This window comes from Oncorhynchus mykiss, chromosome 2 (genome assembly GCF_057628025.1).
Source record: "Oncorhynchus mykiss isolate SJ-2025 chromosome 2, ASM5762802v1, whole genome shotgun sequence".
Classification (NCBI taxonomy): domain Eukaryota; kingdom Metazoa; phylum Chordata; class Actinopteri; order Salmoniformes; family Salmonidae; genus Oncorhynchus; species Oncorhynchus mykiss.
The window spans coordinates 90,525,831-90,670,009 of record NC_143023.1 but is presented as its reverse complement, the minus strand read 5'-3'; the positions used below and the strand labels follow the sequence as shown (position 1 = coordinate 90,670,009).

General features: G+C 43.5%; 6 protein-coding genes across 8 annotated transcripts; 3 read left to right on the top strand and 3 right to left on the bottom strand.

The window, feature by feature from the left end:
• Positions 1-26,422: 26,422 nt before the first annotated feature.
• poc1b (POC1 centriolar protein B) lies at positions 26,423-85,068 on the bottom strand. Its single transcript, XM_021576649.3, has 12 exons — positions 84,610-85,068; positions 84,058-84,142; positions 82,721-82,892; positions 82,167-82,346; positions 80,539-80,646; positions 80,170-80,285; positions 79,867-80,000; positions 77,282-77,350; positions 76,647-76,799; positions 76,378-76,458; positions 27,572-27,814; positions 26,423-27,342 (listed from the first exon to the last, which is right to left on the bottom strand). Exons 1-12 carry the CDS (start codon positions 84,622-84,624, stop codon positions 27,169-27,171), a joined length of 1,530 nt encoding a protein of 509 aa, XP_021432324.2. The 5' UTR covers positions 84,625-85,068; the 3' UTR covers positions 26,423-27,168.
• Positions 68,125-75,805, top strand: LOC149985300 (uncharacterized). Its single transcript, XM_090185829.1, has one exon. It carries the CDS (start codon positions 72,068-72,070, stop codon positions 75,803-75,805), a length of 3,738 nt encoding a protein of 1,245 aa, XP_090041955.1. The 5' UTR covers positions 68,125-72,067.
• Positions 85,069-85,082: 14 nt separating the features above from the next.
• cep41 (centrosomal protein 41) lies at positions 85,083-92,888 on the top strand. The gene is made up of 11 exons (XM_021580291.3): positions 85,083-85,230; positions 85,852-85,915; positions 86,080-86,127; positions 88,003-88,064; positions 88,197-88,266; positions 89,229-89,355; positions 89,923-90,092; positions 90,443-90,510; positions 90,684-90,798; positions 90,884-91,099; positions 91,785-92,888. Exons 1-11 carry the CDS (start codon positions 85,198-85,200, stop codon positions 91,910-91,912), a joined length of 1,101 nt encoding a protein of 366 aa, XP_021435966.2. The 5' UTR covers positions 85,083-85,197; the 3' UTR covers positions 91,913-92,888.
• A 20-nt stretch (positions 92,889-92,908) lies between these two features.
• LOC110499537 (carboxypeptidase A1) lies at positions 92,909-96,940 on the bottom strand. Of its 2 annotated transcripts, none has more exons than XM_090212320.1 (11): positions 96,808-96,940; positions 96,336-96,417; positions 95,814-95,948; positions 95,517-95,621; positions 95,255-95,356; positions 95,055-95,156; positions 94,529-94,639; positions 94,360-94,450; positions 93,734-93,933; positions 93,415-93,499; positions 92,909-93,299 (listed from the first exon to the last, which is right to left on the bottom strand). In XM_090212320.1, the coding sequence occupies exons 2-11, from the start codon at positions 96,357-96,359 to the stop codon at positions 93,112-93,114; spliced, it is 1,143 nt and encodes a 380-aa protein (XP_090068446.1). In that variant the 5' UTR covers positions 96,360-96,417; positions 96,808-96,940; the 3' UTR covers positions 92,909-93,111. The 2 variants fall into 2 exon arrangements, with proteins under 2 accessions (XP_090068446.1, XP_021432350.1); XM_021576675.3 differs by having other exon boundaries at positions 96,696-96,895.
• A 929-nt stretch (positions 96,941-97,869) lies between these two features.
• Positions 97,870-114,355, bottom strand: cpa5 (carboxypeptidase A5). Of its 2 annotated transcripts, none has more exons than XM_021576659.3 (11): positions 113,238-114,355; positions 112,443-112,524; positions 101,367-101,501; positions 100,952-101,053; positions 100,045-100,146; positions 99,719-99,820; positions 99,516-99,626; positions 99,040-99,130; positions 98,629-98,831; positions 98,375-98,459; positions 97,870-98,151 (listed from the first exon to the last, which is right to left on the bottom strand). In XM_021576659.3, exons 1-11 carry the CDS (start codon positions 113,303-113,305, stop codon positions 97,964-97,966), a joined length of 1,269 nt encoding a protein of 422 aa, XP_021432334.1. In that variant the 5' UTR covers positions 113,306-114,355; the 3' UTR covers positions 97,870-97,963. The 2 variants fall into 2 exon arrangements, with proteins under 2 accessions (XP_021432334.1, XP_021432343.1); XM_021576668.3 differs by having other exon boundaries at positions 98,629-98,828; positions 113,238-114,127.
• Positions 114,356-115,836: 1,481 nt separating this feature from the next.
• Positions 115,837-134,744, top strand: tes (testis derived transcript (3 LIM domains)). Its single transcript, XM_036958827.2, has 7 exons — positions 115,837-116,128; positions 125,043-125,128; positions 126,286-126,910; positions 127,508-128,374; positions 131,607-131,822; positions 132,082-132,240; positions 133,510-134,744. Exons 1-7 carry the CDS (start codon positions 116,102-116,104, stop codon positions 133,699-133,701), a joined length of 2,172 nt encoding a protein of 723 aa, XP_036814722.2. The 5' UTR covers positions 115,837-116,101; the 3' UTR covers positions 133,702-134,744.
• Positions 134,745-144,179: the final 9,435 nt, after the last annotated feature.

Sequence of the window (144,179 nt, the reverse complement as noted above, 5' to 3'; positions counted from 1 at the left end):
CCGGAGGGCCAAGTAAAAGTCCAAAAGGCTTCTTACCAGCTTCTACCCCCAAGCAATAAGGTTGCTAAACAGCTAATCAAATGGCTACCCAAACTATTTTATGCTGCTGCTATTCGCTGTTTATTATCTATGCATAGTCACTTTACCCCTATCTACATGTACATATTATCTCAATTACCTCGACGAACCTGTGCCCACGCACATCGACTCTGTACCGATACCACTTGTATATAGCCTTCTTGTTCTTTTTTTATTGTTGCTCTTTTCTTTTTTACTTTAGTTTATTTAGTAAATCATTTTCATATTTTTCTTAAAACTACATTGTTGGTTAAGGGCTTGTAGGCATTTCACAGTAAGGTCTACCTACACCCTGTTGTGACAAATACAAATTTGATTGGATTTTGATTTGAGAATATGCACTTACTTCAGTGACAACTCATACATTTCAGATAACAGTATCTATGACCCAAGCAAGGTGAATAGGGCACCCTTTTCCATGTGCCCAAATGAGCAGCAGGTTAAATTCCAGTTGGAGCCTGAGATGCTGGTGATGGGACTGAGATCAAGGCTCTGATTGATAGTGGAGACGGGCCCTGTTGCGGGCTCTCTCCACAGCTATTCAAATGGAAATACAGGGGCCTTCATATTGACAACAGGAACAACATGGGGTCTGGAGAACCACAGGGCAGCACACACACCAGACACACTTCCTGTAATGGGATGGAATGAGGATCTGTCCCCCTGACAATCTCACACACACGCACACACCACTCTGCTTTCCTGCGGCTCTAAGGCAGAGGTGGGGTGACCAATGCGGTTTCGTGAGAGGCCACACACACACACACCCTAGTCTAGGCACTCCGGAGACAATGGCGTCTCTACTCTTATCAGTTGGCCCCATCACCCTGTCTCTGCACTGCGTCGGGGCCGTCTGTTGTTGCGCCGGTGTGTGTGTGTGTGTGTATGTGTGTAAAACAGGAGCATAGCTCTCACAAAGACCCAGTAGGTCAAGGGTCATGCACGATGGGGGTGGGCCAGTACGTGTGTGTGTATGCGTTGGTTGTGTGTGTATGTGCGGAGAAAGAGAGCAAGATTTCCTCTTTGCTGGGTGTCCACATCCTCTTCCTTTGATCCACTTCTGTCAGTCTCACTGTCCTCCCCGGAATCTAACCTTCATCTCCTTAATCCAGCGTTGAGAAACATCCTCTGTGTGTTCAACACATTTCGGCATAACTTTACATTGCATAGGCATTATTTCAGGGTAACTGGAGGGGAATCATGTAAATATGGGTTAATAACGGAGTATGTAACTTTCAATGTAACAAGTATGTACAGTTGAAGACGGAAGTTTACATACACTCAGGTTGGAGTCATTAAAACTTGTTGTTCAACCACTCCACAAATGTCTTGTTAACAAACTATAGTTTTGGCAAGTCGGTTAGGACATCTACTTTGTGCATGAGAAGTAATTTTTCCAACAATTGTTTACAGACAGATTATTTCACTTATCACAATTCCAGATTTAAACACATGTAATGTACTGTGTAGTGTGGTTCCCATTTCTCTTTTGGGGCCATTTTGTTACACAAAAATCCCAGAATGGAATGGTAGAATGGAAAATATATATGTGAAAACTAGCAGCCTAAGCAGGTGGCCATGCCAATGTTATGGTCATAATGCTGGAACTATTGACAATACGATAAACAAAGAACCACTGCAAAAATATGTGTCAAGGTGTGTATGTGTGCATATTTTAATCAAATCAAAATGTGCCGAATACAACAGTTGTAGACCTTACAGTGAAATGCTTGTATACCTTATAGTGAAATGCTTACTTACAAGCCCTTAACCAACAATGCAGTTAAGAAAAATACGTGTTAAGAAAGTATTTACAAAAATAAACTTAAAAAATAAATAAAATACAAAAATAAACCAAAATAGAAAAATTACAAATATTTAAACAGCAACAATAAAATAATAGTAGCGAGGCTATATACAAGGGGTACCGGTAGAGAGACAATGTGCGGGGTCACACGTTAGTCAAGGTAATTGGGGTAATATGTACATTACCGTTCAAAAGTTTGGAGTGACTTAGAAATGTCCTTGTTTTTGAAAGGAAAACACATTTTTTTTGTCCATTAAAAAATCATAAAATTGATCAGAAATAAGCTGGAAACGGCAGGTTTCTTTTATGGAATATCTACAGGCGTACAGAGGCCCATTATCAGTAACCATCACTCCTGTGTTCCAATGGCACGTTGTGTTAGCTAATTCAAGTTTATAATTTAAAAAGGCTAATTGATCATTAGAAAACCCTTTTGCAATTATATTAGCACAGCTGAAAATGGTTGTTCTGATTAAAGAAGCAATAAAACTGTCCTTCTTTAGACTAGTTGAGTATCTGGAGCATCAGCATTTGTGGGTTCGATTACAGGCTCAAAATGGCCAGAAACAAAGCACTTTCTTCTAAAACTCGTCAGTCTCTTCTTGTTCTGAGAAATGATGGCTATTCTTTGTGAGAAATTGCCAAGAAACTGAAGATCCCGTACAACGCTGTGTACTACTCCTTATACAGAAAAGCGCAAACTGGCTTTAACCAGAATATAAAGAGGAGTGGGAGGCCCCGGGGCATAACTGAGCAAGAGGACAAGTACATCAGAGTGTCTAGTTTGAGAAACAGACGCCTAACAAGTCCCCAACTGGCAGCATCAGTACCCGCAAAACAACAGTCTCAACATCAACAGTGATGAGGCAACTCTGGGATGCTTGCCTTATAGGCAGAGTTGCAAAGAAAAAGCTATATCTCAGACTGGCCAACATAAATAAAATATTAAAATGGGCAAAATAACACAGACACTGGATGGAGGGGGGGGGGGGGGGGGGGTGCTCCGGTACCACTTGGCGCTCCGGTACCACTTGCCGAACCGTAGCAGAGAGAGCAGTCTATTACCAAGGTGGCTAGAGTATTTGGCAATTTATAGGGCTTCCTCTGACACTGCCTGGTATAGAGGTCCTGGATGGCAGGAAGGCTCCAGTGGTGTACTGGGATGTACGCACTACCCTCTGTAGTGCCTTGCAGTCGGAGGTCTAACAGTTGCCATACCAGGTGGTGATGCAACCAGTCAGGATGCTCTAGATGGTGCAGCTGTAGAACTTTTTGACGATCTGAGGAACCATGCCAAAACTTTTGTCTCCTGAGGGGGAATAGGTATTGTCTTGCCCTCTTCACAACAGACTTGGTGTGTTTGGACCATGAAAGTTTGTTGGTGATTTGGACACCAAGGAACTTGAAGCTCTCAACCTGCTCCACTACAGCCCCGTCGATGAGAATGGGGGTGTGCTCAGCCAGCCTTTTACTGTAGTCCACAATCATCTCCTTAGTCTTGATCACATGAGGGAGAGGTTGTTATGCTGGCACCACACTAGGTCTCTGACCTCCTCTCTATAGGCTGTCTCATCGTTGTCGGTGATCAGGCCTACTACTGTTGTGTCATTGGCAAACTTAAAGATGGTGTTGGAGTCGTTCTTGGCCATACAGTCATGGGTGAACAGGGAGTAAAGGAGGGCACTTAGCACGCACCCTGAGGGGTCCTCGTGTTGAGGATTGGTGTGGCAGATGTGTTGTTACCTACCCTTACCACCTGGAGTTGGAAGTGAAGTGCAGGATCCAGTTGCAGAGGGAGGTGTTTAGTCTCAGGGTCCTTAGCTTAGTGATGAGCTTTGAGGGCACTATGGTGATTAATACAGCAATACAGCAGTTAAAATATATGTTTTGGACCATTAGGGCACTGCAGAGGGAAACATTGCTACTCAGCGCTCTCTCGTTCTCGCTGGCTTAATAAAAACAGGAAGTGGTGTTGTGTTGAAAGGCCTCCCCTGAGAGAAGCTGTAAACAAACAGGCCTGCTGGAACCCTCTACAGCACAGCACCATGCAAAGAAAACAGGAAGTGAGATCTGCCACAGTGGGAAGCGCACCATAGGACTGACGTCTAGGAGTAGTGTGTGTGTCAGCATGTATGACGGTGGAATTTAGGAACAAGTAGTTCCCAAAGCCCCATCAACCTTCTTCTTTGGGCCCATTACAGGAAGTTAAAGGATAAGTAGAATAAAAGCAGAGGTGGAAAAAGTATTACATTGTCATATGAGTAAAAGTAAAGATACCTTAATATAAAATGACTCAAGTAAAAGTAACCCAGTAAAATACTACTTGAGTAAAAGTCTAAAAGTATCAGATTTTAAATGTACTTAAGTACAGTGGTGGAAAAAGTACTCATTTTCATACTTGAGTAAAAGTACAAAGTAGAAGTAAATCCTACACATGGCCCAACACCCTTAACCGTTAGGCTACCTGCCTCCCTGCCATTAGCACTACATGAGTCAGCCAGTTGCTATCAATACCTACCTAACAGCTACATTAAAGTAAACCAACGTTTAGGAAATACATAATGCCATCTAACCAGTTATCAAATAATGTTACCTGTATATGCAGTTATCTTAGCCAGCAAGCTAAAGTTAGTTATTTTAGCCTGCTAGCTAGCCTAGCCAGCTAACTAACTAGAGACTTATGGCATCAGCATGCTTCAATTCGGATGCTGGCTAGCCAAAGTTGTTTGGTGCAGTATTTTTCAATTAAAAAATGTGCATTATAATGAGTCATCTCTTGTTCAATGACAACAAAGACTTTATTAAAGAATCCCTACTGTTGACCGACGAAGGGGCGTATACTTCGGCTGCGAACTTCGCCTCCAGAAAAAATGTTTTTTGACCAAACAGCCAAAATAACCCTCATGGAAGTCAAAAACGAACAAAAACAAACAAAATGTAGTCAAAATATAACACAAACTCTACCGAGCTGTTTCAGCAGGGAAGCAAGTGGACGTCTTTACCGATTGACAGCTGAGTTAGCTGCCAAAGAAGAGCCAAGGACAGAGGTGCTTCGGAGAGAGAGGCTGTTTCACCGTCCAAGGGAGAGTCAGCTAATCCAATAGCGATATAGTGAGGTAAATTCAAAGTAGATAGATTCCAGAGGCAATAATCTAGAAACATTGGGCACAGGAGACAAGAAGAAGAGTCAACAATAAGACAGCCATCGGAGGAAGGCTCCAGCAGATGGAAAAGATCACAACAGCACAGTCAGTCAGCTACTGTAGCGTACTAGTTTCAAGCAAAGGTTGAAAAACTGGTAGCCTAGAAAAGTAGAAAAGTTCACTAAACAAAGTGGGGGACGAAAAACAAACAAAGAACAGATGAGGTACTCAACAACTAGATGAGGCAGGAATGATTTTCCACTTTAATTTTGAGCTAGCCTGCAGCTGCAGGAGAAGTCAGTGTTGCCTGGAGCAGCCGAGCAAGATCATGCAGCCCCCATGTGGGGAATCTGATTGGTTGTTTCAATCACACCTCCTCGTGATTGGTGGTTGTTGTTCACTGCCAACACTCGATCTGCATGGATAGTGGCTAATGTTATTCAGCTCGAGCTAGCTAAAGCAGAGTAGATTCTTCAAATGGCGTTGAGAAATAGTGCATTGTGGGTAGTTTAGAAGATATTTGTAAATACGTTAATAAATATGTAAAAAAAACAAAAACATAAACATGTTTGTAATTATAGGTAACCAGATTGTTACTAAGTATTTTACCACACAGTGTTGTGACTTTTTTTCACACCAGAATATCTGGGGATCTCATTTTTATCCCAAGAATTTCTCGCAACCCCACCTCACGACAAACATAATGTCACAACCTTAAAATGGGAAAATTTAGATTTTTACATCAATAAATAACCTTAAATTCATAGGATTTTTGGTCTCTTATCAAAATGAAAAGAAACCAATAAATACATTTACTCAATAAAATGTTTTTTCAAATGATCTTTCTCAAAAACATTTGTATATTGTGACACACCTGTACTCTTAATTGTATGATTTTTTGGGGGGCGAGCCCACTGCAGTTCCCCTGTGACCCCACTAAAGTCGCGACCCCGACTTTAAAAACCACTGCTTTAAAGGATGTGTAGATACTGGAGTTGTTAACCCACGTTATGGCATGATGTGTCCTTTCCGCTCTCACACAATACATAGGGAAGCAAATGTGAATTAGACTCATCCAATGTAAACAAACACACCTCACTATTCTCACTGTGTTGTTCACTATTTCCACCCCAACCAGTAGTGTTGTGCAACATTCTCATTGTTAGTAATATGGAAAGCACTGTCCAGTGTTCTGAACTATTATCACCCAATAGGGTGTGTCTAGTCTAAGTGTTTCACACACACACAAAGGTGCATTGTAACACCCAATCAGGTAGCATTAAACACACGTCACCACAAGAACCCCAACACATTTACCTCACAATCCAACCCAACCTCTAAGGAAATAGCTCCTTATAAAATGGGCCTCCACTTTTTAAAAACATAACAATTGGGCTTCCTCAACATAACAACATATCCTGATGATGATGAAGTCTCTGCATAGGTCGCACTCTGGCGCCGTGCTAGAACATCCATGACGGCCGCTCTGTCTATCGAAGCAGTTAGCGCATGCCAGGAAACTAATCAAGACGTACATTTTGTACAAGCTCCGACATGACCTCCTCCACTCCTCCGCAGCTGTTTTCATCCCCCACGCCCTGCCTCCCATGCATCCCTCTCTCCGCTCCTCCCCAAATTGGAGAAGTATGGGAGGAATTTAGTAAACACTGAGCGAGACGGGGGCGTGGGCGGCCCTAGAGCATCGTGGTAATGACCCCCGGAACGGAGCTCGTAATTAGATGAGAGCAGGATGAGGGCCATTAGGTGGTTGTTAGATTGTTGTTAGATCGTTGTGGTTGTTAGGTAGCTGTTGTGTGACTTTGCTATACAGGGAAACCTGTAATTACACTGTAGTGTTATTATGAGCGGCCAGCCAAAACGACAGGTCTAAACACCATGCTGCCGAGGCCTTCCCCTCGCCTTGCCATATCCTCCTCTACGGCAAGCCTGAACATGTCGGAAAGAAGGAGAGAGAGTGCGTCTGTGTTGGGACATGGGGGTTTATTTCGGCAGCATATTTCACATCAAAATCTGCTTGACACAACACGCTTTTGAGGAACAAGACAAAACACTTCACTATGACCACTTCTGCTTGCTTTAGGACAAGTTTTACGAGAACACCCACTCACTTAACTTGTAAAAAACACATATTGCTCAATAGGACTAAAATGCTAACTTCACAAACAGCTAAAAACACCTCCTAGCCGCCTTCCTTTCACATAACATCACATCCCACACAGACAATGCTGTGGTCTAGTTTCTTTATGACTGGCCTCACAAGTTGCCTCACAGGCTGATATACTGTATGTAGCTCTTTACTTTGTGGTATAGAAATTAGCAGGTAATAAATGAATCTCAAAAACAAACATCATTAATGAATTATTATGATTTCTTTACTATTTGACCATTCCATTTCTTAAATAGATACCAGAGAGAACAGTACTGTTAATAGGACTGGGTGAACATCAGGACACTCATATTCAAGTCCATTTGAACACTGGATGTCTTTCCATTGAAGTTCCCAGGAGGTTGAACATAGACCTACATGAAGGTCTCAGACCATTTCAGCGAGGAGCGGTGGTTGGGTGCACAGTGGACCCCCTAAACCCAATCCTCCACACACAGCAGACCAGAGACTCCCAGACCACCCAGGCAGAGATATGGGCCATCCCAGACCCCAGCACAGACCACCACCCACAGCCTCCATTGTTCTCCTTTCTGATTCCTTGGAACAGGTCCAGGATCAGCAGTTCTAACCTCATTACATCCTCCTAAAACGATTCCTATGAGAATGACCTTTGAACCCACCAGAGTCTATGGGAGGAAAATGAACAGACTGTAGTCTAAAATATGGGGGAATTGTGGTAACATAAAATGAAAGAGTCACTACAGATGCTAACTCAATTTTCTAAGTTTTCGGTCAGTAGTGAGGCAACAATCGTATAGTGTCTTTTACATGTTTATTTCGGACTTCCTTGTGTGACTTTGCTAGGTGTTATTGGTCAAATGTTTTTCCACTATAGCAGGCTACAGTTGACAGCTCCAAAGAAGCTGTGCGCGTGTTATATGTGGTTTTTATGTTGTTCATGATACCTTCGTATGACTTCCCTTTGTTATCATGTGACTCAGTGTTTGTCATACATACTGAACAAAAATATGAACGCAACATGTAAAGTGTTGGTCACATTTCTCATGAGCTGAAATAAAAGATCACAGAAAGGATCCATATGCAAAAAAAGCTTATTTCTCTAAAATGTTGTCAAATTTGCTTATATCCCTGTTAGTAAGCATTTATCCTTTGCCAAGATAATCCATTCACCTGACCATGTGGCATATCAAGAAACTGATTAAAACTTCTTATGGCTGAGATCCCGTTAACGGGATCAACTTGACAACAGCCAGTGAAAGTGCAGGGCGCCAAATTCAAACAACAGAAATCTCATAATTAAAATTCCTCAAACATACAATTATTATAGACCATTTTAAAGATAAACTTGTTGTTAATCCCACCACAATGTCCGATTTCAAAAAGGCTTTACGATGAATGCATACCATGCGATTATGATAGGTCAGCAACTAGTCACAGAAAAACACAGCCATTTTTCCAGCCAAAGAGAGGAGTCACAAAAAGCAGAAATAGAGTTAAAATTAATCACTAACCTTTGATGATCTTCATCAGATCACACTCATAGGACTTCATGTTACACAATACATGTATGTTTTGTTCGATAAAGTTCATATTTATATCCAAAAATCTCAGTTTACATTGGGCCGTTATGTTCAGTAATATTTTGCTTCCAAAAAGTCTGGTGATTTTGCAGAGAGCCACATCAATTTACAGAAATACTCATCATAAATGGTGATGAAAATACAAGTTTAATTCATAGAATTAAAGATATCCTTCTCCTTAATGCAACCACTGTCAGATTTCAAAAAAGCTTTACAGAAAAAGCACACCATGCAATAATCTGAGTACAGCGCTCAGACACAAAAACAAGCCATACAGATACCCGCCATGTTGTGGAGTCAGTAATAGTCAGAAATAGCATTATAAATAGTCGCTTACCTTTGATGATCTTCATCAGAATGCACTTCCAGGAATCGCAGATCAACAATAAATGTTTGTTTTGTCCGATAAAGTCCATCATTTATGTCCAAACAACTCCTTTTTGTTCGCGCGTTTAGGTCACAATTCCAAATTCCCGATGCGCAGGCCAGACGAAAAGTCAAAAAGTTCAATTACAGTTCGTAGAAACATGTCAAACGATGTACAGAATCAATCTTTAGGATGTTTTTAACATAAATCTTCAATAATATTCCAACCGGACAATTACTCTGTCTTTAGAAAGGAAAAGGAGAGCAGCTAACTCTCACAGGCACGCGCAAAACTGAGCTCAAGGCATTCTGCCAGACACCTTAGTCAAACAGCTCTTATTCTCTCCCCCTTCACAGTAGAAGCCTGAAACAAGGTTCTAAAGACTGTTGACATCTAGTGGAAGCCCCAGGAAGTGCAATATGACCCCAGAGACACTGTATATTAGATAGACAAAGACTTGAAAACCTACAAACCTCAGATTTCCCCCTTCCTGGTTGGATTCTTTCTCAGGTTTTTGTCTGCCGTATGAGTTCTGTTATACTCACAGACACCATTCAAACAGTTTTAGAAACTTCAGATTGTTTCCTATCCAAATATACTAATATGCATATCTTAGCTTCTGGGCCTGAGTAGCAGGCAGTTTACTCTGGGCAACTTATTCATTTAAGCTACTCAATACTGCCCCCAGCCATAAGAAGTTAAACAACATGATCATTACACAGGTACACCTTAAGCTGGGGACAATAAAGCCACTCTAAAATGTGCAGTTTTGTCACAACAAATGGCACAAGTTTTGAGGGAGTGTGCAACTGGCATGTTGACTGCAGGATTATCCAACAGAGCTGCTACCATAAGCCGCCTCCAATGGCATTTTAGAGAATTTGGCAGTACATCCAACTAGCCTCACAACCGTAGATCATGTGTAACCACGCCAGCCCAGGACCTCCACATCCGGCTTCACCTGCGGGATCGTTTGAGGAAGGGGAGGGGGGTACTGAGGATTGTATTTTTAAAACAACCATATGCGTATACAGTATATGGTGAAGAGATTAAGGGGACAGCTTTTTGACCGTTTACCTCTCAGCTTTGTGACAACACAACTCTTACCACTTAAATCAGGCTTCACATTCACCAATTATGGACCAACTGTCATGGACTCTCTGTCAAGTGCGTTCAAGATGGTGCGCACACACACACAAAGATAGAACATACACGCACGCACACATTGGACCAGGTTGTTACTGCAAAATATCAAATAAAGGTTAAAATAACAACCCCCCCACCCCACCCCACACACACACACACATCAACCTGCCAACCCCAACACAAACCCATTACACCACACACCCTTATATCCATTCCCACTGGACTGTAAAGCCAAACATCACTAATCCTCTATGCTGCTTGGTGTTCTCCTGTACCACCGGGGTGACTGACGTCAGGGCTTTGGAGGAGTGAGACAGGCTGCCCTCTCTCCCTACCTCCCTCCTTTCATCCCTCCCATATGCGACGGTCGTGGATAGGGCCAGCTGCCAGCGGGTCTGGTGCACAGCAGTAGCAGCATCTTAAAGGATCTCCCCGGCCCTAAAGGCTGTAAAGCCACTTAGGCGCTTTGGAGTGAGCAGAAGGTCTTAGATTAAACGTCACAGTCCTCCCGCGACTACATCTAAGTCACTGGGCCACTAACTACAGCTAAACTCTCACCTCACAGCCTGGTAGGAACGAGTGTATTACTGTACCTATGTGACCTAGTCTTGTACAGAGAGGTTAGGAAATGGAGACCAGGGACGGCGGCATTTTGAAAGTTTGCAATTATGCAGCCTATTGCTCTGTCTGTCTATATCGTCATTTGTATGGCTGTGTACCATGCGTCTCTAATACACAAACACACACATATGTACGCGCATACACACACACACACCAAGATAAATAAGGTGTATCCTAGAGTGGATGCAGTCATGTGTGGGTGTAGCCTCCACTGTGCTTTGTTGTTCTTGGATAAAATGTTTCACCAAAGATATTTGTGCGGTTATTGTGTGTATTTGTTTGTACATATGTGTTTTGTTTGTGTTCTATGTAGAAACAGAGCATTTATTTGCTTAATAATCCAAGCCAGTTATATAAAACAGAAAACACTATGGGTGGGTAATGAAACGTTGTGTTTATGTGAAAATCTGGTTCCTGACTTCCTGGCGCCTGATTATGACATAGTCACAACAGAATGCTGCGTTCCCATGTCACCAGTCAGGAAGAGAGGCTGAGAGGGCACGAGGTCACTGAGTGTTTGGGTGAATACTCTCTGCATGACGGGCTGCCAGGACCTCAGGCGACAGCAACTCAATGACTCCATGACTAACAGTTCAAAAGATAAAACAAAACAAGGAAACAGCAACTACAGTAGGGTCTACGCAGTTGATTGAAATTGACATGTTACATCAACAGTCCATTGAAATAATTTCTATTAATGCAGTTTGGGGGCAGAGATTAGCAAAAACCTAAGACTACGAGTAGCATGAAAAATAATCATAATCAGAAAGGCAATGAGGGAAAGGGATACTATTGTATTTATCATGAGTAGACTAAACCGCTCATCAATCATTTCATTCAAAGTGGGTGATATCCTCACTCTAGTCAGAGTATTGATGAGGGAAATAGTTTCAAAATAAACCCCCATAGTGGTCGGGTTCCCCATTCACGCTCAATCGTTGATTGATCTCTAGTCCAATGAAAGCTCTTTGATGTGGGGAACAAAGAGCTCTGATTGGGTTACACAGTCTTGGATTGATGATGCGTGGAAATCCAACACCAATCCAAGTCAAACCGAGGGACAGTCAAAAGGAACTAGAGGTAGGTAAGGGGATTCCCCCATCCCACATGATGATCATTCAGTCTCTAGACCTACTAGAGACAACGATAATTGCACTATCAATTCAGTAAGCAAGTGACACATCTATACATGACTATCAGATATCATCCTCCCTTTCTTTCATCTGTCATCTTTCCCTTTCTCCCCCCCCCCCCCTCTGGTTTGGGATAGACTACCTGACAGATGGACCTAGGATATCCGGGTGTGGGGATTTAGAGGATGGGGGGAGGGAGGGAGTGAAGACGCTTAGCTAAAACAACATTGCTAGATGACAGGTACAAAATCCTCCTTACGGGCAGAGAATCTGTCTGATTACAGAGATTGACGGATAACAGAGAGGTGGACAGGGGAGGAGAGGCGGGAGGGGTGGTGGGGAAGGATGGGCGGCAGGGAAGAGAGGGTAGGCGAGTAGAGGAGATGGGAGGGGGGCAGTTTTAGGTTTGGCAGAGAGCACCTGGTGAGGATTATAAAGGGGTGTAGGGGGGATGGAGAGCGAGGATAAGGGAGGGGGGTAAACCCAGAGCTCTTGTGTTCTCTAGTGCTTTGTTGGCACTTCTGTGGATTAGACTTGAGACACAGTGTGTGTGTGTGGAGGAACTGGGGCTTCCCACACACACACACGCACACACACACACGCACGCACGCACACACACAACCTTAAGTCTGCCCTTTCCCACCCAAAAAGCACAGTTACCTAAGCTTGCCATTTTACAGACGCCTATTACAAAGTGTTTCTCTTTGGTAAAAAAACAACACTATCTTGACACTTTAGACAGAAAATAAATGTCCCTTTAAAAGCATTACTTCAGTCAACCACTCAGGTGGTGATCTATTGGCCAGTAGGTAAGTGGTATAAAAGCTACAGGAGATGAGTGGCAACCAAAGCTATTAGAGAGGCCAGGAATGGACAAGTTTCTCTGTGCTTCATCAAACAGTCAAGTCTGAGTGAGACTAACACACACACCACACACACACAATAATAACAGAAAAGCGAGAGAAGGCGCCTTTGACCCGAACAGACTGAGGATGAGAATGGAGAGAGCAGTAAACAAACAGTTGAGTGAAAGGAAGAGGTGTGTATGCCAATCCCATCAGAGATAAAAGAAAAGGAACGAACAGTGGTGACTGGTGACAGGAGAGGACCACAGAGTGGTGAATTATGGGAGCTGACCTGGAGAGGAAAAATGGCGGGGGGTGGTGATGGTTGTGATGAAATAAACTAGTGAATAAAATGAGTGTCTCAGACATAGTAGACACTCCAATTAAGAGATATCAAAAGTGTGGTGATTTCTAATGATGAGTTATTCTTAGTGTTTATCAATCGTTTGTGCTTATAACAATTTGCTGTGGCCTACAGTATGCATGATTCCTAACCATGATTCCTATCTGTGGTATTCCATCTGGTCTCATGCTGACCCTACCTGGCCCTGGCCAGACCCAGAGCAGTAGGGGCCAGTAGAGGACAGGAGGACAGAGCAGTAAGGGCCAGTAGGGGACAGAGCAGTAGGGGCCAGTAGAGGACAGGAGGACAGAGCAGTAAAGGCCAGTAGAGGACAGAGCAGTAGGGGCCAGTAGAGGACAGGAGGACAGAGCAGTAATAGACAGTAGGGGACAGAGCATTAGGGGCCAGTAGGGGACAGAACAGTAAGGGACAGTAGGGGACAGAGCATTAGGGGCTAGTAGGGGACAGGAAGACAGAACAGTAAGGGACAGTAGGGGATAGAGCATTAGGGGCTAGTAGGGGACAGGACGACAGAACAGTAAGGGACAGTAGGGGACAGAGCATTAGGGGCCAGTAGGGGACAGAACAGTAAGGGACAGTAGGGGACAGAACATTTAGGGCTAGTAGAGGACAGGAGGACAGAGCAGTAAGGGACAGTAGGGGACAGAGCATTAGGGGCCAGTAGAGGACAGGAGGACAGAACAGTAAGGGACAGTAGGGGACAGAGCATTAGGGGCCAGTAGGGGACAGAACAATAAGGGACAGTAGGGGATGGAGCATTAGGGGCCAGTAGGGGACAGAGCATTAGGGGTCAGTAGGGGACAGAGCATTAGGGGCCAGTAGGGGACAGAGCATTAGGGGCCAGTAGGGGACAGAGCATTAGGGGCCAGTAGGGGACAGGAAGACAGAACAGTAAGGGCCAGTAGGCTACAAGTGACTTTAACCAATAGAAACACCCCAAGCTAAAAAGACCATACAATCTGCTAAAGATGGACAAACATTAATTACATGGCCTAGAAATGTGATTTGGGGACACGTGGAGAGTTGTCGGGGGCTGAGTGAGATGGTTTGGGTTAGGGAGGGGATGAGGGTTGAGGGAGGGAGAACGGGATATGCCAGCCACCACCCAGCTGGCACTTCCCGGAAGTCTGAGTCCCCAGCTGTCACCCACATGCTCCAAGGGTTCAGCAGGCGCCAACACACACACAGACGCACATAAACAAACACACACACATCACTGTCAGTGTCAAAAACAAGGCTTGTTCAAGCTCTACGCAGCCATTCAGTTTGGCAGTTGGTTGTTTATCCCTTTCTCTTTCACTCCACAGAGGGTAAAAAAAAAAAACAGAGAGAGAGAGAGAGAAAGAGAAAGAGAAAGAGAAAGGGGAACAGGACAGAGTGAGCCGGTGGGGTGCGTGGATAAAATCACTGAGGAAGCCAAGCCAGAAAAAAAAGTACACGCTTTTAGTTTTTGTTGTCCTAGGCTACCTGGCTAAAATGCTTGCTCGCTAACCTAACTTCCTTTCATGGGCAACGATGAACCAGCTAGTTAACATTAGCCTACTACATCTAGCTACATATTGAACTTCCATCCTCTCAGGTCAGGGGTACAAAGTATGAATGTGTGGTTGAAACAGAATCACTGCTATAATAATTGGCCAGTACGGAGAATTAAGTAAAATCACAAGTCCAATTCCCCATCTCCAGCCATGGCTAATTTAGGAAAGCGACATTTTTTGTTAACTAGCTAGCCACCGGAGTACAACAACAAAATGCAAAAATTCAAGTTCTGTCAATGACAGATATTTTGATGGTATTTTGATGTTATTGATGTGAAGCCAAATCCAAACTGGCTTCTCTTGACACTTGGTGCACCAGAACCATTCACAGTTGAGCTAAAAAAGTTTAGTTCAATGCTGATTGGTTATAATTTGATATATATTTTTTTATCAAGCAAGGCCAAAATGCTTGCTGGCTTTCCTTGTACACGTGTGGCTTGGGGTCGTTATGGGTAACAATCCTTCGTAGAAGTGCTTATATTATTACGTATAATTTTAATAAATTAAGATATGCAAGATTTATATACAGTACCAGTCAAAAGTTTGGACACACCTACTCATTCAAGGGATTTTGTTTATTTAAAAAAAAACTATTTTCTACATTGTAGAAATAAGACATCAACACTATGAAATAACACATATGGAATCATGTAGTAACCAAAAAAGTGTGCAACAAATCAAAATATATTTTAGATTTTAGATTCTTCAAAGTAGCCACCCTTTGCTTTGATGACAGCTTTGCACACTCTTGGCATTCTATTAACCAGCTTCACCTGGAAGCTTTACCTGGAATGCTTTTCCAACAGTCTTGAAGGAGTTCCCACATATGCTGAGCACTTGTTGGCTTTTCCTTCACTCTGTGGTCCAACTCATCCCAAACCATCTCAATAGGGTTGATTGTGGGTGATTGTGGAGGCCAGGTCATCTGATAAAGCACTCCATCACTCTATTTCTTGGTCAAATAGCCCATACACAGACTGGAGGTGTGTTGGGTCATTGTCCTGTTGAAAAACAAATGATAGTCCCACTAAGCGCAGAGCAGATGGGATGCAAAATGCTGTGGTAGCCATGCTGGTTAAGTGTGCTTTGAATTCTAAATAAATCACTGAGAGTGTCACCAGCAAAGCACCCCCACCACATCACAACCCCTCCTCCATGCTTCATGGGGGGGAACTACACATGCAGAGATCAGAGATCATTCGTTCAACTAATCTGCGTCTCGCAAAGACATGGCGGTTGGAACCAGAAATCTCAAATTTGGACTCATCAGACCAAAATGAATGATTTACACCGGTCTAATGCCCATTGCTCGTGTTTCTTAGCCCAAGCAAGTCTCTTCTTATTATTGGTGTCCTTTAGTAGTAGTTTCTTTGCAGCAATTTGACCACGAAGGCCTCGTTCATGCAGTCTCCTCTGAACAGTTGATGTTGAGATGTGTCTGCTACTTGAACTCTGTGAATCATTTATTTGGGCTACAATGTCTGAGGCTGGTACCTCTAATGTCAATTAGCCTATCAGAAGTTTGTAAAGCTTTTCTGGAATTTTCCAAGCTGTTTAATTAAAGGCACAGTCAACTTAGTGAATGCAAACTTCTGACCCACTGGAATTGTGATGCAGTGAATTATAAGTGAAATAATTTGTCTGTAAACAATTGTTGGGAAAATTACTTGTGTCATGCACCAAGTAGATGTCCTAACCGACTTGCCAAAACTATAGTTTGTTAACAAGAAATTTGTGGAGTGGTTGAAAAATTAATTTTAATGACTCCAACCTAAGTGTATGCATACTTCCGACTTCAAATGTGTGTGTGTGTGTGTGTGTGTGTGTGTGTGTGTATGTGTGTATATGTGTGTAAGTGTGTATATATATATATATATATATATATATATATGTATGGGGGATACCATCATCCCGGCTCTGCAGATTTAGCTGCGAGGAGACAGTCATCAGGTAATTTGTTCTGTTTTTGTTCACAGGTTCAGGAATGGCTGAAGATTTGCATATTTACTTGGCGCTAACTCTGCAAATAGCACTGCTAGGTGATTTGAAAAGTCATGGACAATCGATCAATAATATAATAATACTCTTAGCAAAGGTGTTTATCTTTGATTTACAATCTGTAGAAATGATGAGAATAGAAAGGTTCAGAACTTATGTGAAACATCACAGCACAGTATAAAAACAGGCTGCTAGAAATCAAAACTGAATGGTCTTCTAGCTAAAGGCTGGGACTAAAAACAAACAAAAGATAGTTTCAAATATACTTTCCATTAAATGTATATAGTATGTATAATCTGGAAGTGGAAGCCTAAGTATTGTTGTCCATTCGTTTACTACAATAAGGGGAGGGTTGGTATGGTTAGGGGAAAATAATAAAGAAGGAAAATATATACAAATATATATCATTAAAATAATATATATATTTACAAAAAAATATATGGGGGATTAGAAATGATGTAGACAACTACGTTGGAAGAAGCCACAATCTGCCATTTTAAAGCCTGGCTTCCATTGGCATCCATGAATACAGGCCACTGAGAGTGACAGAAAGACAGAGAGAACAGATCCTAAACAGCTAGTGTAGTGTACTGGGGTGGAGTGGAGAGACAGGCAGGATATGTGGTTCACCAGAGTTGACCTCTGACCCATATGGAGCACGGCCACGACCCTGGACCAATCAAATGCCAGGAAGGTGGGAAGTCCACTGCTTCCTTATCACGGGGTTGGGGACAGAGTGTTCCACTAAACGGAAACCGCAAAAAAAAACACAGATAGCCATGCTACCCATGAGGTGTTATGAGAAAAGGGATTGTCGTGGAGGTGGGGCGTTTCTGGGAACTGTGGAAAAGTGCAGATGTTAACAGTTATGATAGTCACTAGGACAAAAAAAGGTTGTTGGGTTGAATAATAATATTATGCTACATTATTGCAAAACAATACACATGTACACACACTGTGCTATCACAACTCAAAAATATTTAACATAATTTGGACCAAATTCAATATTATCCTTCTTATGGACTCCTCAAAAATGTCCTGTCCTCTATAAACATATCCCACGAAACCGGTGGCTTCCGTTGGTTTCAGTGTGTACCTTGGCACTGTGACAATGTTTAAAATGCCTGACATTGATGTGCCAAAAGCACATCTTCTTCCCACTTCTTCTACCATAACTGTAATTGCAGCAGTTTACTGATGTAGGATCTTAATTTGATCTATATTGTAACAGCAAAAGTATCCTGCAGAAACATAATTTGAAAATTTTGTCCATAATGTTACTTGATTGCGGTTAGGTTATTATCTGGCCAGAAGTAGGCTATATGAAAGGTGGAATACTGTTAATATAACCATGTATTCGTATGGGTTTTAATTTAGTCCATAATGTTACTTGATTGTGGTTGGGCTATTAGCTGGCCAAACGTAGGCTACATGAAAAGTGCAATACTGTTAGACCGTGTATAAGTGTGGGATTTCAAATAATTTATGTAAATCGTGAAGCTCATTTCCTGTGGTGAAGGAAAATTCTCAACAACAAAAGAGTGATAAAATTATGATCCCACATCTGTAAGTAATGTTGTTCTGAACATACTGTATATTGGCTTACTCTATTTTCCTACTGACTCAAACAACCCACATGGTTCAGTGGGCCTAAATAGATCTTTGCTCTGTCTCGTACTGTTCAAGGTAATTACACAATTTAAAAACTAAGGATATGACCTTACTTTTCCCTGTAAGGCTGGAAGGAAACACTTTACAATTCCCTATATAGTGCACTAGTTTGACCTGAGCCCTATGAGCTCTGGTTAAAGTATGTCACTCATCACTACTTCACAGGAGCACCATTTGAACATGAACTTTTAAAAAATGTTATTATATCAAAATGTGTTTTTGGTAGAAATGTCTTCTGGAACATGTGAACTTTCACGTGCCTTAATAACAAATGTGTATGGCATCTGTAAATACTAATACAACTGTTAAATTAGGAGCCTAGTTGGTTTCGCCACGGAAAAAGTCAGCAACCTTCCCACTAGCCATGATTGGCTAAGATAATGAGTGGGCTGGACATGCCGAGAGATGAGTTCGGAATGGTCTGCCATGTAGCACGCTCCTGTCTAACATGAGCTGGTCAGTATGTGTAGGTAATCCTTTATAATGCTGCTTTCCTGAAATATGCATAAAAATATGCATAAGTGTTGCTCTACTTTTTCTGGAGGACCGAGTTTTGAAATCAGTGGAATTAGAGTATGATAGCTAAGGAGAGAAAACACAGAAGGCTGTTGTATAAAACACCTGTCTCCAGATTACATCTTCAAACTAAGGGCAACCATGGCATCCATGACAGAGAGGGAGAAGCGTCCATCCATGTATGACGGGTAAGATAGTCTAACTAGTTTCATTTTTAGATATTACGTTTCTAATTTTGTCAGAAAGTCGTTTTCATTTCAAGTTAAAGTGTACCGTTCGCTAGCAAGCTTATGTTAGCTGGCTGGCAAGCTAGCTAACATTACATGTATAATCTGTGCAGTAATATTACTTGTATCTCAGAGCCATTTGCATTGTCAGTTATAGCCTAACGTTAGATAGCAAACATTGAACCTGGATGGTTAGCTACCTGCAGATTCATGCAGGGTAGTAACATTATGAGTTGGGATTATGGTTCATTGTTTAGCTAGCTAGCTACATGTCTTAACAAAAGTGTCCACTATGCAAGTCACTATTTCAATATAATGTTAATGTCACTGCGACAACTGTTGATAGACGTAGCTGGTAAATTCTCTCTGGCTATCTACTCTGATTTCAGAACACTCTCGTCTGAGTGTGCCAGATCGCAGAATAACTGACACATTTATGAATGCTCAACACCCGTTGAATATGGCAGTGACAGTAAAAAAAAAAAATATATATCTATATAAAAATTAAAAGCGTAACTAAATTGTTGCCAGAAGCACAGTTGCAGTCACCAACGCTCTGGATGACATAAAAACAGCCCAACCTGCTCTGCTAGGGCGAGTAAAATGGTCAGTGAGACATTCTCTGATTTGTGTCTGGAAGTAACTAGCAAGCTAGCCAACGTTAGCTAGTTGGCTTTGGTGCTTGACTGCTGTTAGGTCAACGTGAACAATGCTCTCCCAGACGGGTACCAAAACATTCTAGGGCAATTTTCTCAAAAGTGAGGTTACAGGTTTATACATTTTCAAAGCTGAATAACTTTCCCATTGTTTCTCAACTGTAGTGTATGATATACATTTTTTCTACATTTATTCAATGTAAAAAAACACAATTTCAAAGTTTGCTACATGAGACCGAATCGAGCCGGTCGGTCACATTTGACCCTGCTTCTCACAGTATGAAAATAATCCAGCAGCAACTTTAAAATGTATTATAATTAATGTGTGTTGATATATTTTTCATCAGGGCAAATCAAGTCAGACATTTTAAAGTTGAAATTAAACTTTAGAAGCTTTTAAAAAAATGGAATACATTACAATTTGTATTTCTTACTGTGCAGGAAAATTATCTGCAACAACTGAGTGAGCAAATGAAGATAGCAGATCGGTATGTAAGAAACGACAGGCATTCAAGTAGTATTTACCACAATTCGGGTTTCTAAGAAAACACTGACTAAATGTAGGTAATATGTGATAAACACTGCATAGCTAAAAATGCTTATATGCCTATTTCAGGGCAATTACAGTAGCTATTCTGGAATCTACCAATGTGTCAATGGTCTACATGTATGTAATGTAAAGTTTAGTCACACAGAACTTGAGAAGCTTGAATATAGACCCTTGGATTGGTTTATGCAACCTGATAAAGAGGAACTAGGCTAGATTGTAAAAGGAGCTAGCTATGGCTTCATGTTCATCTCTCTTTCGTCTCTCTATATCCCCTCAAATAGAAAAAAAGGAACAAGAAAAACAACTCAGGGATCAAATGACAAACAGATCACGCAAGAGCGGAGGTCCCTTTGAACCTCTCTACGGAAGTAAGCTTTTCCCCCCACTCTCTCTCTCTTATCCCCCCTTCCCTCCCACCTTGCACCGGAGATGGGCTTTCAACACACAAAGCCCTGGAAAAACAGACCATGAGGGCCTGAGCCCTGGCCTTGTCTGTAGAGCAGAGGTGTCACGACACTGTGGATCCTGTCTACACCAGGCAGTCACTGTCTCCCTGAGCCTATCCCAGGTCTCTGTACTAAAAGGGTTGTATCAATAAGAATAGCCTGCAAACTTTGATCATTAAAAATGGCCACACACTCATTCACAGAAAGCTCAAATTGAATCTAAGTTACTGAGAATTCAGTTAAACTATTTCAAGCAACACTTTCGTATGTAGTTGTGAATATCTGCGAGTTACGTTGGGCTGCGGTCAACACACAACAACCTTCCTTCCTCCCCTCCCTGAACAACTGAGATAGTGGATTATGAAGTATTATTTTGCTTACTTATCTAAACTGAGAGAAAAAAGGTTTAGAACCTAAAAGGGTTCTTCTGCTGTCCCAACAGGGGAAACCTTTTTGGTTCCAGGTAGAATCCTTTTGGTTCCATGTAGAACCCTTTCCCCAGAGGGTTCTACATGTTTTTAAAAATGTTATTTAACCTTTATTTAACTATTCTACAAGTAACCCAAAAGAGTTCCACCTGGAAACCAAAAACGGTTCTAGCTGGAACCAATACCAGCCGAATAACTATTTTGTGACCTTTTTTTTCTAAGAGTGTAGTAGCTTCACATCTTCTGCAGTAGAAGATGAAGAGCTGTCCATATTTGGGATTCACCCTCTGACCACTATACTGTATGTGTCTGTGCAGAAGGCAGAGCAAAAACAAATAAACAGAATGTAAAACCAACTGGAACAAACAGTAAGCTAACAGTATGCAGGTGTGTCGCGGTTAACCTATCCAATCTGTCTATTTGAACAGGTGTCACTGTGTGTGTGTGTGTGTGTGTAGTACGAGTACCTGGGGATATGAACGGATCCTACTGAGTATAGGGCAGAGGCCTTTCCTTGTAATCTGATCAGTGTGGCGCCCCTCCTCTCCTCTTCTATACCTCGTTCCACTCCCTCCTTTGTCCCAGTCCGTGTTTATCTGTTCATCCCCTGAAGGAGGTTACAGGGAATTTCCTAAAAGATAATCCCTCTGCTTTTAGCACCCGCCAACCAGGAGTTAAAGGAGGAAGTGGTAATGATAACCATTCTCCTCTCCTGTCTCTGTGTGTCTGAGAGGGAATGTCTTTACCATGTGTGCCCCCAAGTGATCATTTCTGCCTGACTTGCGCCACACACACACACACACATTTTTCTATCCTTGTTTTCCATTCAAAACATTATTTTCCCTAACTCTAAACCTTAAAATGGCCTTTGACGTCGTGGGGACATGTACTTGCATGCCGCTGTTACTTTTTTGCTTACACACACACACAGCCTTGTAACATGCATTCTAATAGTCAACAAGAACATCTGTGTCAAAGAGAACCCCCACCAACAACAACAGGAAGCCCTGCCTACAGGAAGTCATTAAAGGGAAGTTATGGGTTTACACTGCTAATAACACACACACACACACACACACACACACACACACACACACACACACACACACACACACACACACACACACAGGTGGGAGTGTGTTTTTTGCTACAGTATAATGTTGAGGGGAAGTAAGGATTGGTAGAAATTCTCCATGAAGTTCTCCAACTGAAATGAAGCCAATCGATGCACATGCTGAGGTGGAAGTGGGACAAAGAACCTGAGTGTGAGTGACTGTGTGTTAGTGAGTGACAGAGTGTGAGAGTGTGGGAGAGTGAGAAAGAGACAGAGTGAGAGAGTGCATATAGTATCTTCCTGACTAAACTTTGCATGAAACCCCAAATCCTCCCCAAAACACATCTCCAGCCCTCTCTCTTTAAGGGCTGCACCACTTTATGTAAAAGGGAGGGGGAACCAGAGAAACGAGGAAGGATGTGGTACAGAGACCAAACAGGAGCCAGCGCAGAGCACCCCTTTGTGTGGCTTTTTACAGCCTCCACCCGCCGGCGAGGGACCGCCTCAGTGTGAACCACATCTCGGTCACACTGGAAACGTCAACAAGACCACGCCAACTTCACAGAGGAACTGACTAAAAACATACATGTACAGTGCATTCAGAAAGTATTCAGACCTTTTTACTTTTTCCACATTTTGTTACATTACAACCTTATTCTATAATGGATTAAATAAAACATTTCCTCATCAACCTACACACAATACCCCATAATGACTAAAGCTGTTAACCTTTGCTATTTATATATATATATATATATACACACTGCTCAAAAAAATAAAGGGAACACTAAAATAACACATCCTAGATCTGAATGAATGAAATATTCTTATTAAAGACATTACATCAAAGTTGGATCAGCCTGTAGTGTGGTTTTCCACTTTTAATTTTGAGTGTCACTCCAAATCCAGACCTCCATGAGTTGATCAATTTGTTTTCCATTGATAATTTGTGTGTGATTTTGTTGTCAGCACATTCAACTATGTAAAGAAAAAAATATTTAAAACAAGTCACAATGAGGCTCAGTAGTGTGTGTGGCCTCCACGTGCCTGTATGACCTCCCTACAACACCTGGGCATACTCCTGATGAGGTGGCGGATGTTCTCCTGAGGGATCTCCTCCCAGACCTGGACTAAAGCATCCGCCAACTCCTGGACAGTCTGTGGTGCAACATGGCATTGGTGGATGGAGCGAGACATGATGTCCCATATGTGCTAATTTGGATTCAGGTCTGGGGAACGGGCGGGCCAGTCCATAGCATCAATGCCTTCCTCTTGCAGAAACTGCTGACACACTCCAGCCACATGAGGTCTAGCATTGTCTTGCATTAGGAGGAACCCAGGGCCAACCGCACCAGCATATGGTCTTAGAAGGGGTCTGAGGATCTCATCTCGGTACCTAATGGCAGTCAGGCTACCTCTGGCGAGCACATGGAGGGCTGTGCGCCCCCCCCAAAGAAATGCCACCCCACACCATGACTGACTCACAGCCAAACCGGTCATGCTGGAGGATGTTACAGGCAGCAGAATGTTCTCCACGGCGTCTCCAGACTCTGTCACGTGCTCAGTGTGAACCTGCTTTAATCTGTGAAGAGCACAGGGCGCCAGTGGCGAATTTGCCAATCTTGGTGTTCTCTGGCAAATGCCAAACGTCCTGCACGGTGTTGGGCCGTAAGCACAACCCCCACCTGTGGACGTCAGGCCCTCATACCACCCTCATGGAGTCTGTTTCTGACCGTTTGAGCAGACACATGCACATTTGTGGCCTGCTGGAGGTCATTTTGCTGGCAGTGCTCCTCCTGCTCCTCCTTGCACAAAGGCGGAGTTAGTGGTCCTGCTGCTGGGTTGTTGCCCTCCTACAGCCTCCTCCACGTCTCCTCATGTACTGGCCTGTCTCCTGGTAGCGCCTCCATGCTAAGGACACTACGCTGACAGACACAGCAAACCTTCTTGCCAAAGCTCGCATTGATGTTCCATCCTGGATGAGCTGCACTACCTGAGCCACTTGTGTGGGTTGTAGACTCCGTCTCATGCTAGAGTGAAAGCACCGCCAGCATTCAAAAGTGACCAAAACATCAGCCAGGAACCATAGGAACTGAGAAGTGGTCTGTGGTCCCCACCTGCAGAACCACTTCTTTATTGGGGATGTCTTGCTAATTGCCTAAAATTTCCACCTGTTGTCTACTCCATTTACACAACAGCATGTGAAATTTATTGTCAATCAGTGTTGCTTCCTAAGTGGACAGTTTGATTTCACAGAAGTGTGATTGACTTGGAATTACATTGTGTTGTTTGTGTTCCCTTTATTTTTTGAGCAGTAATATATATTATTTTTATATATATATATATATATATATATATATATATATATACATATACATACATACATACATACATACATACACACACACACAGAAATATCTGAAAGACCCTTTGCTATGAGAATCGAAATTGAGCTCAGGTGCATCCTGTTTCCATTGATCATCCTTGAGATGTTTCTACAAGTTGGAGTCCACATGTGGTAAATTCAATTGATTGGACATGATTTGGAAAGGCACACACCTGTCTATATAAGGTCCCACAGTTGACAGTGCATGTCAGAGCAAAAACCAAGCCATGAGGTCGAAGGAATTGTCCGTAGAGCTCCGAGACAGGATTGCGTCGAGGCACAGATCTGGCGAAGGGTACCAAAAAAATGATCTGCAGCATCGAAGGCCCCGAGACATCATTCTTAAATGGAAGAAATTTGGAACTACCAAGACTCTTCCTAGAGCTGGCTGCCCGGCAAAACTGAGAAATCGGGGGAGAAGGGCATTGGTCAGGGAGGTGACCAAGAATCCGATGGTCACTCTGACAGAGCTCTAGTTCCTTGTGGAGATGGGAGAACCTTCCAGGAGAACAATAATCTGTGCAGCACTCTACCAATCAGGCCTTTATGGTAGAGAGGCCAGATGAAAGCCACGCCTCAGTAAAAAGGCACGACTGCCAGCTTGGAGTTTAGACCATGAGAAACAAGATTTTCTGGTCTGATGAAACCAAGATTGAACTCTTTTGCCTGAATGCCAAGCGTCATGTCTGGAGGAAAAAGCACCGCCCATCACCTGGCCAATAATATCCCTACCGTGAAGCATGGTGGTGACAGCATAATGTTTTTCAGCGGCAGGGACTGGGAGACTAGTCAGGATCGAGGGAAAGATGAACAGAGCAAAGTACAGAGAGATCCTTGATGAAAACCTGCTCCAGAGCGCTCGGGACCACAGACTTGGGCGAAGATTCACCTTCTAACAGGACAATGACCCTAAGCACACAGCCAAGATAATGCAGATGCATTTGGGACTAGTCTCTGAATGTCCTTGAGTGGCCCAGCCAAAGCTCAGACTTGAACCCAATACAACATCTCTGGAGACACCTGAAAATAGCTGTGCAGCGACGCTCCCCATCCAACCTGATAGAGCTTGAGAGGATCTGCAGAGAAGAATTGAAGAAACTCCCCAAATACAGGCGTGCCAATCTTGAAGCATCATACTCAAGAAGACTCGAGGCTGTAATCGCTGCCAAAGGTGCTTCAACAAAGTACTGAGTAAACAGTCTGAATGCTTATGTAAATGTTATTTCAGTTTTAATTTTTAATACATTTGCAAAAATGTCTAAACCTGTTTTTGCTTTGTCATTATGAGGTAGTGTGTGTAAATTAATGAGTGAAAAAAACAATCTGTTTTAAAATATGTCTGTAATGTAACAAAATGTGGAAAAAGTGAAGGGGTCTGAATACTTTCCGAATGCACTGTAGATAGATATGGAGATGAACACACATTTATTGTATATGTATTTATAAAGAGGGGCCAGTCCAGTGCTATCCACATCTTTGACTGTCACTGGAAAAGTTAACAAGACCACTGGCTTCACAGAGGAACTGACACAGACTGTATACTTGTAGATTCTGCTGCTACTGCTTGCCATTTGAGGTCTAGGCAAGGTTACTGTAAAGCACTTTGTGTGGAAAAGCCCATGATCTGGGTCGATGGACCATGAAACAGAGTGAGTTTTGGATACTTGTGTGCTTTTATAGAGCAACTGCTGATGTAAAAATGACACATGGAGACATGCCTGTGCAATATGTTCAATTTATTTAGTTCATAGTATGAAAGGGAACGCATGAGAAAATATGCCGTACACTATACAACAGTGGGGGTATATGGTCATACACACACACACAGGCGCTTCATCAGCACATGACATAATGCATAGATTCTACTAATAAATGCTAGTACAAGAACCCATAGCCACACACACACACACACACACACACGAGAGGGAGAGAGGTGTAAGGAATGCATGTTTATGGTGGCCTGTCCAGGAGAAGGAGACCAGAGGAATTGGACAGTGAAGGGAGCCCCTGCCTGGCCCAGCACGCTCTGCTCCCTTCACTGTCCACAGACAGACAGACCGGCTGTTTTCATAGCTGCAGCTGTGCTGTCTTGTCCTCCGCTCCCCTTCATCAACCTTTCATTACGGAGGGGCCTCACAAAGATCTTCCAAACTCACGCGCACACACACCGATGAACATATGCACACACTGGTATACGTACAAAAACTCACCCCAGTCCCTAGCCAAAAAGCTTTGGTTTAAGTGTCCCAGACACACTGTGCTGTAGGATTGAATAATCTTTAAAAGAGTGGCGAGATAGAGGGAGGATTTGATTAAGACGATGACCCCTGAGAAAGACCACCAAGGTGGAGGTTAAGGATCCCCACATTCCCTGTCCCTCCCCGAACACACACACACACACCAAACACACACAGGACCAAGTCATAGGGAGGAGTGTGTGTCTGTGGAGAGGGAGGTGGGTGACCTTAGGCTGAGGCGACAGGGGATCCGCTCTCACCTTCCCTCTCTTCCTCCACCCTCTCTCTCCTTCGGTCCATCTCCTCCCCTCGCACCTGCAGCAGGATCTGACTCTGGTTGAATAAACACTCCTTCAGTTTGTCCTCCGTCAGGGTGAGACGTTCTTCCAACACAGAGACAGTCTATGGGGTAGGAGAGGATCACACACCAGTTTTAAACTAAAAGTCTTTCACGACTATGTCAACACATTTCAACATCTAACTCTGTATCATCTGCTGTTCTTTCATAAACATTACAATTGAGTTGCCAGATTGGGCTGGAAGGGGAAGTATTTTACGGTTGCCAGATTGGGTTGAAATGAAGTGGTTTAGCCAGGGCTGCCAGATTTGGATTAAGAGTTAAGGGACTGACCTGAGTGAGGACGTCAAGCTGCTGGACGATGCGTTCCAGGGTGCTGCTGAAGTTCATGGGGAGGTCTGAGCGCATCTCCAGAGGGTACCTCATCCCCTGTTCCTCCTCCCTCCTGCCTCCCATCTGCCCGGACTGGGACCCAGATATCGAACCCTGTCCACTACTGTGGCAGTCTTCATTGGGGTTGAGGCTGGTACTGGCAATCCGTCGTGCTGGCAAATTGTTTGCATGGCCGTTGATAGCCTTGAAAGAAAGAGGGGAGGGTGAATGCAACAGCTGACCAGGCTTGATTGATTTTGAAGTTAACATTAACTTTAAGGACCTCACAACTGAATTTGAGGGAAAGCATTGCAATTTATGACGCAATGGTTTTCTTGGTGCGGGGACTTCTGACCTGAACAGGACCTCACAACAGATCTGTGGTTCCGTAGACGTCATGTGAGAGGGCTATTAACCAGGTAGAGACTGGTTTTATGAGACAACTTAATCTAGCCGGCTTCATCAACAACCCATTGACAATACGTAGACCAGAGATCATCAACTAGATTCGGCCGCAAGTAGATTTTTTCATGAGCGGAGGGTCAGGGGGCCAGAACATTTTTTTTAAATGTTTTTTTTTAACCTTTATTTAACTAGGCAAGTCAGTTAAGAACAAATTCTTATTTTCAATGACAGCCTAGGAACAGTGGGTTAACTGCCTGTTCAGGGGCAAAACGACAGATTTGTACCTTGTCAGCTCGGGAGTTTGAACTTGCAACCTTTCGGTTACTAGTCCAACGCTCTAACCACTAGGCTACCCTGCCGCACCATAATTACTAATCATTTGTAGACAGCAAATCTAATGCAAGAAGCCCAAACAGACATAATATTTGAATAAAATAGAACCATTTCAAACCTTGTTTACATTTGTATACGATCATTTACCTTGACTGTACAAAACATTAGGAACACCTGCTCTTTACATGACAGAAAGCTATGATCCCTTATTAAAAGGTCACTTGTTAAATCCACTTCAATCAGTGTAGATGAAAGGGGTGAATGAGCAATACAAAATATTGAAGTGCCTTTGAATCGGGTATGGTTGTAGGTGCCGGGCGCCCAGTTTGAGTCTGTCAAGAAGTGCCACACTGCTGGGTTTTTCACACTCAACAGTTTCCTGTGTGTATCAAGAAGGGTCCACCACCCAAAGGACATCCAGCCAACTTGACAAAACTGTGGGAAGCACAGGTACAAGTCAATATTAGGAACATGTTCCTAATATTTTGTAGACTCAGGGTCTCTCTCTCTATTATGCGGGGGTATACATTGGAACAGATTTCCAAAATAAAAATAACTGATTTTCTGGTGTTTTTACAGTCTTATATCCAACAATAAAACAATAAACAATTACAATGTAACCTTTTGCTCAGAAAACTTGGGGGGCCAAATAAAATCCCCCATGGGCTGCCAGTTGGGAAGCCCCGACCGCTGCCGGATGAGAAGCCCCGACCGCTGCCGGATGGGAAGCCCCGACCGCTGCCGGATGGGAAGCCCCGACCGCTGCCGGATGGGAAGCCCCGACCGCTGCCGGATGGGAAGCCCCGACTGCTGCCGGATGGGAAGCCCCGACTGCTGCCAGTTGGGAAGCCCCGACCGCTGTCAGTTGGGAAGCACCGACCGCTGCCAGTTGGGAAGCCACGACCGCTGCCAGTTGGGAAGCCCCGACCGCTGCCGGATGGGAAGCCCTGACTGCTGTCAGTTGGGAAGCCCTGACTGCTGCCAGTTGGGAAGCCCTGACTGTTGCCAGTTGGGAAGCCCTGACTGCTGCCAGTTGGGAAGCCCTGACATAGAGGAAGTGGTTACAACTGTAATGCTAATGACAAAACATGGCAAATGTGTTAGTTCATGAATCCTATAAGCTGTAAAGCCTAGCCAGTCTCTCCCCCTCACTCTCCCCTCCCACTCTACATCCCTCCCTCTGGCCAATAATGTTTTTACAGTAGAGGAACGGAGACTATGAGAAGAGAGAGACTCTGCTCAAGAAGGCCAAGGTAACATCTCTAAAAGACAATCCCCCTCACGTAGCACTCACGTCCGTAGCCATGAAATGCTTTAAAAGGCTGGTCATGGCTCACATAACACCATCATCTCAGAAACCTGGACTCACTCCAAATCACCGCAACAGATCCACAGACACACTCCACACTGCTCTCTCCCACCTGGACAAGAGGAACACCTACGTGAGAATGCTGTTCATTGACTACAGCTCAGCGTTCAATACAATAGTGTCCTCCAAGCTCATCACTAAGCTAAGGACCCTGAGACTGAACACCTCCCTCTGCAACTGGATCCTGGACTTCCTAATGGGCCGCCCTCAGGTGGTAAAGGTTAGCAACAACATATCCGCCACGCTGACCTTCAACACAGGGGCCTCTCGGGGGTGCGTGCTTAGTCCCCTCCAGTACTCCCTGTTCACCCACGACTGCGTGGCTACGCACGACTCCAACACCATTATTAAGGTTGATGACGACACGACGGTGGTAGGCCTGATCACCGACGACGATGAGACAGCCTATAGGGTTAGAGGTCAGTGACCTGGCAGTGTGGTGCCAGGACAATAACCTCTCCCTCAACAAGACGACAGAGTTGATTGTGGACTACAGGAAAGGGAGGGCTGAGCACACCCTCAATTATCTCCTACACATCAACTCAGTACTGGTACCTGTGTATATAGATACTCATTGAGTATGTATTCCTTGTGTTATTATTTTTCTATAATTTTATCTGCATTGTAGGTAAGGGCCTGTTATTAAGCATTTTGTTGTTAGTCTACAGCATGTGACAAATGACATTTTACTTGTTAACTTGAGCGGTTATGACCCGAGAGACTTGGGGAGTAGGACTCATTGTATTGGCTTGCTCCTAATAAAACAGGCACACAGTTAAAAAACAGGGTCAACGAGTTGGAGAACTTTCCTACATATTCTGAGACCAAATCCATACCTCCTGAAGCAAGATGAACAATAGAAACTAGCTGCAGCCCGTCCTTAGAGACAGTAAATCATTGAATTTTATACATTTTATTCAAAAGGAATTTCATTATTCAAAGCAGGCTCACGTGTTCCTGCTTTGGAAACACAACCCAAGACCACGCAGACAGACAAGGATCAACACGATCTACAATGTTGCTCCAACACACAGACTTCAGATCACTGCTAGCACACAGACAAAGATACAGACAAGATGTGTCCCTGTGCTCCAACGGCCCCATACAATACACATACACATGGACACAGACAAAAACAACGTGCTAGCGAGCTTCCTGGGCAGGGTAAGGGAGGTACAGGGGCGAGGAGATAGAGATAAAGAGAAGGAATGAGACAAGAGGAGAGGAAGGAGGTGGTGAGTGGGGGCTTAATGCATGGAGGAATCGATTCCTGCCTTGTTTCCTGTGCACTTACATCAAAGAGTCTTGGGGGGGAGAAGAGGGTGGAAGGGAGAGGAAGAAGGGCTTGGTCCTGACTGGAGGTGAACAAAGCTGTCAGTGTATGAAGAGGGACTCCAACTGGACTCCTTTCCATCTCGCTTTTCCCTCCCTTTTCCCCCTCTCTCGGTTTCTCTCTCTCTGACCCCCCCTGGGCCGCATCTGGGCAACATCTGTTGTGTTCATTAATGCTCAGCAGACCCAGACCTGACTCCATCCATCTCTCTTTTCGCTTCCTCTTGCGTCTTTCCCTTCTCTTGCAGGAAGTTGGAGAGCAATCAGACATTAAGAGTCAGCATACCATGTGTCAATCACTAAACACACACACTGTGCTCGTTTGCCATGTCATGTGGAATGGCGAGACACGGCTCATTGCCACAGCAAGCAAGGCCATCGGTGGCATTCTGCCAGCTCGGCTGTCTGTTCGGTTGGTCGGTGGGAGAAGAGTGGGCGAACAGAAACATTAATCAAACTACAGAACCATTCCCAGATTGATAACAGAGCTGGAGCACAGTCTGTCTGATACCATTGTAACACTTGGTCTGATACCATAGTGTTAGTATGTAATATTATGAAAACTTAAATCCTGAGGTTGGCAACTGAAGGCCGTTATCTGTTACTATTACAGAAGGGCTGGCATAATATTCTGTAACATACCCGCGGGTAAAGGGTAAGAGTACTGTTTTAATATCAGCTCCCTAAGCAAGTGTCGTTGACAGAGTCTATTCTCAGAAATGGATAACGTATAGCAATATTAGATACATATGATAATTGTTTACAACAATTTTTTTAAACACTTGTGATGTTTCCATTAGCAGCATCTTCAGCCCATATAAGGTCATGCCACTCTGTCTACAGTGAACACTCTGTCCCTGATTTTGAAGTGGACTCAGGTGGACAGCCAGCGCCAGCAGTGTACCCAATTAATGCCAATGACCAATTCATTTAGCTCCCTGTCCTCGCCAGCCACTAGCCAGCCTCTCCATCTCACCCAGACGATTAGAAATGAGTACGTCTAAAATGACAGACTATTCCCTATGCACTGCACTACTGTTGATGAATACCCTATGGGCCCTGGTCTAAAGAAATGCACTATAAAGGGAATAGGGTGCCATTTGGTACTCATTCTATATTTATGAGCTACTCCAGCAGAGTGGTCTGAGAGAGAAGAAACAATCAGAATAATTGTTATAGGCTGTGTCTGTTGTTGCTGTGGGATATATAGCACAGCAAATATATAATTATAGTGTTGTTGTTAGGGGGGGTAAGTTGATTTCTTACTTTCTCTTGTGGATTTAGACAGCTAACATGCCATGTTACCAAACTAGTTTGATTGAGTTGTTGACTAAAGTGTTAGATAGATTAAAGGAAAATAGATAAACACACATACACAACTGGTCAAAAGTTTGGACACACCTACTCATTCCAGGGTTTTCCTAATTTTTACTATTTTCTACATTGTAAAATAATATTGAAGACATCAAAACTATGAAATAACATATGGAATCAAGTAGTAATCAAAAAGTGTTAATGTCAAAATATATTTAAATGTGAGATTATTCAAAGTAGCCACCCGTTGACAGTTTTGCACACTCTTAGCATTCTCTCAACCAGCTTCACCTGGAATGCTTTCCCAACAGTCTTGATTATGTTTCCACATATGCTGAGCACTTGTTGGCTGTTTTTCCTTCACTCTGTGGTCCAACTCATCCCAAACCACCTAAATTGGGTTGAGGTCGGGTGATTGTGAAGGCCAGGTCATCTGATGCAGCACTCCATCCCTCTCCTTCTTGGTCAAATAGCCCTACACAGCCTGGAGGTCAGTTGGGTTGTTGTCCTGTTGAAAAACAAATGATAGTGGGACTAAGCGCAAACCAGATGGGATGGCGTATTGCTGCAGAATGCTGTAGTAGCCATGCTGGTTAAGTGTGCCTTGAACTCTAAATCACAGACAGTGTCTCCAGCAAGGCACAACCACACCTCCTGCATGCGTCACAGTGGGAACCACATATGCGGAGATCATCTGTTCACCTACTCTGCGTCTCACAAAGATACGGAGGTCGGAAACAAAAATCTCAAATTTGGACTCAGACCAAAGGACAGATTTCCACTGGTCTAATGTCCATTGCTCGTGTTTCTTGGGCCAAGTAAGTCTCTTCTTCTTATTGGTGTCCTTTAGTAGTGGTTTCTTTGCAAAAATTTGACCATGAAGGCCTGATTCACACAGTCTCCTCTGAACAGTTGATGTTGAGATGTGTCCGTTACTTGAACTCTGAAGCATTTATTTGGGCTGACATTTATGAGGCTGGTAACTCTAATGAACTTATCCTCTGCAGCAGTCTTCCTTTCCTGTGGCAGTCCTCATGCGAGCTAGTTTAATCAAAGCGCGTGATGGTTTTCGCGACTGCACTAGAAGAAACTTTCAAAAGTTCAACTTTTTCTGGATTGACTGACCTTCATGTCTTAAAGTAAACGGACTGTCATTTCTCCTTGCTTACTTAAGCTGTTTTTTCCATAATATGGACTTGGTCTTTTACCAAACAGGGCTATCTTCTGTATACCACCCCTACCTTGTCACAACACAACTGATTGGTTCAAACGCATCGAGGAAAGAAATTCCACAAATTAACTTTTAACAAGGAACACCTGTTAATTGAAATGCATTCCAGGTGACTACATCATGAAGCTGGTTGAGAGAATGCCAAGAGTGTGCAAAGCTGTCAAGGCAAAGGGTGGCTTCTTTTAAGAATCTCAAATATATTTAGATTTGTTTAACACTTTTTTGGTTACTACATGACTCCATGTATTATTTCATAGTTGATGTCTTCACTATTACGGTACAAGGTAGAAAAATAGTAAAAATAAAGAACTTGAATGAATAAACACATAGGCAAGTAGAGCAGAGGGCCGCTACGCTCTGTCCGCCTGCTGATGGGGAAGGGAACATTTCCTCGTCACAGGATGCCATGGTAACACCATTAGTCAGCCTCAGAGAACAAGGAAATGGGTTGTTAATTGGATTCGTTCTGACATTCTTGATTTCTTGTTTCTAGTTTTTGATGATTTATTATTTGTGCATTTGTTTGACAATTTACTGCACTGTTAAGAGCTAGTAAAAAGCATTTCAATGAACCCACTATAACATCTCCTAAACTGTGTACGCGAACACCACACTTATTTGGATTTGAAATCCTTATGGAAATCAAAGGAGGCATTATCTCCCTTGACCCCGCCCAGGTTCTGTCTCACACACTGCAGTCATTTTGACCATCTTCCTTTATGAGTCTTGGAGATCGAAGCGTTTGTGGGCGTTCGTAGCAATGAGTACCTGGGTTCAAATACTATTTTGGGTCTTTCAAATACTTGAGCGTTTGTTTTAGCCTAGTAGTTCTCAAACTTTGGGGGGGGGGGGGGGGCAGAGGACAGTGCCAAGTCCAGCTATAACAGGGTGTAATTTCAAAACCGGGTAGTGCATCATTAGTTCCTCTTGTCATGTTAGTAATTTATATTTATAACGTGTCAGAAATGTCTAAATCAACTAGCCCATGTCAGCTAACTTTTAAACTTTTTTTTGTCACTCAAATATCACATGAAAACACATTAGACAGGGCAAAATGTATAGACTTCCAAGAAATGTGCTTTAAAACTGCAACATTTTCTTTGCACCCCATGACGAAATATGTAGAACTGCTGGAAATAAGTTTAAACCTGCAAAATTCTCTCCACCAACAAGAGGGGTGTAAACAGTGTGTCATGAACAGTGCTTGTGCCCATCGAAATCGACGTGGCACGCGGGATGTTCCCCAATGCTGGAAAGGGGGCCACGTGTAAAAAAGAATATGTTTCAAAACCACTGTTTTAGCTCACCTGTAGTGATAGGTGGGCAGGGTTAGCACTTTCAGGATTTCTCTATTGGTTGCAATGCAACAGGCAAGCTCAATCAACTCCAGCTAAAGTATTTCAAATAACTATTGAACCAAGGTCTGCTGGAGGGGAGCTGGCTGGCCAGGTTAAAAGTGTCTACTCTCTGGCCTCAGTCAGTCTGTGTGTGTGTGAGATACGCGGGTCAGCGGTTTGTTCACCCGCAGTTGCTACAGCCCGACTGTGATAAAGTGAAAATCTGGAGGTCAGCACCCGACCCTAACCTGCGAACATAGAAAATACGGATGGCAGAACAATTTTGACAGGCCTTTTTTAGGTAAGCCTGTTTCTGCTTATAATGTAATCTTGTCTATAATTAGATACATGCAGCTTCTCTTCGGTCAGTGCTTGTTGCTCTAGAAGACCAAGTAAACATTTACACATTAGAATAATGTAATAAAATCGACAGAATTATCGGTAAGTTTGTTTTCTCTTTTATCTCTGCTTCTCTTGCCCAACAAAGACGTTTAGGGACCGGGGAGAAAATGCTAAAAAAAACTAATAAAATTGGAAAAAATTTCCATGTAAAATGTCCAAGTGACATCAGTTTGACCGGTTTTAAAGGAAATTAAAAGCTATTGAAACGACCCAACGTGATTTCTTCGGCTTAGATGCATATTTTGTGTGGTTGAACTACTATCAGCGTGTATGATGCTGATAAAGATACCACCTTTACAGAAGGTCCCTAAACGCACACTCAGATTAAAGAAATAAATCATATTTTTCCACTCCTGTTCCGGAGTCAAAATTTACATTAGGTTTATATTTTTACTGCAAGAAATGCTTAATTCTTCAGGAGTTATTATAATGTGAGAGGCTATAGACCTACAGTCGGTGTCCAGATTTCAGATGGGTTAAGTGGAATAGTAGCCTATCTGAACAGTACAGTTCACTTTATGTGTCATTTTGAAGTCTCCATCTTGTGACTGTAGAATTTGTATAGCGCCTCACAAATCATCACACATAACACTGCTATCATCATCTTTTACCACTTCACCAAACAGACTAATGTTCTGGCCCTTCTATTCATTTTGAACTCTATTTCATAGCTTTTCTCTTATTGAATTAAACTCCTACATTTTCCTTTCTGCCTCAGTGGATCGACGTAAAGTTCCCAAAAGCATTTGTCAATTGTTGTGTATTTGACATGCTACAGTTAGGCCCTAAAGCTTCGGCTACGTACTAACGGCAGATAAAAGATAATGAAAGACAAAACCTCAATGTAGCAGTATACAAGTTGCACAATAATTCTACATTCATGGATTTGTAATGCATAGTTGTTTCTTTATTTAACCCACCACCAACCAATGGCCATTCAGAGACCGATCCCTCTTCTTCTCACGCATACACACTAACTTGACCATGTTTTCAGCTACCATCAGGATACACACTAACTTGACCATGTTTTCAGCTACCATCAGGATACACACTAACTTGACCATGTTTTCAGCTACCATCAGGATAAGATGGCCAGGGGAATAGAACCAAGTACAGCTAGGCTGCTTAGCTTGCTTTGTTCATATTAGTGCCCAACATATCCTTCATTAACTAACCTTGCTATATAATATCTGTAATACAGTACAAAATCTATATCTAACTTTAGCTAACACAACAACAACACCCTAAGTTTCTCTTGTCCTGCAGTTAGTGGATTGTTATTTAGACTGCATAACAAGTACGTGGTCACCCCAGGGTGAATGAATAGCCTTATGGTCTGCGTTCCCAAATGGTACCATATTCCCTATTTAGTGTACTACTTTTGACCAGAACCCATAGGGCTTTGGTCAAAAGTAGTTCACTATGTAGGGAATAAGGTGCCATTTTGGGATACAGTCATAGCTCTGGCTGGCTGGCTGCTGGGGTGATATCAAAATATGGTGTCCTGTTAAAGTAGGCCATTTCCTGTGTTGGGACAAGCCACAGCTGTCCCCTGTCACCTAGTCAGGTGAGGCTCAGAGGGCTCTAAAGCTCTATTTCCTGTTGGGCTCTACATATTAACAGTCTGGGCAGCAGAGCGGATGGAGGGATCCTTTTACAGTACAGCTAGGCTACCCATTGCCCTCATCCTCTTTCATGCAAACAAAAGCGCACAAATACAACCGTGAGCATGTACACAGACAAATTGTATACATTTAAATCTCCCTTATCTCAATCTCCCTCACAAACATCTCCAGCAGATGTGATCTAACTTGATATTGTGTCGGTGTTTCAGCTTGTTTTGAAAGAAGAGGAAACCGGAGGTGGGTCTTGTGGCTGTGAAGAAGAGGCCACTTCCTCTTTATCCCTCTCTCCCCCTCAGCCCATCCCGCCCTCTTTCAGTCTGTATCTCTTTTCTCTACCTCCCACTTGCCTCAGACATCTGAAATGAGTCCTCCCACACATGGGCTCAAATATCCTGTTCCACAGATGCCATAAAAAATAAAGCACTGCATTTTATAAGCAACTCTGTGCAACTAAGTGGTTATGTCATGTTGTGATTGTAACCAGGTCGAGGGAGGTAGCACGGGGCACAGAGGGAGAATGGGAACAGTAAACAACCGGCCCCAGTAATAAAAACAGCACTGACTGAGCCGTCAAGGTTCAATGACAGTTGGACTGGTATCGCCATCTCACGGACACAACTCTCTCTTTAAATTGTAACCATCCTCTTTTATCTAGAACAAGTATCCTTAGTATTTATCTCCATATTGCTGCCCTGTAGGCTACCTAAAACTCTGACAAGAGAAAATGCTGTGAAGGGACCTCTGATGCCAAGGCAACATGGCAAACAGTAGAGAAAGATAGAGTATTCCTGAAAAGGAGCAGCAACGTGAATAGGAAAGGAAGGAGAGAAGGGAAGAGAGCGAGAATCTTGGCAGAAGAGATGCAGACAGACAAACAAGGGAGAACAGATGAGGCGAAGAGGTGTTCTGACCCAGTTCTGGAGGAAGGAGGGATGAGATGTCACCCATTCCTACTGAGAGAAGACTGATGACTCATCACCAACAGAGAACAGACACTACAACACAGGAAACACAGCGGAGGCGTATGCTTCTCTGAATGTGTCTCAGTGCTCTACTGGTACCACTGTAACCATGTTCCATGTGTTACTGTGCTAGCAAAGCTATGAAGCAGTCCAGTAATATGAAGAGAGGCGGGCACGATCATGTGCTACTGAAGCAACGAACCGTCCTGCAGAGAGAGAAATGCATTAACACAACCAAATATCAACCTTGATGTAACATTTATGTAGCAACACTGCATGGACATGAGATTTGCTATGACATTGTGATCTATGCTAAATTGTTCAGCTGTTGTCATTTATATTGTGTAACAGCATAACATGCATCTGTCCTGAGACAAAGCGATACAGGCTGTTATGTTGTTACCCATTTGCAGCGTTGTTATGGTGATAGAACCGTTGTTAGTGCTACCAGGGAACGAGGTGGACGATTATTACGCTGCTCTTCTCAACATCAGAACCAACTCCTCCATTCAGTTCTCTCTAAGATGTATGCACACTTGCGGACGAGTCCTGATGTGGATTTGAGTGCTGCTAAATAACCATGGCAACCCACCCAGATCTCTTCACAGCTCTTCAATCCAGAGCTAGTCATTTGTGTCGAATTGTAATTGTTAAGGTTTATACAGAACATGAGCAAAAGTATGTGGACATTAACTGCTCTTTTAACATCTCATTCCAAAATCATGGGCATTAATATGGAGTTTGTCCCCCCTCTGCTGCCATGCTCCACTTTTCTGGGAAGGCATTCCACTGGATGTTGGAACATTGCTAGAGGTACTTGCTTCCATTCAGTCACAAGAGCATTAGTGAGGTGGGGCACTGATGTTGGGCGATTAGGCCTGGCTCGCAGTCGGCGTTCCAATTCATCCCAAAGGTGTTTGATGGGGTTGAGGTCAGGGCTTTGTGCAGGCCAGTCAAGTTCTTCCACACCAATCTCGACAAACCATTTCTGTACGGACCTCGCTTTGTGCACGGGGGCATCGTCATGCTGAAACAGGAAAGGCCCTTCCTCAAACTGTTGCCACACAGTTGGAAGCACAGAATCATCTAGAATGTAATTGTATGCTGTAGCATTAAGAATTCCCTTCACTGGAACTAAGGGGCCTAGCCAGAACCATGAAAAACAACCCCTGACCATTATTCCTCCTCCACCAAACTTTAAACTTGGCACTATGCCTGCGGCAGGTAGCGTTCTCCTGGCATCCGTCAAATCCGTATTTGTCCGTCGGACTGCCAGATGGTGAAGCGTGATTCTTCATTCTAGAGAACACTTTACACCACTCCAGCCGACGCTTAACATTGCGCATGGTGATCTTAGGCTTGTGTGAGACTGCTCGGCCATGGAAACCCATTTCATGAAGCTCCCGACGAACAGTTATTGTGCAGTTTGGAACTCGGTAGTGAGTAATGCAACTGAGGACATACGATTTTTAGGCGCTAAGCTCTTCAGCACTTGGGGGACCCCGTTCTGTGAGCTTGTGTGGCCTACCACTTCGCAGCTGAGCCGTTGTTGCTCCTAAACGTTTCCACTTCACAATAACAGCACAGACAGCTCAGCAGGGCAGAAATTTGACGGACTGACTTGTTGGAAAGGTGGCATCCTATGACTGTGCCACATTGAACGTCACTGAGCTCTTCAGCACGGGCCATTCTACTGCCAATGTTGGTATATGGTGATTGCATGGCTGTGTGCTCAATTTCATATGTCAGCAACGGGTGCAGCTGAAATAGCCGAATCCACTAATTTGAAGGGGTGTCCACATACTTTTGTATATATAGTGTATCCAGTTGTCAACCGTCGGCCAGGCATGCGTCGGCCAGGAATGCGTCGGCCAGGCATGGTTCAAGAAGAATGGATTGATGCAACTGGGATTAACAGTACTGTATGCTACTCAATAGCTACATGGGTTCAATTGTAAAGTTGTGTCTGAGGCTGCCATTGTTAACATGTATGATGTTGTTAGCCATACAGAGGTGCAGGTTAAAAAAGGACAGGATATGGAGTGCATACCTACAAATAGCTGCTTTCAAAACATTCACCAGGTAGCCTATTGCTTCACTTCAAATTGTAGAGGTCGTTATTGTTGCTGTTTGTGTGCCGTTGACAGAGGTCAGAGTGTTAAAAGTTAACGAGACAGCGCCATTGACGGCTCATTCATTCAATAACCTTGTTTAGTTGGAGCGGTTGTTATTGTGTTGATATGCCTGCCACTGGCGGCAGAATTCAAATAGATGCTTCAGTGTGGCTGTGTACGAAACACCACCCTGTTTCATATATAGTGCACTACTTTGGATGGGCCCTGGTCAAATGTAGCGCACTATATAGTGAATAGCGTGCCATTTGAGACATACCCTAGGTGTTTGGTTGTGACTGTGTGTGTAGCAGGGATCTAGGACACCAACCCTGCATCCTGGTCTTTCTAACATAACAGTAGGCCAATGACGAGTCATCGTAAAGGGAAGTGGAGGTTAAACGTCCTGCAGGGCGCCATCCCTGCTCGCCAGTCTCACGCAAACACACCAGGAATATCAGAGGCTGAGTTGTCTCACACACCGGTCTCATTCTGTGAGTGTATACATCTATCTATCACCTATATGGGTTGAAACAGGGCAACAATGTAGTGACTGAAACCATAGAGAAGGAGAGAGAGAGAGGTGTGAGTCATACTCGTTGTCAGTGACTGCTGTGCTGTTTTAATCATACCGTGGAGTGTATTTTAAATCCAACAACATTGACATAACAGCCCCTTTGCTGAGCCTCAGCCTGCTCCAAGCCTGTGATGTGTTGTATGTCAGGTTGGCTACTCTGACAGCAAAAAAATCAAGAGAGTTTTAGTGCAGATAGTATTGTATTCATTATAAATCAAAATGTTGTCATAATGCCTCAATGCTAACGTACCTCAATGCTAACGTACCAAAACTTGGATGTATAAACATCAAAGAAACATTGTTGTAATAAGTGGACACTAATCCATATTAGAAGCCAACCATGATGCTTTACCTAGAATTCAAAGCACATAGGAACAAACTGTCTCAAGCTTTTGGTAGAGACCCATCTGGAGATGCTTTTCAATAACAATACCAGGTCTGCCACAGCAGAAGAGAGAACGAGAGATGAGGGGGAGTGGTAACGTGGTTTTACATAAAAAGGCAAACACAAACACACAGTAGATACAGTGTGTGTGGGTTGCAGACAGTGCTGGGTTCAGGTCAGCCTTGTAGACTAATAGTAGCTGGCGGGCTGTGGCAGATACAAATTGTGGTGTGTGTGTGTGTGTGTGACACAGATGAGCGAGGCGGGCGGCAGGCAGAGGGCAGGCAGCGAGCAGTGCCGTAATGCATCAGAGCAGGAAGCTATTAACATGGCATTACCAGGCGGATGAGGATGAGGGGCAGGAAATGACATTCTGCTGCCAAACCTCTCCCCAGCCTCCTCCTCTCCTGATGTCACAGCACTCCTTCTCCGCGGGTAATTGATTATTACGGCCTTCCATAGGCTCAATGTCTGTATGTGTGTCTGTGGCGCACACACACACACACACACACACACACACAGCTAGATGACTAAACCCACATTTGAGCATTCCCCCTGCTGTGAATGACGCAAAATATTTAGAAGTACTGTAGTCAGAGATATTAAAGTCACTACAAGGCCAGCCAATGAGCTAGCTGCTGTTAGCTTGCATAATGCTGCATCCAATAAAGGAGCTTAAGTCAATTGATAATGTTATTCCGGCAACACTTCCTATGACCTTCTACATAAGCATGTATAGCTAGCTACTCATAAGCATGCCATAAACCCAGAACTCAGGCATCTAGCTGCTAGATTCTATCGTTATATAATAGGCACTAAATTCACACAGCCTGAATGTGAACTGTCTGAGTTTGCCAACTGGCTCCCTGTCAGATTTAGTTTTTTGACAAATGTGAGTGTTTGTTGTGAAATGTTGTTGGTGTCTGAGTGTTTTAGTAGTGATGACTTGACATGTAACACAGGGTTTTGACTAGATAGTATACAGCTTATGTCAGAATTGACTTTTGAATGCAGATTAGGAGAATAAACAAAGCAGGTAAGGATAATTATATTAAAAGGAAAAGGGGTTAGCTAAAATGTAAAACATTTCAATTTTTTACAACAATTTGACATAAGCTGCATCTTATCTACCCATGACCGTAACACAGCTCCTACAGACATACAGTAGTAAATGTTCCCTGACCTGTTCCTTGACTAGTGGTCAATCACTAATAACACTACAGGCACTTCACTGTCCCAGCTATCTTCCAAACTGAAAAGAGGGCCAGGAGGTGAGACAATAGACAGTCATGTATTATTATAAACAAGCATGATGCCAACAGTCACACAGAGAATGCACCAGGTGAGAAGTGGTATCATGGTAGTTTATTTTGATGCCCTAGTAAATGAGGTACAAGCCTAAGTAACATAACCCAATTGTACCAATTTAGACAACATCAAATAATACATTTCCTACAACGTGCAATTCAAACTTCATTACAACTCTATCGTTTCTCTGACATTTAGCCTATGTGATGGTTCAACCCTCTCAATATGAAAGAGGGGGTAGATAGAGGAGAGAATTAAAAAAACATTTTTTACCTTTATTTAACTAGGCAAGTCAGTTAAGAACAAATTCTTATTTTCAATGACAGCCTAGGAACAGTGGCTGTTCAGGGGCAGAACGACAGATTTGTACCTTGTCAGCTCGGGAGTTTGAACTTGCAACCTTCCGATTACTAGTCCAACGCTCTAACCACTAGGCTACCCTGCCGCCCCAATAGACAGAGCAGATAGAGAAAAGATAGAGAGTAGAAAGAAGGGAGATAGAGGGGAGAGAGAGAATAAATAGAGGAGGGAGAGAGAGAATAGATAGAGACAAACCAAAACAAACAAAGGCAAAGTCTTCTCATGCTTTGTTGATTTCAAAAATGCCTTCGACTCAATTTGGCACGAGGGTCTGCTATACACATTGATGGAAAGTGGTGTTGGGGGTAAAACATGACATTATAAAATCCATGTACACAAACAACAAGTGTGCGGATATATATATATATATATATATAAACGAATTGGCGCGGGCACTAGAAGTCTGCAGCACCCGGCCTCACCCTACTAGAATCTGAAGTCAAATGTCTACTGTTTGCTGATGATCTGGTGCTTCTGTCACCAACCAAGGAGGGCCTACAGCAGCACCTAGATCTTATGCACAGATTCTGTCAGACCTGGGCCCTGACAGTAAATCTCAGTAAGACAAAAATAATGGTGTTCCAAAAAAGGTCCAGTCGCCAGGACCACAAATACAAATTCCATCTAGACACTGTTGCCCTAGAGCTCACAAAAAACTATACATACCTTGACCTAAACATCAGCGCCACAGGTAACTTCCACAAAGCTGTGAACGATCTGAGAGACAAGGCAAGAAGGGCATTCTATGCCATCAAAAGGAACATAAAATTCAACATACCAATTAAGATCTGGCTAAAAATACTTGAATCAGTCATAGAAACCGTTGCCCTTTATGGTTGTGAGGTCTGGGGCCCGCTCACCAACCAAGACTTCACGAAATGGGACAAATACCAAATTGAGACTCCGTGTACAACGTAGAACACCAAATAATGCATGCAGAGCAGAATTAGGCTGATACCCAGTAATTATCAAAATCCAGAAAAAAGCTGTTAAATTCTACAACCACCTAAAAGGAAGTGATTCCCAAACCTTTCATAACAAAGCCATCACCTACAGAGAGATGAACCTGGAGAAGAGTCCCCTAACCAAGCCTGTCCTGGGGCTCTGTTCACAAGGACAGCAACACAATTAGACCCAACCAAATCATGAGAAAACAAAAAGTTAATTACTAGACACATTGGAAAGAATTAACAAAAAAAACAGACCAAACTAGAAGGCTATTTGGCCCTAAACAGAGAGTACACAGTGGCAGAATAACTGACCACTGTGACTGACCCAAAATTAAGGAAAGCTTTGACTATGTACAGACTCAGTGAGCATAGCCTTGCTATTGAGAAAGGCCGCCGTAGGCAGACATGGCTCTCAAGAGAAGACAGGCTATGTGCTCACTGCCCACAAAATGAGGTGGAAACTGAGCTGCACTTCCTAACCTCCTGCCCAATGTATGACCATATTAGAGACACATATTTTCCTCAGATTACACAGATCCACAAAGAATTCAAAAACAAACCCAATTTTGATAAACTCCCATATGTACTGGGTGAAATTCCACAGTGTGCCATCACAGCAGCAAGATTTGTGACCCGTTGCCACAAGAAAAGGGCAACCAGTGAAGAACAAACACCATTGTAAATACAACCTCTATTTATGCTTATTTATTTTTCCTTGTGTACTTTAACCATTTGTACATTGTTACAACACTGTATATACACATAATGACATTTGCAATGTCTTTATTATTTTGAAACTTCTGTATGTGTAATGTTTACTGTACATTTTTTATTGTTTTTCACTTTTGTATATTATCTACCTCACTTGCTTTGGCAATGTTAACACGTTTCCCTTGCCAATAAAGCCCCTTGAATATAATTGAATAGATGAGAAAATAGATGAAAGTAGATAGATGAGAGAAGAGAGTGTAGAGAGAATAGATCAGAGAGTAGATGAGAGAAGATAGAGAAGAGAATAGATGAGGAGAGAATAGATAGAAGGTAGATAGAGGGCAGAGAGAATAGATGACAGAAGAGAGCGTAGAGAGAGAACAGAGAGGAGAGAGAGCGTAGATAAAGCTGTCATTATGAGCGGTTAAGGGCTGATGGCGTAAGAGAACATTGTTCTAACCAGAGCCATATTCCACTCTGCAAACACCTAGAGAACAAACACCCTGGATCCTACACACAATCTAACAGATGCTGATAAACACACAGATTCTCAACGTACCCGCAAACACACACACACACATTTATTTTAGATGACACATTCAGGTAGGCCTAACCTACATTTTGCAGCACACTAAGTCCCCATATGTGATCCATTCGTCTTTGTTTAACTAGCCCCACCTCTGTTTGCTCCTCCGCTCCTCCCACCCGTTCCCCTCGGGCTGCACAATGTCCTGCCTGCTTCCGCCCTTCCCTCCACACACGCCTTGTTCCTTTCTATACTTGGCACGATACTTATTACACCACTCCATTTAGATGCTTTAGGTAATGGGCGTAGATTCATTCTTCCCTTTATTTTTGTTCATTTCTGTAACTTTCTATTCCCCTTCTCCAGCTCTTCCACATATTGTGCTGTAGTCAGCACTTTTCCTTCCTCCTTCTGCACCCTCTCTCTCTCTCTCTCTCACACACACTCTCTCTCTCTCTGCTACTTTGTTTCTCTACCTCTACCTTGCGTGCAATAGGACATTCATATTGTTTGTTTGTCTGTTAGTAACCAATATGAACTCTTCACTGCCTGTCTGGCAGGTCCAGATAGTCAGAGGAACTGGAAACAAACAGAAGGCCAACTCTGACTAAATGTCACTGAGGGGAAGTTACAGACTTAGCTCGTGTTGGCTTGGCTTATGTGCAATACATTTTACGGCCTACTCTTTTCTCATAGAAACTAGGACACAACCAAACTGCTCTGTTTCCATCACGACGTGATAACTGTGGATTAAAAGCATTTAAACAAAATTGGCATGAATCTGATCTAATATGAAATTGCATGAAGCAAAGAGTAGCATGAATGCTGATGGCTTTCAAGGCTGAAGTGTGGAGGAGGTTATGGCCATGCAACCTCGTCAGGGTTAGGAAGTGAATGAGTGTCATTGTGGCATTGCATTAGATTAGCCCTTTTTAAAAGTCCCTTACAAAAGATTTACCTGCATTATTCACAATTTCTGCATATTCTCACCCAATTGCCCCACACTATATACATGCAGTAGCTTCTACTGAAATCACAATCTGCTTAAACAACCTATAAACTGTAAGACTCAAAGCAGGCTTTGCAACAGTGGGTTAATTTAACACCTTTTAGTGCACACAATCAGTCATGTAAGCTAGATACAGTAATAGAAACATATCTGAACTCCTTTAAATAGGACTGAATACTGTCATCAGAATGGCCGATGCAGAGCTGACAACTAGAGTTCAACCACAAGATCTTAACTTTGAGCTGTGAGTGAGCCAGTCTTATGGTCATGGGTCATGTGTCGGTTTGAAGTTGCACGGACGCAAAAGGTACGCAATACAGTAGGTCTCATGGTCTGTAATGTACTGTAGGAGCAGGCAGCGAAGCAGACGTGGGGGGAGTCAGAGAATACTTTTTAATGGACAACCTTGACAGCCCGACACAGAATGTGAGCATGTTCCAAAATGTACAATTGACTGACTTCACTGACAGAAGAGCCATGCATGTACGTCCGCGTGTCTGCGTGAAATCAAAGTTTGTCACGTACACAGATTAGCAGATGTTAAAGCAGGTGCAGCACAAGGCTTTTGTCTCCAGCTCCAGCAGTGCAGTACATGTTTAACAGTACGATACTAAACACCCAAATAATCCCAATAATAAAAAATAAAATCAGGTGAAGGTCAGAGTCTGGAATAGAGATATAATAGTGTGTATACCTATTCCAGTTGGACTGGAGGAAGCTCCAGTGAAGTGATTGACAGGTGAAAGAACACGTTGTGCCCCCGCACGCCCTTCAGAGAGTCTGCTGGGGGGAGGGGGGGTGCAGACAGCAGTCCTTGGTCTATCATACAGGAGACACACTGGTGGCACAGTGTTGGGGACAGAGATCCTATAATTCATGTGTTCTGTGTGTAATTCTATGGTTGGGGTGTTGTACGTGCACTGTGTCTACTGTATGTACTGCATACATGTAGGATAAATAGGGAAGGGCTCTGTGTGAGTGGAACAGGGGAAGAATAGTGTGTGTGTGGAGGGGTGGGGGGGTGTTGTTGCAGTCAGCTGCAACGTGACATCCTCTCCCTGCACTGCTCAGCCATCCTGGTCTTGAAAACCATACCCGAGACAGCTGTTAAACTGGAGCATTTGAAAACTGTGCGAGGCAATGCTGTTGTCTGGAGAAAGTACAGCCACCCAGTGGCACTGGGGAAACTGAGGATCCATGGGATGTTATGTGACCGTCCTTTCTATGTGAGCAGAGAACAGTAGCACACTAGAGCTGCAGACTGAAGAGCCGAACACTAACAGACAGGAACAGCAAAACATGACAAACTACAGACCGCTAACAGACAGGAACAGCAAAACATGACAAACTACAGACCACTAACAGACAGGAACAGCAAAACATGACAAACTGCAGACCACTAACAGACAGGAACAGCAAAACATGACAAACTACAGACCACTAACAGACAGGAACAGCAAAACATGACAAACTACAGACCACTAACAGACAGGAACAGCAAAACATGACAAACTGCAGACCACTAACAGACAGGAACAGCAAAACATGACAAACTACAGACCACTAACAGACAGGAACAGCAAAACATCCATTATTCTTTCTCTCTGATCCTATGCTGGCACTAGTAGTATCAGTTCAGAGGTCTTCATCCTCTTCCTCTCCACTTCCTCTCCCTGGCCTAGGGTCAGTAGTGGTACATTATTCATAATGCAGATTATAGTGTTTCTAGTTTCGTCTTTTTTTTAGCTTGGCGTTCACCGGGTACATACTGTATGACTAAATTCCACGTCTACACATCTTGTCCACATTCTGCTCGTTGTGGCAGCACCATTTCAAACAGTCAAATTCCTGTACATGGAAATGCATGTGGCGAATACAGGTGATTCTGATGCAGATGTCAGTCTACAGGGGGCCTGGCTGAGGCTCTAAATGGGGCTGACATCCACTCCCCCATTACACAACAGGACACCCCCCTCTCGCAACAGGTAGGGCACATTACCCTGGTTCCGCAGTGTGTGTACATTGACTATTCTAAATTCCAGTAAGTAATGGGTTGCAATGTAGAATTATTCTGTTTAATTCTCAATCTGTTTTAATCCTAGCCCCGTCTGCGTATGACTAAATTGACACACTATGCACTTTAACAGGTGTTGCAGTAAACAAAGGAAACTACAGTTCTTTCGCATTGTGACCAAAGCTGATTAATCCAAATGCCCAAAATCCCTGATCGCCCCAGTTCTCCATGACCAACATTCCCATCGCGTTCCCCCAAGCTGATGGCAGCAAATTGCGGGGGACAATCTACTGTGTCTCCCCTCTCTCAAGACCTTCTCTGGAGAAGAGGCATCAACAACTACAGAGGAGAAGCTAAGGATTGCATTTGTACAACACTTTTCTCTAAGTTTCAATGTGCTTCACATTTGTAAGGTGGGAACTCTCCAATGTGTAGCACCCATCTGGGTGAGGTAGTACGGTGGGCAGTTTGTGTCAGAACACTCCCCACAGCAGAAAGTTTTCACACGGTGAAAGGAAGAACCAGTTGGTACTGGAACCCTGGTTCTTTCTGCCAAACAACAAGTGAGAAAGGAAGTAGGATGAAGACCGCCACCCACACCAACACCGGAACGGCGGGTATCAAATATGGCTGCTTTTTGAAAGGGTGTATGGACCCCCCTAATTTTAGCTTCCCAACTCCTAGAGGGTGGGATCGGCTTCCCAAGAGCCTCGTAAATAACTGGGAAAGTCAGCGGCCTGCCGGAAAGAAACAGCAAGAGAGGGGACCGCGCTGGAATGGCGAGGCATCCTGAGAATTTGAGGAAAACTGACTCAGCGCACATATATTTAACAGGAGCATCACACGCTCCTGTTTCATACATGTGCACGCACACACACAAATGTGAAGGGACGTGCAGCAGCCCCTGCACCCAGTCACCCACATAGGTGTCAGGTAAGGTCAAGAAAGAGGAGACATGAGGTTAAGGAAAGAAGAGGATGAGGGGGAAAAAAAGAGACCGATGAGAGGAGAGGGGGTTGAGTGATGAGAGAGAGAAAGGGATGTTCAAGGAGACCAAGCTAAAAAGGTGAATGTCAGTAGAGAGAGAAAGAGATGTTCAAGGAGACCGAGCTAAAAAGGTGTGTCAGAGAGAGAGAGGAGATGGGGAACAATAAAGAGAAGAGAACTGGGAGGCGAAAAGAACCTGGGAAATGAAAGAAAGCAGCAGAGGAGGGAGAATAATTATCCAGAGTTGGAGGAGAGGCCCAGTCAAGACTCAGAGGCTAGTAAAACAGGACAAACTGAGCCTTCAGTGTCCTGACTCCTGTCCACCCACCCAATCAGCCACCTCCACAAGGTCAGGGGTCAACCTGAAACAGAACTCGCTAGGTGGAACACACACAGGTCTGATTGTATTGTACAGTGATGAGCGAAAGGGAGACTTGTTTGAGCCTAATGAACCCTGTAGGATTGTCTTCCATAATATTGGCCTGTGTATAATATAGGCCTGTGTATAATATAGGCCTGTGTATAATATTGGCCTGTGTATAATATTGGCCTGTGTCAGGAATCTTGTTCTTTCCAATGTTTTCGCTGCCGTCGGAAAAATCTGAAAAACACCCCGTCGCACGTCATTCAGCCTTTAAACCATATGTTCGGTCAGCTATGTGAAGGTAATTTGATTTAAGCTTTAATCTGATTGACATCAATCACATCAGTCTCTTTGTCTGGACCTTCCTAACTGATTGCCCTCACATGCACCATTCCCTAAATAACTACTGCAAAAGCATCACAAAGGCCGCAGAGTGGGGAACTCTGACAACGGTCACGCAATCAATCCAGAAGTATACCACTAATTCCCTACAGAGTGAAGTTTCTAAAAATAAGAGGGGTAGAAATAGAACACACACTATATCGGTGAACATATCGGAATATGACGATATTAGCTAAAAAAATGCCATTGTCTAGGTTAACGCGGATATGAAAAAGAGATGTCAAAGCTGACGTGCATACCTATATGTCAAACAACACAGTTCTATTATAGAATGTTGTATGTTCTGAATTTGCACGTGCAAGCCAAGCGCCACCACTACTATCACTAGCACTGTCAAAGTTGTAAAAAAAAACTCAAGCAAAAACCGGCCTCGAACGATGCATTATTTGTTCGACCGTAACTCATGGGGTAACTAGCTAGCTTTAGCTTGGTACCTAGCTAGCACCAATACAACCAGCCTGAAAACAATGACCAGTAGAAACTGCAGTCATTTTCATTATTCTTAGCAATGATTTAGGAATCCTTGTAAGTATTAGCTAGGTAGTCACTCGTTGTTCACCTATTGAAACTCAACTTCAGTTCATGAAAATAAATAGCTAGCCAGCTACTTAACCCTGTTGCCCAAAGCTAACATTCTAAGCAGCCAGCTAGCTTCATCTGGCTAGTGAGGCTCGACCTGACCGGGTTAAGCGTTGTGAAGCTAGCCACATTAAGGATTAGGCACAATAGTGGAATTTGCGGTTTGCCTTCAAAATAAAAGTACATCTTTGAAAGTGATGCAGAAGGTTACAATTGGTGGAATCATGCCATATTTAGACTAGATAATGTTAAGAGTCCCGCAATATGAGCTACGATGCTAGTGTTCTCTGGGTGTCACTGAGTAGACTGACACCCCATGTCATTGATCCACAATCCATAGGTAAGGCTGCACGGTGAAATAAGTATGCCTCCAATGCAATTCTAAAGTATAACACATTCAGTGCGATTTCAATAGATTTGTCAAATTAACAAATTGTTTTTTGATGATTTTATATAACATTCCAACCTCGTTTAGAATGATCTATTGAACTGTGGCATAATTCTACAATTTGTATTCATATGCATCACTGTCAACGACACACTTTTATTTTGAAGGCTAACCGCAAAGTCCACTATTGTGGCTATTCCTTATTGTGGCTAGCTTTACGTAGATGGGTCCGACCACCATTAGTCAAATAAGAACTGTCTTATAAATTAGGTTAATTTTAGATGATGATCCCCACCAACATAGTTAGCTAGCTAACTAAAGCTACTGAAACAGGTTGTCGTTTTGCTATGTTTTTGGGGAAGAACATTGTTTGCATCCATAAGCTTGCTAGCTTTTTTTATGACCTGCACTGTAGGTGTGCGAGACAACTAACAGCATCATAGCATATATATATCGATGAATCGTTGCGACATATGAAATACGAGTGATAGTGTAATCAATGTGTAATAACTACGTACAAAAATAAACACATTAAATTATGTGACGTGCAGTCATATTCAGGTCCTGATTGGTCAACAAGCTTTTATGACACGTCAAATAGTGTTGTTTGACATGTATCTTTTTGACATAAATTAATACATTTTCAATGATGGCCTACCCCGGCCAACGCTGGGCCAATTGTGCTCCGCCCTATGGGACTCTCAATCATGGCTGGATGTGATACAGCCTGGATTCAAACAACTGAGATGCAGTGCCTTAGACCGCTGCGTCAATGTGTCTGTGTTAACTATTTAACTAAAATGCCGCGTCCATGTGTCTGTGTTAACTATTTAACTAGAATGCTTAGAAGGATGCTAAAATGTTAATATTGGTTTCATTTCTTTGGCAAGGAAAATATTAGATATTGGTATCTGCCAAAAGTGTCATATCAGTGCATCACTACTTTTTGGTCAAATTCACAGAAACTATATAGTCATACTGTGTAGTGTGACCGTGGAGGGTAAATGCAGACAGAGAGAGAGAGAGATCGGTGAAAGAGGGAAGAAAAGAGAAACTGAGGAAAGTGGATAGGGACTGACAGTAGGGTACGTGGCCATATGGAGGTTGAAATGTGTGTGTGTGTGTGTGTGTGTGTGTGTGTGTGTGTGTGTGTGTGAGTGAGAGAGAGAGAGAGAGAGAGAGAGAGAGAGACGAGGACAGAGGGAGGTTAATCGTCCCAGGTAATTTGGACAGCGAGCCAAGTGCGGCTTTACATCACACAGAACATACAGTTAACCATGCTAAAGTATATAACAGGAAGGAGGTAGGAGGTAGGAGGGAGTGAGAGGGAACAATGGACGAAGAGAGACTGGAGAGAGGGATAGGTTAGCGATGGATAGAGAGACTGGAGAGAGGGATAGGTTAGCGATGGATAGAGAGAGACTGGAGAGAGGGATAGGTTAGCGATGGATAGAGAGAGACTGGAGAGAGGGATAGGTTAGCGATGGATAGAGAGAGAGACTGGAGAGAGGGATAGGTTAGCGATGGATAGAGAGAGACTGGAGAGAGGGATAGGTTAGCGATGGATAGAGAGAGAGACTGGAGAGAGGGATAGGTTAGCGATGGATAGAGAGAGAGACTGGAGAGAGGGATAGGTTAGCGATGGATAGAGAGAGAGACTGGAGAGAGGGATAGGTTAGCGATGGATGGAGAGAGAGATCAAGGGAGAAATTGATTTAGAGGGGGGATCCGGAGGGATGTTATCATTATGCTTAATTCTAGGGCAAATATATGTATATCTTTCTGCATGTCTAAGCATACCTGACTGGTGGTTATTTTTCTAAAGAAACTAAATATGCTTCTCTGCCTATCTGCTAATATCTGGGTAAAAGATTGAAAGGAATGTGAGTCTTATTTCAGCAACTTGATTGGAAGCCTGAAATGGCTTCTTGGTAGCTAATTATGAAGTTGGCTTCAGCTAGCCCAGATTGGGAACCTGAAGCCAACTTCATAAAATTGCTAGGTGGCTAATAGTAAAAAATAAAGTCATTTGAAATAGGACAGATCTGAGGGGTCACATGCCCCTGTGCCCTTCTGGGCCTGACACCTGAACTGTGCTGTAGATAAATCTCAAAACAAACTGCAACAATGTTTGGTGTCAAGTAAAAGCTTGGTTCTTCGGAGGGAGGGTATGTGATGGGACATGTGAAAGACCGCAAGGCACACATTATATACGAGATGGGATGGTGGATTGCACAAAGGGTGAACAAACATATCAGTACCTGAAAAGATTTCAATCCCAAACCCTGCGAGGAACCATGCTGAAAGCTTTCACACAAAACAGAGGAAACAGAGTCACCATCTAGACTAGTCCTCATTCATTCAATGTGCCTCTGCCAGGTACACAAGTAGAAAACAAGCAATTCACACATTCAAAGAGTATAAACATTTTGGTAAAAGCATTGACTGAATACTTGGAAAAGCATCAATACACAATAAGTTGCCAAAGGGTCGCTATGCTGGATTTGACTTGAGCTGCCTTACAAATGCCTCATAATCCCCTTTAGCTCTTGAGCTAATACCAAACGGAGTGTAAAGCACCTGTGGGAACCCACTACTCGCTGTGTAAGCCAAGAGCTAATTTCCCCAATGTAAAACAATGGGAGCACTAAGCTAGGCTAGCCCAGCTAATAACCCTCAGACCATGCTCCAGTCCAAGCTATTCTAACCTTTCCTGGGTTCCCACACATTTTGGGCTCACTCCCCGCAACAAACACTTAAGAGGCCTAAGCATCTTTAATTCAGGGGTAAGTTTAATGCTGATACTTAAGCAGAACAACACACAAATGAAAACACAAAACAAAAAGGGCATTCCATTAGTATGAAAAATATCTTTTCGCTGGGCAAAATAAACTTTTTGGGCAAAAACTTTTTTTTTCTAGCCAAAACGTCAGAGATCATAGAAACGGGTCATTAGTCCAGATTGAACTACCACAGAACAACAACCAAACCACTTTTCCTCAGGATCTCACACCAAAACATAAATCCTCCATAATATCTTACTAGAACTGGTTCGATTATGGATGATCTGATTCTGACCTGGATCTGTGAGTGGTTTGGCAGGTCTCTGAGAGGGACGTCACAGGGGGTAGCATGTTAGAGTTAGTCACCAGGATATCAGGATCAAACAAGTGAGGCCTGGGAGGAATGAGGAGCCTGTGAAGGGCTCTTTCACTCCACTCTCATACACTGGCTGGCCCCTAGCTTCCTCTCCGTTAGTTTCCCCATGCAGCATCAGACCACTCGTCTCAAGGGCTCACCACACCTCAGACCACTCGTCTCAAGGGCTCACCACACCTCAGACCACTCGTCTCAAGGGCTCACCACACCTCAGACCACTCGTCTCAAGGGCTCACCACACCTCAGACCACTCGTCTCAAGGGCTCACCACACCTCAGACCTCTCTGGTCAGAGAGAGGAAGAACACCATTTTATAATGCATTTGAAGGGGAAGTTCTCTCTCCATTATTTTATTCTATTAAAACAGTGAGACGTTTCGGTCAGACCTTCATTAGACAGACATTGACGTTGCAAGCCTTTGGACAGAAGGGGTTAGAGGTCATATCCTAACCTCTCAGATTTCAGACAACAGGATTAGAGATTCAAGGTCATTCCCTACGACTAAATGGGCTGAAGTTGAGCCTGTGAGGTTAGGAATGGTATTCTATGAATGAAGTAATAGTTCAAGGGAATGGGGTTAGGGTTAAAGTTCATATCCTAAAGAGGGTGATAATAACATCCACCCAGCCGGTAGGGTTTGAGTTCAGGTTCATATAGACAGTGAATGGGGTGTACAGTATAAGGCATGGAGTTCAGTTTAGAGCAGTGGTATTCACACGTTTTCAGCAGGGAACCCATTTTGTTCACCAGAATTTCCGGGGACCCCCTCCCAATTCTAATGATCCAACCTTAAAAATCAGTAAATGTATATTGTCACATCAACAAAACCTTCAACTCATTACATTTACTCAATAAAAAGTGATTTTTTTCAATACTCTCTCAATAACATCTCAATAAAATAATCAGTACTCTTAATTTTTACTTCCCAAAAATTCCCCCTGGGGCCGTGACCCCAACTTTGAATACCACTGGCTTAGAGGATCCTCTGTCACTCACTGCTTAGTTTGGACAGGTACTAGTCTGAGCATCATACACCAACCTGACAGAGTAGAGTCAAGGCAGCAGTCAGACCTTAGGGAGTGGGAAGACCGAGACACTACAGGACAAAGCAGGGAGGGAAGGAGAAGGTCAAGAGACCATGAGTAAAGAAGCGAGAGAAAGTGAGGACAACAAGATTGAGAAAAGCAAAAAAAGGAACAAGAGAAAACAGAGGAGACAGCACATCAAACAATGAAACCTACCAAACACTTGAGGGGGCCAGGGAGAGAAGGGAAGGGTGATTGGCTCTTGGCTGAGTAAATGGGTGGGTGAATGGGGAACAGAGAGATTAATGACTTCTAAAAACAGGTGGACCGTGGGTTGGCTGCCCCTCTGATGGGGGTTAACCTGGGACCCCCGTCAGTGTCGGGTGTCTGCCATACCTCCGGATGGAGCGGACGAAGCCCGTGACCTCCTAGCCCTCTCCCCTAACAGGAAAGCGGATTTGTTTTCCTATCCCTTTCCCAGTAATCCTCCCCACACACACACACACACACACACACACACGAGGAAAATAGATTTGGATATAGATAAGGATTTGACATTCCGCTCCTTTCCTTTTTATGCATGAAATAGATTGAATTTGGATAATCACCCCAGGCGTGCGTGCGCACGCACACAAATTTCAACGCACAAACGCACTCAAAATAGCATTAAAAAAATGTCCCTCGATCCAAGAGCACATAAACCACCCTTGCAACCCAACTCCCATCGACCTTGGCCTGCAGTCACAAGTCTGCAGGCAAAAAACACTTCTCTACGGATTAATTAGTCTGTTCTCCCCCACGCAGGAATAAACCCACTTCAAGCCAATGGCAGAGTTCTACTTTTGATCTACCCACACAGTTCACCAGGCCACGTCCTCTCCCCTTCTCTCTGCCTCCACACTGGCTAATCACAAGTAGCACAGCAGAGGCAGCCTAACTGACGTTCACAGAGAAGTCAAATAGATACATATCGCACTGATACATGGCTGGTGATGGTGATGAAAAAATATACAGAATCAATAGTTACATATTGGGATATTATTTTAGACGATACATCGTTTCGTTTTGACATGCTTGTTGGCTGTACCTGCACCAAAACTTCAGCATTTTCCCTTCATTGCTTGTTCCCCATCTTTTTAAATAGGGACACAATTTGTTTTCAGCACTTTTATTTCCATGACTGATCAAAACTCATGGTTCTCTGTTGTCCCTCTGCACCAGACATATGGTGAGCAACATGCTTGAACCTCAAATCACACTATTCATTCACAATACATATAGAAACGTGAGCGTCGCAATAAATTGCATATCGGCACATAAGTATTGTGATATTTTGGTATTGTGACGGCCCAAACTGTTGATTGGTGTTTAAATGGTTTAGGGTCAACAGCCATGTACCAGGGAAAAGATAAAGCAGTGCCATGTAAAACCGCACAGCTGGTGAACTGCAGGGTGCTTCCGTTTTGGGGAGGGGTCACAGTGTTGTGGCCTGGTGATATTTATGGATGCCAGCTATAAGGAGGTGCCATGGAACCCCTCACTCAGCTACTGTACATATACATGATTCACAAATAGACTAACGAGGTCTCAGAAATACACAGATGTACTGTACAAACTGTGGTGCTTTACAGGGAATTTTATTATTAAGGTCATGAACTACTACTAGCTCGATGGCCTTCGTATCCTCCTATACACATCATTAGAAAAAGAGATGGAGAAGGAATGAAAAGGAGAAGAGGTTTCAGCCAGTGCTTCAGACAGCAACCAATAACCATGAGGAATAGCTCCACTACTTCAGTGAGCAGATTACATTACAATCAATATCTGTACCGTCATCAAAATCACAACGCCTGTCCTGACTGACACCAGTTCTATTCTCATCTTCTAACCAAGGTAGCGAGAGATAAAAATCAGTCAAAAAAGACAGAGGGAGAGGAAAAACAAAGAGTGCTTCATTGGCCTTTGAGGTCCCCAGCCGACAGAATACCTTTAATAGACCTGTGGGGCTATATTTAGCCCTCCTGTGTCGACTTACTGTCAGCGCATTTCAGCAGAGGCCCCTTCGGACACAGCATGTACCCTTGAGAGAGAAGCAGAGAGAAAGAGAGCGGGAGGGAGGGAGGGAGGCAGAGCCTTGTGTAGCTGAGGTGATAGCTGAGCTATACTCGTACAGTACAGTTAAAACACACCTGTAGAGACCCTTCAATGATCAGAAGGCAAAGGAAGGTTGAGAAGCAAATTCTGATTAGTGAGACATAGCCAAAGCACACGAGAGAGAGAGAGAGACACTTGGCTTTACTTTAACCTTAAAGGAAAAGGAAGTTTGGCTGCAAGCACTTGGCTAAGGAGGGGAAAGAAAAGCCTAGTTTAAAGACAGCCGTTCTGCCGTCCTAGGTGAGACCAAAAAAAATGCGGCCCATCAAAGAATAGTCCCAGTAAACAAAATGACATTACATTTTTTTTTATAAAATACGTATTTTTCCAGATGTTGAAGTTAAATTAAATTTAGATTCTGAATGAAAGGTGAAAAGATGTCTTTGAAATCAGGTTCATTTTCATTTCTGGAAGAAAGTTGAAAATGTAATTTACAGTGGTTGCTCCACTAAAAGTTTTGAAATTATGCTGCAGGATTTAGAGGTAATTTGTTGTTTAGTACGGTACCTTGCGTCACCACTTAATTACTCTAGACCAGCGCAAGGGGGAGTTAGAACACTGATTATGCTTTTGGGTCCTACTGTGTCTCTGACAATGAATGGGCGACATAAACCTAAATAGAAAATAATTGTGTACGACTTCAATATTACTTACTAAAACTGTTGTTACACTAAGGTTTTTAACCATTTTATTTTGGTCTTACTGTAGTACTGTAGGCCACTCCCAACTGGGCATGCTGTACAGTGCCTGAGTGGTGCAACGGTCCAAGATGCTGCATTAGCAGTGCAAGCTATGAAGCTACAGATGCTGGTTCAATACCAGTGCCCGTCCTCGACTGGGAGACCCATGAGATGACTGTAGACTTCTGGTTTCTCTCCCTCTAAAAACAGAAATAAATCATTCTAAATAACAAACTGTCTTTATTTACAAGTTAGTAACAATGTCTCACCCCATGTTCAGAATGGCCTTTTTCCACACTCATTTTAAGTTATTTGAAAACAAAGCGATTATTATTAATTTAGAATGATATAAAAGCTTGTTGGATATTCTCACAGATATATTATTAACCCTGTAATTAGCAGGACAATATACATTTTTCATATTGTTCATGGCTCCTGAGTGGCACACAATGGGATTGCCTTGCAGTTCTCCAGCTTTATCCACTGAAAGCGTGCAACGTTCAAGGCACGAGGGCAGGGGGCACGGGATGGGCCGCAGGACCTAGCCCATGGGGAAGGGAAGAGGAGGAAGCGGGAGGGGGGTGGACCCCCACCCCGCCACACTGGCAAAACTTTAACCCCTGCGCACGGAACCCGCTAGCGGGCTGAAATTCCACAATTTCGCTACATAAATAGTCATATTAAACATTCATGAAAATACATGTGTCTCACATGTATCGAAAGCCTAGAATCTTGCTAATCCAACTGCGTTGTCAGATTCAAAAAAGGATTTACTGCGAAAGAATACGATGCGATTATCTGAGCATAGAGCCCCATATTTTTTTAAATTTTTTAACCAGCACAGGGGTAACAATCACAAACTGCATTAAAATAAATCGTTAACCTTTGACGATCTTCGTCTGTTTGCAATTCCAATGCTCATTGGTACACAATGAATGATCTTTTGTTTGATAAAATCAGTTTTTATAGCCTAACACAAAACATTTTGTGAACCGCTTGTGTAGTGAATTCCATCTCATTCCATTTTCGACGACACATTCCAGGTAAATCACCCCCACAGAACGTGACCTTTCCAGTCATGTTTGGTTTCACTGCAATCAACTGGTTTGTTTGTAACACAATCAAACCTGATGGGCCATTTCGCGGGATGTATTGACTGAAAGAAACCGATTTGAAGACAACAAGTAATGACATCATTGTGCACCAATGATTTGCCCGCTGTTTCGTTGATTGACTGTCTTTTAACCCAATGACCACTGATCGTCTTGAAATCTAGCTGGGTAGATGGCCAACGAGCTGGGCTAAATGGCAATACGCCATGTTTATGTGTTGCAAGACCAACCCATGTAGTAAGCGCCAGCGTAAAGAGAGTCATGCGCTATTGAATTTTCATACCGGAATGAGAAACACATATTACGCATTGCATTGTTTGGTGAACGCGCAGATTCAGCTGTTTATACATCAATCATTATGGCGACTAAGTCAAGTCTAGATATACAGATGTACACACAACTTTAGAATAAATTGACTGGGAAGGTGAGACAGATTGTTGTAGGACGCTTCATTTAGCCATTGTGGAGGAATGTTTTTTGAACGGGAGAGGACATCTTTTTGGACTGGTAAGTTCTTATCATGCTAATGCCCTTGTTTGAAATTAATAATATAAAATATTATTTGTGATTTTTATTTTAGAAGCAATATATAAACATTTAATGTCATGAAATGTGAGATGCTTGTCTGCCGCCCCACCCCAACCCACATGAAATAGCCTATTTGAGGCTGTTGAGGAGAGGGCAGGACAACATCAATGGCCAAAGTGAAATGGAGACAGTAGATACAGCTGGTCTGTTGTAATATAATAAAGACAGTAGATCTAGCTAAAATGTCATAATATAAAAGAGACAGTAGATCTAGCAGGTAATAATAATATATTCAACCTAATATATTCAACCTTCAACATATCTGTTTATACAGGTCTCATATATGAAACTATTCTAACTGAACATTTTCTTTCACAGTGACACTGACTACAAATGAGAGTCTTATCCGGTGTCCTGTGTGAATTTAAGTATGCTCTCTCTAATTCTCTCTTTCTCTCTCTCAGAGGACCTGAGCCCTAGGACCATGCGTCAGGACTACCTGGCATGATGACTCCTTGCTGTCCCCAGTCCACCTGGCCTTGCCGCTGTTCCAGTTTCAACTGTTCTGCCTGCGGCTGTGGAACCCTAAACTGTTCATTTTTACTCTTGAGGTGCTGCCCTGTTGCACCCTCTACAACCACTGTGATCTCCACCCGGCACAGCCAGAAGAGGACTGGCCACCCCTCATAGCCTGGTTCCTCTAGGATTCTTCCTAGATTTTTGCCTTCTAGGGAGTTTTTCCTAGCCACCGTGCTTCTACACCTGCATTGCTTGCTGTTTGGGGTTTTAGGCTGGGGCAATATAAATAGATTTGATTTGATAGAGGACTGAGGATCTTCCAAATATTGAAAGTGTGTAAATAGTTACCCATGTTATTTTGTAAATGTATATATATTTTTTTTCATAAATTTTTTAAATCAACTTAATTTTTTTCTCCTCAATTTTTTTGGGGGGGAAGTGTGTTAGAATACCATTTTGGTATTTTGTAAATAGTTATTTGTTTCAAAATGTATACCTTCACCAATTTGGCCACTTGGGTACATTTGGGCTATTTGTGTGGGACACCTGGGTGACTTCATGATAAATGTCATGTAGCACTCATTTTGGAAGTTATCATTCTGAAACTTTGCACAAGTACTGTTGCCCTCATTTTTCACTGAAATTGTCCCCATCATCCTATCTGAATGTTTGTTTTATCTTGTTCATTTTAAAAGATACAAAAATAAAAATTGTATGTTTTCTTCCATTGTTTTATCTAAACCAGATCTAGTGTGTTATATTCTCCTACATTCAATTCACATGTACACAAACTTCAGAGTGTTTTCTTTCAAATGGTACCAAGAATATGCATATCATTGGTTCTCTGCCTGAGCTACAGGCTGTTAGATTTGGGTATGTCTTCAGGCGGAAATTCCACGAAGTCGGGGGGGGGAAGAGTTGTAAGAGGTTGAGAAGCCCTCCTGTTCTCCACTCATTACCTGTATTAACTGCACCTGTTTGAAGGCATTACCTGTATAAAAGACACCTGTCCACACACGCAATCAAACAGACTCCAACCTCTCCACATTGGCCAAGACCAGAGAGCTGTGTAAGGACATCAGGGAACAATTGTAAATCTCACCACGTGGGGCTTCAATGATCATGAGGAAGGTGAGGGATCAGCCCAGAACTACACGGCAGGACCTGGTCAATGACCTGAAGAGAGCTGGGACCACAGTCTCAAAGACAACCATTAGTAACATACTACGCCGTCATGGATTAAAATCCTGCAGCGCACGCAAGGTCCCCCTGCTCAAGCCAGCGCATGTCCAGGCTCGTCTGAAGTTTGCCAATGACCATCTGGATGATCCAGAGGAGGAATGGGAGACGGTCATGTTTGGAGGAAGAAGAAGGATGAGTACAACCCCAAGAACACCATCCCAACCGTGAAGCATGGAGGTGGAAACACCATTATTTGAGGAAGCTTTTCTGCAAAGGGGACAGGACGACTGCACCGTATTGAGGGGAGGATGGATGGGGCCATGTATCGCGAGATCTTGGCAAACAACCTCCTTCCCTCAGTAAGAGCATTGAAGATGGGACGTGGCTGGGTCTAGAAAATCTTTGGAGGGAGCTGAAAGTCCGTATTGCCCAGCGACAGCCCTGAAACCTGAAGGATCTGGAGAAGGTCTGTATGGAGGAGTGGGCCAAAATCCCTGCTGCAGTGTGTGCAAACGTGGTCAAGAACTACAGGAAACGTATGACCTCTGTAATTGTAAACAAAGGTTTCTGTACCAAATATTAAGTTCTGCTTTTCTGATGTATCAAATACTTATGTCATGCAATAAAATGCAAATGAATTACTTTGTGTTAGATTCCGTCTCTCACAGTTGAAGTGTACTACCTATGATAAAAATTTGACCTCTACATGCTTTGTAAGTAGGAAAACCTGCAAAATCTGCAGTGTATAAAATACTTGTTCTCCCCACTGTATCTCTGTATTTTGAACTTTGTGGATGGGGCCTCCCCAGTGGTGTAGCTGTTTAAGTCAATGCAAAATGCGTTGCTACAGATACCCGTGCTGGCCGCCACCGGGAGACCCATGAGGTGGCTTTTGGTTTTAAATTAGAATCCTCTATATGTAATTATTATACTGTCATAATTTATATACTGTCGGCGACATGAGTCTCACTAGTGTTGTAATGTGCTGTTAAAAGTGGTGTAGGTCTTATTTAAAGAGCATATTGAAGTTAGAAGCAATAGGATTTGAAGCAATTATTTTAGCACAGTTTCGCGCTGCTCTGAGACAATTAAACCCCGGTCTCCCACGTGCCTGCATTCTCTAGTACAGCCATTATTGAAAGCTATCAAATGCTTCTCAAAGATGCCCTCTGGTGGTCAAACTAGCACTAACTAGCATAAAATGGAACCAGTGGTTCACACTTAAATATCGTGCCATAGAACTTCTGTGGCACCATGCAAGCTGCGCCGTAGTACGCTGAAACTTTTAAAGGACAAACCACTATATAGACATCTATGTTTGGGCCAAATCAAGGCTGGTCCGGACCGGAACAAAACTTGAAACAAACGTCTATGATTTAAGATTTGGTCCGGAGATAGACCAAAAACCAACGTCTAGACAGGACCAAAAGGCATCAGCGTCGGTCCGTGCTTACAGAGTTACACGGAACCCAAACCGGCTGCGTGCGTGAGCCATCGTGCATAAATTTGTCTCCCTACACCAAACGCGATCATGACAAACAGGTTAAAATATCAAAACAAACTCTGAACCAATGACATTAATTTGGGGACAGGTCAAAAATAATTAGAAACATGTATGGCAATTTAGCTAGTTAGCTTGCACTTGCTAGCTAATTTGTCCTATTTAGCTAGCTTACTGTTGCTAGCTAATTTGTCCTGGGATATAAACATTGAGTTGTTATTTTACCTGAAATGCACAAGGACCTCTACTCCAACAACTAATCCACACATAAAACAGCCAACCAAATCGTTTCTAGTCATCTCTCCTCCTTCCAGGCTTTTTCATCTTTGAACTTATATGGTGATTGGCATCTAACTTCCATAGTATTACCACGACAACTGGCAACAAAGTTTCTTTCAATCACCCACGTGGGTATAACCAATGAGGAGATGGCACGTGGGTACCTGCTTCTATAAACCAACGAGGAGATGGGAGAGGAAGGACTTTCAGCGCGATCTGCGTCAGAAATAGAAAGGAGTTCTATTTTAGACCTTGGAGTCGCAGAAGCTCGTTGGCGCGCAATAATTGAACAACGTGGATGTCTGAATGTATTTTGTGACGCTCGCGCACGCGACGTGTCCGGTCTGGTCAGCATGTTATTGACTACAGCAGGGATGGGCAACTCCATCCCTAGTCAACACAGCTGATGAAACTAATTGTATTATAAAACTAAAGATCATGATTAGTAGATTATTGGTTTCAGCTGTGTTAGCTGAGGCAGGGGCAAAAGTGTGCCACCAATCCGGCCCCAGTGTACTGGAGTTGCCCATCCCTGGCCTACAGTGTTGCCTGAAATGTAAGCTTAGGTATGCCCATCCATGTGGTAGGCCCAACATTTTTAAAACAAGCCATTGAATTGGCTTTATAAATCCTGATTCTTGTGACTAATCAATTTAAGCTCAATATCAGCAACCCAAATGTATTAAGATGAGTTAACCTGAGCCTATTTGCAATGTGTTTAAACATCGGGAAATGTAGAAGTAGCATTCTCTTCTTCGCTATGATCAGCTTGAAAAAAATATACAGATACAAACTTGAAACTGATCATGACAATTTAGCCCACGGGATGAAACTCCGGGACAGCAGTTGTGAGGGGACTGATTGTCCATGTCATGTATTTATTTTATTTAACCAGGCAAGTCAGTTAATAACCAATTCTTATTTAGTGACGGCCTACACCGGCCAAACCTGGACAGTGCTGGGCCAATTGTGCACTGCCCTATGGGACTCCAAATCACAGCCGGTTGTGATACAGCCTTGATTCGAAAAAGGGTGTCTGTAGTGACGCATCAAACACTGAGATGCTGTGCCTTAGACTGCTGCGCCACTCGGGAGCATTTTACTTCAACCGGTCCTGTTTTTAGGATACACTACATGACCAAGAGTATATGGACACCTGCTCATCAAACATCTCATTCCAAAATCATGGATATTAATATGGAGTTGGTCCCCCCTTTGCTGCTATAACAGCCTCCACTCTTCTGGGAAGGCTTTCCACTAGATGTTGGAACATTGCTGCAGGGACTTGCTTCCATTCAGCCACAAGAGCATTAGTGAGGTCAAGCACTGATGTTGGGCGTTTAGGCCTGGCTCACAGTCTGCATTCTAATTCATCCCAAAGGTGTTCGATGGGGTGGAAGCAACCAAGAACAGACCATTTTTACTCGCTGTAGCACTCAGTGGTCCTGTTCTCTGAGCCGTTGTTGCTCCTAGACTTTTCCACTTCACAATAACAGCACTTACAGATGACCAGGAGAGCTCTAGCAGGGCAGAAATTTGACAAACTAACTTGTTAGTAAGGTGGCAACCAATGACAGTGACACACTGAAAATCACGGAGATCTTCATGAAGGCCATTCTACTAAAAATGTTTGTCTATGAAGGCCGCATGGCTGTGTACTAGATTTTATACACTAGTGTGGCTAAAATTGCCAAATCCACTAATTTGAAGGGGTGTCCACATGCTTTTGTATATATAGTGTGTTTGTTAACATCTCGGTGGATTTTTTATTTGATTGGGCGACCATTTAGGTTAGGCTATTTGACCTGAGAAGTTATGTAAAAAGTATCTCATTATATTGTCATATATTTTATCTCCAGCCTGTAGACTACAGGAAAGGCCACATACTCTTTCTACTATATCATATTCTGCTACATGATTTACCTTAGATCATTTTTCTGACTAAATGTTGGAGTGCCTCAGCGATTCGCATCTCCAAAAGTACCCCAGAGAGGCGTGCTTGGAATCGACAAGATAAATATTTTGCGCCGCTGCCTTTGACAAAGTGGGCACTGCTTATCATAGGGCGCCAACAGCGCTCACCTAAAAAAAAAACCCATACGCCACTGGTTGAGAGAAATTGTCATTGTATTTGGGCAGAATTATTTGAGTTTTTCTGTGTTGTTGGAGATGGGTCTTGGTCAGTTTAGTTCAGAAAATGCCGGCCTTGTCAATCCATGTGCAGCCACCTAATCCTGCCTCATACGCAGACCAGCATTGGGTATTCCAAGGCAGCAGCACAGCCCTCAAGCAACAGCCTGCCTGCTTCCTCTGAGTGAGTGCTCACTGCATAAGGGGGAGATGAGGAAGAGAGAGACTGAGTGAGGGAGGGAAGGAGAGACCGAGAAAACCCTACTAAATTAGTGATCAGGCTTGCCCCGCCTGCATCTTTGATGAATGAGATCATGTTTGGCCACTCACATGATGCCAACGCCACAGCGACTGCAGTGTGGGCTGCTTGGAGAGAGAGGGCCGATAGAGGAATACCAGATGTATACAGCTTCTTGTAACGTTTTCCGTTTTGTCCCCTCCGTCACCAGATGATTGACTAGTTGGGAAATGTTGCGTAAACCCCAGTTACAGGAACACCACCTCCGCAATAAGTACATCACAGAACAGCAAAAAGGACAATGTCGATATGCAGGCCTTTGTATTACTCAGAGGAGAGATGGTTCATTCGATCAATATCTTTACAGGACCTGAAAAGACAGAGCATTCATTGAGAGAAATCATGTTCATGTTGGCACATCAGAAGTCTAAGTGCATAGAACATACACAGAATATTTATTTTAAGCATAGTGTTGTCATGACGTTGGCCTGGGGGGGTAGGTTTATGACAATTATAAATACCTCTTCCCCCTCCCTCTCTCTACTGAAGTTACATTTGCAAAACCCTTGGTTAACAGAGATTCTGAGAACATCAGAAGGTGGGGGGAAACTATATTCTGGTAATCCGACCAATGGAACATATGCGGTGGTACTTAATGAATATGATGTCAGTTCGTTTGTCATCCGAGACATTTTCATCAATGATAAGATGACATAACTCTGATGTGTAGACTTTCCACTGTAGAGTTATCGGATTCACATGGAATTGTTGTTCAATTTAAATGTTTGAATATGAAATTATTCGTGATGGGATGAAATGTGATTTTAGCTTCTAAAATGTGAGATTTGGGTTTTCATAAGACAGGGCTCTGCTCAAATCAGTGGCCGCCCCTGTGAAGGGACATGGGCTATAAAAAACTTTTCAAACACGCCCTCCTCTCCCTTCCTTTATAAGCCCTTGACGACAATATAACCTCCTCTTCCGAGGACGACGGTCCTATGTTAGAATGGTTCAGATAATAACTACAGAACGAAGCCAACATCAGCGTGAGCTTTGGTTGCGAATGGTATGAACTTTGAACTCTTATTCACTACAGAAGTGATACCTCCTAGCCGTTGAGTTAGCAACAGCAGCTGCAAACGAGGGTTACGAAGGAACAGACCGAGTATCCCGTCTATCACCCAACGACGTTACTACAACGTATTCAATTGACAACCAGAGACATTCTTCAAAGGACTCTGTTGGGCAACACGGCCTTCCATCTACCACCAACCTACCAAAGCGCAGCTCAGAGTAAATATTTATTGCATTTTCCTTTTCCAAATGGGCGGTAATTTAGAATGCATAAGATACTGTATTTACGATAGCACAGCTTCTTCCCTTTGTTCCTCAGTCTTCCCGCTCTTTCACTCAAACCCAGCCCCTTTTCTTTTGTGTAACAAGCTGTCATATCTGTTCCGCCCGCTAGGGAGGTTTTCCTTTACGACGTCATTTGTAATCAAGTTATGATTGAATTGTGTAATTAGTTAGGTATTTAGTAAATAAATGATTAAACACAATTTTGTATTGCTGATTCAACTTGTTAGCTAGGGTTCGTGCCGATAACCAAGAATTTACAACTTTCAGATGAGACTGAATTAAGATGAGGATTAATATTGATTGCTATTGATGTAAAATATTACTAGGTCTTTAAGAGTTTATTCGGAAGATAACAGCTCTATAAATATTATTTTGTGGTGCCCGACTCTAGTTAATTACATTTACATGATTAGCGCAATCAGGTAATATTAATTACGGAGAAATTATTTTATAGAATAGCATGTCATATCACTTAATCCGGCATAGCCAAAGACAAGACAGTGTTCACTCCCAGGCGGTTAGGAGGAAGTCTAAGATAGAGCTTGGACAATATGGGCCATTAGAACAAGATAATTGATAGCTAAAACATTGAAAGCAGTAGTGGTAGTTTCAAGGTTAACACAAAAAAGTAAACTGGTGCACACTAATGTTGTCATGATAATTGAGGCAAATATATCATAATACAGATGATTTTTTAGGGCCTATAGTAGTTTGGTACACATCCCTCAGTGTATTTCTCTGTACGTAGAGTTCACTCTCACGCGGTTAGGAGGACATCTCTGCGAGCTGTCCTCTCCTGGTAGAAAGTGAACCTTGCTCCCCTGGGGACTGTGTGTGTGTGTGTGTATGTGTGTGTGTGTGTATCTGAAGCCACTTCCATCATGTCTGGTCACTCGTGCTTTTCTATCCACAGCACTTAAATCTGGTATCCACACCTCTGGGCCAGCCAATATCCTGTATTTCCTGTTCCTACTACACAGGACGGAAGCTTTGGTGCTGGCAGATTCTTGTTTACACGGTAGCATGACAAAATAATTTTTTTTTATTACATTATATTGCCATTTGCTCTGGACTAATTTCACGCCTGCCTACTTCATGTAGTTCAGTTGATGTGATTTCAATTGAATGCAATTTCAGTTGACACTCAAGGTACACTCCCTTTGTCTCAGCCACAAACCCAGAGAGGAGGCGGAGTGAGATGACAGACAGGCAGGCGAGGGACACAGTAGAGCAGTGGAAAAACATGAACGCACCATTTGCCTTTGAGTCATCCCCAACACACACACACACCCCCCAGGGCTTCCGGGTGGCGCAGCAAAAACCCTGGTTCAAATCCAGACTATATAATGCCAAGGAAAGAGGCATTGAGTTTGAAGGTAGGCCTAAAGATACATCCACAGGTACACCTGCAATTGACTCAAATTATGTCAATTAGCCTATCAGAAGCTTCTAAAGCTATGACATCCTTTTCTGTAATGTTCCAAGCTGTTTAATGGCACATGTCATTTAGTGTATTAAACTTCTGACCCAATGGAATTGTGATACAGTGAATTCTAAGTGAAATCATCTGTCTGTAAACAATTGTTGGAGAAATTACTTGTGTCATGCACAAAGTAGATGTCCTAACCAACTTGCCAACACTATAGTTTGTTAACAAGACATTTGTGAAGTGGTTGAAAAACAAGTTTTAATGACTCCAACCTAAGTGTATGTAAACTTCCGACTTCAACTGTACATTAACTTATTTTTTCGCCCTCAATCTGAGCGCTCTGGGGCAGGTTTTCATCAAGGATCTGTACTTTGCGCCGTTCATCTTTCGTTCATCTTTCCCTCGATCCTGACTAGTCTCTGAGTCCCTGCTGCTGAAATACATCCCCACATCCAGATGCTGTCACCACCATGCGTCACCGAAGGGATGGTGCCAGGTTTTCTCCAGACGTGACACCATAGTACCCTCCAAGCTCGTCATCAAGCTCGAGACCCTGGGTCTCGACCCCGTCCTGTGCAACTGGGTACTGGACTTCCTGACGGGCCGCCCCCAGGTGGTGAGGGTCCTCAACACTGGGGCCCCACAAGGGTGCGTTCTGAGCCCTCTCCTGTACTCCCTTGTTCACCCACGACTGCGTGGCCACGCACGCCTCCAACTCAATCATCAAGTTTGCGGACGACACAACAGTGGTAGGCTTGATTACCAACAACGACGAGACGGCCTACAGGGAGGAGGTGAGGGCCCTCGGAGTGTGGTGTCAGGAAAATAACCTCACACTCAACGTCAACAAAACTAAGGAGATGATTGTGGACTTCAAGAAACAGCAGAGGGAACACCCCCCTATCCACATCGATGGAACAGTAGTGGAGAGGGTAGTAAGTTTTAAGTTCCTCGGCATACACATCACAGACGAACTGAATTGGTCCACTCACACATAGAGCATCGTGAAGAAGGCGCAGCAGCGCCTCTTCAACCTCAGGAGGCTGAAGAAATTCGGCTTGTCACCAAAAGCACTCACAAACTTCTACAGATGCACAATCGAGAGCATCCTGGCGGGCTGTATCACCCACCGCCTGGTACGGCAACTGCTCCGCCCACAACCGTAAGGCTCTCCAGAGGGTAATGAGGTCTGCACAACGCATCACCAGGGGCAAACTACCTGCCCTCCAGGACACCTACACCACCCGATGTTACAGGAAGGCCATAAAGATCATCAAGGACAACAACCACCCGAGCCACTGCCTGTTCACCCCGCTATCATCCAGAAGGTGAGGTCAGATCTATTACATGTATCACTAGCCACTTTAACTATGCCACTTTGTTTACATACTCATCTCATATGTATATACTGTACTCGATACCATCTACTGTATCTTGCCTATGCTGCTCTGTATCATCACTCATCCATATATCTTTATGTACATATTCTTTATCCCCTTATACACAGTGTAAGACAGTAGTTTTGGAATTGTTAGTTAGATTACTTGTTGGTTATTACTGCATTGTCGGAACTAGAAGCACAAGCATTTCGCTACACTTGCATTAACATTTGCTAACCATGTGTATGTGACAAATACAATTTGATTTGATTTGATTTGGCATTCAGGCCAAAGAGTCACGTCTTGGTTTCATCAGACCTGAGAATCTGGTTTCTCATGGTCAGAGTCCTTTAGGTGCCTTTTGGCAAACTCCAAGTAGGCTGTCACGTGCCTTTTACCGAGGAGTGGCTTCCATCTTGCCTCTACCATAAAGGCCTGATTTGTGGAGTAATGCAGAGATGTTTGTCCTTCTGGAAGGGTCACCCATCTCCACAGAGGAACTATGGAGCTCTGTCCAAGTGACGGTCGGGTTCTTAGTCACCTCCCTCACCAAGGCCCTTCTCCCCTGATTGCTCAGTTTTCCTAGAGCTGGCTGCCTGGCCAGAGTATTGGTGGGTCCAAACTTCTTCCATTTATCCTCTCTGGGATATTCGGCACGGTAGCGTCCCACCCCGCCAACAGTCAGTGAAAGTGCAGGGCGCCAAATTCAAAACAAAAATGTCATCATTAAAATTCCTCAAGTATTTTACACCATTTTAAAGATAAAATTCTCGTTAATCCAGCCACAGAGTCTGATTTCAAAAAGGCTTTACAGCGAAAGCACCACAAACAATTATGTTAGGTCACCACCAAGTCACACAAGTCACTGCCATTTTTCCAGCCAAAGAGAGGAGTCACAAAAAGCATAAATATAGATAAAATTAATCACTAACCTTTGATGATCTTCATCAGATGACACTCATAGGATTTCATGTTACACAAAACATGTATTGTTCGATAAAGTGCATATTTATATCCAAAAATCTCATTTTACATTATATTCAGTAGTTCCAAAACATGCAGTGATTTTGCAGAGAGCCACATCAATTTACAGAAATACTCTAAATAAACATTGATAAAAGATACAACTATTATGGAACTTTAGATAAACTTCTCCTTAATGAAACCAGTGTCAGATGTTTTTTTTAACTTTAAGGAAAAAGCATACCATGCAATAATCTGAGTACGGCGCTCAGAGACCAAAACAGCCAAAGAGATATCCGCCATGTTGTGGAGTCAGTAAGTCAGAAATAGCATTATAAATATTCACTTACCTTTGATGATCTTCATCAAAATGCACTCCCAGGAATCCCAGTTCCACAATTAATGTTTGATTTGTTTGATAAAGTTCATCATTTATGTCCAAATGCTTCCTTTTGTAAGGGTGTAAACAAATTAAAACGTGAGTGCAGCCAAAAGGTCGGACGAAAAGTCCAAAAAGTTATATTACAGGTTGTAGAAACATGTCAAACGAAGTATAGAATCAATCTTTAGGATGTTTTTATCATAAATCTTCAATAATGTTCCAACCGGAGAATTCCTTTGTCTGTAGAAAAGCAATGGAACGCAAGCTAACTTTCACATGACCGCACGTCACGAGCCCGTGGCAATCTGGCAGACACCTGGCTCAATCCCCTCTCATTCGGCCCCCCTTCACAGTAGAAGCATCAAACAATGTTTTAAAGACTGTTGACATCTAGTGGAAGCCTTGGGAATGCTGGAATGCTGCAGAAATGTTTGGGTACCCTTCCACAGAGCTGTGCCTCAACACAATCCTGTCTCTGAGCTTTACGGACGATTCCTTCGACCACATGGCTTTGTTTTTGCTCTGACATGCACTGTCAACTGTGGGACCTTATATAGACAGGTGTGCCTTTCCAAATCAATTTACCACAGGTGGACTCCAAGTTGTAGAAACATCGCAATAATGACAAATGAAAACAGGATGCACCTGAGGTCAATTTCGAGTCTCAAAACAAAGGGTCTGAATACTAATGTAAATAAAGTAGGTTTTTATTTTTAATACATTAGCTAAAATTTCTAAAAACCTGTATTCCCGTCGTCATAGTACTGTATGTAGATTGATGAGGAAAACATGTAATAAAATTTAGAACAAGGCTGTAACGTAACAAAATGTGGAAAAAGTTACAAATGCACTGTATGTGGTAACATGTTTCATGCCAATAAAGCCATTTGAATTGAGAGAACGAGAATAAGAGGGCAAGAGAGAGAGAATGACAAAATGAGCCAGAGAACAAAGGGGAAGAGAGAACAGGCAATTAAGTAGAAAGCAATGAGAATCTACATGAATTGAGTCATGTCAAAGTGCGTCACAATTTACCCCATAGATTTACGCACGCAAGCATACATGACACTGGCATGTAGCCTCATCGGCATAGGTACACTGTACCCCGCCACACACATACACACACAAGTCTCCAGGACATAAACACATGCATACGCACAGCCTATAACATAAAAGCATACTCACACAGATGGAATCACCCTGAAATAACGACAGTGGGTAAAGACCCCCTCCAAGCAGAATTCAGCCCCTCCCTCCCTCACTATGCTTGTTAAGGAAGCAACATTAGGAAACACTAACCCAGGGCAGGAAGATACTGTGTGGGTTTGGAGGATATCTAGTAGTCCTCCCCAGTGATGGGAGCTGACAGGGAAGGACCAGGGGGTGAACCACCCTTGTCCCTTCATTCAGTACAGGCCTCTGTTAGCTAACAGAGTGTGTGTGTGTTAGTCTGGGAGATGCTTTTCTTTCGCTCCTTCACTTTCTCTCCCTCTCTCTGCTTGCAGGCACGGGCATCCACTCGGCCACGCTCTGGCGACACACACAGGAAGCTAAGCCAACCTCACACACAGAGAGAGCAAGCCCGACAGAGCGAGCGAGAGAGAGCCCGACAGAGCGAGCGAGAGCCCGACAGAGCGAGCGAGAGAGAGCGCCCGACAGAGCGAGCGCCCGACAGAGCGAGCGCCCGACAGAGCGAGCGCCCGACAGAGCGAGAGCCCGACAGAGCGAGAGCCCGACAGAGCGAGAGCCCGACAGAGCGAGACAGAGCGAGAGCCCGACAGAGCGAGACAGAGCGAGAGCCCGACAGAGCGAGACAGAGCGAGAGCCCGACAGAGCCCGACAGAGCGAGACAGAGCGAGACAGAGCGAGAGCGAGACAGAGCGAGACAGAGCGAGAGCCCGACAGAGCGAGACAGAGCGAGACAGAGCGAGAGCCCGACAGAGCGAGACAGAGCGAGACAGAGCGAGAGCCCGACAGAGCGAGACAGAGCGAGAGCCCGACAGAGCGAGACAGAGCGAGACAGAGCGAGAGCCCGACAGAGCGAGACAGAGCGAGACAGAGCGAGAGCCCGACAGAGCGAGACAGAGCGAGAGCCCGACAGAGCGAGAGCCCGACAGAGCGAGACAGAGCGAGACAGAGCGAGAGCCCGACAGAGCGAGACAGAGCGAGAGCCCGACAGAGCGAGACAGAGCGAGAGCCCGACAGAGCGAGACAGAGCGAGAGCCCGACAGAGCGAGACAGAGCGAGAGCCCGACAGAGCGAGACAGAGCGAGAGCCCGACAGAGCGAGACAGAGCGAGAGCCCGACAGAGCGAGACAGAGCGAGAGCCCGACAGAGCGAGAGCCCGACAGAGCGAGAGCCCGACAGAGCGAGAGCCCGACAGAGCGAGAGCCCGACAGAGCGAGAGCCCGACAGAGCGAGAGCCCGACAGAGCGAGAGCCCGACAGAGCGAGAGCCCGACAGAGCGAGAGCCCGACAGAGCGAGAGCCCGACAGAGCGAGAGCCCGACAGAGCGAGAGCCCGACAGAGCGAGAGCCCGACAGAGCGAGAGCCCGACAGAGCGAGAGCCCGACAGAGCGAGAGCCCGACAGAGCGAGAGCCCGACAGAGCGAGAGCCCGACAGAGCGAGAGACCGACAGAGCGAGAGACCGACAGAGCGAGAGAGCGAGCCAGACAGAGCGAGCCAGACAGAGCGAGCCAGACAGAGCGAGCCAGACAGAGCGAGAGCCCGACAGAGCGAGAGCCCGACAGAGCGAGAGCCCGACAGAGCGAGAGCCCGACAGAGCGAGAGCCCGACAGAGCGAGAGCCCGACAGAGCGAGAGCCCGACAGAGCGAGAGCCCGACAGAGCGAGAGCGAGACAGAGCGAGAGCCCGACAGAGCGAGACAGAGCGAGAGAGCGAGAGCCCGACAGACAGCGAGACAGAGCGAGAGAGCGAGAGCCCGACAGAGCGAGACAGAGCGAGAGCCCGACAGAGCGAGCCCGACAGAGCGAGCCCGACAGAGCGAGCCCGACAGAGCGAGCCCGACAGAGCGAGAGCCCGACAGAGCGAGACAGAGCGAGAGCCCGACAGAGCGAGACAGAGCGAGAGCCCGACAGAGCGAGACAGAGCGAGAGCCCGACAGACAGCGAGACAGAGCGAGAGCCCGACAGACAGCGAGACAGAGCGAGAGCCCGACAGACAGCGAGACAGAGCGAGAGCCCGACAGACAGCGAGACAGAGCGAGAGCCCGACAGACAGCGAGACAGAGCGAGAGCCCGACAGAGCGAGACAGAGCGAGAGCCCGACAGAGCGAGAGCCCGACAGAGCGAGAGCCCGACAGAGCGAGAGCCCGACAGAGCGAGAGCCCGACAGAGCGAGAGCCCGACAGAGCGAGACAGAGCGAGAGCCCGACAGAGCGAGACAGAGCGAGAGCCCGACAGAGCGAGACAGAGCGAGAGCCCGACAGAGCGAGACAGAGCGAGAGCCCGACAGAGCGAGACAGAGCGAGAGCCCGACAGAGCGAGAGCCCGACAGAGCGAGAGCCCGACAGAGCGAGAGCCCGACAGAGCGAGACAGAGCGAGAGCCCGACAGAGCGAGACAGAGCGAGAGCCCGACAGAGCGAGACAGAGCGAGAGCCCGACAGAGCGAGACAGAGCGAGAGCCCGACAGAGCGAGACAGAGCGAGAGCCCGACAGAGCGAGACAGAGCGAGAGCCCGACAGAGCGAGACAGAGCGAGAGCCCGACAGAGCGAGACAGAGCGAGAGCCCGACAGAGCGAGACAGAGCGAGAGCCCGACAGAGCGAGACAGAGCGAGAGCCCGACAGAGCGAGACAGAGCGAGAGCCCGACAGAGCGAGACAGAGCGAGAGCCCGACAGAGCGAGACAGAGCGAGAGCCCGACAGAGCGAGACAGAGCGAGAGCCCGACAGAGCGAGACAGAGCGAGAGCCCGACAGAGCGAGACAGAGCGAGAGCCCGACAGAGCGAGACAGAGCGAGAGCCCGACAGAGCGAGACAGAGCGAGAGCCCGACAGAGCGAGACAGAGCGAGAGCCCGACAGAGCGAGAGCGAGAGCGAGACAGAGCGAGAGCGAGACAGAGCGAGAGCGAGACAGAGCGAGAGCGAGACAGAGCGAGAGCGAGACAGAGCGAGAGCGAGACAGAGCGAGAGCGAGACAGAGCGAGACAGAGCGAGAGCGAGACAGAGCGAGACAGAGCGAGAGCGAGAGCGAGACAGAGCGAGAGCGAGACAGAGCGAGAGCGAGAGCGAGACAGAGCGAGAGCGAGACAGAGCGAGAGCGAGACAGAGCGAGAGCGAGACAGAGCGAGAGCGAGACAGAGCGAGAGCGAGACAGAGCGAGAGCGAGACAGAGCGAGAGCGAGACAGAGCGAGAGCGAGACAGAGCGAGAGCGAGACAGAGCGAGAGCGAGACAGAGCGAGAGCGAGACAGAGCGAGAGCGAGACAGAGCGAGAGCGAGACAGAGCCCGACAGAGCGAGCGAGAGAGACAGAGCGAGACAGAGCGAGCAAGCGACAGACAGCGACAGACAGAGCGAGACAGAGCGAGCAAGCGACAGACAGCGGCAGACAGAGCAAGCAAGCGACAGACAGCGACAGACAGCGACAGACAGCGACAGACAGCGACAGACAGCGACAGACAGAGCGAGCCAGAGCCCGACAGACAGAGCGAACCAGAGCCCGACAGACAGAGCGAACCAGAGCCCGACAGACAGAGCGAGCCAGAGCCCGACAGACAGAGCGAGCCAGAGCCCGACAGACAGAGCGAGCCCGACAGACAGAGCGAGCCAGAGCCCGACAGACAGAGCGAGCCAGAGCCCGACAGACAGAGCGAGCCAGAGCCCGACAGACAGAGCGAGCCAGAGCCCGACAGACAGAGCGAGCCAGAGCCCGACAGACAGAGCGAGCCAGAGCCCGACAGACAGAGCGAGCCAGAGCCCGACAGACAGAGCGAGCCAGAGCCCGACAGACAGAGCGAGCGAGCGACAGACCGAGCGAGCGACAGACCGAGCGAGCGACAGACCGAGCGAGCGACAGACCGAGTGACATGGATGAATGGGATCTGCATATTCAGTAGGCATGTTGTTCCCACATCATGTAGTGTGATAACATTAACTCAACACACCATCTACAAAGATGCTGGATGCTACCAACAATGCCATGTTAAACTGTCTGTCAGCAGCACGCCCATTTAGGCCAATCTGGCATGAACGAACACATGAACAAACTCATGAATTAATGAATAAACTACATATTACTCTTCAACAACCACAGAGAAGCCCAAGCTGCCTACAGTACAGTGCTGCTCTGTTTGTCAACCTAAAACAGCTCGCTGGTATTGTGAACTCCTTTGAGTGCATTGTGGGTCAGGGCACTGCAATGGAGAGCACACATAGAGAAGGTGTTGATAATGCTGTTGTCACCAATGACACAATTAAACACTGGTCTGTATCCCCACCTGGTGGACTATACATGTTACACATCATGAAGTCTACCTGGGAACCTCAGACAGAGCGAACACACACACACACACACACACACACACACACACACACACACAATCCAAGGACTTGTTCATTAGGGCACACAGTAAAGGCAAATTAAAACTGTTTCTTATTGGAAAAGACCCTGTTTCACACAGTTTTGGAGCAGTTCCTTTGGTTTCAAGCCTACTGAAGATGAATCAGTTATAGCCATATGAAACGGACATCTGACTGTGCTGATTGGCTGTGAGGGAGATCGTGCTGGTGGGTAGAAGGGTTCTTACCGTAGTGGCTGTGTAGAGGGTCTGGCCCACCTCTATGACAGCCGGGGCAGTGGTCTGGGTGTCTGCCACCATGGGACTGATCTATGGGGAGGGAGGAGAACAATGGTCACAACAGTGTGAAACATTTGGAATACAAACACCACATGTATGCAATGCATTATGGATGCATTTATAGGAATATGAATTTTACATGTCTGAATCAAATGTGAAGTCAGTGAGAAGATGATTGTGTTTATCCATGTGTTGTTATGTCTGTGTTGCCCTCTGACCTCTATAGCCCCAGACTGGGCGGAGTGGAGGTGTGGTCCTCGAGGGTAGATGTCTGTCAGGTGAGGAGGGGGGTCGGGGCTGACCCGCTGGCTGTGTCTGCTCAGGACCTCACGGTAGTCAAAAGAATCAAAGTTGGTCTTCCACATTAAAACCTGGGGGCGGTAGGTAGCCTCGCGGTTAAGAGCGTTGGAAGGTCGTTGAGCCGAAAGGTCGCTGGTTTTCTAATCCCCAAGCAGACTAGGTTAAAAATCTGCCGATGTGCCCTTGAGCAAGGAACTTAACCCTGATTGTTCCTGTAAATGGCTCTGCTAAATGACAAATGTAAATGTTGATAGATGTGAGCCATTAGGGCAGGAAACCAGCTCATCATTGCAAATAAGTAGATTTTTTATTTAACTAAATCAGTTAAGAACAAATTCTTATTCACAATGACAGCCTACCCCGGCCAAACCTTCCCCTAACCCGGACGATGGGAGAATATGATAGTAGATCTCTGTATACTCCGGACAGACTACCTTCATTTTTCCAATAAGAAGACTGATCAGATTTAGATTATGCAGAAAAATATTTTGCTGGTGTTCCCTACTGAGCTATCTGCTTCCCTTCATACCATGAACACAGTTAGTCCACCCACCTGAGCATCACAACCCCCTGAGGCAAAGAAGTCTCCTCCCCTGGAGAAGGCCACAGCCAGGACAGGACCCTAGGAGTCAAAACAACTAGAACACTTCAAATCAGACACTACAACATCAGATAAGACTAGAGACCATGACAGCTCCTTGCTTCAGATGTTCAGATCATAGAATTTTAATTACTAATAATAATATAGCAATTCTATTTCTATAGTTCAGATGGGTATGTCTATAGAAATGTGTGTGATCATACACACATCCTCAGGTTCTGGGCTAATAAAGAATGCCAGTAAAGAACAGGAAGACTTGCACACCGTATACGTTCCCAATTCACTGCTTTACTGACTATATTTCCAAAGCGGATCTTTGTCAGGTCGAGTGCTCACAGCCCCCCTCACATGACCATTACACACACACAACACATGGTGGGTGTGGAAACAATTCACTTTAATTAAATCACTGATGCACATAAAGGATTGGTCATCAAGAATTATCTTTGGCATCATTCCGTGTTCCACAGAAGACGTGGTATACTGGAACAAGTGTATTTGTGGTCTATGCTATATAGGAAAAACTAAATGAGCTCTGAAAACATGGATAGCAAAACAAGGAGTAAAATCAGGACTAGAGGTCGACCAATTATGATTTTTCAACGCCCCCCAAAAAAAGCTGATACGGATTAATCGGACGATTTATTTTTATATATATATATATTTTTTATTTGTAATAATGACAATTACAACAATACTGAATGAACAATGAACAATTATTTTAACTTAATATAATATATCAATAAAATCTATTTAGTCTCAAATAAATAATGAAACATGTTCAATTTGGTTTAAATAATGCAAAAACAAAGTGTTGGAGAAGAAAGTAAAAGTGCAATATGTGCCATGTAAAAAAGCTAATGTTTAAGTTCCTTGCTCAGAACATGAGAACATATGAAAGCTGGTGGTTCCTTTAAACATGAGTCTTCAATATTCCCAGGTAAGAAGTTTCAGGTTGTCGTAATTATAGGACTTTCTCTCTATACCATTTGTATTTCATATACCTTTCACTATTGGATGTTCTAATAGGTACTTTAGTATTGCCAGTGTAACAGTATAGCTTCCGTCCCTCTCCTCGCTCCTACCTGGGCTCGAACCAGGAACACATCGGCTACACCAGCCTAATCGCGGGAGATGATAGGCTTGAAGTCATAAACAGCGCAATGCTTGAAGCACAGCGAAGAGCTGCTGTCTAACCCAGTAAAGTTCTGTTTGAATGAATGCTTACGAGCTGCTGCCTACCACCGCTCAGCCAGACTACTCTATCAAATCATAGACTTAATTATAATAGCACAGAAATACAAGCCTTAGGTGATTAATATGTTCAAATCCGGAAACTATAATTTTGAAAATAAAATATTTATTCTTTCAGTGAAATACAGAACCGTTCCGTATTTTATCTAACGGGTGGCATCCCTAAGTCTAAATATTCTTGTTACATTGCACAACCTTCAATGTTATGTCATAATTATGTAAAATTCTGGCAAATTAGTTCGCAAACAAGCCAGGCAGCCCAAACTGTTGCATATACCCTGACTCTGTTGCACAGAATGCAAGAGAAGAGACACAATTTCCCTAGTTTAATATCGCTTGCGAACATGAATTTCTTTTAACTAAATATGCAGGTTTAAAAATATATACTTCTGTGTATTGATTTTAAGAAAGGCATTGATGTTTATGGTTAGGTATATTCGTGCAAAGATTGTGCTTTTTTTGCAAATGAGCTTTTGTTAAATCACCCTTTTTGCGAAGTAGGCTGTGATTCAATGATAAATTAATAGGCACCGCATCAATTACATGCAACGCAAGACAAGCTAGATAAACTAGTAATATCGTCAACCATGTGTAGTTTACTTGTGATTATGTTAAGATTGATTGTTTGTTATAAGATAAGTTTAATGCTAGCTAGCACCTTACCTTGGCTCCTTACTGCACTCGCATAACAGGTAGTCAGCCTGCCACGCAGTCTCCTCGTGGAGTGCAATCGGCCATGATCGGTGTCCAAAAATGCAGATTACCGATGGTTATGAAAACTTGAAATCGGCCATTCCGATTAATCGGTTGACCTCTAATCAGGACTCTTAATTAGAGAAAGCCTGTGCATAATCATGGAGGCTCATCACAATATCAGCTCTCAGAGCAGTACACTGGTATCGAGCTTCCAGAGTAATCTAGTTTTTTTGGTGGGGGGGGTTTAACTGTTGCCTTGGTTTAAACTTGGACCCATATGACCATATGTACCTGTGTGATTAATTATAGATTGACTATGTGCAAAAGTGAATTGCATTGTTTCCACACCCAACAAGCGTCATGTGCGTAATGGTCATGTGAGGTCAAAAGCGTATATTTGGGGATGTGAGCACGCAGTCTGTTTGACCTGATGAAGATCCGTTTCGGATCGAAACGTAGTGACTAAAGAGGTGAATTGGGAGCATAAACAGTGTACGGGCCTTCTTGTTCTTTTCAGATGGGCGTGTCCACATACTGTAGCATAAAGAACAGCCTTAGCGTGGTCCTAAGTGTGGCCTAAGCATTACCTTGTGTCCGTGGAGGGTGTAGATGAGGCGTCCCTCCAGCAGGTCCAGGATCTTCACTGTGCTGTCACTGGAGCCACTGATCATATAGTTTCCAGACGGGTGGAAGGAAAAGCAATTGATCCCTGCACTGTGGACTGATACCAAAAACAGAGGTTTGTGTGTGCAGACATTGAACCTGGCCTCTCTAATACAGGAAGATTGGTTGCCAGGTGTGTTTCTAGTAAAGTACACTCTAAAATAGAAAAATGTTGGGCAACCAGGCTGTCATTCAGTAGAATTCTTAAGCCTTTAAAAGCTTGTTACCTTGGTAATGCTGGAGCAGTTTGTTTGTCCGTATGTCCCAGATCTTCAGCGTGTTGTCTACTCCTGAGGATGCTATGCAGGTGCCACTGGTGTTGAAGTCTACAAATGTTGCTGATCTAGGAAGGTGGAGGGAATAGGCTACTACTTAAAGGTGTCAACCATGTTAGGTGGTTCCAAATATAAAATGCAATACAACAGCACCACCAAGTGGTCATGTAGAAAACCCTTAAAAGTGGTTAGACTCCCCTCCCCCCGATAGACAGTCATGTTACATCAGCATAAACTGACTTTATTTTATTACAAAAGCCAAATAAAACAATAACAGGTTTAGCACAGCCTTCAAATATATAAAATAAGTATATTTCTTACCCTCCATACTCTGTGAAGCAGTTGATGCACTGTTTGGTGGCGGTGTCCCACAGTCGCACTGTGCGGTCGTCACCACAGGAGGCAATTAGACGGCCGTCAGGAGAAAACCTGAATGACAAAACAGTTATAGCGCAGACAGACCAACACAATCTCCATCAGTTGTGATGGAGGAGAAAAAATGATGTCGAATCAGTTACATTTCGGGATATTATTTGAGGGTATATCATATAGTTTGACAATATTGCAATATTAATTTTGCGCTAGTTGGCTGTACCTGCAACAAAACTCGCAGTATTTGTCCTTCATAGCTTGTTCACCATCTTCTTAAATAAAGAACCAATATGTTTTCAGCACTTTTAGTACCATGACTGAGTATCATGACTAGTTCTCATGGTTCTCTGTTGTCCCACTGCAGGAAACATATGGTGAGCAACATTTTTGGAATATGGAAAATGTCCAATCTGTTTCCCCCTTTAGGGACTGCAGGGTTCAAATCCCAGTGTGGCCGCATCACTTACAAAGTTACATACATAAACTTTCTGGAAGAGATCTTCCCCTTTCAAGCCGATTTGATACACATCTAGACGCATGGGGCTCCGATACCATAAGTTTTCAGTTTGAAACTATTCCTTGTGATTAGAGGAACAAATCGATGCAGATCTGTCCAAGCTCACCTGTGTGTGTGTGTGTGTGTGTGTGTGTGTGTGTGTGTGTGTGTGTGTATATATATATATTATATTTATCTATATGGTGTATGTAGGCACCTAAGCAGAGCCATAAAGGAAACTGGGCAGCAAACCACCCCATTAAAAGTTAGTGGAGGGGGGGGGGGGGCAATGTTTGCTTTTTGTCTCTCACTCAACATCAACAGAACAAAGGAGATGATCATGGACTTCAGGAAACAGCAGAGGGAGCACCCCCCCATCCACATCGACGGGAAAGCAGCGGAGATGATGTAAAGTTAAGTTCCTCAGCTTACACCTCACAGACAATCTGAAATGGTCCACCCACACAGACAGTGTAGTGAAGAAGGCACAGGAGCGCCTCTTCAACCTCAGGAGGATGAAGAAATGTGGCTTGTCATCAAAAACCCTCAAACCTTTACAGATGCACAATTGAGAGCATCCTGTCAGGCTGCATCACCGCCTGGTATGGCAACTGCACCGCCCATAAACGCAGGGCTCTCCAGAGGGTGGTGCGGTCTGCACAACGCATCACCGGGGGCAAACTACCTGCCCTCTAGGACACATATCACACCCAATGTCACAGGAAGGCCAAACAGATCATCAAGGACAACAACCACCCGAGCCACTGCCAGTGCACCCTGATACAATCCAAAAGGCGAGGTCAGCACAGGTGCATCAAAGCTGGGACAAAGAGATTGAAAAACAGCTTCTATCTCAAGGCCATCAGACTGTTAAACAGCCATCACTAAACACAGAGAGCCTGCTAAAAACGCCTCAGTGAACTGAAAATTTATAACGTTTGAGCCGATTTTCTGACCAATGAATGCTACATTTAGGTCAGTATGGGGTCCCGCAGACCGATGCATATCGATGAATCGTTATAGCCCTACTTTATTGTGTAAACCAACCACAAACACATACAGACAGTTGTTGGTTCAGTACCTGGCGCAGCGGACCCAGTTGGTGTGCTGGTTGAGTGAGTAGACAAAACGTTGTCTGTGGACACTCCACACCTTGACAGACTTGTCGTCTGACGCAGTCACTAGCCTCTGGCCGTCGTGAGAAAAGCTGACACTGCGTACTGTAGCCGTGTGGGCTTTGAACACCATCGACTCTCCTTTACTGAAAAACACACAAGAAAGAAAGAGAAGTGCTCAGAGAGGGAAATATGGGTAACAAACATCTAAAAGCAATACACTAAGGTGAATTTAGTAGGTAATGTTCAATGCTGTGCGAGGAGACATTAAAGTTAGGTAGGCACTAGCTACAGAATACAATATCTCAGGTTGTTCAAATGTCAATGAAGTTGGCTAGTCTAGGTACTAGCTAAAGGTTGTTGCGATCTTAATGACAACTGTCAGAGACTGCATGAAAGTGGCATCTAAAGCCAGGTGTGGGTGTGGTCCTCTGTTGCTCAGTTGGTAGAACATGGCTCTTGCAACACCAGGATATTGAGTTCGATCCCCGGGATATCAGGTGCTTCTCTCTCCACTCACATGCTGGGCGTCCACAGCCGTACAGTCTTGTCCTGGGATGCAGAGACGACCAGATCTCCTGCAGGGGAGAACTGGACCCCTGTGATGATATCTTTGTGTCCAAAAAAACGGAACGCCCTGGCCTTAGGGTTCAGATTCCAAATCATCAGGGTCTTATCTGCAGACCCTGAGGCTGAGAGGAACATGGATGGAAACACAATGAACATGAGATGAGAATGAATTATATATATTTCCAGATAGTTAAGACTAGCCTGGTCCCAGCTCTGTTTCTGTTCTTGCCAACTCATCCTATTTCACAAAACAAAGCATCCTTCACTCATGCTGCCAAACATACCCTTGTAAAACTGACCATCCTACCAATCCTCGACTTTGGCAATGTCATTTACAAAATAGCCTCCAATACCCTACTCAACAAATTGGATGCAGTCTATCACAGTGCAATCCATTTTGTCACCAAAGCCCCATATACTACCCACCATTGCGACCTGTACGCTCTCGTTGGCTGGTCCTCGCTTCATACTCGTCGCCAAACCCACTGGCTCCATGTCATCTACAAGACCCTGCTAGGTAAAGTCCCCCCTTATCTCAGCTCGCTGGTCACCATTGCATCTCCCACCTGTAGCACACGCTCCAGCAGGTATATCTCTCTAGTCACCCCCAAAACCAATTATTTCTTTGGCCGCCTCTCCTTCCAGTTCTCTGCTGCCAATGACTGGAACAAACTACAAAAATCTCTGAAACTGGAAACACTTATCTCCCTCACTAGCTTTAAGCACCAACTGTCAGAGCAGCTCACAGATTACTGCACCTGTACATAGCCCACCTATAATTTAGCCCAAACAACTACCTCTTTCCCTACTGTAATTTATTTATTTTGCTCCTTTGCACCCCCATTATTTTTATTTCTACTTTGCACATTCTCCCATTGCAAATCTACCATTCCAGTGTTTTACTTGCTATATTGTATCTACTTTGCCACCATAGCCTTTTTGCCTTTACCTCCCTTATCTCACCTCATTTGCTCACATCGTATATAGACTTGTTTATACTGTATTATTGACTGTATGTTTGTTTTACTCCATGTGTAACTCTGTGTCGTTGTATGTGTCGAACTGCTTTGCTTTATCTTGGCCAGGTCGCAATTGTAAATGAGAACTTGTTCTCAACTTGCCTACCTGGTTAAATAAAGGTGAAATAAAAAAATAAAAAATAAATAAATTGTGAAGCCAAACATGACAATTCAATAAGGAGCTGGTAAGGGAGCAGAAACAGACTGGTTAGTAGGCTAAGTAAAGACATGATGCAATAGGGATTTGTGGTGTGTTGTGGATCTATACCCAGCTGTTTGTGTTTGGAATTGAAGTCTGCACAGGTGACAGCATCTTTGTGGCCCTTGAAGTGTCGCTCGAGGGTGGGGTCCTCCTGCAATGACAGAGTTCACCACAGGGTCAGGTATGGCTGGCATGCCAAAGTTGCCAAGTATGAGAAAACATTGAATGCCATACTATACCACTAAAATTGTGTTAGCTAAATGTACTAGTTAGGTTGAGTTAGGTTGCATGCTTTAGGTTTAAGGAAACTACTTCGAATGCGACTTGACTTTAATTAGTTATGCATTACAGACAATCAGTATTTTTTCGAAATGGTAGCCCAATTAATTAGCTACTGCAAGTAACTTTGAGTAATTTCTAATTAAAGCTCTGGATAAACTCGGCTGATGACATGCCAATACTGCCTATCCAACAACCAAGATAAGATACTAGACAGCTAGTTAAATCCTATTAGCTAACTACCTTTCAGATAACTAGCTAGCATGCTTATCGGAAGGGCAGTCAAGCTTTAGTTAGCTCGCGCCACCGATATAATACCAAAGTAAACAGCACACTTACCATAACTGATGCCATTTAATACATTGATTACGATAATCCTTACATTTGCGGTGCATTTGATTTTTGAAAGATTAGCTGGGAAAGTTGGTGCATCCAACTCATGACTTCCATCTGTCTGCCAGTCAAAGTGAAAAACATAGTGCACGCCCAATTCCTCAGACTTTGCTAGTCGAGCGCCGATACGCTAATCAGCCAACTTTTATCAACATACAAACACGACTTTGGCTCATGCAGTTAACCTTAATCAATTCCACAGAAGCCTTGGTTAAATCAGCTAAATATGAGTGAAGTTGTTGTTAGTTAATTGCTACTAGCAACCACTGAGCTGTAATAAGAACTAGCAACTCTGTATTTAGGAGAGACATGCCGCACATTTGCTAGAGCAACAGCCGCGAGAAAAAAGAAACAACCAGGGAGGAGTTAAGCGTATTCTGCTGCTACGCAACTACATCAAACTGTGGAACGGTAGAAACCGACATCGTTAAAACAGCGTCATTGATTGGTCAATGGTTGCTCTCGGCTCAATCAGCGCCAAGTTTGTTAAACTTGGAACTTTGGGTTTGGTTTTTCTCTATTCCGTTTGAAAATATGTCGACAAAGAGCAGTATCGGCAACACGGAGGTAAATATAGCTAGCTATAGTTTTTTAGCGAGTTGTACATGTAACAGCCCAGGTTGGTGGGTGGCAATGGTGCTGTTAGCTATCAAGGCATTGCCAAGCCAACAGTGTTTCTGTTGAGCAGTAACGTTAACCCCTTCTGCTGTTTGTAACGATATTAGCTAGTTAAATTAGTTGATTGAGGAAAACGTTACGTAACTATTTTAGCCATCATAGCTAGCTAACGTTAGATCTTCGGTCATCAAATTAGCTAACTACTGTAGCTAGCTAACGTTAGCACGTTATGCTTCCAAAACGTGTCTTTTTAATGAGCTCATGTTAGCTAATTTCCTGGGTTGACTTGACAGACACCTTTCATAAACATGGAAGGGTATGACCACGGATAAAACAAGGAATATTTGGTATGACTATGACAGAACAGTTCAGCTGCTGAAAGGGCTGCTTTGTCCAGTGGGAGACATTGCTAACTAGAGTTAGCTAGGCCTTTATGTAGGCTCACTGGAGAAATCCTATCTCAATGGGTAATGTAATGTGCTTAATGTTTTCAACAGCTTGGTAAAAAAGGAAGTAGCTACCATGACAACACAGCAAATCACAAATGTTTGTGTATTCCCCATCTCACAGTACATGAAAAGGAGAATACCTCAGAACCCCAAATATCAACATGTGAGGACAAGGCTTGACACAGGTATTATTCCACAACACAGGTTATTCAAGTGTTCTTGCATTGGCTACCAGTGCCAAAGGACTCAGAGATGCATCATATTTATTGACATTTATCAGTAGATCGTATTGATGTATACATAATCTTTGCTTATCTTCAATGTTGTGAAACCTGTTGTCATTTGAAAGGATGCAGCCTGACGAAGTATGTGGAGAGGCTGGAGGAGATAAAGAAAAGTAAGTTACATTTCATTACAGACTTTTGAGATTGGGTCAGGGCGGTTAAGAAATCTTAACTTCCGAGTGGTGCAGCGGTCTAAGGCACTGCATCGCAGTACTAGATACGTCACCCTGGTTCGATCCTGGGTTGTATCACAACCGGCCATGATCGGGAGTGCCATAGGGCGGCGCATAATTGGCCCAGCGTTGTCCGAGTTAGGGGAGGGTTTGGCCGGGGTAGGCCGCCATTGTAAATAAGAATTTGTTCTTAACTGACTTGCCTAGTTAAATAAAATTAAAATGTACAATTAAAAGGGAGTTGAATGGCGACAAGTGTGGGCGGACTGGAGTTCCAACTACATCGAGCCGCTGTCAGTCGATACTTGTAAACATTTAAAATCTTACCGTGTTCCTATGTTTGTCCTGAGTAAAGTCGGGCCTTTCTTTGTTTCTGGAAATCCATACTTTTTTATCACAAGTTTTGGTGCCATATTAGAGCAACGAATATGTTGAAACAGGCGATGGTTGTATTTCACAAAAGTTTTCCAAGAAAGGCCCGACTTTACACAAAACAAACATAGGTATGTAAGTGTTTAAGATTTTACAAGTATCGACTGACAGCTACTCGATGTAGTCAGAACTCCAGTCCGCCCACACTCTTCGCCATTCAACTCCCCACTGGGCAAAATCTGTTTGTTTCCATGTAATTTCAACAAAAAAATTAAATGTCATGATGTTGAATCAACATGGAAACTGATTTGGATTTGCAAAAAGTAATCAACGTAAGGGTCTTTTTAACAGCCAACTTTTAACCTAAATCCAATGACATGGTGAATGAAATGTTTTGTTAATTTTACGTTTAATTCAAGTTAGTTGACAACTCAATCAAATGTTAATCAAAACAAGACATTGAAATTATTTCTTTGTCCGGTGGGTCTCTTGAGAGGTGAGATTTCTCAACAAGGCGCAGGGGGCCTCATTAGGCTTGTATTGGCTGAAATCTACAACATGACTGTCACAATTGTTTTTTAGCTCCAGTTCAATATTGCCAAACAGGTGTACCTGCATTTTGTCCCTATATAAAAGGAGCAGTGGACAGTGTGGACAGGTGTTTTACTTCATGCACTTTCATGGGTAACCCGGAGAATTTTTATTTTATTTTACCTTTATTTAACCAGGCAAGTCAGTTAAGAACAAATTCTTATTTTCAATGACGGCCTGGGAACAGTGGGTTAACTGCCTGTTCAGGGGCAGAACGACAGATTTGTACCTTGTCAGCTCGGGGGTTTGAACTCGCAACCTTCCGGTTATTAGTCCAACGCTCTAACCACTAGGCTACCCTGCCGCCATGTCCTGCTGATATTTTACAACCTGGTGACTGGGGATATCTGAGAGAATAAGCACTTTGTCTGTTGTGGCCATTTTGTTTCTGGCTTTTCTGATTTCTCAGGGATAAGCAACACTGATTCCTTCATTCGGCAGTGGGTGATTGTGTTGTTCACAATAATTTATCTGTCAGGGCTGATGTAGGAGGTATTAGGCTACATTGTGCGGGTGCCAACAGAGACAGAGGATGGTGTGATAGTCAGGTCACACTTTGGCCAATGCCAATGTTAAAAGAGGGCTGAGCAGCCAGTATTGAGCACAGGTGTCTTACCATCTCCCCCAGAGCTGTAATGTTATGGAGATGGACACAATGGAGTTGAGATTTAGTGATATGTTGGGACAAGGGGAGGATGAGCAAAGGGTTGACATGCATGACCCAGGTGAGATATACTGGTGAGGGGCCTGAGATTGACTTGGTACTTGTAGGATAGTTGTAAGAGAACATCCTCAGGGTTTCTCCATGTCTTTTGCTCTCATTTGAGAGAAACTGAAAATGTATTTGATTAGATTACAGGTACAGAAAGGATGAACTCTTCAAAAGGCTTAAAGTTACAACATTTGCACAGTTGGTGAGTGAAACATTATTACGTCAGTGATGGCCAAGACATGTTTTTTATTCTCAGTTACATCTGCTTTTTTGTTTTCATGGAAGTAGCCTACATGTTATTCAATCACTTTATCTCATAATGTTTTTAAATCAGGTAATTCAGGTAGCATCGGTTTCAGACCTGAATGAAAGTGTGAGTGATGGAGAAACACCAAGGCTGGAAGGTAAGAATATTTTTGGGGGGACAAATAGGGCGCTATTGATGTTTTGTACCATTATCGATTTGATCTGGAGCCCCAGTTTCCATTTTAAATTAACTGAGAATTCTCATTCTCTCTGAGTCAAATCAAAATGTTCTTCGTAAATAATAGGTGTAGACTAACAGTGAAATGCTTAATGATGTGTCCTTTTTCAACAATGCAGAGTTAAATATATAAAATGGAAATAGTGACATGAGGAGTAAATACACAGTGAATAATGAATAACATGGCTATATACAGGGAGTACTACTACCAAGTCAATGTGCAAGGGTACGAGGTAATTGAGGTAGCTATGCGCATATGGGTAGGGTTAAAATGACTAGGCATATGGGTAGGGTTAAAATGACTAGGCATATGGGTAGGGTTAAAATGACTAGGCATATGGGTAGGGTTAAAATGACTAGGCATATGGGTAGGGTTAAAATGACTAGGCATATATGTAGGGTTAAAATGACTAGGCATATGGGTAGGGTTAAAATGACTAGGCATATGGGTAGGGTTAAAATGACTAGGCATATGGGTAGGGTTAAAATGACTAGGCATATGGGTAGGGTTAAAATGACTAGGCATATGGGTAGGGTTAAAATGACTAGGCATATGGGTAGGGTTAAAATGACTAGGCAACAGGATAAATAATAGACCGTAGTAGCAGCGGGTAACCATTTTGATTAGCTCTTTAGCAGTCTGGTTTAGCAGTCTGGTTTAGCAGTCTTATTTGGGGATAGAAGCTGTTCGGGGTCCTTTGGGTTCCAGACTTGGTGCACTGGTACCGCTTGCCATGCGGTAGCAGAGAGAACAGTCTGTGACTGGAGTCTTTGACAATTTTTAGGACCTTCCTGCAGTTGCCTTCAACGTTGATTTGAATGAACATTGAGGCAGTACTGTAACTGTACAGCAACATCACTATGCTTTATTTCCACCTGAAGCCGACATGGAGCGTCTGTCTGAGCAGACCAACGGTTCCCCCCTGCCTACGCCCACACCTGCTCAGTTTTTCGACAACAACAATGACGCAGGGGACGCTGGCTACTCCCCCAGGTCGACACTTCAAAGGTAACTCCCAGCACCCCACTTTGAACAGCATCACACACACACACCAGGATTTTCCCTACCAACGACACACCTGTTCTCAATGACTTCCACTGATGTGTACTCTCACTCAAAGCCCACATACATAACCACAACCCCAGGCACAGCTGTATCCCTCTCAGCATTCAACCCACACATCTATCTGAATATCCCAGCAGAGTTCTCTCCCCCTCGACAACCCTCCTACCCCTTCATTGTGTACGATATTTGATAGCAGCTTTTTCCCTAGGGTCCAAGCTCCATTGCCCTCTCACTAGAACAGAAGGTTGTAACTCTATCGCCTCCCTAAAACCATGGCATTAGATCACCTTCACTGGCAAGCTAAACCTCCACAGCCTGACTAAAGTGACAGAGCTGGGATTGTACAGAATACTGTAACTGATGATTGCAATGTCACAGACATTATAGAATGAAAATTATGTCATTCACAATATACTCTCAATATTTTGAGTTGGAATGTTTGGTGTTTTTTCACATACAGAAAGTGTCCCTGACCAGTGTATACCCTGTCACTTTTGACTCTCACTACAGTGTAATAAGCGGGGTGGGAGAGCTGGATCTGGATAAGAACGGTCAGAAGACAGTGACTCTGACAACCGTGTCCAGCCCTCGGCTTCCAGATGGACCCTACCCAGACTGTCCCTACCTGCTGCTGGACGTCAGGGACAGAGAGCAGTACGACCAGTGCCACATCATCAGCGGTAGGGGGACCATAGAAATCTAATTCCAGGCATAGAATGAATAGATTTCAGACACTAAATATAATTTATGGAATTCTGAGCCTTACCCCACCAGGGGCTTTGTAAATGCATAGTATATCTGAAATGGAAATGATATCCATCATCAGGATTGCTATTTCATGATATCATCTTTTAGAATTGAGATTATATTGGCCAGAACTTTGTAACCAGAGTTCAAATGGTGGCAGTAGTTATGAAACTTATAGGACAGGATATTAACTGTTTGTCCTTGATGCTATTGTTTTAGGAGGCTTTTCACTCCAATGTAATACTGTACGTATTTGTGACATCTCACGTTTTTTTTCCCTCAGCATACAGTTTCCCCATCGCAACCCTCTCAAGAACAATGAATCCCTATACCAAGGAGGTGCTGGATTATGTATCCTTCCACCAAAACAAATAACTGTATTATTATTTCATAACTCGCATTACCAGGCAATCTGAAATGGGCCAAAACACACTAGTAAAATATCCATATACTGTACATGTTTGAATATCCATTTGTTTGCTTCACTGTTGTACTGTGATCCCATTAATCTTGACTTGATGTAGAAAAATGTTTCTGGTAAGATCATCATCGTATATGATGAGGATGAGAGGATAGCTGCCCAGGCAGCCACTGCCATGTGTGAACGGGGCTTCCAGAACCTCTTCATGCTATCTGGAGGTCAGTTGGTGTTGTATTGTGGGCAAGTAATAGCTCAAGTGGAAGCTTTGGAATCAGTGCAATGTCACACTCCACTGCCCCCCAGGCCTGAAGGTGATTGCGCAGAAGTTTCCAGAGGGGATGACAACAGGCACCATCCCGGCATCGTGCCTCCCGTCTCCCAAGGTGACAGCGGGCAGAAGGCGCTATACCCACAGACAGGTTTTCATGCCAGCCGATAGGAAGTGGAGGTTCACCTCAGACGACATGGCCAACATCCAGGCACACTTGGAGGAGATGCTCGTTCCCTCGGACACCAACAGTAAGACACATTTAACAGCTAACAGGCTCACAGAAAAGACCGTTAAGACTCCAACGGGAAGGCTATGCCAACAGCTAACTGACTCCAACAGGAAAGCATCACTCCCTGATCTGTTGCTTTGGGTAGTAACAACAACCTACCAGTAGATGGTGATAACATGTAGAAAAAGCAAACAGCTGGGATGGACTTTTGGTAGCCCCCCTCCCACACACACACACACCTTGTGCAACATTTTAGTGGCCCCCCTCTTGATGGTGAATAGAAATATACAATTTAAACATAATTTCCTGCAATTCTACACGTTTTGCCATGTAATATGGTATATGAATGACCATGACTAACAAAATCAACAGGGGGCCCCTGAGGGCAGGGCACTGCCCTGCGTTTAGATAGTCTAGTCAGCTAACTACCAATCTAAAAATTGGCTAATTTAGTGACTGTCAGTGATTGACATAACAAGAAAAACTGCTGTATGATGCACAAACACATTCCAAAATTGCACCTGGTCTATTCTACTATTCCTAAGCGACCGCTTATGCCTGGAGCCAACTGGGTGTTTGTTCCAGCCCTAAACACCCCATTAGCTCAAAGGGTTGGCCACCCTTGACAATGACGTAGAGAATAATTTCCTGAAAGCATGTTACTTTTTAGAGATGTGACTGTCTTTGTGTGTGCGTTTTTCTAGGCCGGTTCAGCAGCCGCATGTCCACCAGCAGTGCCCAGTCCAAAGCATCCAGCGCTCGGAGTCTACACACTTCCTCTTTAGCCGGCTCTGAAACCGCCAGATCCCAGAGCAGCCGACCGTGGAAATAACCCTTAACCCAAATAAAGTCTTATTTCACTACCACCCCCCATGTGCCCCTCTGTGAAAGGGCCACCAACCAAACCCCCCCCTCCCCCAGGAATACCCAACTGTTGTCCTCAATTGGTGTGTTGATTTTGAATTTGTTGCACAATGAATATAAAAAAATGTCATCAGTGATCGTAAGATGATAATTTATGTATTTGCCTTGCACTCAATTATCATAAACTCGCAGATGTTGCTTTCCTAAAAATGACTTCAGTTCGCGCTCTGGCTGTCTCTGTGTGTGTGATGCCTGTCATTGATAAAAACCAGTCAGCCATTGATCGTGTCCATCTCCATCAACCCTCATTAACTTAAGGTCATTTCACTTGGTAGCAGGGTACTAAAATTATATCCCATATGCTTTGTTGTACATTACAAATAACCAGAGGTGATGATTGTTGTTTGAGGGCATTCTCTATTTTAAGAGGTGAAATGTAATATTTTTTATGTGATATTTTCTAAGGGGAACTTCCTCCTGGAATATTGTGATATAATATGAAGTGAGATGCTCAGAAGCGCTACATGTTTGTGTCTGTTCTCATAAGATTTGGTGATGTCATGCAGCCTATGATGAAACATCATCATGGTGGAGTAGGGCATTATGGGATGGTAGTCATGGTTATCCCGAGGAGAACATCTTGATACGTCCGATAAATGTGAAACAGTATTTGTGCTTTGAGGTTGTGAACTTTGTTGTATTTTCTTTGTCAGCGATTTTTGAGGTGAAGATAAATTGCAGGGTCTTGTGCATTTACTGTAAAACGTGGTCTTTTGAGGAGTACAATACCTTTGAGGCTGACGTCTGGCCTGTTTGTGTATATCAGATGCAAGACAACTGTCGTTTCTACTCCTGACAATGAACTGTCAGTCATTACGCTCCATCCATTAAACTGGTTGGTCTCAGTTTAGTTTTTGTATATTAAATAAAACGCACAATGTATATTCTGATGTCATTCTGGTCATTTTGTTGAGCATTTTACTGACGTGGTTTCTAGTGCACTCTTGTGGACTGGATGGTATCATCAGCTTGAGCTAGATACTGTATATCTACAACAGTACAGACAAACATAACTTTGTTTTACACAGGCATTCACATGACCGTATCAAAGAGAGATATACAATTGGTTAATCTGGAATGTATACTGTAGTTGTCATGGTGACCCCTCTAGTTGGTGTTGTCCTTGGTGTGCTCCATGATGGCCATCAGAGCCAGCCAAGCCTCCTTGGCAGTAGGGATGATCTGATTGGCTGGCAGGATGAAACCATAGCGACCGGTGTCTCTCAGCTCAAAGGTGTAGGAGTACTTGATGCCCTGGTTGTAGGACCAGTCAATACTGATGCCACTGGCTCGGTCTAGTGGAAGATAAGCACATGATTTGTATACGTTGTGGCTGCATTGAGCCTAAGATGTAAGATGCCTTTCATGTATTTTCAGTGACTTAGTGAAAGTGAGTGGCCCGTCACTTACATATGGTGGTCATGACGCTGCCGTATCTGAAGGAGGTTCCGTACAGGCTAGCCAGGCCAGTGATGGCCTTCCTAGCCAGGTCGTGCTGTGGGTGAAATGGAAAATAACATCAAGAGACCTGTACAGCTTTTGACAATTTATTTTCGATGGCAAAACGTTTCCTTTTTGTGTACATTTAAATTGACCTGTCAAAGGCCTTAAGCAAAACCAGTTGTACCCTGTTTGATTATATAAAAGTGCATTATTAGCTCACATACAGATGACTGAGACATGGCTAAGGGCCAAGGGAAGGCAGGAAGCCTGTCTCTGCCAGACTCACCAGTTCTCTCTGGTCGTTGCAAGTGGTTGCAGTGTAGCCGTAGGGGTACATGAGCCTCTGGGAGTAGCTGTGGATGTCGATGAAGGCCTTCAGGTTGCCATGAGACTTGACAAAGTCCATGATGGACTTGACCTCAGACTCTGAGTGAGCCTTGGGCCCGCGGTAAGTCTGATCGCAGGGGTTACCGCTAGAGCCAGCGGCTAGGGAAAAAGAGTGGAATACAACCAACATCAGGCCAGGGACAGTCCAATCACAACATTGACACACTTCCTTTAAACTGTAAGTCACCATAGGGGAGGAGATCATTTTCTCAACAACAAAAAAACAATGTATTTAAGCCTGACAATTAAATAAGGCAGAATCCTGGGGATCCCAAGGAGTGCACATTTAGTTTTTTGGCCCTTACACTACACAGCTGTTTCAGATAATCAAAGCTTGATGACGAGTTGATCATTTGAATCAGTTGTGTTTTGCTAGGTCAAAAAACTAAATGTACACCCCTTGGGCTCCCCAGGACCGGGTTTGGGGAAAGGCTGTCGTAAGGCAACCTGTATCGTGGACAATTTATGCAATTTTAAACAATGTGTCGAGCATCATTCAAGAAGCCGATAGAAGACATAGCTTACTTCCAAAACCAGCATCCCAGTTCCTGTTGAGGTCAGTTCCATCACAAGAAGAGCCAGGGTTTGGCTTCCTGGTCTTACGCCACATACGGTTCTGTGGAACAGAAAAGGTCAACATATTCAATGGTTTGGTAAGTATCCATGCGCATTCACTCTGACACAATGAACTCACAGTTTTGTGGCTGTAGTTGTAGCCATCTGGGTTGGTCACAATCTCCAGGAAGATATCCATGTTGTCCAGAATGGCAGTGAGTGGGGCGTCATGTCCGTAGTCAGTCACAATCTGGTGGTCATTGAAACAGAAATATCTATGCACATTATCATACTGAACAGAGAATACCTGGGCTCAAGGGGGCCAATTCAGCAACCTGTGGGTGTAGGAATGTCCCAGTGGGTATTCAGAACCGGAATTTCCTGTGATGGGTATAAAGAGACTTAACTCCCTTCATGAGCCCTAGGGTTGGATTCCTCTACATGAGTCACAAGCCAAACTCCAGTTTGCTTTTAAGCATAGCAAATATACTGTAATGACCCCCTAGCCTTCATAACACATTTTTTTCCAAGGGCCCTATAGCCTTCATTACACTATAATTGCTATTCTTAGCAGAAAACAGGAGTTTGCTTTGTGACTCATGAGCATGTGGGGGAATCCAACCCAGGGGCTCTGACTGGAAAGAATGAGACTAGAAGTTGATCACCTTCTTGGCGAACCAGGTGCCACTAGCCTGAGTGATCCATTCTCTGGAGTGGATTCCAGTGTTAATCCAGATGCCACGACGGTTGGTGCCACCAGTGCTAAACTATATGAGAGAGAAGGGGAGCATTAACTTTATCAGGTGCAAAGAAAATCCATGATAATGTTCAAACACCAAAAAAGTATTGAAAAACGATGACTTACTTTGAGCACATTCAGAGGGCGGCCCTCATAGCTCTGACCAATCACGATCTTGCTGACCAGTTTGGGGTTCTCAGCCACCAGCATGTCCTGAAAACTGTAGATCTGGAGAGAGAGAGAAATCATCTTTAATTTGAACCAAATAGCTCTGAGGACTGAAGTTTTAAAACAGGGCTGATATTATTGTTATAACAGTGTTATGCCAGACGTTATAATAGCTGATAAGCAAGAACAGGTGGTCTTGGCTGTGTGATTGGGTACTAACCTCATCCCCGTTGTGGTAGTTGGTGTAGTTGTAGTCATCTGTGGTTCTGGGCTCAGTGGCACGTGCAGCACTCAGCCTCTGCTCCTTCTCCTCGTCCAACATAACCTGAGAGACAAGGGGCAAAAGGTTTCATACTGCTGATCACTCTCCTTGGTTCATTCAACGATGATTAGATTTCAGGGGGATAACTTTGGTGGCACCACAGTCTGTCCACTTATTACCTTAAGAATAACAATGACTTTAGAGAGGCAGATGAGCTCTCTTTCCTCCCCAGATGAGAAAGGTGTCCTACTTCACCTGTAGGTCCTTGATCATGACGGAGTACGGGATGTCTTCAGTCTCCAGGAAGGCCTTGACGGTCTGTAGGCTGGTGAAGGGAACTCTGATGTCCACAGGAGTGGAGAGGTCAATGGGCTCCATCCACACATCCAGCTGGGACAGAAGAGAGGGGAGTGGAGTGAAGGAGAGAGGAGAGAGAGGAAGGAGAGAGGATGCAGGAGAGAAGGAAGGAGAGAGGATGGAGGAGAAAGGAGAGAGAAGGGAGGAAAGAGGATGGAGGAGAGAGGAGAGAGAAGGGAGGAGGAGAGAGGAGAGGTAAGGGAGGAGAGAGGAGAGAGGTAGGAGGAAAGGAACATGCAGATGAAAATAGAAAATGGACTGGTTGTACAGTTTGAGGGGTTCTGTTCTGATCATTCTACACTTGATTGTTTTTATTTGATACTTGATATTTGATTACTTGATATTTGATACTTGATTGTATTTATCAGAAGTACGTGATTCACATTATCTCATAGGATGATCACTGTTATCATTCCCAACCTGGAGATGTTCCATCTCAGCCATGTCCTTCAGGAGAGAGTGCTGGAACTCATCCTTCCCAGTGATACGAAGCACCTGGTGCCTTTAAAGATATTACAACAACGATGTTATCATCCCTAATAATTAGAATTAAGAGACGGGGAATCTTATTAAAAAAAGGGTGTTTTAATCCATTTATGACAGTCAACAAATCATATGTCATTACCCTTTGCTCAGCTACCACTGCTGTTCACAACAAGTTGAAATCACTTAATCAGTCAATCAATCAGTCAATCAATCAAATGTATTTGTAAAGCCCTTTTTTACATCAGCAGTTGTCACAAAGTGCTTTCTTTTCAGTACTGTTTGATGATCACTCACCCCTCAAAGGTCTCCTTGCCGATAACGGCCACAGACAGTGCAACCAAGACGAGCAGCACCTTCATCGTACCTAATACAGTAGAGCCACACACCCTGCCCAGCACTTTTTTACCTTGGTTTGTAAGTTGATGTTATCTTCAGGTGTTTTGTCGTTTTCCACAACGACTCTGATGTAACACTGATGGTATGTATTTGTGGAGCAGATTCTCAGAAGTTTGATGAAAATGGACCAGATTGTCTAGTTCTTATCCTCCCATTCCATTTACTTAGTTCGCCTGTGTTTGTATCCCTACACTGTAAAAGCTATGCCCCCAAGGGTCGCCGCAACCTTTTTTGAGAACTGAGTCAGAGAGTCTATTTGAGCATATACTGTATACTCACATGAAGAAGAAAGGAGATGAGGAATAAGTCAACAAAGACTGTGTTTACACAGACAGCCCAATTCAGATATTTTCCCACTCGTAATTGGTCTTTTCACCAATGAGACCAGTTCTTTTGCCAATAATTGGGCAAAATATCAGAATTGGTCTGCTTGTGTCTCCTTTAAAGACAAATCTGTCACCGATTATTTGTAGTTTATCTAACAAGCTAACTAACTAACTACCTAACTAACTAACTAATACAAACCACCGTACATGTACATTCAACCAGGTGAAATGTGTTTCCGATCGGTTAATCACACCCATTAACTTTCTAAACCACATGACCTGGGCAATCCAGCTGAACGTCTTTAAACCTTTGGTAGGCCGCAAGCCTTGGAGACAGAGAGACACCACAACTGTTTATATGGCACACCACTCCCTAGAAATGTCCACATTTCCCACGCCCAAAAGGGTGCTTATTTTCATTGGTAAAACCATAACCAGTTTTCTAGCATGGGCACCCTATGTGAGAGATACACATAAACAACTTATGCAACCCAAAATGATACAACATATGAACTTTACATTTTTCATTGGCGGAATCATTAAGTTGTCCAGTAGCAGTTCATGTCATCATTTGAGTTGGGAATATGAAGAATACAAAAATAGTTATCCTCACTTTACTCTCTATGGACTCGTGTTCTTTTTGTTGTAATACATTATAATGACCATGTTAAGACCTTCAACCATAACAACCTTTCTCTTTGCTTCATTTCAACATCACCTCAAGTAAAATGAAATAGAAGACAAAATCAGGTATAACAGTTGACATTTATTCCTCTGTTTGTGGCCTGTAAACAACCTTAGTGGATTCACAGTGTCCATTAGGTTGTCATGGTCACTCCTCTAGTTGGTGTTGTCCTTGGTGTGCTCCATGATGGCCATCAGAGCCAGCCAAGTCTCCTTGGCAGTAGGGAGGATCTGATTGGCTGGTAGGATGAAACCATAGCGACCAGTGTCTCTCAGCTCGAAGGTATAGGAGTACTTGATGCCCTGGTTGTAGGTCCAGTCAACAGTGATACCACTAGCCTGGTCTGGAAATGACAAGAAAGAAGGGAATAGACCATAGTTTCTGTTTTTAATTCACAGAGTATGTACCAGCATACAAACCATAGGATAAGAATATTGTAAAAACCTTGGTTAGGTTATACAGATGGGGTGTACTCATGTTGGCAGAATGAGCTGGACTACATTGGAATGGAATGGGATGGGAGCCATTAAAGCAGTGAACATTTTTAGCTGGTGTTTGACACTTACAGATGGTGTTGATGGTGCTGCCGTATCTGTAGGAGGTTCCGTACATGGAAGCCAGGTCAGTGATTGCCTTCATGGCCAGGTCGTGCTGTGACAAGATAATACTAGTCATGTAAAAGTACCATGCTCGCGTCACCCTTCCCCCGGTGAGGCCACATATGGTGGAGAATGCTGGCAGGGCACTCCCTAGTGGAACAAATGCCACAAGTTGTTACTAGACATGTCAAAGACAACTAGTTGATGGTTGCTAGACTCACCAGTTCGCTCTGGTCCTTGCAGGGGGTACTGGTGTAACCGTAGGGGTAGAGGAGCATCTGGGAGTAGGAATGGATGGACACGAAGGCCTTCAGGTTGCCGTGAGACTTTACAAAGTCCACAATGGACTTGACCTCAGACTCAGAGTGAGCTTCGGGTCCGCGGTAAGTCTCAGAACAGGGACTGCCACTGGAGCCGGGCTCTACTAAAGACCAGAGAGGAGACAAATGGTAAAGAAAGATTAGTGCCCAACTAAACATTAACAGTAAAATACTATCTCACCAAGGGCAAGGAGATACCATTTTAATTGACAAAAACTTTAGATTTGGTATCTTATTCAATTTGTCACCTCTGAATCTATTGTATTTGAATATAAAGTGTTTGCAACATTCAAGTGACAAGGAAAAGTATACCTCCAAAACCAGCATCCCAGTTCCTGTTGGGGTCAGTTCCAACACAGGAAGAGCCAGGGTTGGGCTTCCTGGTCTTACGCCACATACGGTTCTGTGGAAAATTAACAGTCATCGTGACTCATGGTTTGTTTGGTTTTGTCTAGTGCATAGCTGTGAGCAGCAGGTGATGATGTCAGAACGAAGTCAAATGACAAAGCAGGACACAACACTGAAACACTTTGAAAGCAATATTAGATAGATGATATTTGGTAATAGAGATTCAGATCACGCATACATATGTAATATGTAGTTAGTAATCAAAGAGGATGACAGTGGCTGTTGTGTTCAACTCCCTAGTCTGATATGTGCCCTTTGACCTTGTAAAATAATCACTGAAAAAAGAAGAGGTCAATTGAAATGGAGAGATGACATTGTAATCAACATTTGTGATCAACCTAGAAATGTAAGGGTATTTTCTATTGTGATGAGAGACTCACACTATTGTGAGTGTAGTAGTAGCCATCGGGGTTAGTCACAATCTCCAGGAAGATGTCCATCTTGTCCAGGATGGCAGTGAGAGCGGCGTCACGTCCGTAGTCGGTCACAATCTGGATATGGAAACAGAAGGTTAAAGTGATACATGTGTAGATGAAGAGAGGGGAAAGGTTTAAAGACTGTGGTGGAGAAAACACCGATGAACCTTCTTGGCGAACCAGGTGCCGCTAGCTTGAGTGATCCATTCCCTGGAATGGATTCCTGTGTCAAGCCAGATACCAGGTCTGTTGGTTCCACCAGTACTGAACTAGAAAAGAGAGACGAAGGGGGTGTAAAGAACACCTACTACAATCCTCAAATACTGTAAACTTGATACACATTTAACATACAACCATGTAACATGTACCAAAAAATAGGGCCTCGTCCGGGATTAGGAAAAATCTACCTTCACTGACTTTTCACTTGTCATTTTACTAGTACTCTTTACAAGGCCATAGCAGATAAAACATGCCACTCTCGTCAGGAACTTACCTTGAGCACATTCAGGGTGCGTCCCTGGTAACTCTGGCCAATCACGATCTTGCTGACCAGATTGGGGTTCTCAGCCACAAGCATGTCCTGGAAACTATAGATCTGATGAGATAGATAGAGAAAGAGACAGAGACAGAGAGAGGTTGTTACTGTCAATTTGCGGTTGTTGACATAAGCTTTTCATGAATCCTTATGTTCTGCTTTTGAATGTTTTATGAACTCCTTATGTCAGGACACTTCAAATAAGGTGTTCCCCAAAATACTGTAGGTTTCAACAACAGAAAACAGTGTCTTGCATTGCTTACAGAATTCTTAGGTAGGTCTTACGATGACAGTATTAATGATGTCTCACTCAGTATGAGTTCAGAGTGATCATGTGAAATGGGCCAATTCTCCATGATACTTGTGTGATGGGTTGGTACTTACAGTTGAAGTCGGAAGTTTACAAACTTGGGTTGGAGTCGTTAAAACTAGTTTTTCAACCACTCCACAAAATTCTTGTTAACAAACTATAGTTTTGGCAAGTCGGTTAAGACATCTACTTTGTGCATGACACAAGTCATTTTTCCAACAATTGTTTACAGACAGATTATTTCACTTATAATTCACTGTATCACAATTCCAGTGGGTCAGAAGTTTACATACACTAAATATGTTTTAGGAATTGTAATTATGAGATTTCTGTAGTTTGAATTTGGCGCCCTCTATTTTCACTGGTAGTTGTCATATCAATCCGGGAATCCATATCAATTACCGGGATTGCAGCCATAACAAGTTAAAATAAAGTGGTGATCCTAACTGGCCTAAAACAAGGCATTTTTACTAGGATTAAATGTCAGGAATTGTGAAAAACTGAGTTTAAATGTATTTGGCTAAGGTGTATGTAAACTTCAGACTTCAACTGTACATCAGCAATGTCGTGGTAGTTGGAGTAGTCGTAGTCATCGGTGGTTCTGGGGGCAGCGGCACGTGCACTCAGCATCTGGTCCTGCTCCTCGTCCAACATAACCTGTCATAACGGGGGTCAAAAGGTCACTACAAGGCTTTATAACACTTTACAATGATTTATAACACTATTATGAAACAATATGTAGTTATCCCATATGACTTATCCAAATCTCTTTTGATCATTGTGAGCACAGATAAAATTGAGCTGTTGCACATAATCTTATTTAACCATCTTATTTATTTACTGTAAGTCATGACATGGATATACTATTTCAAGACATAGTAAAGACTGAAGTAATCTCCCTGAGCTCAGTCACTTCCTCCTGGACTCCTACCACCCCATAATTATATTGTGTGTGTCTGTATGATCCTACCTGTAGGTCCTTGATCATGACGGAGTACGGGATGTCTTCAGTCTCCAGGAAGGCCTTGACGGTCTGCAGGCTGGTGAAGGGAACTCTGATGTCCATAGGAGTGGAGAGGTCAATGGGCTCCATCCACACATCCAGCTTGGAGAGAGGAGGGAGGAGAGAGAGCAGGGTAGGAGAGAGAGCAGGAAGGAGGAGGACAGAAGACAAGTTGACATGTTAAGCCAACATAGCAAGCACTTTGAACAGCTATTGAAAAGGAAATGCATGGTCAAGTTAATATTTATTGTTATTTTTACTTTTTTAAATTTTTTATTTTTAACCCATCCGTAGCTTTTTTTGTTTTTAAAGCTTTCTTGTTACATATACACACACATTATATATATTACATTTCACATACTACATAAATGGTACTTTCATATACAGCATTCACCTGACAAAGATATATTTTACATACATACATACAGTGCCTTGCGAAAGTATTCGGCCCCCTTGAACTTTGCGACCTTTTGCCACATTTCAGGCTTCAAACATAAAGATATAAAACTGTATTTTTTTGTGAAGAATCAACAACAAGTGGGACACAATCATGAAGTGGAACGACATTTATTGGATATTTCAAACTTTTTTAACAAATCAAAAACTGAAAAATTGGGCGTGCAAAATTATTCAGCCCCTTTACTTTCAGTGCAGCAAACTCTCTCCAGAAGTTCAGTGAGGATCTCTGAATGATCCAATGTTGACCTAAATGACTAATGATGATAAATACAATCCACCTGTGTGTAATCAAGTCTCCGTATAAATGCAAATGCACTGTGATAGTCTCAGAGGTCCGTTAAAAGCGCAGAGAGCATCACGAAGAACAAAGAACACACCAGGCAGGTCCGAGATACTGTTGTGAAGAAGTTTAAAGCCGGATTTGGATACAAAAAGATTTCCCAAGCTTTAAACATCCCAAGGAGCACTGTGCAAGCGATAATATTGAAATGGAAGGAGTATCAGACCACTGCAAATCTACCAAGACCTGGCCGTCCCTCTAAACTTTCAGCTCATACAAGGAGAAGACTGATCAGAGATGCAGCCAAGAGGCCCATGATCACTCTGGATGAACTGCAGAGATCTACAGCTGAGGTGGGAGACTCTGTCCATAGGACAACAATCAGTCGTATATTGCACAAATCTGGCCTTTATGGAAGAGTGGCAAGAACAAAGCCATTTCTTAAAGATATCCATAAAAAGTGTAATTTAAAGTTTGCCACAAGCCACCTGGGAGACACACCAAACATGTGGAAGAAGGTGCTCTGGTCAGATGAAACCAAAATTGAACTTTTTGGCAACAATGCAAAACGTTATGTTTGGCGTAAAAGCAACACAGCTGAACACACCATCCCCACTGTCAAACATGGTGGTGGCAGCATCATGGTTTGGGCCTGCTTTTCTTCAGCAGGGACAGGGAAGATGGTTAAAATTGATGGGAAGATGGATGGAGCCAAATACAGGACCATTCTGGAAGAAAACCTGATGGAGTCTGCAAAAGACCTGAGACTGGGACAGAGATTTGTCTTCCAACAAGACAATGATCCAAAACATAAAGCAAAATCTACAATTGAATGGTTCAAAAATTTTTTTTTTTTATTTTACCTTTATTTAACCAGGCAAGTCAGTTAAGAACAAATTCTTATTTTCAATGACGGCCTGGGAACAGTGGGTTAACTGCCTGTTCAGGGGCAGAACGACAGATTTGTACCTTGTCAGCTCGGGGGTTTGAACTCGCAACCTTCCGGTTACTAGTCCAACGCTCTAACCACTAGGCTACCCTGCCGCCCCAACATATCCAGGTGTTAGAATGGCCAAGTTAAAGTCCAGACCTGAATCCAATCGAGAATCTGTGGAAAGAACTGAAAACTGCTGTTCACAAATGCTCTCCATCCAACCTCACTGAGCTCGAGCTGTTTTGCAAGGAGGAATGGGAAAAAATGTCAGTCTCTCGATGTGCAAAACTGATAGAGACATACCCCAAGCGACTTACAGCTGTAATCGCAGCAAAAGGTGGCGCTACAAAGTATTAACTTAAGGGGGCTGAATAATTTTGCACGCCCAATTTTTCAGTTTTTGATTTGTTAAAAAAGTTTGAAATATCCAATAAATGTCGTTCCACTTCATGATTGTGTCCCACTTGTTGTTGATTCTTCACAAAAAAATACAGTTTTATATCTTTATGTTTGAAGCCTGAAATGTGGCAAAAAGGTCGCAAAGTTCAAGGGGGCCGAATACTTTCGCAAGGCACTGTATATACACATAAATGTACTGTACATACATAGACACATAACAGTGGCAGTCGATGCAGTTTAAGATGAGGGAGGACGATATTTTTTTTTATGAGCCTGGTCTTTTTTCTATTACAGTCTATTGGATGACTGTCATTCATATTCCATTCACCCAGCTCAATGTAACATCGATAGGTTTAGGCTAGCTACTAAATCATACACAAATTTTCCCTATACCCATAATGACTTTGCTTCAACCTAGCCTATGAATGAAAGTTTATAACGTATGTGCACAGGTTGAGAGAAATTAGAGTAATCAAGGTGACAGACATTGACATATTCAATACCACTGTCACGTATACTCCCTCTCCGGCCGCTTGGTCATCAGGCTGCTGATTATACCTGTCACCATCATCTCGCGCAGCTGCACCTCATGACACTCACTTGGACCTCCTTGATTATCTTCCCTATATCTGTCACTCCCCTTTCTTTATGTGTTATTGACTCTGTGCGTTGTTTGTGTTTCGTGTTTATTTATTAATTAAAACACTCATTCGCACATCGTTACAACCACCTTGCACAATCTTGCCTGCATCTAGCTGATCTAGGGTGTTATCATTAGTCCAACTGTTGCAAACAATAATTTCTGTTGGACGAATTCAGATATGTTTATCCCCGTTTCGTTCCATTTGCTTCCGTTTAAGATTTTTTTTTCAACAGAATCGGCAGAAAGAATACACCCCTGATCACACGCAAGCACAATTCACTTTCATAACAACCACACACAAACAGCATGATCCTTTTGATCGTTGGATAATTCCTTCACGCATCTATGTGCGCATAAATGTACTCCTCTCACCTTTTCCTTTCGTGCACAACACATCAGCTGACTGTGACCAGACGAAAAAACCTTTCCAAGCCTAACCTTCATATCATAACCGTTAACTGCTACACACAGCCTATATCGTTGTCACCATATTAGCTAACGTCAAGTCAACATAGGTACTAGAACTAACGCTTTTGTAAACTGGCTACAATCATACAGTAAAGTGTACAAGCAGTTTAGCAATTACACCGGTGGGCCCCGGTGGCAATAAATTAATAAAAACAAAAGCTTACCTTGACTTGGAAGAGTTCCAGTGTTGGATAGCCATAGCCAGTGAAGTAACATAGCATCCCTCAATGTTTGAGCAAGGTGTTTGAGTAGGCTCAAATAGCTAGCTGCATTCGATAGCTAAGTAAGTGAAAGTGAAAAGAATAAGAAATATAGCTTGCTCTCTCTCTGTTCCTTTCTTGGTTTTTCTTAATTTTTGAAGAAATACATTTGTTTAAAACTGTTCAACTACTGTCTTTCTCTCTCTTTGAATCAACTACTCAACAACTTTTTATGTACTGCAGTGCTAGCTAGCTGTAGCTTATACTTTCAGTACTAGATTCATTCTCCGATCCTTTGATTGGGTGGACAACATGTCAGTTCATGCTGCAAGAACTCTGAGAAGTTGTCATAATTACTGTTTAAGTCTATGGAATGGGGTGAGAACCATAATGTTTTCTATTGAAGTCAATGTATCCAGAGGAGGAAGGAAACTAGGTGTCCTCTGGCTGCACTATGGTGTTACCCTATAGAGTGCTTTTGAGGATACCGTAGACCTTCATTGCAAAACAATGTGTTTGAATCAATTATTTGGTGACATCTGAATATATTTAGTATAGTTTTATCTAAAAAGGATAACTTTCACAATTTTCTAAAAATGAAATTCACTTAGGAGGATGGTCCTCCCCTTCCTCCTCTGAGGAGCCTCCACTGACATACATGCATTAGATTTTACTATGGTATACATTATATGTAGTGTTTTCAATTATACCATCACCGATCATGAGCTCTTTAATCCCACCCCTCAGCTACTGTCAGCCCATCCCACCGGTCACAGATCGTGGACCACCCTTGTTTGGTTTCCATGTGTCATACATTTTTCAAATATGGTGTGATGTTTTACATACATTTTCAACCTGTAAAAAGTACAGGTGACCATTTGATTAATTGTTCAGCAGTCTTATGGCTTGAGGGTAGAAGCTGTTAAGAAGCCTTTTGGACCAAGACTTGGCCCTCCGGTATCGCTTGCCATGCGATAGCAGAGAGAACATTCTATGACTTGGGTGACTGGAGTCTTTGACAATTTTTTGGGCCTTCCTCTGACACCGCCTGGTATACAGGTCCTGGACGGCAGGAAGCTTGACCTTGATGTACTGGGCCATACACACACCCTCTGTAGCGCCTTGCAGTCAGATGCTGAGCAGTTGCCATACCAGGCGGGGATACAACCAGTCAGGATGCTCTCGATGGTGTAGCTATAGAACTTTTTGTGGACCCATGGCAAATCTTTTCAGTCTCCTGAGGAAGACAAAGTGTTGTGCAAGTTCTCCCACTTAAAAATATGAGAGAGGCCTGTCATTTTCATCATAGGTACACTTCAACTATGACAGACAAAATGAGACAGAAAAAATCCAGAAAATCACATTGTAGGATTTTTTTATGAATTTATTTGCAAATTATGGTGGAAAATAAGTATTTGGTCACCTACAAACAAGCAAGATTTCTGGCTCTCACAGACCTGTAACTTCTTCTTTAAGAGGCTCCTCTGTCCTCCACTCGTTACCTGTATTAATGGCACCTGTTTGAACTTATCAGTATAAAAGACACCTGTCCTCAACCTCAAACAGTCACACTCCAAACTCCACTATGGCCAAGACCAAAGAGCTGTCAAAGGACAACAGAAACAAAATTGTAGACCTGCACCAGGCTGGGAAGACTGAATCTGCAATAGGTAAGCAGCTTGGTTTGAAGAAATCAACTGTGGGAGCAATTATTAGGAAATGGAAGACATACAAGACCACTGATAATCTACCTCGATCTGGGGCTCCACGCAAGATCTCACCCCGTGGGGTCAAAATGATCACAAGAACGTTGAGCAAAAATCCCAGAACCACACGGGGGGACCTAGCGAATGACCTGCAGAGAGTTGGGACCAAAGTAACAAAGCCTACCATCAGTAACACACTACGCCGCCAGGGACTCAAATCCTGCAGTGCCAGACGTGTCCCCCTGCTTAAGCCAGTACATGTCCAGGCCCGTCTGAAGTTTGCTAGAGAGCATTTGGATGATCCAGAAGAAGATTGGGAGAATGTCATATGGTCAAATATATATATTTTGGTAAAAACTCAACTCGTCGTGTTTGGAGGACAAAGAATGCTGAGTTGCATCCAAAGAACACCATACCTACTGTGAAGCATGGGGGTGGAAACATCATGCTTTGGGGCTGTTTTTCTCCAAAGGGACCAGGACGACTGATCCATGTAAAGGAAAGAATGAATGGGGCCATGTATCGTGAGATTTTGAGTGAAAACCTCCTTCCATCAGCAAGGGCATTGAAGATGAAACGTGGCTGGGTCTTTCAGCATGACAATGATCCCAAACACACCGCCCGGGCAACGAAGGAGTGGCTTCGTAAGCATTTCAAGGTCCTGGAGTGGCCTAGCCAGTCTCCAGATCTCAACCCCATAGAAAATCTTTGGAGGAAGTTGAAAATCTGTGTTGCCCAGCAACAGCCCCAAAACATCACTGCTCTAGAGGAGATCTGCATGGAGAAATGGTCCAAAATACCAGCAACAGTGTGTGAAAACCTTGTGAAGACTTACAGAAAACGTTTGACCTCTGTCATTGCCAACAAAGGGTATATAGTATTGAGATAAACTTTTGTTATTGACCAAAGACTTATTTTCCACCATAATTTGCAAATAAATTCATTAAAAATCCTACAATGTGATTTTCTGGATTATTTTCTCTCTAATTTGTCTGTCATAGTTGAAGTGTACCTATGATGAAAATTACAGGCCTCTCTCATCTTTTTTAAGTGGGATGACTTGCACAATTGGTGGCTGACTAAATACTTTTTTCCCCCACTGTTCATAGGGGCAATATCAGAATATTGGTATCTTCACAGCTAAGTATGCAGAGCTGAGATTGTTGTATGCCGAAAAATTATTTGATCCCCTGCTGATTTTGTACGTTTGCCCACTAACAAAGAAATTATCAGTCTATAATTTTAATGGTAGGTTTATTTGAACAGTGAGAGACAGAATAACAACAACAAAAAATCCAGAAAAACGCATGGCAAAAAAAAATTTGCAAAACCCTTGTTGGCAATCACAGAGGTCAGCATTTTCTTGTAGTTGGCCACCAGGTATGCACACATCTCAGGAGGGATTTTGTCCCACTCCCCTTTGCAGATCTTCTCCAAGTCATTAAGGTCTCGAGGCTGACGTTGGGCAACTCGAAAACTTCAGCTCCCTCCACAGATTTTCTATGGGATTAAGGTCTGGAGACTGGCTAGGCCAGGACCTTCTTGCCCGCTATAATCACCATTCTATTGATGGCACGGCCCCATTGCTTGGACCTTAAACTTTTTTTTATACTCATCACCATTATTAGGTGTAGGGGTCCTGTCTTCGAGACCCTTTATTTATAGATTTCTTGCCCGCTATAATCATTATCTCTTAATGGCCCTATTGCCTGGACCTTCTTTGCCGCTCAAACCTCTACTGTGCTGGGATTAAGATTACACTACCCTTCACAAAGCTTCTGCGGGATCGGTCGCGTTACCGCACTGGACGCCTCGTGGCGCCCATCTCCGACACTCCGGATTTGGGGATCTGAAACCGGCTCCCTTTCGATCGGCCGGGGGCAACGGAGGCCATCGCCCCCTCCCTTCCGAATGGTGTTCGCCCATCTCTTAGGACCGACTGACCCATGTTCAACTGCTGTTCACATGGAACCCTTCTCCACTTTGGCCTTCAAAGCTCTCGTTTGAATATTTGCTACTACCACCATTAATGTGCTTCTTCTTGAGCCACTCCTTTGTTGCCTTGTCCGTGTGTTTTGGGTCATTGTCATGCTGGAATACCCATCCACGACCCATTTTCAATGCCCTGGCTGAGGGAAGGAGGTTCTCACCCAAGATTTGACGGTACATGGCCCCGTCCATCGTCCCTTTGATGCAGTGAAGTTGTCCTGTCCCCTTAGCAGAAAAACACAAGCATAATGTTTCCACCTCCATGTTTGATGGTGGGGATGGTGTTCTTGGGGTCATAGACAGCATTCCTCCTCCTCCAAACACGGCGAGTTGAGTTGATGCCAAAAAGCTCCATTTTTGTCTCAGCTGACCACAACACTTTCACCCAGTTGTCCTTTGAATCATTCAGATGCTCATTGGCAAACTTCAGACGGGCATGTATTTGTCCTTTCTTGAGCAGGGGGACCTTGCGGGCGCTGCAGGATTTCAGTTTTCACGGCGTAGTGTGTTACCAATTGTTTTCTTGGTGACTATGTTCCCAGCTGCCTTGAGATCATTGACAAGATCCTCCCGTGTAGTTTTGGGCTGATTCCTCACCGTTCTCATGATCATTGCAACTCCACGGGGTGAGCTCTTGCATGGAGCCCCAGGCCGAGGGAGAGTGACAGTTATTTTGTGTTTCTTCCATTTGCGAATAATCGCACCAACTGTTGTCACCTTCTCACCAAGCTGCTTGACGATGGTCCTGTAGCCCATTCCAGCCTTGTGTAGGTCTACAATCTTGTTCCTGACATCCTTGGAGAGCTCTTTGGTCTTGGCCATGGTGGAGAGTTTGGAATCTGATTGATTGATTGATTCTGTGGACAGGTGTCTTTTATACAGGTAACAAACTGAGATTAGGAGCACTCCCTTTAAGAGTGTGCTCCTAATCTCAGCTCGTTACCTGTATAAAAGACACCTGGGAGCCAGAAATCTTTCTGATTGAGAGGGGGTCAAAAACTTATTTCCCTCATTAGAATACAAATCAATTTAAAACATTTTTGACATGCGTTTTTCTGGATCATTTTGTTATTATTCTGTATCTCACTGTTCAAATAAACCTACCATTAAAATTATAGACTGATCATTTCTTTGTCAGTTGGCAAATGTACAAAATCAGCAGGGGATTTTGCAACCTGTATGGCGCAGCTGTCAACATTTTTGTCCTCAAATGTAACTGGTATATTTGTCTATTTATGCCAATCTTTTTCAGACAATTTTTGTCTTTCATATGTGGCAGACAAACCAGTTCCCTACATTCTCCCTCTTCCACTTGCCTCTTCCATTTTTATGGTAATACTGCAATCAGTTGGTTTGAACAAACATTACCATATATTTTTGATAGCTGAATATGTGACATAACTTCATAATATTTTTTATCAATCAGAATATTTGAGTTTAACCATAATATTTGTTGTAATATTTGTTCTGTTTTTTTCTGGGGGATAAATTTACAATTGTAACCAGCTTTGTATGGCTTGTTTAAGAAAGGGTGATAATTTGAACAAAGTTTTATTTTCAATTAATCTGAAATGAGAAGTTGCAAAAAGCCCATTTTTGAACAAAGGATGAGCCTTTCTTAGTAATCTACTGGAGAACCAGTTTGGGTTTAAGTATAATTTATGAATGTGTGAAGCTTTTAGTGAGAGGTCTAATGCTGTAATATTTCATCCTTTCATGTTCATTATATAAAAAGGCATGTTTAATTATGTTTGGCTTAGCATTCCAAATAAAGTGAAATATTCTTTACTCATATGATTTAAAAAAACGAATCGTCTGGAGTAGGCAGCACCATAAGTAAGTAAGTAAACTGTGATAGGACCAAAGAGTTAATCAATGTGATTTATCCATAAATATACAGGTATTTACCTTTCCATGGATGCATCATCTTGTCTATTTTTGCTAACTTTCTATTGAAATTGGTTGTGGTAAGTTTGTTTACATCTTTAGAGATAGGAATACCAAGCATGTCTACTTCACCATCATCCTATTTTATTAGTAAACTACAGGGCACAGTAGTGTAAAAATTGTGTCATTTAAAGATCCAATACTTAATATGGTACACATATCATGATTGGGTTTTAGTCCAGAGAGGCTAGAAAAGTGATCTTCAATGAGAACATACAGGGATCCAGATTGCGGACTTATGAAGAAACTTGAGTTTTTGGCATACATTGACACTTTTGTTTTTTTCTAACCCCTTGATGTTCTTGTTGGATCTGATTTTAATAGCTAGCATTTCAATAGCCATAACAAATAGATATGGAGACAATGGACAGCCTTGTTTTACTCCTCTTGACAGCTCAAATCTTTCTGAGAAGTAGTCATTATTTACTATTTTACAACTGTGGTTGCTATACAGTACATAACTTTAACCTCTACGGTCTGATATACTTCTACTGGTATACCACCAAACCCTGGGATTTTTCCAGAATGAAAATATTTAATTGCTTCAAGATGTTTATCCTCTGTAAGTTGGACTTTTAATATTTTTTTAATTTCACCTTTATTTAACTTCACACGGGTCTTTCTGTACATTTGTTAATTTTACATTATTATTATTAGGGGGACAATCCATACAGTTAGCATCATTCAGTGGAGATGGAGGAGACTGAAAAGAAAACATATGCTTAAAATATTTAGCTTCCTCTTTCAAAATATAATTTGGTGAATCATGGATGACTCCATCATCTGACTCCGTCAGAGTTTCTGTAAATTATTTTTGGTAGCATTTCTATGTTGAAGATGAAAGATTTAGTGCATTTTTCAAAATGTTCCGTCCAGTTAGCTTTATTTTTACAATAAATTACATTTCATCGTTCTTGAATAAGTTCTCATTTTAATCTAGTTCTAATTATTTTTGTTTTTCCTCTAACTTATTTTGTGCCGCTATTGTACAATTGTTATTGCTATCTACCTCCACTGTTACTTCCTCTATTTTCTTTATTAGTCTAATCTTTTTTAATCAAAACTGTTTTTGTTTGAATGTTTGAGTATTGTATTGAACGGCCTCTAAACGTACATTTGAAAGTGTCCCATACAATAAGGGGATCTCCAGTACCTATGTTGTGCAGAAAAAAAATCTAATTATGAATTATTTTGTGTTGGTTAAGAACAAATTGTCATCCAGTAGGTTTTGATTAAATTTCCAATATCCCCACCCCCATCATCATGGAAATTCTGTAAGAGTTATGTGGAGGCCAATTAGATGGTGGTCCGTTCCCATTCGGTCTTTTGTACATTTTGATGCCAGCAAGAATGACACAAGGAAGTAGTCAAGATGGCTAGTTTGATTAAGCCTCCTCCATGTACTGTATATCTCACTAGGGCAGGGTTTTTTAGCCTCCATATATTCACTAGCTCTAATGTATCCATGATCTTCGTGATCTCCTTAATTGCATGAGGGTGATAGTTTGTAATGTCATTTCTTTTACGATCCTTTGAGGTATTTGTAACCGTATTATAATCTCCCACCATAATAATAGATGGATTTGTTACTTGTGAGCTCAATAGATTATTGTATATATTTTCACAGAAGTGTGGATCATCAATTGTTGGACCAGATTAATTAGCCAAATCTGTTTTTGGTCCAATAGCATATTTAAAAGGATCCATCTTCCTTGAGGATCTGTTTGCACAATCGGATCAAAATGATTATCACATGACATTATCTCCCCCTTTGAGTTTCTTTGCCCATGACCATGACAAACATATTATTTATCCCTCCCAGGCCTTGGACTAGTGAATTAATATGAATTCATATTGTGGTCATTGCAATGTTTGTCAAACTTCGTATTGAAATGGAAATGCCAATGCAGTAGGCTATAGTGTATTGAATGAGTTGGTGGGGTTAGATATATGTGGCTTCAGTGGTGGATATGTTGATGATGATGATGATGATGATCAGTGTCATTGTCATGCCACACCTGGAGATGTTCCATCTCAGCCAGGTCCTTCAGCAGAGCGAGCTGGACCTCATCCTTCGCAGTGATTCGAAGGACCTTGTCACTGCAAAGACAGGAGAACCATTCAGATTTGAACTATGCTTGAGTAATCGTCCGAGAGGGAGGTTGGAGTTGAGAAAGGGAGAAGTCGAGTAGCATAGACTGTGGTGAAACGTCTGCTTAGCAACATAATGACTTACAGTTGGAGTCAACCTTGACCATAAGCTTTGTTTCCTCTCAACAGTTAAAATTGAGTAGCCATCTTTAATGATTCATTTGAATTTACTGAAAAGTAATAAAGCCTGACTGTCACACAGATTGAAAAAGCAACTCATGTCTACAGAATCACAGAGGCAAGCAGGACATATGTTTATACTACCCTTCCTATGGTTCAGTTAAGCAAAAGACCCGAGGGGGTGTGGTATATGGCCAATATACCACGGCTAAAGGCTGTTCTTATGCACGACATATCGCGGAGTGCCTGGACACAACCCTTAGCCGTGATATATTGGCTATATACCACAAACCCCCAAGGTGCCTTATTGCTATTATAAACTGGTTACCAACGTAATTAGACCAGTAAAAATAAATGTTGTCATACCCCATGGTATACCGTCTGATACACTACGGCTTTCAGCCAATCAGAATTCAGGGCTCGAACCACCCAGTTTATAACAATCTTTATATAGCAACTACTGGTGATATATCAAACATGACACCAAATAGAATTGGACATATTCCCCAAAATGAGTACCAACCATTGGTGTATCCACTCACCCCTCAAATGTTTCCTTGCCGAAAATGGCCACAAACAGCACAGTCAAGACCAGCAGCCCCTTCATCATTGCCAATAGAGTAGAGACACACACCTTGGCCACCACCTTTTATGCCATGGTCCTGGTCACATGACCTTGCTTAAGGGGACTTGCGTATGATGCCTGCTGCTTTGCTTCCCATGCCAGCCAGGAGATCCTGGGAAATACCAGATGGGTCGTTTCTGTACCTTTGCCATCATTTGCTTTAGTTTGAGTTATCTAGAAAAATACATGTATTTATGAATAAATCTGAAACACAAACAATAACTTTTAAGGCTTAATGAAGCCATTATAAACCCTTTCTAAAGCCTATATAAATACTTCAGAAAGCAATCATAAGAAAATTCCAATAACATGTTATGAAGTGCGGCAAAAGGGCCACATTTGGCAAAGCACCAGATGTAGGCCAATGCATTTGTGTCAGCCTGTATTCAGGAAGTTGTGCTACAGTACTGCCTCGTTAGTGTCAGATTCAGCAACACTATAATTAGCAGAGTTAAATTAAAACAGAAAGCGCAACATAGTGAAATGGAACTGTTTTATGATAGTTAGGCTGCAGCCTGTGTCACAGCCGGCCTTGACCGGGAGACCCATGAGGTGGCGCACAATTGGCCCAGCATCGTCCGGGTTAGGGGAGAATTTGGCTGGCCAGGATTTCATTGTCCCATCGCGCTCTAGCGACTCCTTGTGGTAGGCTGGGCGCATGTAAGCTGTCTTTGGTTGCCAGCTGTGCGGTGTTTCCTCCGACACATTGGTGCGGCTGGCTTCTAGGTTAAGCGAGCAGTGTGTTAAGGAGCCGCGACCTTCGCCTCTCCCGAGTCCATAGGGCAGTTGCAGTGATGGGACAAGACTGTAACAACCAATTGGAAATCACGAAAAAGGGGTAAAGTACCAAAAATAAAATAGATACAGTGGCTGCTTGCTTTCAAAATATCACTTGTCAAATGATTTTTCCTCATGTCAGATTGAATTGAAAGGTTCTATTTGGTGTCTACTGTAGGAACGCTGTAAGAGGTAGGAACATTCATTGTTTGCTGGGAAGGCAGTTGAATTATTAAGACATCATTTGACAAACTGTTCAATTACCTTTAGGCTGTGTTTGGTTGATATAGGCCCTCTCATTTGAGACCGAAACAGTATGCACTACCAGATCTCTCTGCCCTCCCTCTGTGCCCGTTCTAGAAAGGGTAACTGTAGTCTATTTTATGCAATCGAGCTGATAACAAGAATGACACATTAAAGATACTGTACATGTTGGTTTTTCCATATCTAGAAGTAAATCATTAACTTAGACAGGCACACCCACAATACATTTGTCTAAAAGACAGCAATACATTTGTCAAGTAGCACTGCACACAAAATCCTGTTAGAATGCATTTGAACCAAGATGTATCGATTGTCGTTGGGAGAAGGAGAAGAGGACCAAAGAGAAGTGTGGTACGTATTCATAACACATTTTAATAAAGATAAATACTGGAACAAAACCAACAAACAAACAGTTCTGCAAGGTGCACCAAAAACAGAAAATACCTACCCACAAATCCCATGTGGGCAAGAGCTACCTAAGTATGGTTCTCAATCAGAGACAACGACAGACAGCTGTCCCTGATTGAGAACCATACCCGGCCAAAAACAAAGAAATACAAGAACATAGAAAAAAGAACATAGAACGCCTACCTTAGTCACACCCTGGCCTAACCAAAATAGAGAATATAAGACTCTCTATGGCCAGGGCGTGACACATGACCTTATTTTGTCTAACAATATTTTGTTTTGAAGTTATTTTTTCTCTCTCACATGCAAGATTACTCTGCATACCAACTGGCAAAGACAGGGCATACAAAATCATGCCTGCATCGAAAGAAATTACATTTGAATTTATCATGAGTTTGATAAATTACACAAATCATCCCCTTATGATGATTTTATGATTATTTATACAGTTGCCTAGATACCCACCTGTTTTGCAGTTTGTCTGTAACACAGTTACACAAGGCCACAAGCTGTGAAACACCCAAGGCCTTCTTTTAAAAGGACAGCAAAACAGATGCACATGACGTAGGATGTCTCTAAACCACATCATTACTACACACTTCCTGCATCTGCATGATAAGTATGTGCAGGTTTAAGATTGGGAGGGATGGCTATATAGTAAATGCAGCTGCTATCCATGACTGTGTCAAGACTCAACCAATCAACCAGAGGGTCGATGTATAATCTGCGTGACAGACACACTATTAATCTCTGTCATAAATGTGAAATGTGTTGCACACGACAAGTGTTAATACCAAGTTGCTGCTCCTCTGTCTAGTATTTGGTCAAATATCACCCCAAAAACTATCAGCATATACTGTAAGAGGACACATTTAATTGTAAATAGTATATACATTGACTGTAAACACTAACAACAATAGGCTCATGACTGCCTAATATATTTGCTCCACCAGAACCAATACAACCACACCCAACAAAACAGCATTGAAAGGATTAACCTGTAGACTACTGTGGTTTCCGTGTTCATTCATTTAGTTTTATTGTTGAGGAGGCCCCCCTTGCTAAACGATGATTGGCTGTCCTGTACTTTATTGGTTGCTCACTCAATTTCAATTGGTCCAGAATTGAAGAATTTGTATAGCGGAAGCCTTTCATAGTAACAAAGCAATGAACGGGACCGTTCCGGAAGAAGTGGTGGCAGAATAAAACCGATAAACTTTCGGTTGTTTCTAAAGATAAGTGTCAACGTAAAGTGAGTCCAAGTTTTTGTGTATTTACTTTGAAAGTTTACGGCGGGTCTAAACCAGCATAGCCTACAGCGGGGAACTGAAAATGGAGGTAGAAAAGGAAATCAAGAAGGTAAGTCCTCATGCCTGTGTATAGTTCCAGATAAGACATGGCAACGCCCTTAGAGGTGTATCCTACAACCTAGTAAAGTCAGCAAGGAAGATGGCTCGTTCTGTCATTAAAGACAGTAACTTTTGCTACATAGACTACCGTTTGACTGTAAAATACTGGATGTGTTAGCAATATGTAGCCAATTGCTAGAACCTTCGAACTTCTTGCTTCTGTGCAAGGTCAGTTTATCAAATAAAACAAACCCGTAGTTGGTCTAATATGTTTTGACATTGTTCGCATCCTAACCATTGGTGTCTTTCTCTCAATATCATGTTCCAATAATCTGATTCTGAAGGTGAGGACGGACGTCCCGTCTCCCACGCGCGACCACTCATCAATGATACCGGTCTGATGCAGCAGACAGCATCGTTTAGATACAACAAAGCACCTAACTACTACATCGATTGAGTCACTCAATTGTATTTATAGCATTATAACAAAGGACCATTCTCTGTTAATTCAACTGTCAAGAGATTAAGAGAGATTAAGGCATGAGAGTGGAGTGGGGGCTCCATGATTCCAGCCCTTAACTGTCAGCTATCATCAAGGTCCACGCGCCTGTACAAAGGGAAAGCGTCGCAGTAATGGCCTTTAAGATTCAGTAGATTACCAGCGTGAAGCCGCGATAATTACTAGATCACTAATCATAAATGTGAGACCCCGATAATTGTCAAACTGCTAATGACCTTTGATCAAAGAAAACTAATTGTTTTGATTGTCTGCTCGATTATCTTCAAAGAGTATCAATAATATGACTCTGTTAATGCATTCTGAAGGCATCAAGTTCTCAAGATGTATTTGGGCCCTTGCTCATAAGATCATCTGGCATTTGAAATTCACAGATTTTCTGGACTGTGGCTACTTTCCCTTGTCAACCTGAGACACCTCATGGCAATGTGTCATTGGTCATGTTCCCTTGATCAAACTTTGCATGCATCAACCAATGGCTGCATGCTACATCATTGACTGACAGATTGCTATCACATATGTGGTTAGCTTATTTACATGTATACAGTGCCTTGCGAAAGTATTCGGCCCCCTTGAACTTTGGGACCTTTTGCCACATTTCAGGCTTCAAACATAAAGATATAAAACTGTATTTTTTTGTGAAGAATCAACAACAAGTGGGACACAATATTTATTGGATATTTCAAACTTTTTTAACAAATCAAAAACTGAAATTGGGCGTGCAAAATTATTCAGCCCCCTTAAGTTAATACTTTGTAGCGCCACCTTTTGCTGCGATTACAGCTGTAAGTCGCTTGGGGTATGTCTCTATCAGTTTTGCACATCGAGAGACTGACATTTTTTCCCATTCCTCCTTGCAAAACAGTTCGAGCTCAGTGAGGTTGGATGGAGAGCATTTGTGAACAGCAGTTTTCAGTTCTTTCCACAGATTCTCGATTGGATTCAGGTCTGGACTTTAACTTGGCCACTCTAACACCTGGATATATTTATTTTTGAACCATTCCATTGTAGATTTTGCTTTATGTTTTGGATCATTGTCTTGTTGGAAGACAAATCTCCGTCCCAGTCTCAGGTCTTTTGCAGACTCCATTAGGTTTTCTTCCAGAATGGTCCTGTATTTGGCTCCATCCATCTTCCCATCAATTTTAACCATCTTCCCTGTCCCTGCTGAAGAAAAGCAGGCCCAAACCATGATGCTGCCACCACCATGTTTGACAGTGGGGATGTGTTCAGGGTGATGAGCTGTGTTGCTTTTACGCCAAACATAACGTCATGCGTTGTTGCCAAAAAGTTCAATTTTGCTTTCATCTGACCAGAGCACCTTCTTCCACATGTTTGTTGTGTCTCCCAGGTGGCTTGTGGCAAACTTTAAACAACACTTTTTATGGATATCTTTAAGAAATGGCTTTCTTGCCACTCTTCCATAAAGGCCAGATTTGTGCAATATACTGATTGTTGTCCTATGGACAGAGTCTCCCACCTCAGCTGTAGATCTCTGCAGTTCATCCAGAGTGATCATGGGCCTCTTGGCTGCATCTCTGATCAGTCTTCTCCTTGTATGAGCTGAAAGTTTAGAGGGACGGCCAGGTCTTGGTAGATTTGCAGTGGTCTGATACTCCTTCCATTTCAATATTATCGCTTGCACAGTGCTCCTTGGGATGTTTAAAGCTTGGGAAATCTTTTTGTATCCAAATCCGGCTTTAAACTTCTTCACAACAGTATCTCGGACCTGCCTGGTGTGTTCCTTGTTCTTCATGATGCTCTCTGCACTTTTAACGGACCTCTGAGACTATCACAGTGCAGGTGCATTTATACGGAGAGTTGATTACACACAGGTGGATTGTATTTATCATCATTAGTCATTTAGGTCAACATTGGATCATTCAGAGATCCTCACTGAACTTCTGGAGAGAGTTTGCTGCACTGAAAGTAAAGGGGCTGAATAATTTTGCACGCCCAATTTTTCAGTTTTTGATTTGTTAAAAAAGTTTGAAATATCCAATAAATGTCGTTCCACTTCATGATTGTGTCCCAATTGTTGTTGATTCTTCACAAAAAAAATACAGTTTTATATCTTTATGTTTGAAGCCTGAAATGTGGCAAAAGGTCGCAAAGTTCAAGGGGGCCGAATACTTTCGCAAGGCACTGTATGGCACTAGTCCACTCTTACTGATCTTCATTAATCAGTATCCTAAAGGCATCATTATCTCCCTAATGGGCTTCTGGGAAGAGAGGCTTCTAGGGTGTTCCTGAGAAGTTTAAGTAAACATTGACAATTTATACTGAACAAAAAATATAAACACAACATGTAAAGTGTTGGTCCCGTGTTTCATGAGCTGAAATGAAAGATCCCTGAAATGTTCTATACGCACAAACTTATTTCTCTCAAATGTTGTGAAATCATTTCCTTACACCCCAGTTAGTGAGCATTTCTGCTTTGCTGAGATAATCCATCCACCTGACAGGTGTGGCATATCAAGAAGCTGATTAAACAGCATGATCATTACATAGGTGCACTTTGTGCTGGGGACAATAAAAGGCCACTCTGAAATGTGCAACAATTCTACAGATGTCTCAAGTTTTGAGGGAGTGTACAATTGGCAAGCTTACTGCAGGGATATCCATCAGAACTGTTGCCAGAGAATTGAATGTTAATTTCTCTACCGTAATCCGCCTCCAACGTTGTTTTAGAGAATTTTGCAGTATGTCCAACCGGCCTCACAACCACAGACCACGTGTAGCCACGCCAGCCCAGGACCTCCACATTTGGCTTCGTCACCTGCGGGATCATCTGAGACCAGCCACACTGACAGCTGATGAAACTGTGGGTTTGCACAACCTGAAGAATGTCTGCACAAACTGTCAGAAACTGACTCCGGGAAGCTCATCTGTGTGCTTGTTGTCCTCACCAGGATCTTGACCTGACTGCAGTTTGGCGTTGTCACTGACTTCAGTGGGAAAATGTTCACCTTCGATGTCCACTGGCATGATGAAGTGTGCTCTTTACAGATGAATCCCGGTTTCAACTGTCCCGGGCAGATGGCAGCGTGTATGGTGTTGTGTGGGTGAGCATTTTGCTGATGTCAACATTGTGAACAGAGTGTCCTGCGGTGGGGTTATGGTATGGGCAGGCATAAGCTATGGACAACCAACACAATTGCATTTTATCAATGGGAATTTCAATGCACAGAGATACCGTGACGAGATCGTGAGGCCCATTGTCGTGCTGTTCATCAGCCCCCATCACCTCATGTTTCAGCATAATGCACAGCCCCATGTTGTAAGGATCTGGACACAATTCCTGGAAGCTGAAAATGTCTGTTTTTACACAGCCTTCATACTCACCAGACATGTCACCCATTGAGCATGTTTGAGATGCTCTGAATTAGAGGTCGACCGATTATGTTTCAACGCCGATACCGATTTATTGGAGGACCAAAAAAAGCAGTTTTTAAAATTTTAAAATGTATTAATTTTTTAATCTATTTTATTTTTTCAATTAAATTTATTTGTAATAATGACAATTACTACAACTACTGAATTAACACTTATTTTAACTTAATATAATACATCAATAAAAATCAATTTTAACATGTTCAATTTGTTTTAAATAATGCAAAAAGAGTTTTGGAGAAGTAAAAGTGCAAATGTTAACTTTTTAATTTTTTTTTACATGGAACGTTTGAGTTCCTTGCTCAGAACATGAGAACATATGAGACATGTTTCATATGAGAGTTCAATATTCCAAGGTAAGAGGTTTTAGGTTGTAGTTAATATAGTATTTATAGGACTATTTTTCTCTCTCTACCATTTGTTTTTAATATACCTTTGACTATTGGATGTTCTTATAGGCACTTTAGTATTGCCAGTGTAACAGTATAGCTTCCGTCCCTCTCCTCGCTTCTACCTGGGCTCGAACCAGGAACACATCGACAACAGCCACACTCGAAGCATCGTTACCCATCGCTCCACGAAAGCCGCGGCCCTTGCAGAGCAATGGGAACAACTACTCCATATCTCAGAGCGAGTGACGTATGAAACACTATTAGCGCGCACCCCGCTAACTAGCTAGCTATTTCATATCGGTTACACCAGCCATTAGGCTGATAGGCTTGAAGTCATAAACAGAGCTGCTGGCAAAATGCATGAAAGTGCTGTTTGAATGAATGCTTAGGAGCCTGCTGCTGCCTACCATCGCTCAGTCAGACTGCTATATCAAATCATATAATTAAGTCTAACATAACACACAGAAATATGAGCCTTTGGTCATTAATATGGTCGAATCCGTAAACTATAATTTCAAAAACAAAATGTTTATTATATCAGTGAAATATGGAAACGTTCGGTATTTTATCTAACAGGTGGCATCCCTAAGTCTAAATATTCTTGTTACATTGTACAACCTTCAATGTTATGTCATAATTATGTAAAATTCTGGTAAATTAGTTCGCAATGAGCCAGGTGGCCCAAACTGTTGCATATACCCTTACTCTGCGTGCAATGAACGCAAGAGAAGTGACACAATTTCACCTGGTTAATATTGCCTGCTAACCTGGATTTCTTTTAGCTAAATATGCAGGTTTAAAAATATATACTTCTGTGTATTGATTTTAAGAAAGGCATTGGTGTTTATGGTAAGGTACAGTCGTGCAACGATTGTGCTTTTTTTTTGCAAATACGCTTTTGTTAAATCATCCCCCAGCGATGCATCGATTATATGCAACGCAGGACACGCTAGATAAACTAGTAATATCATCAACCATGTGTAGTTAACTAGTGATTTATGATTGATTTAGTTTTTTATAAGATAAGTTTAATGCTGGCTAGCAACTTACCTTTGCTTCTACTGCATTCGCGTAACAGGCAGGCTACTCGTGGAGTGCAATGAGGCAGGTGGTTAGAGCATTGGACTAGTTAACTGTAAGGTTGCAAGATTGAATCCCAGAGCTGACAAGGTAAAAATCTGTCGTTCTGCCCCTGAACAAGGCAGTTAACCCACTGTTCCTAGGCCTTCATTGAAAATAAGAATGTGTTCTTAACTGACTTGCCTAGTTAAATAATAATAATATATTTTTTTAAATGGGCAAAATCGGCGTCCAAAAATACTGATTTCCGATTGTTATGAAACTTGAAATCGGCCCTATTAATCGGCCATTCCAATTTAATCGGTCGACCTCTACTCTGAATCCAGTTCAATATCCAGCAACTTCGCACAGCCATTGAAGAAGAGTGTGACAACAGGCCACAATCAACAGCCTGATCAACTCAATGCGAAGAAGATGTGTTGCGCTGCATGAGGCACATGGTGGTAACACCAGATACTGACTGGTTTCCTGATCCACACCCCTAAAGATGCATATCTGACCAACAGATGCATATCTGTATTCCCAGTCATGTGAAATCCAAAGATTAGGGCCTCATGTATTTCAGTTGACTGAGTTCCTTATATGAACTGTAACTCAGTAAAATCTTTGAAATTGTTCCATGTTATTTTTTAAAAATATTTTTGTTCACTATATATTTTCAGAAGAGAGGAAGCAAGCAAGGCTGTTTGACTTCTGAATACAGAAAATATGAGATGGACACTGCAGAGCCTTACAGTTGAAGTCGGTAGTTTACACACACCGTAGCTAAATACATTTTAACTCCGTTTTTCACAATTCCTGACATTTAATCCTAGTAAAAATTCCCTGTCTTAGGTCAATTAGCATCACCACTTTATTTTAAGAATGTGAAATATCAGAATAATAGTATAGAGATTGATTTCTGCTTTTATTTCTTTTCTCACATTCCCAGTGGGTCAGAAGTTTACAAACACTCAATTAGTATTTGGTAGCATTACCTTAAACAATTTAAATTTAGGTAGATTTCTACAAGCTTCCCACAATAAGTTGGGTGACTTTTGGCCCATTCCTCCTGACAGAGTGGGTGTAACTGAGTCAGGTTTGTAGGCCTCCTTGCTCCACATGCTTTTTTAGTTCTGCCCACAAATATTCTATGGGATTGAGGTCATAACTTTGTGATGGCCACTCCAATACCTTGGCTTTGTTGTCCTTAAACCAGTTTCCACAACTTTGGAAGTATGCTTGAGGTCATTGTCCATTTGGAAGACCCATTTGCGACCAAGCTTTAACTTCCTGACTGATGTCTTGAGATGTTGCTTCAATATATCCACATCATTTTCCTCCGACATGATGACATCTATATTGTGAGGTGCACCAGTCCTTCCTGCAGCAAGCACCCCCACAACATGATGCTGCCACCCCCTGTGCTTCATGGTTGGGAAGGTGTTCTTTGGCTTGCAAGCCTCCCCCTTTTTCCGCCAAACATGACGATGGTCATTATGGCCAAACGGTTCTATTTTTTGTTTCATCAGACCAGAGGACATTTCTCCAAAAAGTACGGTCTTTGTCCCCATGTGCAGTTGCAAACCGTAGTCTGGCTTTCTTTATGGCGGTTTTGGAGCAGTGGCTTCTTCCTTGCCGAGTGGCCTTTCAGGTTATGTCGATATAGGACTCGTTTTACTGTGGATATAGATACTTTAGTACCTGTTTCCTCCAGCATCTTCACAAGGTCCTTTGCTGTTGTTCTGGGATTGATTTGCACTTTTCACACCAAAGTACGTTAATCTGTAGGAAACAGAACGCGTCACCTTCCTGAGCAGTATGACGGCTGCGTGGTCCCTTGGTGTTTATACTTGCGTACTATTGTTTGAGTTCTTTTGATTTTCTCATGATGTCAAGAAGCACTGAGTTTGAAGGTAGGCCTTGAAATGCATCCATAGGTACACCTCCAAATGATGTCAATTAGCTTATCAAGCTTCTAAAGCCATGACATTTTTTTGAATTTTTAAAGGCACAGTCAACTTAGTGCATGTAAACTTCTGACCCACTGGAATTGTGATACAGTGAAATAATTTGTCTGTAAACAATTTTTGGGGAAATTACTTGTCATGAACAACTTGCCAAAACTTTGGTTTGTTAGCAAGAAATTTGTGGAGTGGTTGTAAAACGAGTTTTAATGACGCCAACCTAAGTGTATGTAAACCTCCGACTTCAACTGTATGTCTGACTCACCAATAGCTAGGCTTCCCTTTCTTTATAATCATTTACTATTGTTAAAGATGCACTATGCAGATATATCTCTGCCATTTCCTGGTCGATAAAATTCTAATAGTTCGCCTTATTTCAGTTGGTGACACAACAAGCAACTATAGTGTAGTATCATTGTACCGTCTAAACCTCTGAAATATATTTTCCATAACCAAAAATATTGTATTTTCAGCTGTTTGAATCTTGTGCACCAACCCAAAAGTAAAAGACTCAACAAAGTAAACTTAAAAATGGGAAGTATAGAAATAGCGCGCAGAACAGATCTACCGCTTCTTAGACTTGCTTTCTATTAGAATGACAGACCTATACTATAACACACATTTTATATGTGAATTTTGTCAGGTCGCCAAAAAGTGACCTATTGCAGCTTTAAGTGGAGAAAAGGGGGTGATGGTTAATGTAAATATTATCTACAGGTCACACACTTATAAGCTCTAGTCTGGCTTGAGCTTGGCATTCCTCTTTAGAGGCCGGCTGCTCATTCCCAAAGGCCGAGGGGGGCTCACTGCTCCACTTTCAGGGCTCCCTGAGCCAAAAACGGCCTTCACCAATCAGGAGAGTGTGTTTTTGCGTCCCAAATGGCACACTAATCCCTATGTAGTGCACTTCTTTTGACCAGGGCCCATAGGGCACTGTATAGGGAAAAGGGTGCCATTTGGGATGCAACCCTGGAGAGGGGCTCAACCCTGGAGAGGGGCTCTCTTTCAGCATTGTGGATTACTTGACCGTATAAGGGCTCAGACAGCAGTAACGTGCAAGACAGACAACACTGGTGTTTGAAGTAGAGAAGGTAGTCTGAGTGATACGAATGTGAAGGGGATTCTACAGTATGCGCTGTGACTAAACTCTGGAATTAGGCCTATAGCCTAGTGAGTCTTGTTTAGTTGGCAAGTAGCCTAACATCCAAAATAGGCACTGGAGGTAAACTAATCAGAACAGAAGAGAATGCATGCAGAATGGTTGAGAAAAGTGGGCTGTTGCTTGACGCATCAAATACGGAATATATTTGAGGGGGGATTAGGGATTAATGGGACATCAGTTTCTGTTTTTATTTTATTTGTTGTTAGGCCAGTTTTAATACGCAAATGTCAAGGTGACACTGTACATCTACAGAACGCAGCAGATTCTGCTAACAAGGGTATTTGAAAAGGCCATCCCAAAAACAATTAAGCCTAAATAGTGACTGCACCATATGAACTTCAGTAAATATCAAGCCCTGGCTGGTATGAAGTAATTTCTAAAGACCACGTACGTCTGTTAATCTAATTAATGTGCTGTGTTCTGTCTGTTGGCAGATGACCCTGGGCCATGAAATTGGCGCCGGGGCGGCGTGTCTGAAATGCAAGGACAAGTGTGAGGGGTTTGAGCTACACTTCTGGAGGTTTGTACTGTATTGTTGTCTCTGTGCTGTATACTTAATATCATTTTTCATATATTGAATTCAAGATAATCCAGACCTGATGGGGACAACAACAATGCTTATTTTCTCTTAGCTTCAAGACAACAGGGAAAGCCACAGGCCCTGAAAGCATGTTGCAACCGATCATTGTTGTCTACTATTACAGTTTTTGTGCTCTTAAATTTGAAATAACCTTAATGTCCTACATTACTGATTTCTGGACTTACAAAGCAGTCTTTATGTGGACCAATGTCTCATGAAAATAGGTGTCCCCCACTGTCCTCAAGTCAAGCCAGCATTCCTGCTTCCCCCGACAATTATCCACACTCAGCTAGCTTTCCTGAAGACATCACAACAGGTGCCCCGGTGCCTACTTCAGTGGCCAGTTGCTATGGCAACACCTAACTGCCACAATTCCTTCCGTCTTGGTCATGGTCAGACGTGCAGGGCAAGCCCAGTCTGTGGAAATAAGAACGGAACAGGAAAGACATTCTGTGTTATTTGATGTCATTTGATCCTAAGGTGACGACATCACTCATCCCACCTTAGCTGAAGTGTGGTGATCTCACTTGTTCAGTATCCTGCCTCCCACAACTCTACTTACTCACAAGCTTGTGACTGTTTCCCGAAAGTCATGAATATTTCCGATTCCTCTTCCATGACCACTGATCTGAAAAGATGTGAAAGCAATAGGGTATCTATCTAAATGCCTGGGCCTTTGACCTGCTTTACGCTATAGGGCAGGTGTATTCAACTCTGACCCTATGAGGTCTGACGTCTGCTGGTTTTCTGTTCTACCTGATAATTCATTGCATGCACCTGGTGTCCCTGGTCTAAATCAGTCCCTGCTTAGAAGGAAACAATATATATTTTTAAAAGCAGTTGAGGTTCAGTGATGAGTGTCAGGGCTGTATGGCCTACCTACTGGCCACACGCTGGTTGAACATTGTTTTTCCACGTCATATCAATATAATGTTATTGAACCAACGTGGAATAGATATTGAATTCAAGTCTGTGCCCAGTTGGTAGAGGTTTTCCTAGTTAGGTGATCATAAAGGAAACCTAAACGTTTTTGAGAGTACTTAGACCCAACCATACGTCTAGTCTAACATATTCCCCATTGACTTTCCCCATCACAGAAAGATCTGCCGGAACTGCAAGTGTGGGCTTACGGACCACGATGTGCAGATGAACTCTGATGATAACAGGAAGGTGGGCAAGCTGTTCGAGGATACCAAGTACACTGGCCTCATTGCCAAGCTCAAAACTGACGGTGTCCCCACGTACAAGGGCAACCAGGTCACCTTCTCCATCTCTGCCAGCCCCATGTCAGGAACCGCTGTTCCATACAGTCCCCAGTCTGCCCACAATGTGCCAGCCAATGCTGGCAATGGGGATGGAGCTGGCTATGGGTCCGGGGCTGGAGCTGGGGCTGGCTATGGGTCCGGAGCTGGAGCTGGCTATGGGTCCGGGGCTGGACCCGGAGCTGGCTATGGGTCCGGGGCTGGAGCTGGGCCCGGAGCTGGCTATGGGTCCGGGGCTGGAGCTGGGCCCGTGGCTGGCTATGGGTCCGGAGCTGGGCCCGGAGCTGGCTATGGTGCTGGGTCTGGAGGTGGAGCTGGGTCTGGACCCGCTACCATGCCCAAACCTGGGGCAATCAGAGCCACTGCTGTGTCAGCCAATGTCGTACCTGTCAGGAAGGATGCCGTGCCCCTGAAGTCTGTTACCTACGAGTGGGCTCCTCCAGGGGTGAAACAGCACATGGTAAGGGTATAACAACAGTTCATCTTCAGTAACATAACAGTATAACTACTGTTTCATAGAATTAGAATACCTATGACAATCCCAGGGTTGAGAACACCGGTCTAGAGGAACTTTGCCAGTATTGTTTCCTCGGTTTCTGTAAGGGATGTCATCGTGGCCTAGCCTAGTAAAAAACAAATGTTTTAGGTTGTCTGATTTTAACCAGGCTAATCACTAGAAAGACTGTCCACCAGAGGTCACACTTTGTATCTTCATATCCCTCAACAAGTATGTGTTAAGTAGTGGTAGTTAGGGAGAGGTTGTAAGATGTCATATAACAACTGGTTGCCTCTCCCAATCTCTCCCTTAACAAGATCAGCACAGCAACACAGCTTAATATTAGTCACGAGCCCAGGGAAGACTGAGTTAGATCTTCACTGCCTCTCTCTAGCTCTCTTTTTGTTTTCACTTTCTCTCTGTTTGTTCCTGACTCTTCCTCTTTCCTTTTCCTAATTTTTGTCTGTTTTCTCTCCATGTCTTTCCTTCCCTCCCTCTCTCTCTTCTCCTCCCTTAACAAAGTCCTAATTCTCTCTCCTTTGCTCTCCAATTGACCGTCAGGCGGTACGCTACATCGAGCTCCTGCCCCCAGAGAGGCGTCCCATAGCGGGCACGGAGGGTGCAGCCTACCGCCGGCAACAGATGGCAGTGCAGCTACCGGAGCATGACCAGGATCCGGCCAAGTGCCATGAGCTGACCCCTGCAGAGGTCAAACAGATGCAGCAGTACGTCCGCAAGTATAAAGACGAGGCCCTGGGAGTGGGAGACATCAAACTGCCTGAGGAGATGATGGGTCAGGAGGGAGGACCAGGACAGGGAGCGCCAGGCATGGGAGGACATGGGATGGGAGCCCCTGGGCTTCCAGTTGGGGCTGGGGGATCCTTTGGTCCTGGAGTTGGGGCCGGGGGATCCTTTGGTCCTGGAGTTGGGGCTGGGGGATCCTTTGGTCCTGGAGTTGGAGCTGGGGGATCCTTTGGTCCTGGAGTTGGAGCTGGGGGATCCTTTGGTCCTGGAGTTGGAGCTGGGGGATCCTTTGGTCCTGGAGTTGGGGCTGGGGGATCCTTTGGTCCTGGAGTTGGGGCTGGGGGATCCTTTGGTCCTGGAGTTGGGGCTGGGGGATCCTTTGGTCCTGGAGTTGGGCCTGGGGCATCCTTTGGGCCTGGGGGATCCTTTGGGCCTGGGGGATCCTTTGGGCCTGGAGTTGGGTCTGGGGGAGCCTTTGGGCCTGGAGGTCCTGGTCATCCAACAAGGCCTGGGTCTGGGAGTATACTCGGGCTAGCATTACAGGTTCAACCTGGGATGGGGGCTGGAGGTTACCCTGGGGCAGGAGAAGGTGGACCAGGAGACATGGGCACTGCTGCCACTGCTGGGGCCATGGGTACTCCGGGAGCCCCTGGAGATCACCTGGCTGGACCCTGTGGACACTATGTAAGTATACTCTCCAATCGTAGTGTGAGATATTGTGACTGACTAACAGTGGGTTGTTATCCTCAGATTTGGTCCCCTTCCTTCCTACTGTATGTATTTTATCTCTTCCTTCATCATGTATATTGAATAGAGCCTTTTGATTAGTCACTGTTGGTGCATTCTGGTTCCCTGATTTTGATCTCTTTCTAATGCCCTCTCTCTTCATCATGGATTTAAAAGCCCTGGAAGCATATGACACCCCCCCCCCCTCACTGTCAGACTCACTTCAGACACGTGGCTTTGTGAAGATACGATTAGATTAGAGAGACTAGAGAATGACTGAACAAGGGAGTGATTTTCTCAGAGAAGCCGTAGATGAACTCTGATGGATAAGTGAAGTGTGTGTTGTCAAACTATACTTCAACTAACTTTCATATGAAGTACAGTGGGGCAAAAAAGTATTTAGTCAGCCACCAATTGTGCAAGTTCTCCCACTTAAAAAGATGAGAGGCCTGTAATTTTCATCATAGGTACACTTCAACTGACAGACAAAATGAGAAAAAAAATCCAGAAAATCACATTGTAGGATTTTTAATGAATTTATTTGCAAATGATGGTGGAAAATAAGTATTTGGTCACCTACAAACAAGCAAGATTTCTGGCTCTCACAGACCTGTAACTTCTCTGTCCTCCACTTGTTACCTGTATTAATGGCACCTGTTTGAACTTGTTATCAGTATAAAAGACACAGTCACACTCCAAACTCCACTATGGCCAAGACCAAAGAGCTGTCAAAGGACACCAGAAACAAAATTGTAGACCTGCACCAGGCTGGGAAGACTGAATCTGCAATAGGTAAGCAGCTTGGTTTGAAGAAATCAACTGTGGGAGCAATTATTAGGAAATGGAAGACATACAAGACCACTGATAATCTCCCTCGATCTGGGGCTCCACGCAAGATCTCACCCCGGGGGGTCAAAATGATCACAAGAATGGTGAGCAAAAATCCCAGAACCACACGGGGGGACCTAGTGAATGACCTGCAGAGAGCTGGGACCAAAGCCTACCATCAGTAACTCACTACGCCGCTAGGGACTCAAATCCTGCAGTGCCAGACGTGTCCCCCTGCTTAAGCCAGTACATGTTCAGGCCCATCTGAAGTTTGCTAGAGAGCATTTGGATGATCCAGAAGAAGATTGGGAGAATGTCAGATGAAACCAAAATATAACTTTTTGGTTAAAACTCAACTCGTCATGTTTGGATAACAAAGAATGCTCAGTTGCATCCAAAGAACACCATGCCTACTGTGAAGCATGGGGGTGGAAACATAATGCTTTGGGACTGTTTTTCTGCAAAGGGACCAGGATGACTGATCCGTGTAAAGGAAAGAAAGAATGGGGCCATGTATCGTGAGATTTTGAGTGAAAAGCTCCTTCCATCAGCAAGGGCATTGAAGATGAAACGTGGCTGGGTCTTTCAGCATGACAATGATCCCAAACACACAGCCTTGGCAACGAAGGAGTGGCTTCGTAAGAAGCATTTCAAGGTCCTGGAGTGGCGTAGCCAGTCTCCAGATCTCAACCCCATAGAAAATCTTTGGAGGGAGTTGAAAGTTCGTGTTGCCCAGCAACAGCCCCCAAAAATCACTGCTCTAGAGGAGATCTGCATGGAGGAATGGGCCAAAATACCAGCAACAGTGTGTGAAAACCTTGTGAAGACTTGCAGAAAATGTTTGACCTCTGTCATTGCCAACAAAGGGTATATAACAAAGTATTGAGATTGACCAAATACTTATTTTCCACCCTAATTTGCAAACAAATTAATTAAAAATCCTACAATGTGATTTTCTGGATTTTCTTTTCTCATTTTGTCTGTCATAGTTGAAGTGTATGAAAATTGATGAAAATTACAGGCCTCATATTTTTAAGTGGGAGAACTTGCACAATTGGTGGCTGACTAAATTATTTTTTGCCCCACTGTATATGTCCGTCACTGATGCTAGAACCAAGCTAGCTTTTCATATTATGTATATTTATTGCCGTGGATACGGTCTCTACCTTTTCTCTCTGTCACTCTCTCTCTCTTCACTCTCTCTCTCTTCAATGTCCATATATTCAAGGAAAATATGCTGGGGTTGAAATGTAGAACAGTCTCACATTTGAGTTGAAATGTATATTCTCAGCAGAGAATACTGTTGGCTAGTGTAGAATGAGAACAGGCAGTCAAATCAAATCAAATGTTATTTGTCACATACACATGGTTAGCAAATGTTAATGCGAGTGTAGCGAAATGCTTGTGCTTCTAGTTCCGACAATGCAGTAATAACAAGTAATCTAACTAACAATTCCAAAACTACTGTCTTGTACACAGTGTAAGGGGATAAAGAATATGTACATAAGGATATATGAATGAGTGATGGTACAGAGCAGCATAGGCAAGATACAGTAGATGGTATCGAGTACAGTATGTACAAATGAGATGAGTATGTAAACAAAGTGGCATAGTTTAAAGTGGCTAGTGATACATGTATTACATAAGGATACTGTCGATGATATAGAGTACAGTATATACGTATGCATATGAGATGAATAATGTAGGGTAAGTAACATTATATAAGGTAGCATTGTTTAAAGTGGCTAGTGATATATTTACATAATTTCCCATCAATTCCCATTATTAAAGTGGCTGGAGTTGAGTCAGTGTCAGTGTGTTGGCAGCAGCCACTCAGTGTTAGTGGTGGCTGTTTAACAGTCTGATGGCCTTGAGATAGAAGCTGTTTTTCAGTCTCTCGGTCCCAGCTTTGATGCACCTGTACTGACCTCGCCTTCTGGATGATAGCGGGGTGAACAGGCAGTGGCCACAAGATGGAGCCAGAAGTGAAAATATGAGTGAATCATTTTGAATAGTTTTGCATATTGATTTGTTTAGTATGGTTTTGAAGCGTGATGAATAATGTTCCATCTAAACAGGGTTTTGGTTCATGCAAACCCCTACAGACTGCCTGTCTGTCTTTCTACCCGTCTCTCCCCATATGCAGTTAGTTATTCCAACTGAATTAATATTTGGATTTATGGGAGCTGTCAGGCAGTGTCTTAAATCATAATCATCATTATGCAGTTTAAGTTTATAATGGCACAAAATACCAGGATGAGGCTGTGCTACAGGGCCAATGTTTTAGTGAGGGCATTGCTAACGAAGGTCTTTTCTCTTGTATTCCTCTCTCTCACCTTCTCCTTCTATTCCCCTTCTTCAGTCGTGCCACCAGTGCCAGCTGACCATGCGTCAGGGTGAGCCTGCAGTGTACGCAGAGCGTGCTGGCTATGACAATCTGTGGCACCCAGCCTGCTTCGTGTGCTGCACCTGCTCAGAGCTCCTGGTCGACATGATCTACTTCTGGAAGAAGGGACAGTTGTACTGCGGACGCCACTACGGAGACAGTGAGAAGCCACGCTGCGGGGGCTGTGATGAGGTGAGGGGTTGGGGAGGCAGGGATGAGAGCGGTCAGAGGTGAGCAAAGAAGGGACAGCTGTACCACGGACGCCACTGAGGAGACAGCGAGAAGCCCAGCGGTGGAGGCTGTGATGAGTATATGTTTGAGATCCATTAAACACATTGTGGAGCAAGAATGTCGGAGCTGGAGTATATTTTTAAATATGAGAGGAAAACTAAAAGAATCCTTTCCCAATTCTACCTCCCCATGTTAACCTGGTCTGTCTGTGTGTCTGCAGCTGATCTTCAGTAATGAGTACACGCAGGCCGAGGACCAGAACTGGCATCTGAAGCACTTCTGCTGCTTTGACTGTGACTGTGTGCTGGCTGGAGAGACGTACGTTATGGAGAACAACAAGCCTGTCTGCAAGCCCTGCTACATGAAGAGCCACGCCGCGGTAAGGAACGAGAGGGAGAGTGTGTGTGTGTGCGTGCAGTACATGGGTGATACCTTGTACAATGTGTATTGTATACATGAGATACAGTTTTAAGTCTGAATTTTATACACACCATAACCAAATACATTTAAACTGTTTTTCACAATTTCTGACATTTAATCATAGTAAATATTCCCTGTTTTAGGTCAGTTAGGCTCACCACTTTATTTTAAGAATAAGATATGTCAGAATAATAGTAGTTATTTATTTCAGCATTTATTTATTTCATCACATTCCCAGTGGGTCAGAAGTTTACATACACTCAATTAGTATTTGGTAGCATTGCCTTTAAATTGTTTAACTTGGGTCAAACGTTTCAGGTAGCCTTCCACAAGCTTCCCGTAATAAGTTGGGTGAATTTTGGCCCATTCCTCCTGACAGAGCTGGTGTAACTGAGGCAGGTTTATAGGCCTCCTTGCTCGCACACGCTTTTTCAGTTCTGCCCACAATTTGAGGTCAGGGCTTTGATGGCCACTCTAATACTTTGACTTTGTTGTCCTTAAGCCATTTTCTCACAACTTTGGAAGTATGCTTGTGGTCATTGTCCATTTGGAAGACCCATTTGCGGCCAAGCTTTAACTTCCTGACTGATGTCTTGAGATGTTGCTTCAATATATCCACATCATTTTCCTTCCTCATGATTATGATATTTTGTGAAGTGCACCAGTCCCTCCTGCAGCAAAGCACCCTCACAACATGATGCTGCTTCACGGTTGGGATGGTGTTCTTCGGCTTGCAAGCCTCCCCCTTTTTCCTCCAAACATAACGATGGTCATTATGGCCAAACAGTTATATTTTTGATTCATCAGACCAGAGGACATTTCTTCAAAAAGTACGATCTATGTCCCCATGTGCAGTTGCAAACCTTAGTCTGGCTTTTATATGGTGGTTTTGGAGCAGTGGCTTCTTCTTTGCGGAGCGGCCTTTCAGGTTATGTCGATATAGGACTCGTTTTACTGTGAATATAGATACTTTTGTACCTTCACAAGGTCCTTTTCTGCTGTTCTGGGATTGATTTGCACTTTTCGCACCAAAGTACATTCATCGCTAAGAGACGGAATGCGTCTCCTTCCTGAGGAGGAAACTATAGTTTGTAGGACAAGAAATTTGTGGAGTGGTTGAAACACTTAGGTTGGAGTCATTAAAACTAGTTTACATAAACTTCCGACTTCAACTGTAACTGTGCTAGATACGTGTGTGTGTTTAAACAAACATCCCCTCTCTCTCCAGGTGTGTACGGCCTGTCAGAACCCAGTGGAGCCCGAGGCCCAGCGCGTGTCCTACGGGGAGTTCCACTGGCACGCTGAGCCTCAGTGCTTCCAGTGCTCCTGCTGTGCTAAGTGTCTAATTGGAGAGCGCTTCATGGCCATACAGGGAATGCTCTTCTGCTCTGTCGAGTGCAAGAAGAAGACCATGACCTAGAGAAGACCGTGACCGCAGTGTACCGTACAGCAGCTCAACCTTCTCCGGCATCCCGACCACAATCGTAATTTGAACTAAGCCTGGTCTAGAATACAAACAATAGTCTAACAATGAAATTATTAATTAGACTTGACCACAAGAGCTTAGCTAATTATTTTCAGTTTCCAAGTTCCTGATGGGATGGGGAAAATAATGCCTTAAATCTATTGATTTGTCTTCTCTTAACAAGATTCTCCTCTACATCTTCTCTCTACATGCACTGTTTTGTTCCATCTCTTTGTTTACTGAGATTCATTTGGTTGGAGTTTTTTTCAGAACACTTTCCTTCTTCTGAGTTTAAAGCAGCTATGGATGATTTTCAACTCTGTCTACTCAAGTATTTTTTTGGTATTGTATCAGGATCCCCATTAGCTGTTGCGAAAGCAGCAGCAGCTACTCTTCCTAGGGTCCACAGAAAACATAACTTGTCTACTAATGTTCTGTACCATGTCAAGAACAGTGTCCTTCTTTGGGTTGTTCTCAAATCCAGCTGCTTTCTCTCTAGAATGTACTACTGAACTCGAAGCAGTATTATGATTAACAATTGCTGTGTAATAGTATTACAATACGTGATACTTTATGTGCAGTATTTCTGTTCTGCAGGAAGCAGCCTTTCAGTGTTGTAACAGGCTATGCAGACTATGCAATGTGACCAACTGATTCTCTCCAACCCAGTCCTGGAGAACCCCTGATAACGCAAGCTTTCACAAGTGCCATTATTATGGACAACATCACTGAAATGTGAAGGCAGGTGATGTCATATCTTCAGAACATCTTAAAATGATGATGTACTTTGGAGGACCAATGAAATGATCAGAAATCGTTAAGTTATCTGTACTGTGGCGTCAACTTATCTACTGCCTTCTCTCCTTCCTGCAGTCTTTTTATATTATAATCGGTTTCCCTCGCAGTCTTCACAATAAGTGCCATTGACTTTCCTTTATTTCTCTTGCACTTTATATTTTATCCTCACACTAACAACCTAATAAAGTTTTTTGCAATGATTAGTCTCCCGCTTGGTTCATACTGGCAGACGGGACCTTTAACAGTCAATACTACTAGGGGTGTTAACGACACAACGCTTTGCGTTGCGTTCTTGCATGTGTGTATGTTATTGCGTGTGTTTCCCTTTCCAACATACCTACCTAGCATACTCAAACCCCCTCAGGGACCAGTGTCGCTAGCAGGCTAATGTGGCAGCTATAATACTTCACACGGGTGGAACAGTGAACTCTGACATGGACCCCCACCCCACCCACCCACGGGGAAAAAAGGCTGTGTGACTTTGTTCCACCCACTTTTGTGGAAGTGGTGCACAATTCAAGGACGCCCCATTTTTCTCAGGGTCCATTGTCTTTTGTGGCAGCCGGCACCAAAACAATGGCTTTCTTCCCCATGCCGTAGTTTCACCTCCACTAGGCTTACAGTCAGTAGTAGGGTGTATCCCTCTCCTGACCTCTACACATACACAGCAACCCCTTGCTATATGCTTTCAATAGCAGGGGAACACCATCTAATGAAGTAGTCTGTGCATAGTTAGGGAGGGGTTTCAATCATTCCCTTTAATGTCATATTCCTATTGGAATGTGCTTTCAATGTAAATGTACTTTTAATCCATCTCAAATCAAAGTTTATTTGTCACGTGTGCCGAATACAACAGTGAAATGCTTACTTACAGGCTCTAACCAATGGTGCGAATAAAAAAGGTGTGTGTGTACATAAGTAAATAAGTAAAGACGTAAAGCCATTTGAAAAGAGTAGCAAGGCTAAAAACAGACACCTGTTAGTCAGGCTTATTGAGGTAGTATGTACATGTAGGTATTGTTAAAGTGACTATGCATATATGATGAACAGAGTAGCAGAAGTGTAAAAAGAGGGGTTGGCGGGTGGTGGGACACAATGCCGATAGCCCGGTTAGCCAATTTGTGGGAGCACTGGTTGGTCGGGGCAATTTAGGTAGTATGAACATGACTGTATAGTTAAAGTGACTATGCATATAAGATACACAGAGAGTAGCAGCAGCATAAAAGAGGGGTTGGGGGGGCACACATTGCAAATAGTCCAAGTAACCATTTGGTTACCTGTTCAGGAGTCTTATGGCTTGGGGGTAAAAACTGTTGAGAAGCCTTTTTGTCATAGACTTGGCACTCCGGTACCGCTTGCCATGCGGAAGTAGAGCGAACAGTCTATGGCTGGGGTGGCTGCGGTCTTTGACCATTTTTAGGGCCTTCCTCTGACACCGCCTGGTGTAGAGGTCCTGGATGGCAGGCAGCTTAGCCCCAGTGATGTACTGGGCCATACGCACTACCCTCTGTAATGCCTTGCGGTCAGGGGCCGAGCAATTGCTCTACCAGGCAGTGACGCAACCATGCTCTCGATGTTGCAGCTGTAGAACCTTTTGAGGACCTCAGGACCCATGCCAAATCTTTTTAGTTTCCTTAGGGGGAGTAGGCTTTGTCGTGCCCTCTTCACGACTGTCTTGGTGTGTTTGGACCAATTTAGTTTGTTGATGTGGACGCCAAGGAATTTGAAGCTCTCAACCTGCTCCACTACTGCCCCGTCGATGAGAATGGAGACGTGCTCGGTGCTCCTTTTCCTGTAGTCTACAATCATCTCCTTAGTCTTGGTTACGTTGAGGGATAGGTTGTATTCTGGCACCACCCGGCCAGGTCTCTGACCTAACCAATAGGCATTCTCGTCGTTGTCGGTGATCAGGCCTACTACCACTGTTGTGTCGTCAGCAAACTTAATGGTGTTGGAGTCGTGCCTGGCCATGCAGTCGTGGGTGAACAGGGAGTACAGGAGGGGACTGAGCACGTACCCCTGGGGAGCTCCAGTGTTGAGGATCAGCGTGGCAGATGTGTTGCTACCTACCCTCACCACCTGGAGGCGGCCTGTCAGGAAGTCCAGGATCCAGTTGCAGAGGGAGGTGTTTAGTCACAGGATCCTTAGCTTGGTGATGAGCTTTGAGGGTACTATGGGGTTGAACGCTGAGCTGTCGTCAATGAACAGCATTCTCGCATAGGTATTCCTTTTGTCCAGGTGGGAAAGGGCATTGTGGAGTGCAGTAGAGATTGCATCATCTGTGGATCTGTTTGGGCGGTATGCAAATTGGAGTGGGTCTAGGGTTTCTGGGATAATGGTGTTGATGATAGCCATTACCAGCCTTTCAAAGCACTTCATGGCTACGGGCGTGAGTGCTACAGGTCTGTAGTCATTTAGGCAGGTTGCCTTTGTGTTCTTGGGCACAGGGACTATGGTGGTCTGCTTGAAGCATATTGGTATTACAGACTCAATCAGGGACATGTTGAAAATGTCAGTGAAGACACCTGCTAGTTGGTCAGCACATGCCCGGAGCACACGTCCTGGTAATCCGTCTGGCCCCGCAGCCTTGTGTAGGTTGACCTGTTTAAAGATCTTACTCACGTCAGCTACAGAGAGCGTGATCACACAGTCGTCCGGAACAGCAGATGCTCTCATGCATGCCTCAGTGTTGCTTGCCTCGAAGCGAGCATAGAAGTGATTTAGCTCGTCTGGTAGGCTTGTGTCACTGGGCAGCTCGCGGCTGTGCTTCCCTTTATTGTGTAATAGTTTGCAAGCCCTGCCACATCCGACGAGCGTCGGAGCCGGTGTAGTATGAATCAATCTCAGTCCTGTATTGGCGCTTTGCCTGTTTGATGGTTCGTCGCAGGGCATAGAAGGATTTCTTGTAAGCTTCCGGGTTAGAGTCCCGCACCTTGAAATCGGCAGCTCTACCCTTTAGCTCAGTGCGAATGTTGCCTGTAATCCATGGCTTCTGGTTGGGGTATGTACGTACAGTCACTGTGGGGACAACGTCCTCAATGCACTTATTGATAAAGCCAGTGACTGATGTGGCGTATTCCTCAATGTCATCGGAAGAATCCCGGAACATGTTCCAGCCTGTGATAGCAAAGCAGTCCTATAGTTTAACATCTGCTTCATCTGACCATTTTTTTACAGACCAATTCACTGGCGCTTCCTGCTTTAATTTTTGCTTGTAAGCAGGAATCAGGAGGATAGAGTTGTAAGATTTACAAAATGGAGGGTGAGGGAGAGCTTTGTACGTGTCTATGTGTGTGGAGTACAGGTGATCTAGAACATTTTCCCTCTGGTTGCATATTTAACATGTTGATAGAGATTTGGTAGAACTGATTTAAGTTTCCCTGCATGAAAGTCTCTGGCCACTAGGAGCGCCGCCTCTGGGTGAGTGGTTTCCTGTTTGCTTATTTCCTTATACAGCTGACTGAGTGTGGTCTTAGTGCCAGTATCTGTCTGTGGTGGTAAATAAACAGCCACGAAAAGTATAGTTGAGAACTCTCTAGGCAAGTAGTGTGGCCTGCAGTTTATCACAATATACTCTACTTCAGGCGAGCAAAATCTAGAGACTTCCTTAGATTTAGTGCACCAGCTGTTGTTTACAAATATGCACAGACTGCTCCCCCTCGTCTTACCGGAGTGTGCTCTTCCTCTTGCCGGTGCAGGGTGTATCGCGTGAGCTGAATATCCATGTCGTCATTCAGCCACGATTCGGCGAAGCATAGGATATTACAGCTTTTGATGTCCTGTTGGTAGGATATTCATGATCTTATCACGTCTAGTTTATTGTCCAATGATTGCACGTTGGCAAGTAGTATTGACGGTAACGGCAGCTTTCCTAGTTGTCTTCTGCGGGTCCGGACGAGGCATCCGGCTCTTCGTCATCTGTGTCGCTTCCTTTTGCGAATAATTGGGATGTCTGCCCTGTGGGGTGTTTGGAGAATATCGTTTGAGTCCTGGTTATTGTTGTTGTTGAAGAAATGTTCGTCCAATCCGAGGTGAGTGATCGCTGTCCTGATATCCCGAAGCTCTTTTCTGCTGTAAGATGTGGTTGCAGAAACATTATGTACAAAATCATTTTAAAATATAGAGAGAAAAAAACACATAATAGCACAATTGGTTAGGAGACCGTAAAACGGTGGCCATCTTCTCCGGCGCCATTTTCTAGACTGTCCGCATATTTCAAGACATGGCATGTGAGGGTGCAGTGAGATACCCAATGAGTTGGACGATACTTTTCTCGTCAATCATCTTAAATCTTTTTCTTAACTGGAAATCAACCAATCCTCCATTAACACAATGGAAATGTCAAATGCTTTAATATCTAAATATTGAAAGTGTGTGGGCCACGGACAGAAACAAAATGGTGCAGTTTGAGACCATGTTGCGGAGAGTGATGCGGGCTCTGGTGATGGAGGTGTGAGTAGCTAGGTCTGAGCAGGTGTGATGTCATTGATGTTTGTGTGTGTTTGTAAACTCAGCAAAAAAAGAAACGTCCTCTCACTGTCAACTGCCTTTATTTTCAGCAAACTTAACATGTTTAAATATTTGTATGAACATAAGTTTCAACAACTGAGACATAAACTGAAAAAGTTCCACAGACGTCCACAACTAACCGAAATTGAATAATGTGTCCCTGAACAAATGGAGGGTCAAAATCAAAAGTGACAGTCAGTATCTGGTGTGGCCACCAGCTTATTAAGTACAAAAGTGCATCTCCTCATGGACTGCACCAGATTTGCCAGTTCTTGCTGTGAGATGTTACCCCACTCTTCCACCAAGGCATTTCTGGGGGGAATGCCCTAGCCCTCACTCCCCGATCCAACAGGTCCCAGACGTGCTCAATGGAATTGAGATCCGGGCTCTTCGCTGGCCATGGCAGAACACTGACATTCCCGTCTTGTAGAAAATCACGCACAGAAAGAGCAGTATGGCTGGTGGCATTGTCATGCTAGAGGGTCATGTCAGGATGAGCCTGCAGGAAGGGTACCACATGAGGGAGGAGGTTGTCTTCCCTGTAACGCACAGCGTTGAGATTGCCTGCAATGACAACAAGCTCAGTCCGATGATGCTGTAACACACCGCCCAAGACCATGATGGACCCTCCACTTCCAAATCGATCCCGCTCCAGAGTACAGGCCTAGGTGTAACACTCATTCCTTCGACGATAAACGTGAATCCGGCCAACACCCCTGGTGAGAAAAAAACACGACTCGTCAGTGAAGTGCACTTTTTGCAGGTCCTGTCTGGTCCAGCGACGGTGGGTTTGTGTCCATAGGTGACGTTGTTGCCGGTGATGTCTGGTGAGGACCTGCCTTACAACAGGCCTACAAGCCCTCAGTCCAACTTCTCTCAGCATATTGCAGACAGTCTGAGCACTGATGGAGGGATTGTGCTTTCCTGGTGTAACTCAGGCAGTTGTTGTTGCCATCCTGTACCTGTCCCGCAGGTGTGATGTTCGAATGTACCAATCCTGTGCAGGTGCTGTTACACGTGGTCTGCCACTGCGAGGACGATCAGCTGTCCGTCCTGTCTCCCTGTAGTGCTGTCTTAGGCCTTTCACAGTACGGACAATTTCTTGCCCTGGCCACATCTGCAGTCCTCATGCCTCCTTACAGCATGCCTAAGGCACGTTCACACAGATGAGCAGGGACCCTGGGCATCTTTCTTTTGGTGTTTTTCAGAGTCAGTAGAAAGGCCACTTTAGTGTCCTAAGTTGTCATAACTGTGACCTTAATTGCCTACCATCTGTAAGCAGTTAGTGTCTTAACCACCGTTCCACAGGTGCTTGTTCCTTAATTGTTTATGGTTCATTGAACAAGCATGGGAAACAGTGTTTAAACCCTTTACAATGAAGATCTGTGAAGTTATTTGGATTTTTACGAATTATCTTTGAATGACAGGGTCCTGAAAAAGAGATTTCTTTTTTTGCTGAGTTTAGATACAATCTGTATGAAAAGAGGCTCTTGTTTGGTTGTTAACAGCCTCTCTGTCCAGTAGTTGCTGCAAGGCAGCCAGTCTAGCTTAAGGGGGAAATAGTGGTCTCTCTAAGCAAGAATACAATGTACTGAAATTGAGTGTGATGATGCCTGATTTTGATTTAATCTCCCACGTTCTTCATGTAATGTTGACTCATCGCTATCTTACGCAAGTGGTGGTATAAATAATCCAGTGTGCATGGTTGGCTGTCACACGCATTCATGTACGAGATGATGATCTACGGTAGACTGGGAGGCCAGCCTATATTCTCAGAACAATCCAGAGATGTTGAAATGGAAATATCAAGTACATCCAATCCATGATTACATACATGTGGAGTCAAAACCTGCATGGAGTTTATTTATGGAAGGGGGAGATACCATAGGCTGTTTAGCCTGGATACGCACAGTACAGTCTGCGTTTGTGTTCAGTGTGGCCTGACAACAGGGCATACATACAGGGCAATGGGACACAGTGGACAATGAGGGAGAAGAGCGAGGGGACAACAGTGGTACCCTGGGACATGCAGGCATCTTATGGAATGTGACAGCAATGTATTCTTTTAATTTTAAGCTGTCAACTCTTCCTGCCTTTCTATCAGGAGGAATCATCCATCTTCCACAGGAGAGCACCGCAGGCAGTGTGCCATGCATCTGGCTCTCATCGCAGAGGGAGACCACAGCAGTCAACAGATCATCTCTTCTCTCCCTGTCAGCACAGGGTGGGGGAAAATAACTTCTCCTCTACCTCGGTCCTAGGCAGTGGTGTCAAGTACTTAAGTAAAAAACATTTGAAAGTACTACTTAAGTAGTTTTTTGAGGTATCTGTACCTTACCATTTATATTTTTGACAGCTTTTACTTCACTACATTCCTAAAGAAAATAAATGTGCTTTTTACACCATACATTTTCCCTGTCACCCAAAGTTACATTTCAAATGCTTAGCAGGACAGAAAATTTGTCCAATTCACACACTTATCAAAGTAACGTTACTGGTGATCCAGACTCACTGGCAGACTCACTCAACACATGCTTTGTTTGTAAATTATGCCTGAGTGTTGGAGTGTGCCCCTGGCTATCCATATGTAAAAAAAAAAAAAAGATTGTGCTGTCTGGTTTGCTTAAGATATGGAATGTATTTTTAATTTGATACTTTAGTATATTTTAGCGATGACATTTACTTTTGATGCATAAGTATATTTAAAACCAAATACTTTTAGACTTCAACTCAAGTAGTAATTTACTGGGTGACTTTTATTTTCTATTAAGGTATCTTTACTTTTACTCAAGTATGACAATTGGGTAGTTTTTCCACCACTGGTCCTAGATCAATAGAGGACAAGGGGTCGGGGGGGACTCTTTTGTATTTATTGTATATAAATACAAAAAAAGTGTATATTGTATATTTATTTATTTTCATACAAAACATACACAAACCCAGCAAAAAAAAGAAACGTTCCTTTTTCAGGACCCTGTCTTTCAAAGATAATTCGTAAAAATCACAGCTCTTCATTGTAAAGGGTTTAAACACTTTCCCATGCTTGTTCAATGAACCATAAACAATTCTTGCAGGTACAGGATGGCAACAACAGCTGCACGAGTTACACCAGGAACCTACAATCCCTCCATCAGTGCTCAGACTGTTCGCAATAGGCTGAGAGAGGCTGGATTGAGGGCTTGTAGGCCTGTTGTAAGGCAGGTCCTCACCAGACATCATCAGCAACAAAGCTGCCTATGGGCAAACCCACTGTCGCTGGACCAGGTAGGACTGGCAAAAAGTGCTCTTCACTGACTAGTCGCGGTTTTGTCTCACCAGGGGGGATGGTCGGATTCACGTTTATCATCGAAGGAATGAGCGTTACACCGAGGCCTGTACTCTGGAGCGGGATTGATTTGGAAGTGGAGGGTCCATCATGGTCTGGGGCGGTGTGTTACAGCATCATTGGACTGAGCTTGTTGTCATTGCAGGCAATCTCAACGCTGTGCGTTACAGGGAAAACATCCTCCTCCCTCATGTGGTACCCTTCCTGCAGGCTCATCCTGACATGACCCTCCAGCATGACAATGCCACCAGCCATACTGCTCGTTCTGTGCATGATTTTCTACAAGACGGGAATGTCAGTGTTCCGCCATGGCCACGAAGAGCCCGGATCTCAATCCCATAAGAGCACGTCTGGGACCTGTTGGATCGGGGAGTGAGGGCTAGGGCATTCCCCCCAGAAATGTCTGGGAACTTGCAGGTGCCTTGGTAGAAGAGTGGGGTAACATCTCACAGCAAAAACTGGCAAATCTGGTGCAGTGCATGAGCAGGAGATGCACTGCAGTACTTAATACAGCCGGTGGCCACACCAGATACTGACTGTCACTTTTGATTTCGACCCCGCCTTTGTTCAGGGACACATTATTCCATTTCTGTTAGTCACATGTCTGTTAAACTTTTTCAGTTTATGTCTCAGTTGTGGATTCTTATGTTCATACAAATATTTACACATGTTAAGTTTGCTGAAAATAAGGGCAGTTGACAGTGAGAGGATGTTTCTTTTTTTCTTAGTTTAGTAGCTTTGATCAGTCAGTGTGCTATGTTTTTTATCAGCCTAAGGGATGCATTAACCACAGAGTAGGACCAACTGGAAACATAATGGGCTATCCCTTAATGTGCTGTGTTTCATTAGAGAGTGTGTGGCCAGTACTTTGATAAACCATTGCTCTGACATCACATTTTACATCTCTACCAACCTCATAAAACTTTTTGGGGATATGAAACTGACTTCTTGAGGGAAATTGGCAGTTGGTGGTGTCCATGTCACCAGTATGAAAATAAACCAGTGAAAACCCATGTGAAGGTTCTGGAGTAGTTTGTCTCAGTTCCTGCAGAGGGAACACTTTCACATTCTATGGTAATAGTTTTGTTTCAAAGCTGTAATCAGTATGGTCACAGTAGGATGCTACAACATCAGTTTTTGTTTTTTGGGGGGCAATGGACACAGGGTCTGTATAGCTTACAGGTAGGCCTTTTTGTCTCAAAATAACTTTGATTCTGTAAGAGAGAGTGTAATGTACTTGATCAGAACTCAGGCCTGGGCAGGGTAGAAGGGGTCTGGTCCAGCTGTAACAAGTCAAGGTCAGAGGTATGTGAAGGTATTTAAACACTCTGAGGAGAGGAAAAACAGCAGCCGTCTCTAAATAAATATCAGCTGTCTGGAACCAGATAACCCTCACCACCCACATTCCTTCACCCTGGAACGAAAGAGAGTGAGAGAGTGACGGAGAGAGGAAAGGAGGGGAGAAGCAAGAAGAGACTCACCTTTAAGGAATGTTGTTATGGAAGGAAGAGGCCTGGAATGATTATCTATGACCTACCTGAATATTTGAAGCAAGCAGCCTATCTTCAGTGGTGATCAGTCTTCAGATATGCTGAAGTGGGGTTGTCTTGAATGTGACCTTTCTGTCGCTGTATGATTTACTGTAACATTACTGTAATGTACTCTGTTCAGAGCTTGCCTTTGACCTCTATGGTTTTGTGCTCCAGTGCAAGTCATCATGATGTGGGCAAGATTGCCCCCTAAAATGGCTGCCGCAGGTAGTAAGAAACATCAGGGTAAGAAAAACAAAACAAAATGATAG

Bases quoted from the DNA above. Each gene is read 5' to 3' on its own strand.
- LOC149985300 (XM_090185829.1), top strand. From the start codon at position 72,068: ATGCTTTTCTTTCGCTCCTTCACTTTCTCTCCCTCTCTCTGCTTGCAG.
- cep41 (XM_021580291.3), top strand. From the start codon at position 85,198: ATGTCGACAAAGAGCAGTATCGGCAACACGGAG. The intron at 88,267-89,228 runs GTAAGAATATTT...TTCCACCTGAAG, and splicing joins AGAAACACCAAGGCTGGAAG to CCGACATGGAGCGTCTGTCT. The intron at 90,093-90,442 runs GTAGGGGGACCA...TTTTTCCCTCAG, and splicing joins CCAGTGCCACATCATCAGCG to CATACAGTTTCCCCATCGCA.
- cpa5 (XM_021576659.3), bottom strand. From the start codon at position 113,305: ATGATGAAGGGGCTGCTGGTCTTGACTGTGCTGTTTGTGGCCATTTTC. The intron at 112,525-113,237 runs GTGAGTGGATAC...CTGTCTTTGCAG, and splicing joins GGCAAGGAAACATTTGAGGG to TGACAAGGTCCTTCGAATCA. The intron at 99,627-99,718 runs GTTCATCGGTGT...TTCCATATCCAG, and splicing joins GCACCTGGTTCGCCAAGAAG to ATTGTGACCGACTACGGACG.
- LOC110499537 (XM_021576675.3), bottom strand. From the start codon at position 96,760: ATGAAGGTGCTGCTCGTCTTGGTTGCACTGTCTGTGGCCGTTATCGGC. The intron at 95,357-95,516 runs GTTAGTACCCAA...CTCTCTCTCCAG, and splicing joins ACTACCACAACGGGGATGAG to ATCTACAGTTTTCAGGACAT. The intron at 93,934-94,359 runs GTAAGCTATGTC...CTTTTTCCCTAG, and splicing joins CTGGGATGCTGGTTTTGGAA to CCGCTGGCTCTAGCGGTAAC.
- tes (XM_036958827.2), top strand. From the start codon at position 116,102: ATGGAGGTAGAAAAGGAAATCAAGAAG. The intron at 116,129-125,042 runs GTAAGTCCTCAT...GTCTGTTGGCAG, and splicing joins TAGAAAAGGAAATCAAGAAG to ATGACCCTGGGCCATGAAAT. The intron at 126,911-127,507 runs GTAAGGGTATAA...ATTGACCGTCAG, and splicing joins CAGGGGTGAAACAGCACATG to GCGGTACGCTACATCGAGCT.
- poc1b (XM_021576649.3), bottom strand. The intron at 80,286-80,538 runs GTAAGAAATATA...CCACCTTCCTAG, and splicing joins TGCTTCACAGAGTATGGAGG to ATCAGCAACATTTGTAGACT. The intron at 76,459-76,646 runs GTCAGAGGGCAA...CCCTCCCCATAG, and splicing joins CCCAGTCTGGGGCTATAGAG to ATCAGTCCCATGGTGGCAGA.